Here is a 140,677-nt window from a genome sequence, read left to right as displayed (position 1 = left end):
GGGTATAAAGTGTAGAGTGTAGGGTGTAGAGTGTAGGGTATAGAGTGTAAGGTATAGAGTGTAGGGTGTAAAGTGTATGTTATAGAGTGTAGGTTATAGAGTGTAGAGCGTAGGGTATAGAGTGTAGGGTATAAAGTGTAGGGTATAGAGTGTAGGGTATAAAGTGTAGGGTATAGAGTGTAGAGCGTAGGGTATAGAGTGTAGGGTATAAAGTGTAGGGTATAGAGTGTAGGGTATAAAGTGTAGGGTATAGAGTGTAGATTGTAGGGTATAGAGTCTATAGTATAGAGTGTAGAGTGTAGGGTATAGAGTGTATAGTGTAGGGTAAAGAGTGTAGGGTATAGAGTGTATGGTATAGAGTGTAGGGAATAGAGTGTAGAGTGTAGGGTATAGAGTGTATGGTATAGACTGTAGGGTATAGAGTCTAGAGTGTAGGGTATAGAGTGTAGGGTATAGAGTATAGGGTATAGAGTGTAGAGTGTAGGGATTAGAGTGTAGGGTATAGAGTGTAGGGTATAGAGTGTAGAATGTACGGTATAGAGTGTATGGTATAGAGTATAGAGTGTAGGGTATAGAGTATAGAGTGTAGGGTATAGAGTGTAGGGTATAGAGTGTAAAGTGTAGAGTGTATGGTATAGAGTGTATGGTATAGATTGTAGGGTATAGAGTGTAGAGTGTAGGGTATAGAGTGTAGAGTGTAGGGTATAGAGTGTAGGGTATAGAGTGTAGAGTGTAGGGTATAGAGTGTAGAGTATAGAGTGTAGAGTGTATGGTATAGAGTGCAGGGGATAGAGTGTAGAGTGTAGGGTATAGAGTGTAGGGTATAGAGTGTAGAGTGTAGGGTATAGAGTGTAGGGTTTAGAGAGTAGGGTATAGAGTGTAGAGTGTAGGGTATAGAGTGTAGGGTATAGAGTGTAGGGTATAGAGTGTAGAGTGTAGGGTATAGAGTGTAGTGTTTAGAGAGTTGGGTATTGAGTGTAGAGTATAGAGTGTAGGGTATAGAGTGTAGGGTATAGAGTGTAGAGTGTAGGGTATAAAGTGTAGAGAGTAGGGTGTAGAGTGTAGGGTATAGAGTGTAGGTTATAGAGTGTAGGGTATAGATTGTAGATTGTAGGGTGTAGAGTGTAGGGTATAGAGTGTAAGGTATAGAGTGTAGGGTATAAAGTGTATGTTTTAGAGTGTAGGGTATAGAGTGTAGAGTGTAGGGTATAAAGTGTACGGTATAGAGTGTAGCGTATAGAGTGTTTGGTACAGTGTGTAGGGTAAAGAGTGTAGAGTGTAGGCTATAGAGTGTAGGGTATAGAGTGTAGGGTAAAGAGTGTATGGTATAGAGTGTAGAGTGTAGGGTATAGAGTGTATAGTGTAGGGTATAGAGTGTATAGTGTAGGGTATAGAGTGTAGGGTATAGAGTGTATGGTATAGAGTGTAGGGTATAGAGTGTATGGTATAGAGTGTATGGTATAGATTGTAGGGTATAGAGTGTAGGGTAAAGAGTGTATGGTATAGAGTGTAGAGTGTAGGGTATAGAGTGTATAGTGTAGGGTATAGAGTGTATAGTGTAGGGAATAGAGTGTAGGCTATAGAGTGTATGATATAGAGTGTAGGGTATAGAGTGTATGGTATAGAGTGTAGGGTATAGAGTGTAGGGTATAGAGTGTATGGTATAGAGTGTATGGTATAGATTGTAGGGTATAGAGTGTAGGGTATAGAGTGCAGAGTGTAGGGTATAGAGTGTAGGGTATAGAGTGTAGAGTGTATGGTATAAAGTGCAGGGGATAGAGTGTAGAGTGTGAGGTATAGAGTGTAGGGTATAGAGTGTATGGTATAGAGTGTATGGTATAGATTGTAGGGTATAGAGTGTAGGGTATAGAGTGTAGAGTATAGAGTGTAGAGTGTAGGGTATAGAGTGTAGGGTATAGAGTGTAGGGTATAGAGTGTAGAGTGTAGGGTATAGAGTGTAGGGTATAGAGTGTATGGTATAGAGAGTATGGTATAGATTGTAGGGTATAAAGTGTAGGGTATAGAGTGTAGAGTGTAGGGTATAGAGTGTAGAGTGTAGGGTATAGAGTGTAGGGTATAGAGTGTAGAGTGTAGGGTATAGAGTGTAGGGAATAGAGTGTAGAGTGTATGGTATAGAATGCAGGGGATATAGTGTATAGTGTGAGGTATAGAGTGTAGGGTATAGAGTGTAGGGTATAGAGTGTAGGGTATAGAGTGTAGGGTGTAGAGTGTAGGGTATAGAGTGTAGGGTGTAGAGTGTATGGTATAGAGTGTATGGTATAGATTGTAGGGTATAGAGTGTAGGGTATAGAGTGTAGAGTGTAGGGTATAGAGTGTAGAGTGTAGGGTATAGAGTGTAGGGTATAGAGTGTAGAGTGTAGGGTATAGAGTGTAGGGTATAGAGTGTAGAGAGTGTGGTATAGAGTGCATGGGATAGAGTGTAGAGTGTGAGGTACAGAGTGTAGGGTATAGAGTGTATGGTATGGAGTGTATGGTATAGATTGTAGGGTATAGAGTGTAGGGTATAGAGTGCAGAGTGTAGGGTATAGAGTGTATGGTAAAGAGTGTATGGTATAGATTGTAGGGTATAGAGTGTAGGGTATAGACTGTAGAGTGTAGGGTATAGAGTGTAGAGTGTAGGGTTTAGAGTGTAGTTTATAGAGTGTAGGGTATAGAGTGTAGAGTGTAGGGTATAGAGTGTAGGGTGTAGAGTGTATGGTATAGAGTGTATGGTATAGATTGTAGGGTATAGAGTGTAGGGTATAGAGTGTAGAGTGTAGGGTATAGAGTGTAGAGTGTAGGGTATAGAGTGTAGGGTATAGAGTGTAGAGTGTAGGGTATAGAGTGTAGGGTATAGAGTGTAGAGAGTGTGGTATAGAGTGCAGGGGATAGAGTGTAGAGTGTGAGGTATAGAGTGTAGGGTATAGAGTGTATGGTATGGAGTGTATGGTATAGATTGTAGGGTATAGAGTGTAGGGTATAGAGTGCAGAGTGTAGGGTATAGAGTGTATGGTATAGAGTGTATGGTATAGATTGTAGGGTATAGAGTGTAGGGTATAGAGTGTAGAGTGTAGGGTATAGAGTGTAGAGTGTAGGGTATTGAGTGTAGGGTATAGAGTGTAGAGTGTATGGTATAGAGTGCAGGGGATAGAGTGTAGAGTGTGAGGTATAGAGTGTAGGGTATAGAGTGTATGGTATAGAGTGTATGGTATAGATTGTAGGGTATAGAGTGTAGGGTATAGACTGTAGAGTGTAGGGTATAGAGTGTAGAGTGTAGGGTTTAGAGTGTAGTTTATAGAGTGTAGGGTATAGAGTGTAGAGTGTAGGGTATAGAGTGTAGGGTGTAGAGTGTATGGTATAGAGTGTATGGTATAGATTGTAGGGTATAGAGTGTAGGGTATAGAGTGTAGAGTGTAGGGTATAGAGTGTAGAGTGTAGGGTATAGAGTGTAGGGTATAGAGTGTAGAGTGTGGATGCTGTGGTGGACAGGTTGCAGCAGATTTGGACTCATGTCATGTCTATTGTTGGTAAAATATTTGAAGGGTTTCTGAGGGATGTTATTCTGGATTATCTCAATGAGAATAACTGTTTAACTCCATATCAGCATGGGTTTATGAGAAATCGCTCCTGTCAAACCAATCTAATCAGTTTTTATGAAGAGGTAAGCTATCAGCTGGACCACGGTGAGTCATTGGACGTGGTATATCTCGATTTTTCCAAAGCGTTTGATACCGTGCCGCACAAGAGGTTGGTACACAAAATGAGAATGCTTGGTCTGGGGGAAAATGTGTGTAAATGGGTTAGTAACTGGCTTAGTGATAGAAAGCAGAGGGTGGTTATAAATGGTATAGTCTCTAACTGGGTCGCTGTGACCAGTGGGGTACCGCAGGGGTCAGTATTGGGACCTGTTCTCTTCAACATATTCATTAATGATCTGGTAGAAGGTTTACACAGTAAAATATGAATATTTGCAGATGATACAAAACTATTTAAAGCAGTTAATACAAGAGAAGATAGTATTCTGCTACAGATGGATCTGGATAAGTTGGAAACTTGGGCTGAAAGGTGGCAGATGAGGTTTAACAATGATAAATGTAAGGTTATACACATGGGAAGAAGGAATCAATATCACCATTACACACTGAATGGGAAACCACTGGGTAAATCTGACAGGGAGAAGGACTTGGGGATCCTAGTTAATGATAAACTTACCTGGAGCAGCCAGTGCCAGGCAGCAGCTGCCAAGGCAAACAGGATCATGGGGTGCATTAAAAGAGGTCTGGATACACATGATGAGAGCATTATACTGCCTCTGTACAAATACCTAGTTAGACCGCACATGGAGTACTGTGTCCAGTTTTGGGCACCGGTGCTCAGGAAGGATATAATGGAACTAGAGAGAGTACAAAGGAGGGCAACAAAATTAATAAAGGGGATGGGAGAACTACAATACCCAGATAGATTAGCGAAATTAGGATTATTTAGTCTAGAAAAAAGACGACTGAGGGGCGATCTAATAACCATGTATAAGTATATAAGGGGACAATACAAATATCTCGCTGAGGATCTGTTTATACCAAGGAAGGTGACGGGCACAAGGGGGCATTCTTTGCGTCTGGAGGAGAGAAGGTTTTTCCACCAACATAGAAGAGGATTCTTTACTGTTAGGGCAGTGAGAATCTGGAATTGCTTGCCTGAGGAGGTGGTGATGGCGAACTCAGTCGAGGGGTTCAAGAGAGGCCTGGATGTCTTCCTGGAGCAGAACAATATTGTATCATACAATTATTAGGTTCTGTAGAAGGACGTAGATCTCGGGATTTATTATGATGGAATATAGGCTGAACTGGATGGACAAATGTCTTTTTTCGGCCTTACTAACTATGTTACTATGTTACTATGTATAGAGTGTAGGGTATAGAGTGTAGAGTGTAGGGTATAGAGTGTAGGGTATAGAGTGTAGAGAGTGTGGTATAGAGTGCAGGGGATAGAGTGTAGAGTGTGAGGTATAGAGTGTAGGGTATAGAGTGTATGGTATGGAGTGTATGGTATAGATTGTAGGGTATAGAGTGTAGGGTATAGAGTGCAGAGTGTAGGGTATAGAGTGTATGGTATAGAGTGTATGGTATAGATTGTAGGGTATAGAGTGTAGGGTATAGAGTGTAGAATGTAGGGTATAGAGTGTAGAGTGTAGGGTATTGAGTGTAGGGTATAGAGTGTAGAGTGTATGGTATAGAGTGCAGGGGATAGAGTGTAGAGTGTGAGGTATAGAGTGTAGGGTATAGAGTGTATGGTATAGAGTGTATGGTATGGAGATTAGAGTGTAGGGCATAGAGTGTAGGGTATAGAGTGTATGGTATAGAGTGTAGGGTATAGAGTGTAGAGTGTAGGGTATAGAGTGTAGGGTATAGAGTGTAGGATATAGAGTGTATGGTATAGAGTGTAGGTTATAGAGTGTAGAGTGTAGGGTATAGAGTGTAGGGTAAAGAGTGTAAGGTATAGATTGTAAGGTATAGAATGTATAGCGTAGAGTATAGAGTGTAGGGTATAGTGTGTATGGTGTAGAGTGTAGGGTATAGAGTGTATAGTGTAGGGTATAGAGTGTAGGGTATAGAGTGTATAGTATAGAGTGTAGGGTATAGAGTGTAGGGTATAGAGTGTAGAGTGTGGGGTGTAGAGTGTATGGTATAGAGTGTATGGTGTAGAGTGTATGGTATAGAGTGTAGGGTATAGAGTATATGGTATAGAGTGTAGGGTATAGAGTGTAGATTGTAGGGTATAGAGTGTAGGGTGTAGGGTATAGAGTGTAGGGTATAGATTGTAGGGTATAGAGTGTAGAGTGTAGGGTATAGAGTGTAGGGTATAGAGTGTATGGTATAGAGTGTAGAGTGTAGGGTATAGAGTGTATAGTGTAGGGTATAGAGTGTAGGGTATAGAGTGTATGGTATAGAGTGTAGGGAATAGAGTGTAGAGTGTATGGTATAGAGTGTAGGGTATAGAGTGTAGAGTGTAGGGTATAGAGTGTAGGGTATAGAGTGTAGGGTATAGAGTGTAGAGTGTAGGGTATAGAGTGTAGGGTATAGAGTGTAGGGTATAGAGTGTAGAGTGTAGGGATTAGAGTGTAGGGTATAAAGTGTAGGGTATAGAGTGTAGAATGTACGGTATAGAGTGTAGGGTATAGAGTATAGAGTGTAGGGTATAGAGTGTAAAGTGTAGAGTGTAGGGTATAGAGTGTAGAGTGTAGGGTATATAGTGTAGGGTATAGAGTGTATGAAATAGAGTGTTGGGTATAGAGTGTAGAGTGTAGGGTATAGAGTGTAGGGTATAGAGCGTAGGGTGTAGGGTATAGAGTGTAGGGTATAGAGTGTAGGGTATAGAGTGTAGAGTGTAGGGTATAGAGTGTATGGTATAGAGTGTAGGGTGTAGAGTGTAGGGTATAGAGTGTAGAGTGTAGGGTATAGAGTGTAGAGTGTAGGGTATAGAGTGTAGGGTATAGAGTGTAGAGTGTAGGGTATAGAAAGTAGGGTATAGAGTGTAAAGTGTATGGTATAGAGTGTAGGGGATAGAGTGTATGGTATAGAGTGTATGGTATAGAGTGTAGGGTAGAGAATGTAGGGTATAGAGTGTAGAGTGTAGGGTATATAGTGTAGGGTGTAGAGTGTAGGGTATAGAGTGTAGAGTGTATGGTATAGAGTGTATGGTGTAGAGTGTATGGTATAGAGTGTAGGGTATAGAGTGTATGGTATAGAGTGTAGGGTATAGAGTGTAGATTGTAGGGTATAGAGTGTAGGGTGTAGGGTATAGAGTGTAGGGTATAGATTGTAGGGTATAGAGTGTAGAGTGTAGGGTATAGAGTGTAGGGTATAGAGTGTATGGTATAGAGTGTAGAGTGTAGGGTATAGAGTGTATAGTGTAGGGTATAGAGTGTAGGGTATAGAGTGTATGGTATAGAGTGTAGGGAATAGAGTGTAGAGTGTATGGTATAGAGTGTAGGGTATAGAGTGTAGAGTGTAGGGTATAGAGTGTAGGGTATAGAGTGTAGGGTATAGAGTGTAGAATGTAGGGTATAGAGTGTAGGGTATAGAGTGTAGGGTATAGAGTGTAGAGTGTAGGGATTAGAGTGTAGGGTATAAAGTGTAGGGTATAGAGTGTAGAATGTATGGTATAGAGTGTAGGGTATAGAGTATAGAGTGTAGGGTATAGAGTGTAAAGTGTAGAGTGTAGGGTATAGAGTGTAGAGTGTAGGGTATAGAGTGTAGGGTATAGAGTGTATGGAATAGAGTGTTGGGTATAGAGTGTAGAGTGTAGGGTATAGAGTGTAGGGTATAGAGTGTAGAGTGTAGGGTATAGAGTGTATGGTATAGAGTGTAGGGTGTAGAGTGTAGGGTATAGAGTGTAGAGTGTAGGGTATAGAGTGTAGAGTGTAGGGTATAGAGTGTAGGGTATAGAGTGTAGAGTGTAGGGTATAGAAAGTAGGGTATAGAGTGTAAAGTGTATGGTATAGAGTGTAGGGGATAGAGTGTATGGTATAGAGTGTATGGTATAGAGTGTAGGGTAGAGAATGTAGGGTATAGAGTGTAGAGTGTAGGGTATATAGTGTAGGGTGTAGAGTGTAGGGTATAGAGTGTAGAGTGTATGGTATAGAGTGTAGGGGATAGAGTGTATGGTATAGAGTGTATGGTATAGAGTGTATGGTATAGATTGTAGGGTATAGAGTGTAGGGTATCGAGTGTAGAGTGTAGGGTATAGAGTGTAGGGTATAGAGTGTAGGGTATAGAGTGTAGGGTATAGAGTGTAGGGTGTTGAGTGTAGGGTATAGAGTGTAGGGTATAGGGTGTAGGGTATAAAGTGTAGGGTGTAGAGTGTAGGGTATAGAGTGTAGGGTATAGAGTGTAGGGTATAGAGTGTAGGGTATAGCGTGTATGGTATAGAGTGAAGGGTATAGAGTGTAGAGTGTAGGGTATAGAGTGTAGAGTGTAGGGTATAGAGTGTAGGGTATAGAGCGTAGGGTGTAGGGTATAGAGTGTAGGGTATAGAGTGTATGGAATAGAGTGTAGGGTATAGAGTGTAGAGTGTAGGGTATAGAGTGTAGGGTATAGAGTGTATGGAATAGAGTGTTGGGTATAGAGTGTAGAGTGTAGATTATAGAGTGTAGGGTATAGAGTGTATGGAATAGAGTGTTGGGTATAGAGTGTAGAGTGTAGGGTATAGAGTGTAGGGTATAGAGTGTAGGGTATAGAGTGTAGAGTGTAGGGTATAGAGTGTAGGGTATAGAGGGTATGGTATAGAGTGTATGGTATAGATTGTAGGGTATAGAGTGTAGGGTATAGAGTGTAGAGTGTAGGGTATAGAGTGTAGAGTGTAGGGTATAGAGTGTAGGGTATAGAGTGTAGAGTGTAGGGTATAGAGTGTAGGGTATAGAGTGTAGGATATAGAGTGTAGGGTATAGAGTGTAGAGTGTGTGGTATAGAGTGCAGGGGATAGAGTGTAGAGTGTGAGGTATAGAGTGTAGGGTATAGAGTGTATGGTATAGAGTGTATGGTATAGATTGTAGGGTATAGAGTGTAGGGTATAGAGTGTAAAGTGTAGGGTATAGAGTGTAGAGTGTAGGGTATAGAGTGTATGGTATAGAGTGTATGGTATAGATTGTAGGTTATAGAGTGTAGGGTATAGAGTGTAGAGTGTAGGGTATAGAGTGTAGAGTGTAGGGTATAGAGTGTAGGGTATAGAGTGTAGAGTGTAGGGTATAGAGTGTAGAGTATAGAGTGTAGAGTGTATGGTATAGAGTGCAGGGGATAGAGTGTAGAGTGTAGGGTATAGAGTGTAGGGTATAGAGTGTAGAGTGTAGGGTATAGAGTGTAGGGTTTAGAGAGTAGGGTATAGAGTGTAGAGTGTAGGGTATAGAGTGTAGGGTATAGAGTATAGGGTATAGAGTGTAGGGTATAGAGTGTAGGGTGTAGAGTGTAGGGTATAGAGTGTAGGGTATAGGGTGTAGGGTATGGAGTGTAGGGTGTAGAATGTAGGGTATAGAGTGTAGGGTATAGAGTGTAGGGTATAGAGTGTAGGGTATAGCGTGTAGGGTATATAGTGTAGGGTATAGAGTGTAGGGTATAGAGTGTAGGGGATAAAGTGTAGAGTGTAGGGTATAGAGTGTAGGGTATAGAGTGTAGAGTATAGAGTGTAAAGTGTAGAGTGTAGGGTGTAGAGTGTAGGGTATAGAGTGTAGAGTGTAGGGTATAGAGTGTAGGGTATAGAGTGTATGGTATAGAGTGTAGGGTATAGAGTGTAGAGTGTAGGGTATATAGTGTAGGGTATAATGTGTAGAGTGTAGGGTATAGAGTGTAAGGTATAGAGGGTAGGGTATAGAGTGTATGGTGTATGGTGTAGAGTGTAGGGTATAGAGTGTAGGGTATAGAGTGTAGGGTATAGAGTGAATGGTATAGAGTGTAGGGTATAGAGTGTAAGCTATAAAGTGTAGGGTGAAGAGTGTAGGGTATAGAGTGTAGGGTATAGAGTGTAGGGTATAGAGTGTAGGGTATATAGTGTAGAGTTTAGGGTATAGAGTGTAGGGTATAGAGTGTAGAGTGTAGGGTATAGAGTGTAGGGTTTAAAGACTAGGGTATAGAGTGTAGAGTGTAGGGTATAGAGTGTAGAGTGTAGGGTATAGAGTGTAGGGTATAGAGTGTAGAGTGTAGGGTATAGAGTGAAGGGTATAGAGTGTAGAGTGTAGGGTATAAAGTGTAGAGAGTAGGGTATAGAGTGCAGGGTATAGAGTGTAGGTTATATAGTGTAGGGTATAGAGTGTAGAGTGTAGGTTGTAGAGTATAGGGTATAGTGTGTAGGGTATAGAGTGTAGGTTATAGAGTGTAGGGTATAGAGTGTGGAGTGTAGGGTGTAGATTGTAGGTTATAGAGTGTAGAGTGTAAGGTATAAAGTGTAGAGAGTAGGGTATAGAGTGTAGGTTATATAGTGTAGGGTATAGAGTGTAGAGTGTAGGGTGTAGAGTATAGGGTATAGAGTGTAGGGTATAGAGTGTAGAGTGTAGGGTATAAAGTGTAGAGAGTAGGGTATAGAGTGTAGGGTATAGAGTGTAGGTTATAGAGTGTAGGGTATAGAGTGTGGAGTGTAGGGTGTAGATTGTAGGTTATAGAACGTAGATTGTAGGGTATAAAGTGTAGAGAGTAGGGTATAGAGTGTAGGGTATAGAGTGTAGGTTATAGAGTGTAGGGTATAGAGTGTAGAGTGTAGGGTGTAGATTGTAGGGTATAGAGTGTAAGGTATAGAGTGTAGGGTATAAAGTGTATGTTATAGAGTGTAGGGTATAGAGTGTAGAGTGTAGGGTATAGAGTGTAGGGTATAGAGTGTAGGGTATAGAGTGTATGGTATAGAGTGTAGGGTATAGATTGTAGATTGTAGGGTATAGAGTGTAGGGTGTAGGGTATACAGTGTAGGGTATAGATTGTAGGGTATAGAGTGTAGAGTGTAGGGTATAGAGTGTTTGGTATAGAGTGTAGAGTGTAGGGTATAGAGTGTATAGTGTAGGGAATAGAGTGTAGAGTATAGAGTGTATGGTATAGAGTGTAGAGTGTAGGGTATAGAGTGTAGGGTATAGAGTGTAGGGTATAGAGTGTAGAGTGTAGGGTATAGAGTGTAGGGTATAGAGTGTTGGGTATAGAGTGTAGAGTGTAGGGATTAGAGTGTAGGGTATAGAGTGTAGGGTATAGAGTTTAGAATGTACGGTATAGAGTGTAGGGTATAGAGTATAGAGTGTAGGGTATAGAGTGTAAAGTGTAGAGTGTAGGGTATAGAGTGTAGAGTGTAGGGTATAGAGTGTAGGGTATAGAGTGTATGGAATAGAGTGTTGGGTATAGAGTGTAGAGTGTAGGGTATAGAGTGTAGGGTATAGAGCGTAGGGTGTAGGGTATAGAGTGTAGGGTATAGAGTGTAGGGTATAGAGTGTAGAGTGTAGGGTATAGAGTGTATGGTATAGAGTGTAGGGTGTAGAGTGTAGGGTATAGAGTGTAGAGTGTAGGGTATAGAGTGTAGAGTGTAGGGTATAGAGTGTAGGGTATAGAGTGTAGAGCGTAGGGTATAGAAAGTAGGGTATAGAGTGTAAAGTGTATGGTATAGAGTGTAGGGGATAGAGTGTATGGTATAGAGTGTATGGTATAGAGTGTAGGGTAGAGAATGTAGGGTATAGAGTGTAGAGTGTAGGGTATATAGTGTAGGGTGTAGAGTGTAGGGTATAGATTGTAGGGTATAGAGTGTAGGATATCGAGTGTAGAGTGTAGGGTATAGAGTGTAGGGTATAGAGTGTAGGGTATAGAGTGTAGGGTGTTGAGTGTAGGGTATAGAGTGTAGGGTATAGGGTGTAGGGTATAGAGTGTAGGGTGTAGAGTGTAGGGTATAGAGTGTAGGGTATAGAGTGTAGGGTATAGAGTGTATGGTATAGAGTGTATGGTATAGATTGTAGGGTATAGAGTGTAGGATATCGAGTGTAGAGTGTAGGGTATAGAGTGTAGGGTATAGAGTGTAGGGTATAGAGTGTAGGGTGTTGAGTGTAGGGTATAGAGTGTAGGGTATAGGGTGTAGGGTATAGAGTGTAGGGTGTAGAGTGTAGGGTATAGAGTGTAGGGTATAGAGTGTAGGGTATAGAGTGTAGGGTATAGCGTGTAGGGTATAGAGTGAAGGGTATAGAGTGTAGAGTGTAGGGTATAGAGTGTAGAGTGTAGGGTATAGAGTGTAGGGTATAGAGCGTAGGGTGTAGGGTATAGAGTGTAGTGTATAGAGTGTATGGAATAGAGTGTAGGGTATAGAGTGTAGAGTGTAGGGTATAGAGTGTAGGGTATAGAGGGTATGGAATAGAGTGTTGGGTATAGAGTGTAGAGTGTAGAGTATAGAGTGTAGGGTATAGAGTGTATGGAATAGAGTGTTGGGTATAGAGTGTAGAGTGTAGGGTATAGAGTGTAGGGTATAGAGTGTAGGGTATAGAGTGTAGAGTGTAGGGTATAGAGTGTAGGGTATAGAGTGTATGGTATAGAGTGTATGGTATAGATTGTAGGGTATAGAGTGTAGGGTATAGAGTGTAGAGTGTAGGGTATAGAGTGTAGAGTGTAGGGTATAGAGTGTAGGGTATAGAGTGTAGAGTGTAGGGTATAGAGTGTAGGGTATAGAGTGTAGAGTGTATGGTATAGAGTGCAGGGGATATAGTGTAGAGTGTGAGGTATAGAGTGTAGGGTACAGAGTGTATGGAATAAAGTGTAGGGTATAGAGTGTAGGGTACAGAGTGTAGTGTATAGAGTGTAGAGTGTAGGGTATAGAGTGTAGGGTGTAGAGTGTATGGTATACAGTGTAGGGTATAGAGTGTAGAGTGTAGGGTATAGAGTGTAGGGTATAGAGTGTAGAGTGTAGGATATAGAGTGTAGGGTATAGAGTGTAGAGTGTGTGGTATAGAGTGCAGGGGATAGAGTGTAGAGTGTGAGGTATAGAGTGTAGGGTATAGAGTGTATGGTATAGAGTGAATGGTATAGATTGTAGGGTATAGAGTGTAGGGTATAGAGTGTAGAGTGTAGGGTATAGAGTGTAGAGTGTAGGGTATAGAGTGTATGGTATAGAGTGTATGGTATAAATTGTAGGGTATAGAGTGTAGGGTATAGAGTGTAGAGTGTAGGGTATAGAGTGTAGAGTGTAGGGTATAGAGTGTAGGGTATAGAGTGTAGAGTGTAGGGTATAGAGTGTAGAGTATAGAGTGTAGAGTGTATGGTATAGAGTGCAGGGGATAGAGTGTAGAGTGTAGGGTATAGAGTGTAGGGTATAGAGTGTAGGGTTTAGAGAGTAGGGTATAGAGTGTAGAGTGTAGGGTATAGAGTGTAGAGTGTAGGGTATAGAGTGTAGGGTATAGAGTGTAGAGTGTAGGGTATAGAGTGTAGTGTTTAGAGAGTTGGGTATTGAGTGTAGAGTATAGAGTGTAGGGTATAGAGTGTAGGGTATAGAGTGTAGAGTGTAGGGTATAAAGTGTAGAGAGTAGGGTGTAGAGTGTAGGGTATAGAGTGTAGGTTATAGAGTGTAGGGTATAGATTGTAGATTGTAGGGTGTAGAGTGTAGGGTATAGAGTGTAAGGTATAGAGTGTAGGGTATAAAGTGTATGTTTTAGAGTGTAGGGTATAGAGTGTAGAGTGTAGGGTATAGAGTGTACGGTATAGAGTGTAGCGTATAGAGTGTTTGGTACAGTGTGTAGGGTAAAGAGTGTAGAGTGTAGGCTATAGAGTGTAGGGTATAGAGTGTAGGGTAAAGAGTGTATGGTATAGAGTGTAGAGTGTAGGGTATAGAGTGTATAGTGTAGGGTATAGAGTGTATAGTGTAGGGTATAGAGTGTAGGGTATAGAGTGTATGGTATAGAGTGTAGGGAATAGAGTGTAGGCTATAGAGTGTATGATATAGAGTGTAGGGTATAGAGTGTATGGTATAGAGTGTAGGGTATAGAGTGTAGGGTATAGAGTGTATGGTATAGAGTGTATGGTATAGATTGTAGGGTATAGAGTGTAGGGTATAGAGTGTAGAGTGTAGGGTATAGAGTGTAGGGTATAGAGTGTAGATTGTATGGTATAAAGTGCAGGGGATAGAGTGTAGAGTGTGAGGTATAGAGTGTAGGGTATAGAGTGTATGGTATAGAGTGTATGGTATAGATTGTAGGGTATAGAGTGTAGGGTATAGAGTGTAGAGTATAGAGTGTAGAGTGTAGGGTATAGAGTGTAGGGTATAGAGTGTAGGGTATAGAGTGTAGAGTGTAGGGTATAGAGTGTAGGGTATAGAGTGTATGGTATAGAGAGTATGGTATAGATTGTAGGGTATAAAGTGTAGGGTATAGAGTGTAGAGTGTAGGGTATAGAGTGTAGAGTGTAGGGTATAGAGTGTAGGGTATAGAGTGTAGAGTGTAGGGTATAGAGTGTAGGGAATAGAGTGTAGATTGTATGGTATAAAGTGCAGGGTGTAGGGTATAGAGTGTAGGGTATAGAGTGTAGAGTGTAGGGTATAGAGTGTAGGGTATAGAGTGTAGATTGTATGGTATAAAGTGCAGGGGATAGAGTGTAGAGTGTGAGGTATAGAGTGTAGGGTATAGAGTGTATGGTATAGAGTGTATGGTATAGATTGTAGGGTATAGAGTGTAGGGTATAGAGTGTAGAGTATAGAGTGTAGAGTGTAGGGTATAGAGTGTAGGGTATAGAGTGTAGGGTATAGAGTGTAGAGTGTAGGGTATAGAGTGTAGGGTATAGAGTGTATGGTATAGAGAGTATGGTATAGATTGTAGGGTATAAAGTGTAGGGTATAGAGTGTAGAGTGTAGGGTATAGAGTGTAGAGTGTAGGGTATAGAGTGTAGGGTATAGAGTGTAGAGTGTAGGGTATAGAGTGTAGGGAATAGAGTGTAGAGTGTATGGTATAGAATGCAGGGGATATAGTGTATAGTGTGAGGTATAGAGTGTAGGGTATAGAGTGTAGGGTATAGAGTGTAGGGTATAGAGTGTAGGGTATAGAGTGTAGAGTGTAGGGTATAGAGTGTAGGGTGTAGAGTGTATGGTATAGAGTGTATGGTATAGATTGTAGGGTATAGAGTGTAGGGTATAGAGTGTAGAGTGTAGGGTATAGAGTGTAGAGTGTAGGGTATAGAGTGTAGGGTATAGAGTGTAGAGTGTAGGGTATAGAGTGTAGGGTATAGAGTGTAGAGAGTGTGGTATAGAGTGCATGGGATAGAGTGTAGAGTGTGAGGTATAGAGTGTAGGGTATAGAGTGTATGGTATGGAGTGTATGGTATAGATTGTAGGGTATAGAGTGTAGGGTATAGAGTGCAGAGTGTAGGGTATAGAGTGTATGGTATAGAGTGTATGGTATAGATTGTAGGGTATAGAGTGTAGGGTATAGACTGTAGAGTGTAGGGTATAGAGTGTAGAGTGTAGGGTTTAGAGTGTAGTTTATAGAGTGTAGGGTATAGAGTGTAGAGTGTAGGGTATAGAGTGTAGGGTGTAGAGTGTATGGTATAGAGTGTATGGTATAGATTGTAGGGTATAGAGTGTAGGGTATAGAGTGTAGAGTGTAGGGTATAGAGTGTAGGGTATAGAGTGTAGAGTGTAGGGTATAGAGTGTAGGGTATAGAGTGTAGAGAGTGTGGTATAGAGTGCAGGGGATAGAGTGTAGAGTGTGAGGTATAGAGTGTAGGGTATAGAGTGTATGGTATGGAGTGTATGGTATAGATTGTAGGGTATAGAGTGTAGGGTATAGAGTGCAGAGTGTAGGGTATAGAGTGTATGGTATAGAGTGTATGGTATAGATTGTAGGGTATAGAGTGTAGGGTATAGAGTGTAGAGTGTAGGGTATAGAGTGTAGAGTGTAGGGTATTGAGTGTAGGGTATAGAGTGTAGAGTGTATGGTATAGAGTGCAGGGGATAGAGTGTAGAGTGTGAGGTATAGAGTGTAGGGTATAGAGTGTATGGTATAGAGTGTATGGTATAGATTGTAGGGTATAGAGTGTAGGGTATAGACTGTAGAGTGTAGGGTATAGAGTGTAGAGTGTAGGGTTTAGAGTGTAGTTTATAGAGTGTAGGGTATAGAGTGTAGAGTGTAGGGTATAGAGTGTAGGGTGTAGATTGTATGGTATAGAGTGTATGGTATAGATTGTAGGGTATAGAGTGTAGGGTATAGAGTGTAGAGTGTAGGGTATAGAGTGTAAAGTGTAGGGTATAGAGTGTAGGGTATAGAGTGTAGAGTGTAGGGTATAGAGTGTAGGGAATAGAGTGTAGAGAGTGTGGTATAGAGTGCAGGGGATAGAGTGTAGAGTGTGAGGTATAGAGTGTAGGGTATAGAGTGTATGATATGGAGTGTATGGTATAGATTGTAGGGTATAGAGTGTAGGGTATAGATTGCAGAGTGTAGGGTATAGAGTGTATGGTATAGAGTGTATGGTATAGATTGTAGGGTATAGAGTGTAGGGTATAGAGTGTAGAGTGTAGGGTATAGAGTGTAGAGTGTAGGGTATTGAGTGTAGGGTATAGAGTGTAGAGTGTATGGTATAGAGTGCAGGGGATAGAGTGTAGAGTGTGAGGTATAGAGTGTAGGGTATAGAGTGTATGGTATAGAGTGTATGGTATAGATTGTAGGGTATAGAGTGTAGGGTATAGACTGTAGAGTGTAGGGTATAGAGTGTAGAGTGTAGGGTATAGAGTGTAGGGTATAGAGTGTAGGGTATAGAGTGTAGAGTGTAGGGTATAGAGTGTAGGGTATAGAGTGTATGGTATAGAGTGTATGGTATAGATTGTAGGGTATAGAGTGTAGGGTATAGAGTGTAGAGTGTAGGGTATAGAGTGTAGAGTGTAGGGTATAGAGTGTAGGGTATAGAGTGTAGAGTGTAGGGTATAGAGTGTAGGGTATAGAGTGTAGAGTGTATGGTATAGAGTGCAGGGGATATAGTGTAGAGTGTGAGGTATAGAGTGTAGGGTACAGAGTGTATGGAATAAAGTGTAGGGTATAGAGTGTAGGGTACAGAGTGTAGTGTATAGAGTGTAGAGTGTAGGGTATAGAGTGTAGAGTGTAGGATATAGAGTGTAGGGTATAGAGTGTAGAGTGTGTGGTATAGAGTGCAGGGGATAGAGTGTAGAGTGTGAGGTATAGAGTGTAGGGTATAGAGTGTATGGTATAGAGTGAATGGTATAGATTGTAGGGTATATTGTGTAGGGTATAGAGTGTAGAGTGTAGGGTATAGAGTGTAGAGTGTAGGGTATAGAGTGTATGGTATAGAGTGTATGGTATAGATTGTAGGGTATAGAGTGTAGAGTGTAGGGTATAGAGTGTAGAGTGTAGGGTATAGAGTGTAGGGTATAGAGTGTAGAGTGTAGGGTATAGAGTGTAGAGTATAGAGTGTAGAGTGTATGGTATAGAGTGCAGGGGATAGAGTGTAGAGTGTAGGGTATAGAGTGTAGGGTATAGAGTGTAGAGTGTAGGGTATAGAGTGTAGGGTTTAGAGAGTAGGGTATAGAGTGTAGAGTGTAGGGTATAGAGTGTAGAGTGTAGGGTATAGAGTGTAGGGTATAGAGTGTAGAGTGTAGGGTATAGAGTGTAGTGTTTAGAGAGTTGGGTATTGAGTGTAGAGTATAGAGTGTAGGGTATAGAGTGTAGGGTATAGAGTGTAGAGTGTAGGGTATAAAGTGTAGAGAGTAGGGTGTAGAGTGTAGGGTATAGAGTGTAGGTTATAGAGTGTAGGGTATAGATTGTAGATTGTAGGGTGTAGAGTGTAGGGTATAGAGTGTAAGGTATAGAGTGTAGGGTATAAAGTGTATGTTTTAGAGTGTAGGGTATAGAGTTTAGAGTGTAGGGTATAAAGTGTACGGTATAGAGTGTAGCGTATAGAGTGTTTGGTACAGTGTGTAGGGTAAAGAGTGTAGAGTGTAGGCTATAGAGTGTAGGGTATAGAGTGTAGGGTAAAGAGTGTATGGTATAGAGTGTAGAGTGTAGGGTATAGAGTGTATAGTGTAGGGTATAGAGTGTATAGTGTAGGGTATAGAGTGTAGGGTATAGAGTGTATGGTATAGAGTGTAGGGAATAGAGTGTAGGCTATAGAGTGTATGATATAGAGTGTAGGGTATAGAGTGTATGGTATAGAGTGTAGGGTATAGAGTGTAGGGTATAGAGTGTATGGTATAGAGTGTATGGTATAGATTGTAGGGTATAGAGTGTAGGGTATAGAGTGCAGAGTGTAGGGTATAGAGTGTAGGGTATAGAGTGTAGAGTGTATGGTATAAAGTGCAGGGGATAGAGTGTAGAGTGTGAGGTATAGAGTGTAGGGTATAGAGTGTATGGTATAGAGTGTATGGTATAGATTGTAGGGTATAGAGTGTAGGGTATAGAGTGTAGAGTATAGAGTGTAGAGTGTAGGGTATAGAGTGTAGGGTATAGAGTGTAGGGTATAGAGTGTAGAGTGTAGGGTATAGAGTGTAGGGTATAGAGTGTATGGTATAGAGAGTATGGTATAGATTGTAGGGTATAAAGTGTAGGGTATAGAGTGTAGAGTGTAGGGTATAGAGTGTAGAGTGTAGGGTATAGAGTGTAGGGTATAGAGTGTAGAGTGTAGGGTATAGAGTGTAGGGAATAGAGTGTAGAGTGTATGGTATAGAATGCAGGGGATATAGTGTATAGTGTGAGGTATAGAGTGTAGGGTATAGAGTGTAGGGTATAGAGTGTAGGGTATAGAGTGTAGGGTGTAGAGTGTAGGGTATAGAGTGTAGGGTGTAGAGTGTATGGTATAGAGTGTATGGTATAGATTGTAGGGTATAGAGTGTAGGGTATAGAGTGTAGAGTGTAGGGTATAGAGTGTAGAGTGTAGGGTATAGAGTGTAGGGTATAGAGTGTAGAGTGTAGGGTATAGAGTGTAGGGTATAGAGTGTAGAGAGTGTGGTATAGAGTGCATGGGATAGAGTGTAGAGTGTGAGGTATAGAGTGTAGGGTATAGAGTGTATGGTATGGAGTGTATGGTATAGATTGTAGGGTATAGAGTGTAGGGTATAGAGTGCAGAGTGTAGGGTATAGAGTGTATGGTAAAGAGTGTATGGTATAGATTGTAGGGTATAGAGTGTAGGGTATAGACTGTAGAGTGTAGGGTATAGAGTGTAGAGTGTAGGGTTTAGAGTGTAGTTTATAGAGTGTAGGGTATAGAGTGTAGAGTGTAGGGTATAGAGTGTAGGGTGTAGAGTGTATGGTATAGAGTGTATGGTATAGATTGTAGGGTATAGAGTGTAGGGTATAGAGTGTAGAGTGTAGGGTATAGAGTGTAGAGTGTAGGGTATAGAGTGTAGGGTATAGAGTGTAGAGTGTAGGGTATAGAGTGTAGGGTATAGAGTGTAGAGAGTGTGGTATAGAGTGAAAGGGATAGAGTGTAGAGTGTGAGGTATAGAGTGTAGGGTATAGAGTGTATGGTATGGAGTGTATGGTATAGATTGTAGGGTATAGAGTGTAGGGTATAGAGTGCAGAGTGTAGGGTATAGAGTGTATGGTATAGAGTGTATGGTATAGATTGTAGGGTATAGAGTGTAGGGTATAGAATGTAGAGTGTAGGGTATAGAGTGTAGAGTGTAGGGTATTGAGTGTGGGGTATAGAGTGTAGAGTGTATGGTATAGAGTGCAGGGGATAGAGTGTAGAGTGTGAGGTATAGAGTGTAGGGTATAGAGTGTATGGTATAGAGTGTATGGTATAGATTGTAGGGTATAGAGTGTAGGGTATAGACTGTAGAGTGTAGGGTATAGAGTGTAGAGTGTAGGGTTTAGAGTGTAGTTTATAGAGTGTAGGGTATAGAGTGTAGAGTGTAGGGTATAGAATGTAGGGTGTAGAGTGTATGGTATAGAGTGTATGGTATAGATTGTAGGGTATAGAGTGTAGGGTATAGAGTGTAGAGTGTAGGGTATAGAGTGTAGAGTGTAGGGTATAGAGTGTAGGGTATAGAGTGTAGAGTGTAGGGTATAGAGTGTAGGGTATAGAGTGTAGAGAGTGTGGTATAGAGTGCAGGGGATAGAGTGTAGAGTGTGAGGTATAGAGTGTAGGGTATAGAGTGTATGGTATGGAGTGTATGGTATAGATTGTAGGGTATAGAGTGCAGAGTGTAGGGTATAGAGTGTATGGTATAGAGTGTATGGTATAGATTGTAGGGTATAGAGTGTAGGGTATAGAGTGTAGAATGTAGGGTATAGAGTGTAGAGTGTAGGGTATTGAGTGTAGGGTATAGAGTGTAGAGTGTATGGTATAGAGTGCAGGGGATAGAGTGTAGAGTGTGAGGTATAGAGTGTAGGGTATAGAGTGTATGGTATAGAGTGTATGGTATAGATTGTAGGGTATAGAGTGTAGGGTATAGACTGTAGAGTGTAGGGTATAGAGTGTCGAGTGTAGGGTTTAGAGTGTAGTTTATAGAGTGTAGGGTATAGAGTGTAGAGTGTAGGGTATAGAGGGTAGGGTATAGAGTGTATGGTATAGAGTGTATGGTATAGATTGTAGGGTATAGAGTGTAGGGTATAGAGTGTAGAGTGTAGGGAATAGAGTGTAGAGTGTGAGGTATAGAGTGTAGGGTATAGAGTGTATGGTAAGGAGTGTATGGTATAGATTGTAGGGTATAGAGTGTAGGGTATAGAGTGTAGAGTGTAGGGTATAAAGTGTAGAGTGTAGGGTATAGAGTGTAGAGTGTAGGGTATAGAATGTAGGGTATATAGTGTAGAGTGTATGGTATAGAGTGCAGGGGATAGAGTGTAGAGTGTGAGGTATAGAGTGTATGGTATAGATTATAGGGAATAGAGTGTAGGGTATAGAGTGTAGATTGTAGGGTATAGAGTGTAGAGTGTAGGGTATAGAGTGTAGGGTATAGAGTGTAGGGTATAGAGTGTAGAGTGTAGGGTATAGAGGGTAGGGTATAGAGTGTATGGTATAGAGTGTATGGTATAGATTGTAGGGTATAGAGTGTAGGGTATAGAGTGTAGAGTGTAGGGTATAGAGTGTAGAGTGTATGGTATAGAGTGCAGGGGATAGAGTGTAGAGTGTGAGGTATAGAGTGTAGGGTATAGAGTGTATGGTATAGAGTGTAGGGTATAGAGTGTATAGTGTAGGGTATAGAGTGTATAGTGTAGGGTATAGAGTGTAGGGTATAGAGTGTATGGTATAGAGTGTAGGGAATAGAGTGTAGGCTATAGAGTGTATGATATAGAGTGTAGGGTATAGAGTGTATGGTATAGAGTGTAGGGTATAGAGTGTAGGGTATAGAGTGTATGGTATAGAGTGTATGGTATAGATTGTAGGGTATAGAGTGTAGGGTATAGAGTGCAGAGTGTAGGGTATAGAGTGTAGGGTATAGAGTGTAGAGTGTATGGTATAAAGTGCAGGGGATAGAGTGTAGAGTGTGAGGTATAGAGTGTAGGGTATAGAGTGTATGGTATAGAGTGTATGGTATAGATTGTAGGGTATAGAGTGTAGGGTATAGAGTGTAGAGTATAGAGTGTAGAGTGTAGGGTATAGAGTGTAGGGTATAGAGTGTAGGGTATAGAGTGTAGAGTGTAGGGTATAGAGTGTAGGGTATAGAGTGTATGGTATAGAGAGTATGGTATAGATTGTAGGGTATAAAGTGTAGGGTATAGAGTGTAGAGTGTAGGGTATAGAGTGTAGAGTGTAGGGTATAGAGTGTAGGGTATAGAGTGTAGAGTGTAGGGTATAGAGTGTAGGGAATAGAGTGTAGAGTGTATGGTATAGAATGCAGGGGATATAGTGTATAGTGTGAGGTATAGAGTGTAGGGTATAGAGTGTAGGGTATAGAGTGTAGGGTATAGAGTGTAGGGTGTAGAGTGTAGGGTATAGAGTGTAGGGTGTAGAGTGTATGGTATAGAGTGTATGGTATAGATTGTAGGGTATAGAGTGTAGGGTATAGAGTGTAGAGTGTAGGGTATAGAGTGTAGAGTGTAGGGTATAGAGTGTAGGGTATAGAGTGTAGAGTGTAGGGTATAGAGTGTAGGGTATAGAGTGTAGAGAGTGTGGTATAGAGTGCATGGGATAGAGTGTAGAGTGTGAGGTATAGAGTGTAGGGTATAGAGTGTATGGTATGGAGTGTATGGTATAGATTGTAGGGTATAGAGTGTAGGGTATAGAGTGCAGAGTGTAGGGTATAGAGTGTATGGTAAAGAGTGTATGGTATAGATTGTAGGGTATAGAGTGTAGGGTATAGACTGTAGAGTGTAGGGTATAGAGTGTAGAGTGTAGGGTTTAGAGTGTAGTTTATAGAGTGTAGGGTATAGAGTGTAGAGTGTAGGGTATAGAGTGTAGGGTGTAGAGTGTATGGTATAGAGTGTATGGTATAGATTGTAGGGTATAGAGTGTAGGGTATAGAGTGTAGAGTGTAGGGTATAGAGTGTAGAGTGTAGGGTATAGAGTGTAGGGTATAGAGTGTAGAGTGTAGGGTATAGAGTGTAGGGTATAGAGTGTAGAGAGTGTGGTATAGAGTGAAAGGGATAGAGTGTAGAGTGTGAGGTATAGAGTGTAGGGTATAGAGTGTATGGTATGGAGTGTATGGTATAGATTGTAGGGTATAGAGTGTAGGGTATAGAGTGCAGAGTGTAGGGTATAGAGTGTATGGTATAGAGTGTATGGTATAGATTGTAGGGTATAGAGTGTAGGGTATAGAATGTAGAGTGTAGGGTATAGAGTGTAGAGTGTAGGGTATTGAGTGTGGGGTATAGAGTGTAGAGTGTATGGTATAGAGTGCAGGGGATAGAGTGTAGAGTGTGAGGTATAGAGTGTAGGGTATAGAGTGTATGGTATAGAGTGTATGGTATAGATTGTAGGGTATAGAGTGTAGGGTATAGACTGTAGAGTGTAGGGTATAGAGTGTAGAGTGTAGGGTTTAGAGTGTAGTTTATAGAGTGTAGGGTATAGAGTGTAGAGTGTAGGGTATAGAATGTAGGGTGTAGAGTGTATGGTATAGAGTGTATGGTATAGATTGTAGGGCATAGAGTGTAGGGTATAGAGTGTAGAGTGTAGGGTATAGAGTGTAGAGTGTAGGGTATAGAGTGTAGGGTATAGAGTGTAGAGTGTAGGGTATAGAGTGTAGGGTATAGAGTGTAGAGAGTGTGGTATAGAGTGCAGGGGATAGAGTGTAGAGTGTGAGGTATAGAGTGTAGGGTATAGAGTGTATGGTATGGAGTGTATGGTATAGATTGTAGGGTATAGAGTGTAGGGTATAGAGTGCAGAGTGTAGGGTATAGAGTGTATGGTATAGAGTGTATGGTATAGATTGTAGGGTATAGAGTGTAGGGTATAGAGTGTAGAATGTAGGATATAGAGTGTAGAGTGTAGGGTATTGAGTGTAGGGTATAGAGTGTAGAGTGTATGGTATAGAGTGCAGGGGATAGAGTGTAGAGTGTGAGGTATAGAGTGTAGGGTATAGAGTGTATGGTATAGAGTGTATGGTATAGATTGTAGGGTATAGAGTGTAGGGTATAGACTGTAGAGTGTAGGGTATAGAGTGTCGAGTGTAGGGTTTAGAGTGTAGTTTATAGAGTGTAGGGTATAGAGTGTAGAGTGTAGGGTATAGAGGGTAGGGTATAGAGTGTATGGTATAGAGTGTATGGTATAGATTGTAGGGTATAGAGTGTAGGGTATAGAGTGTAGAGTGTAGGGAATAGAGTGTAGAGTGTGAGGTATAGAGTGTAGGGTATAGAGTGTATGGTAAGGAGTGTATGGTATAGATTGTAGGGTATAGAGTGTAGGGTATAGAGTGTAGAGTGTAGGGTATAAAGTGTAGAGTGTAGGGTATAGAGTGTAGAGTGTAGGGTATAGAATGTAGGGTATATAGTGTAGAGTGTATGGTATAGAGTGCAGGGGATAGAGTGTAGAGTGTGAGGTATAGAGTGTATGGTATAGATTATAGGGAATAGAGTGTAGGGTATAGAGTGTAGATTGTAGGGTATAGAGTGTAGAGTGTAGGGTATAGAGTGTAGGGTATAGAGTGTAGGGTATAGAGTGTAGAGTGTAGGGTATAGAGGGTAGGGTATAGAGTGTATGGTATAGAGTGTATGGTATAGATTGTAGGGTATAGAGTGTAGGGTATAGAGTGTAGAGTGTAGGGTATAGAGTGTAGAGTGTATGGTATAGAGTGCAGGGGATAGAGTGTAGAGTGTGAGGTATAGAGTGTAGGGTATAGAGTGTATGGTATAGAGTGTAGGGTATAGAGTGTAGGGTATAGAGTGTAGGGTATAGAGTGTAGTGTGTAGAGTGTATGGTATAGAGTGTATGGTATAGATTGTAGGGTATAGAGTGTAGGGTATAGAGTGTAGAGTGTAGGGTGTAGAGTGTAGTGTATAGAGTGTAGGGTATAGAGTGTAGAGTGTAGGGTATAGAGTGTAGGGTATAGAGTGTAGGGTATAGAGTGTAGGGTGTAGAGTGTAGGGTATAGAGTGTAGGGTATAGAGTGTAGAGTGTAGGGTATAGAGTGTAGAGTGTAGGGTATAGAGTGTAGGGTATAGAGTGTAGAGTGTAGGGTATAGAGTGTAGGGTATAGAGTGTAGAGTGTAGGGTATAAAGTGTAGAGTGTAGGGTATAGAGTGTAGAGTGTAGGGTATAGAATGTAGGGTATATAGTGTAGAGTGTATGGTATAGAGTGCAGGGGATAGAGTGTAGAGTGTGAGGTATAGAGTGTATGGTATAGATTATAGGGAATAGAGTGTAGGGTATAGAGTGTAGATTGTAGGGTATAGAGTGTAGAGTGTAGGGTATAGAGTGTAGGGTATAGAGTGTAGGGTATAGAGTGTAGAGTGTAGGGTATAGAGGGTAGGGTATAGAGTGTATGGTATAGAGTGTATGGTATAGATTGTAGGGTATAGAGTGTAGGGTATAGAGTGTAGAGTGTAGGGTATAGAGTGTAGAGTGTATGGTATAGAGTGCAGGGGATAGAGTGTAGAGTGTGAGGTATAGAGTGTAGGGTATAGAGTGTATGGTATAGAGTGTAGGGTATAGAGTGTAGGGTATAGAGTGTAGGGTATAGAGTGTAGTGTGTAGAGTGTATGGTATAGAGTGTATGGTATAGATTGTAGGGTATAGAGTGTAGGGTATAGAGTGTAGAGTGTAGGGTGTAGAGTGTAGTGTATAGAGTGTAGGGTATAGAGTGTAGAGTGTAGGGTATAGAGTGTAGGGTATAGAGTGTAGGGTATAGAGTGTAGGGTGTAGAGTGTAGGGTATAGAGTGTAGGGTATAGAGTGTAGAGTGTAGGGTATAGAGTGTAGAGTGTAGGGTATAGAGTGTAGGGTATAGAGTGTAGAGTGTAGGGTATAGAGTGTAGGGTATAGAGTGTAGAGTGTATGGTATAGTGTGTATGGTATAGAGTGTATGATATAGATTGTAGGGTATAGAGTGTAGGGTATAGAGTGTAGGGTATAGAGTGTAGAGTGTAGGGTATAGAGTGTACGGTATAGAGTGTATGGTAAAGAGTGTAGGGTATAGAGTGTAGAGTGTAGGGTATAAAGTGTAGAGAGTAGGGTATAGAGTGTAGGGTATAGAGTGTAGGTTATATAGTGTAGGGTATAGAGTGTAGAGTGTAGGGTGTAGAGTATATGGGTATAGAGTGTAGGGTATAGAGTGTAGAGTGTAGGGTATAAAGTGTAGAGAGTAGGGTATAGAGTGTAGGGTATAGAGTGTAGGTTATAGAGTGTAGGGTATAGAGTGTGGAGTGTAGGGTGTAGATTGTAGGTTATAGAGTGTAGAGTGTAGGGTATAAAGTGTAGAGAGTAGGGTATAGAGTGTATGTTATATAGTGTAGGGTATAGAGTGTAGAGTGTAGGGTGTAGAGTATAGGGTATAGAATGTAGGGTATAGAGTGTAGAATGTAGGGTATAAAGTGTAGAGAGTAGGGTATAGAGTGTAGGGTATAGAGTGTAGGTTATAGAGTGTAGGGTATAGAGTGTGGAGTGTAGGGTGTAGATTGTAGGTTATAGAGTGTAGATTGTAGGGTATGAAGTGTAGAGAGTAGGGTATAGAGTGTAGGGTATAGAGTGTAGGTTATAGAGTGTAGGGTATAGAGTGTAGAGTGTAGGGTGTAGAGTGTAGGGTATAGAGTGTAAGGTATAGAGTGTAGGGTATAAAGTGTATGTTATAGAGTGTAGGGTATAGAGTGTAGAGTGTAGGGTATAGAGTGTAGGGTATAGAGTGTAGGCTATAGAGTGTATGGTATAGAGTGTAGGGTATAGAGTGTAGAGTGTATGGTATAGAGTGTAGGGTTTAGAGTGTAGGGTATGGAGTGTAGGGTATAGATTGTAGGGTATAGAGTGTAGAGTGTAGGGTATAGAGTGTAGGGTATAGAGTGTATGGTATAGAGTGTAGAGTGTAGGGTATAGAGTGTATATTGTAGGGTAAAAAGTGTAGGGTATAGAGAGTATGGTATAGAGTGTAGGGAATAGAGTGTAGAGTGTAGGGTATAGAGTGTAGAGTGTAGGGTATAGAGTGTAGGGTATAGAGTGTAGAGTGTAGGGTATAAAGTGTAGAGAGTAGGGTAAAGAGTGTAGGGTATAGAGTGTAGGTTATAGAGTGTAGGGTATAAAGTGTAGAGTGTAGGGTGTAGAGTGTAGGGTATAGAGTGTAAGGTATAGAGTGTAGGGTGTAAAGTGTATGTTATAGAGTGTAGGTTATAGAGTGTAGAGCGTAGGGTATAGAGTGTAGGGTATAAAGTGTAGGGTATAGAGTGTAGGGTATAAAGTGTAGGGTATAGAGTGTAGATTGTAGGGTATAGAGTCTATAGTATAGAGTGTAGAGTGTAGGGTATAGAGTGTATAGTGTAGGGTAAAGAGTGTAGGGTATAGAGTGTATGGTATAGAGTGTAGGGAATAGAGTGTAGAGTGTAGGGTATAGAGTGTATGGTATAGACTGTAGGGTATAGAGTCTAGAGTGTAGGGTATAGAGTGTAGGGTATAGAGTATAGGGTATAGAGTGTAGAGTGTAGGGATTAGAGTGTAGGGTATAGAGTGTAGGGTATAGAGTGTAGAATGTACGGTATAGAGTGTATGGTATAGAGTATAGAGTGTAGGGTATAGAGTATAGAGTGTAGGGTATAGAGTGTAGGGTATAGAGTGTAAAGTGTAGAGTGTATGGTATAGAGTGTATGGTATAGATTGTAGGGTATAGAGTGTAGAGTGTAGGGTATAGAGTGTAGAGTGTAGGGTATAGAGTGTAGGGTATAGAGTGTAGAGTGTAGGGTATAGAGTGTAGAGTATAGAGTGTAGAGTGTATGGTATAGAGTGCAGGGGATAGAGTGTAGAGTGTAGGGTATAGAGTGTAGGGTATAGAGTGTAGAGTGTAGGGTATAGAGTGTAGGGTTTAGAGAGTAGGGTATAGAGTGTAGAGTGTAGGGTATAGAGTGTAGAGTGTAGGGTATAGAGTGTAGGGTATAGAGTGTAGAGTGTAGGGTATAGAGTGTAGTGTTTAGAGAGTTGGGTATTGAGTGTAGAGTATAGAGTGTAGGTTATAGAGTGTAGGGTATAGAGTGTAGAGTGTAGGGTATAAAGTGTAGAGAGTAGGGTAAAGAGTGTAGGGTATAGAGTGTAGGTTATAGAGTGTAGGGTATAAAGTGTAGGGTGTAGAGTGTAGGGTATAGAGTGTAAGGTATAGAGTGTAGGGTGTAAAGTGTATGTTATAGAGTGTAGGTTATAGAGTGTAGAGCGTAGGGTATAGAGTGTAGGGTATAAAGTGTAGGGTATAGAGTGTAGGGTATAAAGTGTAGGGTATAGAGTGTAGATTGTAGGGTATAGAGTCTATAGTATAGAGTGTAGAGTGTAGGGTATAGAGTGTATAGTGTAGGGTAAAGAGTGTAGGGTATAGAGTGTATGGTATAGAGTGTAGGGAATAGAGTGTAGAGTGTAGGGTATAGAGTGTATGGTATAGACTGTAGGGTATAGAGTCTAGAGTGTAGGGTATAGAGTGTAGGGTATAGAGTATAGGGTATAGAGTGTAGAGTGTAGGGATTAGAGTGTAGGGTATAGAGTGTAGGGTATAGAGTGTAGAATGTACGGTATAGAGTGTATGGTATAGAGTATAGAGTGTAGGGTATAGAGTATAGAGTGTAGGGTACAGAGTGTAGGGTATAGAGTGTAAAGTGTAGAGTGTATGGTATAGAGTGTATGGTATAGATTGTAGGGTATAGAGTGTAGAGTGTAGGGTATAGAGTGTAGAGTGTAGGGTATAGAGTGTAGGGTATAGAGTGTAGAGTGTAGGGTATAGAGTGTAGAGTATAGAGTGTAGAGTGTATGGTATAGAGTGCAGGGGATAGAGTGTAGAGTGTAGGGTATAGAGTGTAGGGTATAGAGTGTAGAGTGTAGGGTATAGAGTGTAGGGTTTAGAGAGTAGGGTATAGAGTGTAGAGTGTAGGGTATAGAGTGTAGAGTGTAGGGTATAGAGTGTAGGGTATAGAGTGTAGAGTGTAGGGTATAGAGTGTAGTGTTTAGAGAGTTGGGTATTGAGTGTAGAGTATAGAGTGTAGGGTATAGAGTGTAGGGTATAGAGTGTAGAGTGTAGGGTATAAAGTGTAGAGAGTAGGGTGTAGAGTGTAGGGTATAGAGTGTAGGTTATAGAGTGTAGGGTATAGATTGTAGATTGTAGGGTGTAGAGTGTAGGGTATAGAGTGTAAGGTATAGAGTGTAGGGTATAAAGTGTATGTTTTAGAGTGTAGGGTATAGAGTGTAGAGTGTAGGGTATAAAGTGTACGGTATAGAGTGTAGCGTATAGAGTGTTTGGTACAGTGTGTAGGGTAAAGAGTGTAGAGTGTAGGCTATAGAGTGTAGGGTATAGAGTGTAGGGTAAAGAGTGTATGGTATAGAGTGTAGAGTGTAGGGTATAGAGTGTATAGTGTAGAGTATAGAGTGTATAGTGTAGGGTATAGAGTGTAGGGTATAGAGTGTATGGTATAGAGTGTAGGGTATAGAGTGTATGGTATAGAGTGTATGGTATAGATTGTAGGGTATAGAGTGTAGGGTAAAGAGTGTATGGTATAGAGTGTAGAGTGTAGGGTATAGAGTGTATAGTGTAGGGTATAGAGTGTATAGTGTAGGGAATAGAGTGTAGGCTATAGAGTGTATGATATAGAGTGTAGGGTATAGAGTGTATGGTATAGAGTGTAGGGTATAGAGTGTAGGGTATAGAGTGTATGGTATAGAGTGTATGGTATAGATTGTAGGGTATAGAGTGTAGGGTATAGAGTGCAGAGTGTAGGGTATAGAGTGTAGGGTATAGAGTGTAGAGTGTATGGTATAAAGTGCAGGGGATAGAGTGTAGAGTGTGAGGTATAGAGTGTAGGGTATAGAGTGTATGGTATAGAGTGTATGGTATAGATTGTAGGGTATAGAGTGTAGGGTATAGAGTGTAGAGTATAGAGTGTAGAGTGTAGGGTATAGAGTGTAGGGTATAGAGTGTAGGGTATAGAGTGTAGAGTGTAGGGTATAGAGTGTAGGGTATAGAGTGTATGGTATAGAGAGTATGGTATAGATTGTAGGGTATAAAGTGTAGGGTATAGAGTGTAGAGTGTAGGGTATAGAGTGTAGAGTGTAGGGTATAGAGTGTAGGGTATAGAGTGTAGAGTGTAGGGTATAGAGTGTAGGGAATAGAGTGTAGAGTGTATGGTATAGAATGCAGGGGATATAGTGTATAGTGTGAGGTATAGAGTGTAGGGTATAGAGTGTAGGGTATAGAGTGTAGGGTATAGAGTGTAGGGTGTAGAGTGTAGGGTATAGAGTGTAGGGTGTAGAGTGTATGGTATAGAGTGTATGGTATAGATTGTAGGGTATAGAGTGTAGGGTATAGAGTGTAGAGTGTAGGGTATAGAGTGTAGAGTGTAGGGTATAGAGTGTAGGGTATAGAGTGTAGAGTGTAGGGTATAGAGTGTAGGGTATAGAGTGTAGAGAGTGTGGTATAGAGTGCATGGGATAGAGTGTAGAGTGTGAGGTACAGAGTGTAGGGTATAGAGTGTATGGTATGGAGTGTATGGTATAGATTGTAGGGTATAGAGTGTAGGGTATAGAGTGCAGAGTGTAGGGTATAGAGTGTATGGTAAAGAGTGTATGGTATAGATTGTAGGGTATAGAGTGTAGGGTATAGACTGTAGAGTGTAGGGTATAGAGTGTAGAGTGTAGGGTTTAGAGTGTAGTTTATAGAGTGTAGGGTATAGAGTGTAGAGTGTAGGGTATAGAGTGTAGGGTGTAGAGTGTATGGTATAGAGTGTATGGTATAGATTGTAGGGTATAGAGTGTAGGGTATAGAGTGTAGAGTGTAGGGTATAGAGTGTAGAGTGTAGGGTATAGAGTGTAGGGTATAGAGTGTAGAGTGTAGGGTATAGAGTGTAGGGTATAGAGTGTAGAGAGTGTGGTATAGAGTGCAGGGGATAGAGTGTAGAGTGTGAGGTATAGAGTGTAGGGTATAGAGTGTATGGTATGGAGTGTATGGTATAGATTGTAGGGTATAGAGTGTAGGGTATAGAGTGCAGAGTGTAGGGTATAGAGTGTATGGTATAGAGTGTATGGTATAGATTGTAGGGTATAGAGTGTAGGGTATAGAGTGTAGAGTGTAGGGTATAGAGTGTAGAGTGTAGGGTATTGAGTGTAGGGTATAGAGTGTAGAGTGTATGGTATAGAGTGCAGGGGATAGAGTGTAGAGTGTGAGGTATAGAGTGTAGGGTATAGAGTGTATGGTATAGAGTGTATGGTATAGATTGTAGGGTATAGAGTGTAGGGTATAGACTGTAGAGTGTAGGGTATAGAGTGTAGAGTGTAGGGTTTAGAGTGTAGTTTATAGAGTGTAGGGTATAGAGTGTAGAGTGTAGGGTATAGAGTGTAGGGTGTAGAGTGTATGGTATAGAGTGTATGGTATAGATTGTAGGGTATAGAGTGTAGGGTATAGAGTGTAGAGTGTAGGGTATAGAGTGTAGAGTGTAGGGTATAGAGTGTAGGGTATAGAGTGTAGAGTGTAGGGTATAGAGTGTAGGGTATAGAGTGTAGAGAGTGTGGTATAGAGTGCAGGGGATAGAGTGTAGAGTGTGAGGTATAGAGTGTAGGGTATAGAGTGTATGGTATGGAGTGTATGGTATAGATTGTAGGGTATAGAGTGTAGGGTATAGAGTGCAGAGTGTAGGGTATAGAGTGTATGGTATAGAGTGTATGGTATAGATTGTAGGGTATAGAGTGTAGGGTATAGAGTGTAGAATGTAGGGTATAGAGTGTAGAGTGTAGGGTATTGAGTGTAGGGTATAGAGTGTAGAGTGTATGGTATAGAGTGCAGGGGATAGAGTGTAGAGTGTGAGGTATAGCGTGTAGGGTATAGAGTGTATGGTATAGAGTGTATGGTATAGATTGTAGGGTATAGAGTGTAGGGTATAGACTGTAGAGTGTAGGGTATAGAGTGTAGAGTGTAGGGTTTAGAGTGTAGTTTATAGAGTGTAGGGTATAGAGTGTAGAGTGTAGGGTATAGAGGGTAGGGTATAGAGTGTATGGTATAGAGTGTATGGTATAGATTGTAGGGTATAGAGTGTAGGGTATAGAGTGTAGAGTGTAGGGAATAGAGTGTAGAGTGTGAGGTATAGAGTGTAGGGTATAGAGTGTATGGTAAGGAGTGTATGGTATAGATTGTAGGGTATAGAGTGTAGGGTATAGAGTGTAGAGTGTAGGGTATAAAGTGTAGAGTGTAGGGTATAGAGTGTAGAGTGTAGGGTATAGAATGTAGGGTATAGAGTGTAGAGTGTATGGTATAGAGTGCAGGGGATAGAGTGTAGAGTGTGAGGTATAGAGTGTAGGGTATAGAGTGTATGGTATAGAGTGTATGGTATAGATTATAGGGAATAGAGTGTAGGGTATAGAGTGTAGATTGTAGGGTATAGAGTGTAGAGTGTAGGGTATAGAGTGTAGGGTATAGAGTGTAGGGTATAGAGTGTAGAGTGTAGGGTATAGAGGGTAGGGTATAGAGTGTATGGTATAGAGTGTATGGTATAGATTGTAGGGTATAGAGTGTAGGGTATAGAGTGTAGAGTGTAGGGTATAGAGTGTAGAGTGTATGGTATAGAGTGCAGGGGATAGAGTGTAGAGTGTGAGGTATAGAGTGTAGGGTATAGAGTGTATGGTATAGAGTGTAGGGTATAGAGTGTAGGGTATAGAGTGTAGGGTATAGAGTGTAGTGTGTAGAGTGTATGGTATAGAGTGTATGGTATAGATTGTAGGGTATAGAGTGTAGGGTATAGAGTGTAGAGTGTAGGGTGTAGAGTGTAGGGTATAGAGTGTAGGGTATAGAGTGTAGAGTGTAGGGTATGGAGTGTAGGGTATAGAGTGTAGGGTATAGAGTGTAGGGTGTAGAGTGTAGGGTATAGAGTGTAGGGTATAGAGTGTAGAGTGTAGGGTATAGAGTGTAGAGTGTAGGGTATAGAGTGTAGGGTATAGAGTGTAGAGTGTAGGGTATAGAGTGTAGGGTGTAGAGTGTAGAGTGTATGGTATAGTGTGTATGGTATAGAGTGTATGATATAGATTGTAGGGTATAGAGTGTAGGGTATAGAGTGTAGGGTATAGAGTGTAGAGTGTAGGGTATAGAGTGTACGGTATAGAGTGTATGGTAAAGAGTGTAGGGTATAGAGTGTAGAGTGTAGGGTATAAAGTGTAGAGAGTAGGGTATAGAGTGTAGGGTATAGAGTGTAGGTTATATAGTGTAGGGTATAGAGTGTAGAGTGTAGGGTGTAGAGTATAGGGTATAGAGTGTAGGGTATAGAGTGTAGAGTGTAGGGTATAAAGTGTAGAGAGTAGGGTATAGAGTGTAGGGTATAGAGTGTAGGTTATAGAGTGTAGGGTATAGAGTGTGGAGTGTAGGGTGTAGATTGTAGGTTATAGAGTGTAGAGTGTAGGGTATAAAGTGTAGAGAGTAGGGTATAGAGTGTATGTTATATAGTGTAGGGTATAGAGTGTAGAGTGTAGGGTGTAGAGTATAGGGTATAGAGTGTAGGGTATAGAGTGTAGAATGTAGGGTATAAAGTGTAGAGAGTAGGGTATAGAGTGTAGGGTATAGAGTGTAGGTTATAGAGTGTAGGGTATAGAGTGTGGAGTGTAGGGTGTAGATTGTAGGTTATAGAGTGTAGATTGTAGGGTATGAAGTGTAGAGAGTAGGGTATAGAGTGTAGGGTATAGAGTGTAGGTTATAGAGTGTAGGGTATAGAGTGTAGAGTGTAGGGTGTAGAGTGTAGGGTATAGAGTGTAAGGTATAGAGTGTAGGGTATAAAGTGTATGTTATAGAGTGTAGGGTATAGAGTGTAGAGTGTAAGGTATAGAGTGTAGGGTATAGAGTGTAGGGTATAGAGTGTATGGTATAGAGTGTAGGGTATAGAGTGTAGAGTGTAGGGTATAGAGTGTAGGGTTTAGAGTGTAGGGTATGGAGTGTAGGGTATAGATTGTAGGGTATAGAGTGTAGAGTGTAGGGTATAGAGTGTAGGGTATAGAGTGTATGGTATAGAGTGTAGAGTGTAGGGTATAGAGTGTATATTGTAGGGTAAAAAGTGTAGGGTATAGAGAGTATGGTATAGAGTGTAGGGAATAGAGTGTAGAGTGTAGGGTATAGAGTGTAGAGTGTAGGGTATAGAGTGTAGGGTATAGAGTGTAGAGTGTAGGGTATAAAGTGTAGAGAGTAGGGTAAAGAGTGTAGGGTATAGAGTGTAGGTTATAGAGTGTAGGGTATAAAGTGTAGCGTGTAGGGTGTAGAGTGTAGGGTATAGAGTGTAAGGTATAGAGTGTAGGGTGTAAAGTGTATGTTATAGAGTGTAGGTTATAGAGTGTAGAGCGTAGGGTATAGAGTGTAGGGTATAAAGTGTAGGGTATAGAGTGTAGGGTATAAAGTGTAGGGTATAGAGTGTAGATTGTAGGGTATAGAGTCTATAGTATAGAGTGTAGAGTGTAGGGTATAGAGTGTATAGTGTAGGGTAAAGAGTGTAGGGTATAGAGTGTATGGTATAGAGTGTAGGGAATAGAGTGTAGAGTGTAGGGTATAGAGTGTATGGTATAGACTGTAGGGTATAGAGTCTAGAGTGTAGGGTATAGAGTGTAAGGTATAGAGTATAGGGTATAGAGTGTAGAGTGTAGGGATTAGAGTGTAGGGTATAGAGTGTAGGGTATAGAGTGTAGAATGTACGGTATAGAGTGTATGGTATAGAGTATAGAGTGTAGGGTATAGAGTATAGAGTGTAGGGTATAGAGTGTAGGGTATAGAGTGTAAAGTGTAGAGTGTATGGTATAGAGTGTAGAGTGTAGGGTATAGAGTGTAGGGTATAGAGTGTATGGAATAGAGTGTAGGGTATAGAGTGTTGAGTGTAGGGTATAGAGTGTAGGGTATAGAGCGTAGGGTGTAGGGTATAGAGTGTAGGGTATAGAGTTTAGAGTGTAGGGTACAGAGTGTATGGTATAGAGTGTAGGGTGTATGGTATAGAGTGCAGGGGATAGAGTGTAGAGTGTGAGGTATAGTGTGTAGGGTATAGAGTGTATGGTATAGAGTGTATGGTATAGATCGTAATGTATAGAGTGTAGGGTATAGAGTGTAGAGTGTAGGGTATAGAGTGTAGAGTGTAGGGTATAGAGTGTAGGGTATAGAGGGTATGATATAGAGTGTATGGTATAGATTGTAGGGTATAGAGTGTAGGGTATAGAGTGTAGAGTGTAGGGTATAGAGTGTAGGGGATAGAGTGTATGGTATAGAGTGTATGGTATAGAGTGTAGGGTATAGAGTGTAGGGTATAGAGTGTAGAGTGTAGGGTATAGAGTGTAGGGTATAGAGTGTAGGGTATAGAGTGTAGGGTATAGAGTGTAGGGTGTAGAGTTTAGGGTATAGAGTGTAGCGTGTAGGGTATAGAGTGTATGGTATAGAGTGTAGAGTGTAGGGTATAGAGTGTATGGTATAGAGTGTAGGGTGTAGAATGTATGTTATAGAGTGTAGGGTATAGAGTGTATGGTATGGAGATTAGAGTGTAGGGCATATAGTGTATGGTATAGAGTGTATGGTATAGAGTGTAGGGTATAGAGTGTAGAGTGTAGGGTATAGAGTGTATGGTATAGAGTGTAGGGTATAGATTGTAGAGTGTAGGGTATAGAGTGTAGGGTATAGAGTGTAGGGTATAGCGTGTAGGGTATAGAGTGTAGGGTATAGATTGTAGGGTATAGAGTGTAGGGTATAAAGTGTAGAGTGTAGGGTATAGAGTGTATGGTATAGAGTGTAGAGTGTATGGTATAGAGTGTATGGTATAGAGTGTAGGGTGTAGAATGTATGTTATAGAGTGTAGGGTATAGAGTGTATGGTATGGAGATTAGAGTGTAGGGCATAGAGTGTAGGGTATAGAGTGTATGGTATAGAGTGTAGGGTATAGAGTGTAGAGTGTAGGGTATAGAGTGTAGGGTATAGAGGTTAGGATATAGAGTGTATGGTATAGAGTGTAGGTTATAGAGTGTAGAGTGTAGGGTATAGAGTGTAGGGTAAAGAGTGTAAGGTATAGATTGTAAGGTATAGAATGTATAGCGTAGAGTATAGAGTGTAGGGTATAGAGTGTATGGTGTAGAGTGTAGGGTATAGAGTGTATAGTGTAGGGTATAGAGTGTAGGGTATAGAGTGTATAGTATAGAGTGTAGGGTATAGAGTGTAGGGTATAGAGTGTAGAGTGTGGGGTGTAGAGTGTATGGTATAGAGTGTATGGTGTAGAGTGTATGGTATAGAGTGTAGGGTATAGAGTGTATGGTATAGAGTGTAGGGTATAGAGTGTAGATTGTAGGGTATAGAGTGTAGGGTGTAGGGTATAGAGTGTAGGGTATAGATTGTAGGGTATAGAGTGTAGAGTGTAGGGTATAGAGTGTAGGGTATAGAGTGTATGGTATAGAGTGTAGAGAGTAGGGTATAGAGTGTATAGTGTAGGGTATAGAGTGTAGGGTATAGAGTGTATGGTATAGAGTGTAGGGAATAGAGTGTAGAGTGTATGGTATAGAGTGTAGGGTATAGAGTGTAGAGTGTAGGGTATAGAGTGTAGGGTATAGAGTGTAGGGTATAGAGTGTAGAGTGTAGGGTATAGAGTGTAGGGTATAGAGTGTAGGGTATAGAGTGTAGAGTGTAGGGATTAGAGTGTAGGGTATAAAGTGTAGGGTATAGAGTGTAGAATGTACGGTATAGAGTGTAGGGTATAGAGTATAGAGTGTAGGGTATAGAGTGTAAAGTGTAGAGTGTAGGGTATAGAGTGTAGAGTGTAGGGTATAGAGTGTAGGGTATAGAGTGTATGGAATAGAGTGTTGGGTATAGAGTGTAGAGTGTAGGGTATAGAGTGTAGGGTATAGAGCGTAGGGTGTAGGGTATAGAGTGTAGGGTATAGAGTGTAGGGTATAGAGTGTAGAGTGTAGGGTATAGAGTGTATGGTATAGAGTGTAGGGTGTAGAGTGTAGGGTATAGAGTGTAGAGTGTAGGGTATAGAGTGTAGAGTGTAGGGTATAGAGTGTAGGGTATAGAGTGTAGAGTGTAGGGTATAGAAAGTAGGGTATAGAGTGTAAAGTGTATGGTATAGAGTGTAGGGGATAGAGTGTATGGTATAGAGTGTATGGTATAGAGTGTAGGGTAGAGAATGTAGGGTATAGAGTGTAGAGTGTAGGGTATATAGTGTAGGGTGTAGAGTGTAGGGTATAGAGTGTAGAGTGTATGGTATAGAGTGTATGGTGTAGAGTGTATGGTATAGAGTGTAGGGTATAGAGTGTATGGTATAGAGTGTAGGGTATAGAGTGTAGATTGTAGGGTATAGAGTGTAGGGTGTAGGGTATAGAGTGTAGGGTATAGATTGTAGGGTATAGAGTGTAGAGTGTAGGGTATAGAGTGTAGGGTATAGAGTGTATGGTATAGAGTGTAGAGTGTAGGGTATAGAGTGTATAGTGTAGGGTATAGAGTGTAGGGTATAGAGTGTATGGTATAGAGTGTAGGGAATAGAGTGTAGAGTGTATGGTATAGAGTGTAGGGTATAGAGTGTAGAGTGTAGGGTATAGAGTGTAGGGTATAGAGTGTAGGGTATAGAGTGTAGAATGTAGGGTATAGAATGTAGGGTATAGAGTGTAGGGTATAGAGTGTAGAGTGTAGGGATTAGAGTGTAGGGTATAAAGTGTAGGGTATAGAGTGTAGAATGTATGGTATAGAGTGTAGGGTATAGAGTATAGAGTGTAGGGTATAGAGTGTAAAGTGTAGAGTGTAGGGTATAGAGTGTAGAGTGTAGGGTATAGAGTGTAGGGTATAGAGTGTATGGAATAGAGTGTTGGGTATAGAGTGTAGAGTGTAGGGTATAGAGTGTAGGGTATAGAGCGTAGGGTGTAGGGTATAGAGTGTAGGGTATAGAGTGTAGGGTATAGAGTGTAGAGTGTAGGGTATAGAGTGTATGGTATAGAGTGTAGGGTGTAGAGTGTAGGGTATAGAGTGTAGAGTGTAGGGTATAGAGTGTAGAGTGTAGGGTATAGAGTGTAGGGTATAGAGTGTAGAGTGTAGGGTATAGAAAGTAGGGTATAGAGTGTAAAGTGTATGGTATAGAGTGTAGGGGATAGAGTGTATGGTATAGAGTGTATGGTATAGAGTGTAGGGTAGAGAATGTAGGGTATAGAGTGTAGAGTGTAGGGTATATAGTGTAGGGTGTAGAGTGTAGGGTATAGAGTGTAGAGTGTATGGTATAGAGTGTAGGGGATAGAGTGTATGGTAAAGAGTGTATGGTATAGAGTGTATGGTATAGATTGTAGGGTATAGAGTGTAGGGTATCGAGTGTAGAGTGTAGGGTATATAGTGTAGGGTATAGAGTGTAGGGTATAGAGTGTAGGGTATAGAGTGTAGGGTGTTGAGTGTAGGGTATAGAGTGTAGGGTATAGGGTGTAGGGTATAAAGTGTAGGGTGTAGAGTGTAGGGTATAGAGTGTAGGGTATAGAGTGTAGGGTATAGAGTGTAGGGTATAGCGTGTATGGTATAGAGTGAAGGGTATAGAGTGTAGAGTGTAGGGTATAGAGTGTAGAGTGTAGGGTATAGAGTGTAGGGTATAGAGCGTAGGGTGTAGGGTATAGAGTGTAGGGTATAGAGTGTATGGAATAGAGTGTAGGGTATAGAGTGTAGAGTGTAGGGTATAGAGTGTAGGGTATAGAGTGTATGGAATAGAGTGTTGGGTATAGAGTGTAGAGTGTAGATTATAGAGTGTAGGGTATAGAGTGTATGGAATAGAGTGTTGGGTATAGAGTGTAGAGTGTAGGGTATAGAGTGTAGGGTATAGAGTGTAGGGTATAGAGTGTAGAGTGTAGGGTATAGAGTGTAGGGTATAGAGGGTATGGTATAGAGTGTATGGTATAGATTGTAGGGTATAGAGTGTAGGGTATAGAGTGTAGAGTGTAGGGTATAGAGTGTAGAGTGTAGGGTATAGAGTGTAGGGTATTGAGTGTAGAGTGTAGGGTATAGAGTGTAGGGTATAGAGTGTAGGATATAGAGTGTAGGGTATAGAGTGTAGAGTGTGTGGTATAGAGTGCAGGGGATAGAGTGTAGAGTGTGAGGTATAGAGTGTAGGGTATAGAGTGTATGGTATAGAGTGTATGGTATAGATTGTAGGGTATAGAGTGTAGGGTATAGAGTGTAAAGTGTAGGGTATAGAGTGTAGAGTGTAGGGTATAGAGTGTATGGTATAGAGTGTATGGTATAGATTGTAGGGTATAGAGTGTAGGGTATAGAGTGTAGAGTGTAGGGTATAGAGTGTAGAGTGTAGGGTATAGAGTGTAGGGTATAGAGTGTAGAGTGTAGGGTATAGAGTGTAGAGTATAGAGTGTAGAGTGTATGGTATAGAGTGCAGGGGATAGAGTGTAGAGTGTAGGGTATAGAGTGTAGGGTATAGAGTGTAGAGTGTAGGGTATAGAGTGTAGGGTTTAGAGAGTAGGGTATAGAGTGTAGAGTGTAGGGTATAGAGTGTAGGGTATAGAGTATAGGGTATAGAGTGTAGGGTATAGAGTGTAGGGTGTAGAGTGTAGGGTATAGAGTGTAGGGTATAGGGTGTAGGGTATGGAGTGTACGGTGTAGAATGTAGGGTATAGAGTGTAGGGTATAGAGTGTAGGGTATAGAGTGTAGGGTATAGCGTGTAGGGTATATAGTGTAGGGTATAGAGTGTAGGGTATAGAGTGTAGGGGATAAAGTGTAGAGTGTAGGGTATAGAGTGTAGGGTATAGAGTGTAGAGTATAGAGTGTAAAGTGTAGAGTGTAGGGTGTAGAGTGTAGAGTGTAGGGTATAGAGTGTAGAGTGTAGGGTATAGAGTGTAGGGTATAGAGTGTATGGTATAGAGTGTAGGGTATAGAGTGTAGAGTGTAGGGTATATAGTGTAGGGTATAATGTGTAGAGTGTAGGGTATAGAGTGTAAGGTATAGAGGGTAGGGTATAGAGTGTATGGTGTATGGTGTAGAGTGTAGGGTATAGAGTGTAGGGTATAGATTGTAGGGTATAGAGTGTAGAGTGTAGGGTATAGAGTGTAGGGTATAGAGTGTATGGTATAGAGTGTAGAGTGTAGGGTATAGAGTGTATAGTGTAGGGTATAGAGTGTAGGGTATAGAGTGTATGGTATAGAGTGTAGGGAATAGAGTGTAGAGTGTATGGTATAGAGTGTAGGGTATAGAGTGTAGAGTGTAGGGTATAGAGTGTAGGGTATAGAGTGTAGGGTATAGAGTGTAGAATGTAGGGTATAGAATGTAGGGTATAGAGTGTAGGGTATAGAGTGTAGAGTGTAGGGATTAGAGTGTAGGGTATAAAGTGTAGGGTATAGAGTGTAGAATGTATGGTATAGAGTGTAGGGTATAGAGTATAGAGTGTAGGGTATAGAGTGTAAAGTGTAGAGTGTAGGGTATAGAGTGTAGAGTGTAGGGTATAGAGTGTAGGGTATAGAGTGTATGGAATAGAGTGTTGGGTATAGAGTGTAGAGTGTAGGGTATAGAGTGTAGGGTATAGAGCGTAGGGTGTAGGGTATAGAGTGTAGGGTATAGAGTGTAGGGTATAGAGTGTAGAGTGTAGGGTATAGAGTGTATGGTATAGAGTGTAGGGTGTAGAGTGTAGGGTATAGAGTGTAGAGTGTAGGGTATAGAGTGTAGAGTGTAGGGTATAGAGTGTAGGGTATAGAGTGTAGAGTGTAGGGTATAGAAAGTAGGGTATAGAGTGTAAAGTGTATGGTATAGAGTGTAGGGGATAGAGTGTATGGTATAGAGTGTATGGTATAGAGTGTAGGGTAGAGAATGTAGGGTATAGAGTGTAGAGTGTAGGGTATATAGTGTAGGGTGTAGAGTGTAGGGTATAGAGTGTAGAGTGTATGGTATAGAGTGTAGGGGATAGAGTGTATGGTAAAGAGTGTATGGTATAGAGTGTATGGTATAGATTGTAGGGTATAGAGTGTAGGGTATCGAGTGTAGAGTGTAGGGTATATAGTGTAGGGTATAGAGTGTAGGGTATAGAGTGTAGGGTATAGAGTGTAGGGTGTTGAGTGTAGGGTATAGAGTGTAGGGTATAGGGTGTAGGGTATAAAGTGTAGGGTGTAGAGTGTAGGGTATAGAGTGTAGGGTATAGAGTGTAGGGTATAGAGTGTAGGGTATAGCGTGTATGGTATAGAGTGAAGGGTATAGAGTGTAGAGTGTAGGGTATAGAGTGTAGAGTGTAGGGTATAGAGTGTAGGGTATAGAGCGTAGGGTGTAGGGTATAGAGTGTAGGGTATAGAGTGTATGGAATAGAGTGTAGGGTATAGAGTGTAGAGTGTAGGGTATAGAGTGTAGGGTATAGAGTGTATGGAATAGAGTGTTGGGTATAGAGTGTAGAGTGTAGATTATAGAGTGTAGGGTATAGAGTGTATGGAATAGAGTGTTGGGTATAGAGTGTAGAGTGTAGGGTATAGAGTGTAGGGTATAGAGTGTAGGGTATAGAGTGTAGAGTGTAGGGTATAGAGTGTAGGGTATAGAGGGTATGGTATAGAGTGTATGGTATAGATTGTAGGGTATAGAGTGTAGGGTATAGAGTGTAGAGTGTAGGGTATAGAGTGTAGAGTGTAGGGTATAGAGTGTAGGGTATTGAGTGTAGAGTGTAGGGTATAGAGTGTAGGGTATAGAGTGTAGGATATAGAGTGTAGGGTATAGAGTGTAGAGTGTGTGGTATAGAGTGCAGGGGATAGAGTGTAGAGTGTGAGGTATAGAGTGTAGGGTATAGAGTGTATGGTATAGAGTGTATGGTATAGATTGTAGGGTATAGAGTGTAGGGTATAGAGTGTAAAGTGTAGGGTATAGAGTGTAGAGTGTAGGGTATAGAGTGTATGGTATAGAGTGTATGGTATAGATTGTAGGGTATAGAGTGTAGGGTATAGAGTGTAGAGTGTAGGGTATAGAGTGTAGAGTGTAGGGTATAGAGTGTAGGGTATAGAGTGTAGAGTGTAGGGTATAGAGTGTAGAGTATAGAGTGTAGAGTGTATGGTATAGAGTGCAGGGGATAGAGTGTAGAGTGTAGGGTATAGAGTGTAGGGTATAGAGTGTAGAGTGTAGGGTATAGAGTGTAGGGTTTAGAGAGTAGGGTATAGAGTGTAGAGTGTAGGGTATAGAGTGTAGGGTATAGAGTATAGGGTATAGAGTGTAGGGTATAGAGTGTAGGGTGTAGAGTGTAGGGTATAGAGTGTAGGGTATAGGGTGTAGGGTATGGAGTGTACGGTGTAGAATGTAGGGTATAGAGTGTAGGGTATAGAGTGTAGGGTATAGAGTGTAGGGTATAGCGTGTAGGGTATATAGTGTAGGGTATAGAGTGTAGGGTATAGAGTGTAGGGGATAAAGTGTAGAGTGTAGGGTATAGAGTGTAGGGTATAGAGTGTAGAGTATAGAGTGTAAAGTGTAGAGTGTAGGGTGTAGAGTGTAGAGTGTAGGGTATAGAGTGTAGAGTGTAGGGTATAGAGTGTAGGGTATAGAGTGTATGGTATAGAGTGTAGGGTATAGAGTGTAGAGTGTAGGGTATATAGTGTAGGGTATAATGTGTAGAGTGTAGGGTATAGAGTGTAAGGTATAGAGGGTAGGGTATAGAGTGTATGGTGTATGGTGTAGAGTGTAGGGTATAGAGTGTAGAGTATAGAGTGTAGGGTATAGAGTGAATGGTATAGAGTGTAGGGTATAGAGTGTAAGCTATAAAGTGTAGGGTGAAGAGTAGTGTTGAGCGATACCTTCCGATATCGGAAAGTATCGGTATCGGTTTGGATCGGCCGATATTCAAAAAATATCGGATATCGCCGATACCGATACCCGATCCCAATGCAAGTCAATGGGACCAAAATATCGGAATTAAAATAAACCCTTTCTTTCCTTGTAGGTTCATTCTACCTGAAGGAAAACAACTAAGAATAATGTAGGATGTATGGGGGAGGTGGCGGAGACATTAAAGGCAATGAGGATTAGTCCAATCAAATAGAATAGCATGTTTTTTGTTTTTTTTTAAAGAAGTTCGGATTGAAAAAGATATTGAGTATGTAAATTTTTTTTATTTTGTCAGATATTGATGTTTCACTATTCCACGCCCTTCCCCTTCTTTTTTTTCTTTTTTTTTTTTTTCTTTTCCCACACTTTCATCTTCATCATCATCAGCATCCTTGACATCAACTTCTTCACCTTATTCATCTTCTTCTTCATCTTCTACCTATTTTTTTTTTTATTACATTCTTCATATTCATTTTCTTCAACTATTATTATTCTTCCTATTCTACATATTCTTTTTATTCCACTGTTATTATTCTTCCTATTCTACTTCTTCATCATATTCTCATTTGTGACAGGCATTCCCGTAGTTGTTATCTATAAAAGTTGGAAGATTACACCTTCCGTTCTGCCAGTCACAAAAGTTACATTTGTCCGCGTTCAGTTTGGCCTGCAGCATCAGGCTTTATCCAGGGGCACCACGAGGAGGAACGGACTCACCCCCATACACTGCTTAGTCTTCTTCTGCATATAATTTAGATAATATCTTTTGCTCTGATATTAAGTCTTATGCTTAATGTTCTTCTGCTCTTTGTTCTGCAGCCTCTTGTTCTTCTGCTTCTCGGTCTTCCATGTTGTCGTCTCCAGGGTCTTCGTCTCCAGTGTCGTCATCTCCGCCGTCGTCGTCTCAGCCGTCGTCGTCTCCGCCGTCGTCGTCGTCGTCGTCATCGGGGTGGTCTTCCGGGTCGTCGTCATCGGGGTGGTCTTCCGGATTGTCGACGTTAGGGTCTTCAACTTGGAAATGTAGCAGAAGGTACAAGAAGGCTGAGAAAATGCCAAGAACCAGCTGATGGAACTGGAACTCGGATGGCTACCCGAAGGTTCAAGAGCCTATGGAACTACCGAGGACCAGCTGACGTTACTGGAACCCGGTTACTAAGCAGGAGGTACCCGTGCTAAAAAGCACTACCAAGGACCGCCTGACGTTGGCGGAACTCGGATACCCAGAAGGAGGCACCTAAGCCAAAGGCTCTGCCCGGAACCAGATGACGTTACTGGAACCAGGATGGGGAGCAGAAGGTACAAGAGCAAAAGACACTGCCGAGAACCAGCTGACGGTACTGGAACCCGGATGGGTAGCCGAATGTCCAAGAGCCAATGGAACTACCAAGGACCAGCTGACGTTACTGGAACCCGGTTACTAAGCAGGAGGTACCCGTGCCTGAAAGCACTACCAAGGACCACCTGACATTGGTGGAACTTGGATACCCAGAAGGAGGCACCTAAGCCAAAGGCTCTGCCCGGAACCAGCTGACGGTACTGGAACCAGGATGGGGAGCAGAAGGTACAAGAGCAAAAGACACTGCCGAGAACCAGCTGACGGTGCTGGAACCAGGTGGTGGACCCGAAGGCCCACAGGAGAGGAGAGAACAGCTAGGCCGCGAGGCAGCCGCAGTTACCGAACCCCAACAGTCCTACAGGGGGAGCTGGGCCTACTGGCACTACAGAACCAGCCTTGACTACCAGTTCACGCAGCCCACATAGGAAGCTCCTAAACTGGAGGCACCCTGGAGTTGGCTAACTCGACCGCCCCACGACGGGGCAAGCATAGGCGTCTCAGTGAAGTTGACACAACCCGGAAACAGCTGACGGTGCTGAAACCAGGCTTGGCACGAGGGAGTACCTGTGACAAGAACACTGCCGAGAACCAGCTGGCGGTGCTGGAACCCGGATGCGTTGCCCCAGTGTGCAAGAGCCAATGGCACGACCGAGGACCAGCTGACGGTGCTGGAACCCGGTTACTAAGCTGTAGGTGCCCGCGCTTAAAAGCACTACCAAGGACCGCCTGGCGTTGGCGGAACTCGGATACCCAGGAGGAGGCACCTAAGCCAAAGGCTCGGCCCGGAACCAGCTGACGGTGCTGGAACCAGGTGGTGGACCCGAAGGCCCACAGGAGAGGAGAGAACAGCTAGGCCGCGAGGCAGCCGCAGTTACCGAACCCCAACAGTCCTACAGGGGGAGCTGGGCCTACTGGCACTACAGAACCAGCCTTGACTACCAGTTCACGCAGCCCACATAGGAAGCTCCTAAACTGGAGGCACCCTGGAGTTGGCTAACTCGACCGCCCCACGACGGGGCAAGCATAGGCGTCTCAGTGAAGTTGACACAACCCGGAAACAGCTGACGGTGCTGAAACCAGGCTTGGCACGAGGGAGTACCTGTGACAAGAACACTGCCGAGAACCAGCTGGCGGTGCTGGAACCCGGATGCGTTGCCCCAGTGTGCAAGAGCCAATGGCACGACCGAGGACCAGCTGACGGTGCTGGAACCCGGTTACTAAGCTGTAGGTGCCCGCGCTTAAAAGCACTACCAAGGACCGCCTGGCGTTGGCGGAACTCGGATACCCAGGAGGAGGCACCTAAGCCAAAGGCTCGGCCCGGAACCAGCTGACGGTGCTGGAACCAGGTGGTGGACCCGAAGGCCCACAGGAGAGGAGAGAACAGCTAGGCCGCGAGGCAGCCGCAGTTACCGAACCCCAACAGTCCTACAGGGGGAGCTGGGCCTACTGGCACTACAGAACCAGCCTTGACTACCAGTTCACGCAGCCCACATAGGAAGCTCCTAAACTGGAGGCACCCTGGAGTTGGCTAACTCGACCGCCCCACGACGGGGCAAGCATAGGCGTCTCAGTGAAGTTGACACAACCCGGAAACAGCTGACGGTGCTGAAACCAGGCTTGGCACGAGGGAGTACCTGTGACAAGAACACTGCCGAGAACCAGCTGGCGGTGCTGGAACCCGGATGCGTTGCCCCAGTGTGCAAGAGCCAATGGCACGACCGAGGACCAGCTGACGGTGCTGGAACCCGGTTACTAAGCTGTAGGTGCCCGCGCTTAAAAGCACTACCAAGGACCGCCTGGCGTTGGCGGAACTCGGATACCCAGGAGGAGGCACCTTAGCCAAAGGCTCGGCCTGGAACCAGCTGACGGTGCTGGAACCAGGTGGTGGACCCCAAGGCCCACAGGAGAGGAGAGAACAGCTAGGCCGCGAGGCAGCCGCAGTTACCGAACCCCAACAGTCCTACAGGGGGAGCTGGGCCTACTGGCACTACAGAACCAGCCTTGACTACCAGTTCACGCAGCCCACATAGGAAGCTCCTAAACTGGAGGCACCCTGGAGTTGGCTAACTCGACCGCCCCACGACGGGGCAAGCATAGGCGTCTCAGTGAAGTTGACACAACCCGGAAACAGCTGACGGTGCTGAAACCAGGCTTGGCACGAGGGAGTACCTGTGACAAGAACACTGCCGAGAACCAGCTGGCGGTGCTGGAACCCGGATGCGTTGCCCCAGTGTGCAAGAGCCAATGGCACGACCGAGGACCAGCTGACGGTGCTGGAACCCGGTTACTAAGCTGTAGGTGCCCGCGCTTAAAAGCACTACCAAGGACCGCCTGGCGTTGGCGGAACTCGGATACCCAGGAGGAGGCACCTAAGCCAAAGGCTCGGCCCGGAACCAGCTGACGGTGCTGGAACCAGGTGGTGGACCCGAAGGCCCACAGGAGAGGAGAGAACAGCTAGGCCGCGAGGCAGCCGCAGTTACCGAACCCCAACAGTCCTACAGGGGGAGCTGGGCCTACTGGCACTACAGAACCAGCCTTGACTACCAGTTCACGCAGCCCACATAGGAAGCTCCTAAACTGGAGGCACCCTGGAGTTGGCTAACTCGACCGCCCCACGACGGGGCAAGCATAGGCGTCTCAGTGAAGTTGACACAACCCGGAAACAGCTGACGGTGCTGAAACCAGGCTTGGCACGAGGGAGTACCTGTGACAAGAACACTGCCGAGAACCAGCTGGCGGTGCTGGAACCCGGATGCGTTGCCCCAGTGTGCAAGAGCCAATGGCACGACCGAGGACCAGCTGACGGTGCTGGAACCCGGTTACTAAGCTGTAGGTGCCCGCGCTTAAAAGCACTACCAAGGACCGCCTGGCGTTGGCGGAACTCGGATACCCAGGAGGAGGCACCTAAGCCAAAGGCTCGGCCCGGAACCAGCTGACGGTGCTGGAACCAGGTGGTGGACCCGAAGGCCCACAGGAGAGGAGAGAACAGCTAGGCCGCGAGGCAGCCGCAGTTACCGAACCCCAACAGTCCTACAGGGGGAGCTGGGCCTACTGGCACTACAGAACCAGCCTTGACTACCAGTTCACGCAGCCCACATAGGAAGCTCCTAAACTGGAGGCACCCTGGAGTTGGCTAACTCGACCGCCCCACGACGGGGCAAGCATAGGCGTCTCAGTGAAGTTGACACAACCCGGAAACAGCTGACGGTGCTGAAACCAGGCTTGGCACGAGGGAGTACCTGTGACAAGAACACTGCCGAGAACCAGCTGGCGGTGCTGGAACCCGGATGCGTTGCCCCAGTGTGCAAGAGCCAATGGCACGACCGAGGACCAGCTGACGGTGCTGGAACCCGGTTACTAAGCTGTAGGTGCCCGCGCTTAAAAGCACTACCAAGGACCGCCTGGCGTTGGCGGAACTCGGATACCCAGGAGGAGGCACCTAAGCCAAAGGCTCGGCCCGGAACCAGCTGACGGTGCTGGAACCAGGTGGTGGACCCGAAGGCCCACAGGAGAGGAGAGAACAGCTAGGCCGCGAGGCAGCCGCAGTTACCGAACCCCAACAGTCCTACAGGGGGAGCTGGGCCTACTGGCACTACAGAACCAGCCTTGACTACCAGTTCACGCAGCCCACATAGGAAGCTCCTAAACTGGAGGCACCCTGGAGTTGGCTAACTCGACCGCCCCACGACGGGGCAAGCATAGGCGTCTCAGTGAAGTTGACACAACCCGGAAACAGCTGACGGTGCTGAAACCAGGCTTGGCACGAGGGAGTACCTGTGACAAGAACACTGCCGAGAACCAGCTGGCGGTGCTGGAACCCGGATGCGTTGCCCCAGTGTGCAAGAGCCAATGGCACGACCGAGGACCAGCTGACGGTGCTGGAACCCGGTTACTAAGCTGTAGGTGCCCGCGCTTAAAAGCACTACCAAGGACCGCCTGGCGTTGGCGGAACTCGGATACCCAGGAGGAGGCACCTTAGCCAAAGGCTCGGCCCGGAACCAGCTGACGGTGCTGGAACCAGGTGGTGGACCCCAAGGCCCACAGGAGAGGAGAGAACAGCTAGGCCGCGAGGCAGCCGCAGTTACCGAACCCCAACAGTCCTACAGGGGGAGCTGGGCCTACTGGCACTACAGAACCAGCCTTGACTACCAGTTCACGCAGCCCACATAGGAAGCTCCTAAACTGGAGGCACCCTGGAGTTGGCTAACTCGACCGCCCCACGACGGGGCAAGCATAGGCGTCTCAGTGAAGTTGACACAACCCGGAAACAGCTGACGGTGCTGAAACCAGGCTTGGCACGAGGGAGTACCTGTGACAAGAACACTGCCGAGAACCAGCTGGCGGTGCTGGAACCCGGATGCGTTGCCCCAGTGTGCAAGAGCCAATGGCACGACCGAGGACCAGCTGACGGTGCTGGAACCCGGTTACTAAGCTGTAGGTGCCCGCGCTTAAAAGCACTACCAAGGACCGCCTGGCGTTGGCGGAACTCGGATACCCAGGAGGAGGCACCTAAGCCAAAGGCTCGGCCCGGAACCAGCTGACGGTGCTGGAACCAGGTGGTGGACCCGAAGGCCCACAGGAGAGGAGAGAACAGCTAGGCCGCGAGGCAGCCGCAGTTACCGAACCCCAACAGTCCTACAGGGGGAGCTGGGCCTACTGGCACTACAGAACCAGCCTTGACTACCAGTTCACGCAGCCCACATAGGAAGCTCCTAAACTGGAGGCACCCTGGAGTTGGCTAACTCGACCGCCCCACGACGGGGCAAGCATAGGCGTCTCAGTGAAGTTGACACAACCCGGAAACAGCTGACGGTGCTGAAACCAGGCTTGGCACGAGGGAGTACCTGTGACAAGAACACTGCCGAGAACCAGCTGGCGGTGCTGGAACCCGGATGCGTTGCCCCAGTGTGCAAGAGCCAATGGCACGACCGAGGACCAGCTGACGGTGCTGGAACCCGGTTACTAAGCTGTAGGTGCCCGCGCTTAAAAGCACTACCAAGGACCGCCTGGCGTTGGCGGAACTCGGATACCCAGGAGGAGGCACCTAAGCCAAAGGCTCGGCCCGGAACCAGCTGACGGTGCTGGAACCAGGTGGTGGACCCGAAGGCCCACAGGAGAGGAGAGAACAGCTAGGCCGCGAGGCAGCCGCAGTTACCGAACCCCAACAGTCCTACAGGGGGAGCTGGGCCTACTGGCACTACAGAACCAGCCTTGACTACCAGTTCACGCAGCCCACATAGGAAGCTCCTAAACTGGAGGCACCCTGGAGTTGGCTAACTCGACCGCCCCACGACGGGGCAAGCATAGGCGTCTCAGTGAAGTTGACACAACCCGGAAACAGCTGACGGTGCTGAAACCAGGCTTGGCACGAGGGAGTACCTGTGACAAGAACACTGCCGAGAACCAGCTGGCGGTGCTGGAACCCGGATGCGTTGCCCCAGTGTGCAAGAGCCAATGGCACGACCGAGGACCAGCTGACGGTGCTGGAACCCGGTTACTAAGCTGTAGGTGCCCGCGCTTAAAAGCACTACCAAGGACCGCCTGGCGTTGGCGGAACTCGGATACCCAGGAGGAGGCACCTAAGCCAAAGGCTCGGCCCGGAACCAGCTGACGGTGCTGGAACCAGGTGGTGGACCCGAAGGCCCACAGGAGAGGAGAGAACAGCTAGGCCGCGAGGCAGCCGCAGTTACCGAACCCCAACAGTCCTACAGGGGGAGCTGGGCCTACTGGCACTACAGAACCAGCCTTGACTACCAGTTCACGCAGCCCACATAGGAAGCTCCTAAACTGGAGGCACCCTGGAGTTGGCTAACTCGACCGCCCCACGACGGGGCAAGCATAGGCGTCTCAGTGAAGTTGACACAACCCGGAAACAGCTGACGGTGCTGAAACCAGGCTTGGCACGAGGGAGTACCTGTGACAAGAACACTGCCGAGAACCAGCTGGCGGTGCTGGAACCCGGATGCGTTGCCCCAGTGTGCAAGAGCCAATGGCACGACCGAGGACCAGCTGACGGTGCTGGAACCCGGTTACTAAGCTGTAGGTGCCCGCGCTTAAAAGCACTACCAAGGACCGCCTGGCGTTGGCGGAACTCGGATACCCAGGAGGAGGCACCTAAGCCAAAGGCTCGGCCCGGAACCAGCTGACGGTGCTGGAACCAGGTGGTGGACCCGAAGGCCCACAGGAGAGGAGAGAACAGCTAGGCCGCGAGGCAGCCGCAGTTACCGAACCCCAACAGTCCTACAGGGGGAGCTGGGCCTACTGGCACTACAGAACCAGCCTTGACTACCAGTTCACGCAGCCCACATAGGAAGCTCCTAAACTGGAGGCACCCTGGAGTTGGCTAACTCGACCGCCCCACGACGGGGCAAGCATAGGCGTCTCAGTGAAGTTGACACAACCCGGAAACAGCTGACGGTGCTGAAACCAGGCTTGGCACGAGGGAGTACCTGTGACAAGAACACTGCCGAGAACCAGCTGGCGGTGCTGGAACCCGGATGCGTTGCCCCAGTGTGCAAGAGCCAATGGCACGACCGAGGACCAGCTGACGGTGCTGGAACCCGGTTACTAAGCTGTAGGTGCCCGCGCTTAAAAGCATTACCAAGGACCGCCTGGCGTTGGCGGAACTCGGATACCCAGGAGGAGGCACCTAAGCCAAAGGCTCGGCCCGGAACCAGCTGACGGTGCTGGAACCAGGTGGTGGACCCGAAGGCCCACAGGAGAGGAGAGAACAGCTAGGCCGCGAGGCAGCCGCAGTTACCGAACCCCAACAGTCCTACAGGGGGAGCTGGGCCTACTGGCACTACAGAACCAGCCTTGACTACCAGTTCACGCAGCCCACATAGGAAGCTCCTAAACTGGAGGCACCCTGGAGTTGGCTAACTCGACCGCCCCACGACGGGGCAAGCATAGGCGTCTCAGTGAAGTTGACACAACCCGGAAACAGCTGACGGTGCTGAAACCAGGCTTGGCACGAGGGAGTACCTGTGACAAGAACACTGCCGAGAACCAGCTGGCGGTGCTGGAACCCGGATGCGTTGCCCCAGTGTGCAAGAGCCAATGGCACGACCGAGGACCAGCTGACGGTGCTGGAACCCGGTTACTAAGCTGTAGGTGCCCGCTCTTAAAAGCACTACCAAGGACCGCCTGGCGTTGGCGGAACTCGGATACCCAGGAGGAGGCACCTAAGCCAAAGGCTCGGCCCGGAACCAGCTGACGGTGCTGGAACCAGGTGGTGGACCCGAAGGCCCACAGGAGAGGAGAGAACAGCTAGGCCGCGAGGCAGCCGCAGTTACCGAACCCCAACAGTCCTACAGGGGGAGCTGGGCCTACTGGCACTACAGAACCAGCCTTGACTACCAGTTCACGCAGCCCACATAGGAAGCTCCTAAACTGGAGGCACCCTGGAGTTGGCTAACTCGACCGCCCCACGACGGGGCAAGCATAGGCGTCTCAGTGAAGTTGACACAACCCGGAAACAGCTGACGGTGCTGAAACCAGGCTTGGCACGAGGGAGTACCTGTGACAAGAACACTGCCGAGAACCAGCTGGCGGTGCTGGAACCCGGATGCGTTGCCCCAGTGTGCAAGAGCCAATGGCACGACCGAGGACCAGCTGACGGTGCTGGAACCCGGTTACTAAGCTGTAGGTGCCCGCGCTTAAAAGCACTACCAAGGACCGCCTGGCGTTGGCGGAACTCGGATACCCAGGAGGAGGCACCTTAGCCAAAGGCTCGGCCCGGAACCAGCTGACGGTGCTGGAACCAGGTGGTGGACCCCAAGGCCCACAGGAGAGGAGAGAACAGCTAGGCCGCGAGGCAGCCGCAGTTACCGAACCCCAACAGTCCTACAGGGGGAGCTGGGCCTACTGGCACTACAGAACCAGCCTTGACTACCAGTTCACGCAGCCCACATAGGAAGCTCCTAAACTGGAGGCACCCTGGAGTTGGCTAACTCGACCGCCCCACGACGGGGCAAGCATAGGCGTCTCAGTGAAGTTGACACAACCCGGAAACAGCTGACGGTGCTGAAACCAGGCTTGGCACGAGGGAGTACCTGTGACAAGAACACTGCCGAGAACCAGCTGGCGGTGCTGGAACCCGGATGCGTTGCCCCAGTGTGCAAGAGCCAATGGCACGACCGAGGACCAGCTGACGGTGCTGGAACCCGGTTACTAAGCTGTAGGTGCCCGCGCTTAAAAGCACTACCAAGGACCGCCTGGCGTTGGCGGAACTCGGATACCCAGGAGGAGGCACCTAAGCCAAAGGCTCGGCCCGGAACCAGCTGACGGTGCTGGAACCAGGTGGTGGACCCGAAGGCCCACAGGAGAGGAGAGAACAGCTAGGCCGCGAGGCAGCCGCAGTTACCGAACCCCAACAGTCCTACAGGGGGAGCTGGGCCTACTGGCACTACAGAACCAGCCTTGACTACCAGTTCACGCAGCCCACATAGGAAGCTCCTAAACTGGAGGCACCCTGGAGTTGGCTAACTCGACCGCCCCACGACGGGGCAAGCATAGGCGTCTCAGTGAAGTTGACACAACCCGGAAACAGCTGACGGTGCTGAAACCAGGCTTGGCACGAGGGAGTACCTGTGACAAGAAGACTGCCGAGAACCAGCTGGCGGTGCTGGAACCCGGATGCGTTGCCTTGCCTATTAAAGATTGTCTTCCTAGAGCCCCAACTAGCGGTGTTGGAGCAAAGGGTAAGCAGGGGGAGATGAGTGTAGGCCGAAGCCTGCACTGGAGGCAGCTTTGTGTCTGCGTTGCGTTTGCAGGACACTTTGCCGGCTACACACTGGGGGAACAGCTGGCGTTGCTGAACCCCACTAACACAATGGCGTGTGTTTTTATCTGTGCAGCTAGCACTTGCGGGCAAAAACTTGCGATGTTAGAGCCCGTGTTGAAGCAGGAGGAGGAGGAGAGGAGCAGAGTGTAGGCCGAAGCCTAGTTGAACCAATTTCAAAGGAAACCTTTAACCCCCCCCTCAGGTGTTACAAAGTACAAGAGACACACCTTGTGCAGTATTAATGCTGCACAAGTGAAAGGTTGCTCTATTAATTTGTCTACTTGCACACGCTGAATGAAAGACATACACAATTTACCCCATTCTACAGTAAAACTGTAGTGGATGCGTGACTTGGTTTTTTGATGAGACGCAGCACAGGTGTCCAAAATAACGCCTTGGTGCTTGGCGCAGCTTCCTGAGCGTTGTTATTTGCTGTACAGGAGTCTGCGCTCTTGTGTTATCCCTTGGCAATGCCCTGTTAGCGCTGCCCATCTTATGACCTCATTTCATGTTGGCCGTTGCGGTTAACGATGGCCATAAATCCCAGACCCACAGTGGCTTTTCCTAAAGTCACACTGCGGTGCTGGGATTCGTGGCCTTGAGCAGTAAATATTTTGGCCGCTCACACACGTCCTTACACCTGCTTCAGACTGGGCGGCCTCTGCTGATCCCTTCTCGCATGCCGCGGCCATGAGGCTGCACAGTCTGAAGAAGGCGGAAGGAGATGAGTTAAGACAGGCGAAGATATGCACTGCTCGTGCCCATCAATCACACCCTCGCAGTCAAAATAATTAAGACAACGAGGAGCATTTTATTCAGGCAGGGCGGACGAACAGGCGCAAGTAGCCAACCAATGATGTCAGAAGACGGGAAGCGCTACCAAGGGGGGTGCTGCGTATCATTAGAAAGGAAAGTCACACCTCAGGGACAGTGGAATGGTCTCAAAGAGACACATTTTGTACGTGTTGAGTTCCACGTGGGCAAGGAGAAAACGTCAGCCACCTTGTACAAATGCAGCAGTACTGCTGTACAAGGTGGCTGTTATACATAGAAACACCTGGGGGGGTGGGGGGCAGGCTCCCTTCAATTTCAGTTCATGTGCCTGCGTGGCATTTGCAGGTCACGTTGCAAGCTACACAGCAGGGGAACAGCTGGCGTTGCTGAACCCCACTGACACATTGACTGGTGTTTTTCTCTGTGCAGATTGCATGTCCGGGCAAAAACTAGCGGTGTTAGAGCCCAGGGTCAGCAGGAGGAGGAGGAGAGGAGCAAAGTGTAGGCCGAAGCCTGCACTGGTGGCAGCTTTTGGTCGGTTGTGCCAGCGTGGCTTGTGCTGGACACGATGCCGGCTACACAGCGGGGGAACAGCTGGCGGTGCTGAACCACACTAACACATTGGCTGGTGTTTTTCTCTGTGCAGCTAGCATGTCCGGGCAGAAACTGGCGTTGTTTGAGCCCAGGGTCAGCAGGAGGAGGAGAGGAGCAAAGTGTAGGCCGAAGCCTGCACTGGTGGCAGCTTTTGTTCTGTTGTGCCAGCGTGGCTTGTGCTGGACACGTTGCCGACTACACAGCAGGGGAACAGCTGGCGGTGCTGAACCCCACTAACACATTGGCTGGTGTTTTTCTCTGTGCAGCTAGCATTTCCGGGCAAAAACTAGCGGTGTTTGAGCCCAGGGTCAGCAGGAGGAGTAGAGGAGCAGAGTGTAGGCCGAAGCCTAGTTGAACCAATTTCAAAGGTTACCTTTAACCCCCCCCTCAGGTGTTGCAAGGTACAAGAGCCACACCTTGAACAGCATTAATGATGCACAAGTCAAAGGTTGCTCTATTTAATTTTGCTCCTTGCACACGCTGAATTAAACACGTACACTATTTAGCCCATTATACTGTCAAACAGTTGTGGAGGCGTGACTTGTCTTTTTAACGAGACGCAGCACAGGTGTCAAAATTTGCACCTAGGTACTGGGCGCAGATTCCTGAGCGTTGTTATTTGCTGTACAGGAGTCTGCGCTCTTGTGTTATCCCTTGGCAATACCCTGTTAGTGCAGGCCGTCTCATGACCTCATTTCATGTTGGCCGGTGCGGTTAACGATGGCCATAAATCCCAGACCCACAGTGGCTTTTCCTAAAGTCACACTGCGGTGCTGGGATTCGTGGCCTTGTGCAGTAAATATGTTCGCCGCTCACACATGTCCTTACACCTGCTTCAGACTGGGCGGCCTCAGCTGATCCCTTATCGCATGCCGCGGCCATGAGGCCGCACAGTCAGAAGAAGGCGGAAGGAGGGGAGTGAAAACAGGGGAACATATGCACTGCTCGTGCCCATCAATCACACCCTCGCAGTCAAAATATATGAGACAACGGGGGGCGTTGTGTCGGGCAGGGGGGACGCACAGGCACAGCCAGCCAACCAATGATGTCAGGAGACGGGCAGCGCTAACAATGGGGGTGCTGCGTGTCATTACAAAGGAAAGTCACACCTCAGGGACATTGTAATGGTCTCTAATGAGACACATTTTTTACGTGTTGAGTTCCACGTGGGCAAGGAGAAAAAGTCAGCCACCTCGTACAAATGCAGCAGTACTGCTGTACAAGGTGGCTGATATACATAGAAACACCTGTGGGTGGGGGGCAGGCTCCCTTCAATTTCAGTTCATGTGCCTGCGTGGCGTTTGCAGGTCACGTTGCAAGCTGCACAGCAGGGGAACAGCTGGCGGTGCTGAACCCCACTAACACATTGGCTGGTGTTTTTCTCTGTGCAGCTAGCATGTCCGGGCAGAAACTGGCGTTGTTTGAGCCCAGGGTCAGCAGGAGGAGGAGAGGAGCAAAGTGTAGGCCGAAGCCTGCACTGGTGGCAGCTTTTGTTCTGTTGTGCCAGCGTGGCTTGTGCTGGACACGTTGCCGACTACACAGCAGGGGAACAGCTGGCGGTGCTGAACCCCACTAACACATTGGCTGGTGTTTTTCTCTGTGCAGCTAGCATTTCCGGGCAAAAACTAGCGGTGTTTGAGCCCAGGGTCAGCAGGAGGAGTAGAGGAGCAGAGTGTTGGCCAAAGCCTAGTTGAACCAATTTCAAAGGTTACCTTTAACCCCCCCCTCAGGTGTTGCAAGGTACAAGAGCCACACCTTGAACAGCATTAATGATGCACAAGTCAAAGGTTGCTCTATTTAATTTTGCTCCTTGCACACGCTGAATTAAACACGTACACTATATAGCCCATTATACTGTCAAACAGTAGTGGAGGCGTGACTACTAGTCTTTTTAAGGAGACGCAGCACAGGTGTACAAATTTACACCTAGGTGCTGTGCGCAGATTCCTTACCGTTGTTATTTGCAGTACAGGAAACTGCGCTCTTGTGTTATCCCTTGGCAATACCCTGTTAGTGCAGGCCGTCTCATGACCTCATTTCATGTTGGCCGGTGCGGTTAACGATGGCCATAAATCCCAGACCCACAGTGGCTTTTCCTAAAGTCACACTGCGGTGCTGGGATTCGTGGCCTTGTGCAGTAAATATGTTCGCCGCTCACACATGTCCTTACACCTGCTTCAGACTGGGCGGCCTCAGCTGATCCCTTATCGCATGCCGCGGCCATGAGGCCGCACAGTCAGAAGAAGGCGGAAGGAGGGGAGTGAAAACAGGGGAACATATGCACTGCTCGTGCCCATCAATCACACCCTCGCAGTCAAAATATATGAGACAACGGGGGGCGTTGTGTCGGGCAGGGGGGACGCACAGGCACAGCCAGCCAACCAATGATGTCAGGAGACGGGCAGCGCTAACAATGGGGGTGCTGCGTGTCATTAAAAAGGAAAGTCACACCTCAGGGACATTGTAATGGTCTGTAATGAGACACATTTTGTACTTGTTGAGTTCCACGTGTGCAAGGAGAAAAAGTCAGCCACCTTGTCCAAATGCAGCAGTACTGCTGTACAAGGTGGCTGTTATACATAGAAACACCTGGGGGGGTGGGGGGCAGGCTCCCTTCAATTTCAGTTCATGTGCCTGCGTGGCGTTTGCAGGTCACGTTGCAAGCTACACAGCAGGGGAACAGCTGGCGTTGCTGAACCCCACTGACACATTGACTGGTGTTTTTCTCTGTGCAGATTGCATGTCCGGGCAAAAACTAGCGGTGTTAGAGCCCAGGGTCAGCAGGAGGAGGAGGAGAGGAGCAAAGTGTAGGCCGAAGCCTGCACTGGTGGCAGCTTTTGGTCGGTTGTGCCAGCGTGGCTTGTGCTGGACACGATGCCGGCTACACAGCGGGGGAACAGCTGGCGGTGCTGAACCACACTAACACATTGGCTGGTGTTTTTCTCTGTGCAGCTAGCATGTCCGGGCAGAAACTGGCGTTGTTTGAGCCCAGGGTCAGCAGGAGGAGGAGAGGAGCAAAGTGTAGGCCGAAGCCTGCACTGGTGGCAGCTTTTGTTCTGTTGTGCCAGCGTGGCTTGTGCTGGACACGTTGCCGACTACACAGCAGGGGAACAGCTGGCGGTGCTGAACCCCACTAACACATTGGCTGGTGTTTTTCTCTGTGCAGCTAGCATTTCCGGGCAAAAACTAGCGGTGTTTGAGCCCAGGGTCAGCAGGAGGAGTAGAGGAGCAGAGTGTTGGCCAAAGCCTAGTTGAACCAATTTCAAAGGTTACCTTTAACCCCCCCCTCAGGTGTTGCAAGGTACAAGAGCCACACCTTGAACAGCATTAATGATGCACAAGTCAAAGGTTGCTCTATTTAATTTTGCTCCTTGCACACGCTGAATTAAACACGTACACTATTTAGCCCATTATACTGTCAAACAGTAGTGGAGGCGTGACTTGTCTTTTTAACGAGACGCAGCACAGGTGTCAAAATTTGCACCTAGGTACTGGGCGCAGATTCCTGAGCGTTGTTATTTGCTGTACAGGAGTCTGCGCTATTGTGATCCCTTGGCCATGCGCTGTGAGCGCTTCCTGTCTTCTGACCTCATTTCATGTCGGCCGTTGCGGTTAGCGATGGACATGAATCCCAGACCCACAGTGTGTTTTTAAAAAATCACACTGCGGTGCTGGGATTCGTGCCCTGGTGCACTAAATATGTTTGCCGCTCACACATGTCCTTACACCTGCTTCAGACTGGGCGGCCTCATCTGATCCCTTATCGCCTGCCGCGGCCATGAGGACACCCAGTCTGAAGAAGGCGGAAGGAGATGAGTGAACACAGGCAAACATATGCACTGCACATGCCCATCAATCACACCCTCGCTGTCCAAAAAAATAAGACACCGAGGGCCGTTGTTTCGAGCAGGGGAGATGCACAGGCGCAGCCAGCTAACCAATGATGTCAAAAGACGGGCAGCGCTAACAAGGGTGGTGCTGCGTGTCATTACAAAGGAAAGTCACACCTCAGGGACATTGTAATGGTCTCTAATGAGACACATTTTGTACGTGTTGAGTTCCACGTGGGCAAGGAGAAAAAGTCAGCCACCTCGTACAAATGCAGCAGTACTGCTGTACAAGGTGGCTGATATACATAGAAACACCTGTGGGTGGGGGGCAGGCTCCCTTCAATTTCAGTTCATGTGCCTGCGTGGCGTTTGCAGGTCACGTTGCAAGCTACACAGCAGGGGAACAGCTGGCGTTGCTGAACCCCACTGACACATTGACTGGTGTTTTTCTCTGTGCAGATTGCATGTCCGGGCAAAAACTAGCGGTGTTAGAGCCCAGGGTCAGCAGGAGGAGGAGGAGAGGAGCAAAGTGTAGGCCGAAGCCTGCACTGGTGGCAGCTTTTGGTCGGTTGTGCCAGCGTGGCTTGTGCTGGACACGATGCCGGCTACACAGCGGGGGAACAGCAGGCGGTGCTGAACCCCACTAACACATTGGCTGGTGTTTTTCTCTGTGCAGCTAGCATGTCCGGGCAGAAACTGGCGTTGTTTGAGCCCAGGGTCAGCAGGAGGAGGAGAGGAGCAAAGTGTAGGCCGAAGCCTGCACTGGTGGCAGCTTTTGTTCTGTTGTGCCAGCGTGGCTTGTGCTGGACACGTTGCCGACTACACAGCAGGGGAACAGCTGGCGGTGCTGAACCCCACTAACACATTGGCTGGTGTTTTTCTCTGTGCAGCTAGCATTTCCGGGCAAAAACTAGCGGTGTTTGAGCCCAGGGTCAGCAGGAGGAGTAGAGGAGCAGAGTGTAGGCCGAAGCCTAGTTGAACCAATTTCAAAGGTTACCTTTAACCCCCCCCTCAGGTGTTGCAAGGTACAAGAGCCACACCTTGAACAGCATTAATGATGCACAAGTCAAAGGTTGCTCTATTTAATTTTGCTCCTTGCACACGCTGAATTAAACACGTACACTATTTAGCCCATTATACTGTCAAACAGTAGTGGAGGCGTGACTTGTCTTTTTAACGAGACGCAGCACAGGTGTCAAAATTTGCACCTAGGTACTGGGCGCAGATTCCTGAGCGTTGTTATTTGCTGTACAGGAGTCTGCGCTATTGTGATCCCTTGGCCATGCGCTGTGAGCGCTTCCTGTCTTCTGACCTCATTTCATGTCGGCCGTTGCGGTTAGCGATGGACATGAATCCCAGACCCACAGTGTGTTTTTAAAAAATCACACTGCGGTGCTGGGATTCGTGCCCTGGTGCACTAAATATGTTTGCCGCTCACACATGTCCTTACACCTGCTTCAGACTGGGCGGCCTCATCTGATCCCTTATCGCCTGCCGCGGCCATGAGGACACCCAGTCTGAAGAAGGCGGAAGGAGATGAGTGAACACAGGCAAACATATGCACTGCACATGCCCATCAATCACACCCTCGCTGTCCAAAAAAATAAGACACCGAGGGCCGTTGTTTCGAGCAGGGGAGATGCACAGGCGCAGCCAGCTAACCAATGATGTCAAAAGACGGGCAGCGCTAACAAGGGTGGTGCTGCGTGTCATTACAAAGGAAAGTCACACCTCAGGGACATTGTAATGGTCTCTAATGAGACACATTTTGTACGTGTTGAGTTCCACGTGGGCAAGGAGAAAAAGTCAGCCACCTCGTACAAATGCAGCAGTACTGCTGTACAAGGTGGCTGATATACATAGAAACACCTGTGGGTGGGGGGCAGGCTCCCTTCAATTTCAGTTCATGTGCCTGCGTGGCGTTTGCAGGTCACGTTGCAAGCTACACAGCAGGGGAACAGCTGGCGTTGCTGAACCCCACTGACACATTGACTGGTGTTTTTCTCTGTGCAGATTGCATGTCCGGGCAAAAACTAGCGGTGTTAGAGCCCAGGGTCAGCAGGAGGAGGAGGAGAGGAGCAAAGTGTAGGCCGAAGCCTGCACTGGTGGCAGCTTTTGGTCGGTTGTGCCAGCGTGGCTTGTGCTGGACACGATGCCGGCTACACAGCGGGGGAACAGCAGGCGGTGCTGAACCCCACTAACACATTGGCTGGTGTTTTTCTCTGTGCAGCTAGCATGTCCGGGCAGAAACTGGCGTTGTTTGAGCCCAGGGTCAGCAGGAGGAGGAGAGGAGCAAAGTGTAGGCCGAAGCCTGCACTGGTGGCAGCTTTTGTTCTGTTGTGCCAGCGTGGCTTGTGCTGGACACGTTGCCGACTACACAGCAGGGGAACAGCTGGCGGTGCTGAACCCCACTAACACATTGGCTGGTGTTTTTCTCTGTGCAGCTAGCATTTCCGGGCAAAAACTAGCGGTGTTTGAGCCCAGGGTCAGCAGGAGGAGTAGAGGAGCAGAGTGTAGGCCGAAGCCTAGTTGAACCAATTTCAAAGGTTACCTTTAACCCCCCCCTCAGGTGTTGCAAGGTACAAGAGCCACACCTTGAACAGCATTAATGATGCACAAGTCAAAGGTTGCTCTATTTAATTTTGCTCCTTGCACACGCTGAATTAAACACGTACACTATTTAGCCCATTATACTGTCAAACAGTAGTGGAGGCGTGACTTGTCTTTTTAACGAGACGCAGCACAGGTGTCAAAATTTGCACCTAGGTACTGGGCGCAGATTCCTGAGCGTTGTTATTTGCTGTACAGGAGTCTGCGCTATTGTGATCCCTTGGCCATGCGCTGTGAGCGCTTCCTGTCTTCTGACCTCATTTCATGTCGGCCGTTGCGGTTAGCGATGGACATGAATCCCAGACCCACAGTGTGTTTTTAAAAAATCACACTGCGGTGCTGGGATTCGTGCCCTGGTGCACTAAATATGTTTGCCGCTCACACATGTCCTTACACCTGCTTCAGACTGGGCGGCCTCATCTGATCCCTTATCGCCTGCCGCGGCCATGAGGACACCCAGTCTGAAGAAGGCGGAAGGAGATGAGTGAACACAGGCAAACATATGCACTGCACATGCCCATCAATCACACCCTCGCTGTCCAAAAAAATAAGACACCGAGGGCCGTTGTTTCGAGCAGGGGAGATGCACAGGCGCAGCCAGCTAACCAATGATGTCAAAAGACGGGCAGCGCTAACAAGGGTGGTGCTGCGTGTCATTACAAAGGAAAGTCACACCTCAGGGACATTGTAATGGTCTCTAATGAGACACATTTTGTACGTGTTGAGTTCCACGTGGGCAAGGAGAAAAAGTCAGCCACCTCGTACAAATGCAGCAGTACTGCTGTACAAGGTGGCTGATATACATAGAAACACCTGTGGGTGGGGGGCAGGCTCCCTTCAATTTCAGTTCATGTGCCTGCGTGGCGTTTGCAGGTCACGTTGCAAGCTACACAGCAGGGGAACAGCTGGCGTTGCTGAACCCCACTGACACATTGACTGGTGTTTTTCTCTGTGCAGATTGCATGTCCGGGCAAAAACTAGCGGTGTTAGAGCCCAGGGTCAGCAGGAGGAGGAGGAGACGAGCAAAGTGTAGGCCGAAGCCTGCACTGGTGGCAGCTTTTGGTCGGTTGTGCCAGCGTGGCTTGTGCTGGACACGATGCCGGCTACACAGCGGGGGAACAGCAGGCGGTGCTGAACCCCACTAACACATTGGCTGGTGTTTTTCTCTGTGCAGCTAGCATGTCCGGGCAGAAACTGGCGTTGTTTGAGCCCAGGGTCAGCAGGAGGAGGAGAGGAGCAAAGTGTAGGCCGAAGCCTGCACTGGTGGCAGCTTTTGTTCTGTTGTGCCAGCGTGGCTTGTGCTGGACACGTTGCCGACTACACAGCAGGGGAACAGCTGGCGGTGCTGAACCCCACTAACACATTGGCTGGTGTTTTTCTCTGTGCAGCTAGCATTTCCGGGCAAAAACTAGCGGTGTTTGAGCCCAGGGTCAGCAGGAGGAGTAGAGGAGCAGAGTGTAGGCCGAAGCCTAGTTGAACCAATTTCAAAGGTTACCTTTAACCCCCCCCCTCAGGTGTTGCAAGGTACAAGAGCCACACCTTGAACAGCATTAATGATGCACAAGTCAAAGGTTGCTCTATTTAATTTTGCTCCTTGCACACGCTGAATTAAACACGTACACTATTTAGCCCATTATACTGTCAAACAGTAGTGGAGGCGTGACTTGTCTTTTTAACGAGACGCAGCACAGGTGTCAAAATTTGCACCTAGGTACTGGGCGCAGATTCCTGAGCGTTGTTATTTGCTGTACAGGAGTCTGCGCTATTGTGATCCCTTGGCCATGCGCTGTGAGCGCTTCCTGTCTTCTGACCTCATTTCATGTCGGCCGTTGCGGTTAGCGATGGACATGAATCCCAGACCCACAGTGTGTTTTTAAAAAATCACACTGCGGTGCTGGGATTCGTGCCCTGGTGCACTAAATATGTTTGCCGCTCACACATGTCCTTACACCTGCTTCAGACTGGGCGGCCTCATCTGATCCCTTATCGCCTGCCGCGGCCATGAGGACACCCAGTCTGAAGAAGGCGGAAGGAGATGAGTGAACACAGGCAAACATATGCACTGCACATGCCCATCAATCACACCCTCGCTGTCCAAAAAAATAAGACACCGAGGGCCGTTGTTTCGAGCAGGGGAGATGCACAGGCGCAGCCAGCTAACCAATGATGTCAAAAGACGGGCAGCGCTAACAAGGGTGGTGCTGCGTGTCATTACAAAGGAAAGTCACACCTCAGGGACATTGTAATGGTCTCTAATGAGACACATTTTGTACGTGTTGAGTTCCACGTGGGCAAGGAGAAAAAGTCAGCCACCTCGTACAAATGCAGCAGTACTGCTGTACAAGGTGGCTGATATACATAGAAACACCTGTGGGTGGGGGGCAGGCTCCCTTCAATTTCAGTTCATGTGCCTGCGTGGCGTTTGCAGGTCACGTTGCAAGCTACACAGCAGGGGAACAGCTGGCGTTGCTGAACCCCACTGACACATTGACTGGTGTTTTTCTCTGTGCAGATTGCATGTCCGGGCAAAAACTAGCGGTGTTAGAGCCCAGGGTCAGCAGGAGGAGGAGGAGAGGAGCAAAGTGTAGGCCGAAGCCTGCACTGGTGGCAGCTTTTGGTCGGTTGTGCCAGCGTGGCTTGTGCTGGACACGATGCCGGCTACACAGCGGGGGAACAGCAGGCGGTGCTGAACCCCACTAACACATTGGCTGGTGTTTTTCTCTGTGCAGCTAGCATGTCCGGGTAGAAACTGGCGTTGTTTGAGCCCAGGGTCAGCAGGAGGAGGAGAGGAGCAAAGTGTAGGCCGAAGCCTGCACTGGTGGCAGCTTTTGTTCTGTTGTGCCAGCGTGGCTTGTGCTGGACACGTTGCCGACTACACAGCAGGGGAACAGCTGGCGGTGCTGAACCCCACTAACACATTGGCTGGTGTTTTTCTCTGTGCAGCTAGCATTTCCGGGCAAAAACTAGCGGTGTTTGAGCCCAGGGTCAGCAGGAGGAGTAGAGGAGCAGAGTGTAGGCCGAAGCCTAGTTGAACCAATTTCAAAGGTTACCTTTAACCCCCCCTCAGGTGTTGCAAGGTACAAGAGCCACACCTTGTGCAGCATTAATGCTGCACAAGTAAAAGGTTGCTCTATTTGTTTTGCTCCTTGCACACGCTGACTAAAACACGTACACTATTTAGCCCATTATACTGTCAAACAGTTGTGGAGGCGTGACTTGTCTTTTTAACGAGACGCAGCACAGGTGTCAAAATTTGCACCTAGGTACTGGGCGCAGATTCCTGAGCGTTGTTATTTGCTGTACAGGAGTCTGCGCTATTGTGATCCCTTGGCCATGCGCTGTGAGCGCTTCCTGTCTTCTGACCTCATTTCATGTCGGCCGTTGCGGTTAGCGATGGACATGAATCCCAGACCCACAGTGTGTTTTCAAAAAATCACACTGCGTGGCTGGGATTCGTGGCCTTGTGCAGTAAATAGGTTTGCCGCTTACACATGTCCTTACACCTGCTCCAGACTGGGCGGCCTCAGCTGATCCCTTATCGCCTACCACGGCCAGGAGGCCGCACAGTCTGAAGAAGGCGGAAGGAGATGAGTTAAGACAGGCGAACATATGCACTGCTCGTGCCCATAAACCACACCCTCGCTGACAAAATAAATATGACAACGAGGGGCGTTGTTTCTAGCAGGGCGGATGCACAGGCGCAGCCAGCTAACCATGATGACAAAAGACGGGAAACGCTACCAAGGGGGGTGCTGCGTATCATTACAAAGGAAAGTCACACCTCAGGGACAGTGGAATGGTCTCAATGAGACACATTTTGTACGTGTTGAGTTCCACGTGGGCAAGGAGAAAAAGTCAGCCACCTTGTACAAATGCAGCAGTACTGCTGTACTAGGTGGCTGTTATACATAGAAACACCTGGGGGGGTGGGGCCAGGTTCCCTTTTAATTTCAGTTCCTGTGCCTGCATGGCGTTTGCAGGTCACGTTGCCGGCTACACAGCAGGGGAACAGCTGGCGTTGCTGAACCCCACTAACACATTGGCTGGTGTTTTTCTCTGTGCAGCTAGCACTTCCGGGCAAAAACTAGCGGTGTTTGAGCCCAGGGTCAGCAGGAGGAGGAGAGGAGCAGAGTGTAGGCCGAAGCCTGCACTGGTGGCAGCTTTTGTTCTGTTGTGCCAGCGTGGCTTGTGCTGGACACGTTGCCGACTACACAGCAGGGGAACAGCTGGCGGTGCTGAACCCCACTGACACATCACCTAGTGTTTTTTTCTGTGTAGACAACACTTCCAGGTGGCAACTGACAGTGTTGAAACCCAGGGAATCAAAGAGGAGCAGAGTGTAGGCCGAAGCCTGCAGTGGAGCAAGTTGAAAGGGAACCTTTAACCCCCCCCCCCAGGCATTTGTTGCTGAAAGAGCCATCTTGTACAGCAGTAATACTGCACATGGAAAATGGTGGCTCCGAAAATTATGCTCCTTGCAAACGCTGAAGTACACACTCATATAATGTGTCCCCTCACACCGTCAAACCATCCCGGAAGTGGGACTTTCCTTTGTAATGTGACACAGCACAGCCGTCATTCCAACCCCCTTGGTGCCGGGCACCACCTCCTCAACGTTGTTTGGTTCTGTCACGGAGCCCGCACTGTAATGTTATCCCTTGGCCATGCACAGTTAGCGGTGCCCGTCTTCTGACATCATGTAGGTGTCAGGCTGGCAGTGCCTGTGCGTCCAAGCTGCCCGAGATCCAACCTTGCAGTGTCATCTAATGTAGTCCCACTGCGGGCCAGGGATCCATGGGCATGCGCAGTGCATATCATCGCCTCTCACTCACCTCCTTCCTGCTTCTTCAGACTGTGCGGCGTCACGGCCGTGGCATGCTATTAGGGATCAGCTGACGCCGCCTAGTCTGAAGAAGCGTGAAGAAGGGGAGTGAGAGGCTAGTATATGCACTGCGCATGGCCATGGATACCAGGCCCACTGTGGGATCACATTAGACGACACTGCGAGGTGTGATTTCGGGCAGCGTGGACGCACAGGCGCAGCCAGGACGACAACAAATGATGTCAGAGGACGGGCAGCGCAAACTGTGCATGGCCAAGGGATAACATAACAGCGCAGGGTCCATGACGGAATCAAACAACGCTAAGGAGGCAGCGCACGGTGCCAAGGGGGTAGCAATGACGGCTGTGCTGCGTCACATTACAAAGGAAAGTCCCACCTCCAGGACGGTTGGACGGTGTGAGGGGACACATTACATGAGTGTGTAGTTCAGCGTTTGCAAGGAGTATAGAATGTAGGGTATAAAGTGTAGAGTGTAGGGTATAGAGTGTAGGGTATAGAGTGTAGGTTATAGAGTGTAGAGTGTAGGGTATAGAGTGTTGGGTATATAGTGTAGGGTATAGAGTGTAGGGTATAGAGTGTAGGGTATAGAGTGTAGGGTATAAAGTGTAGAGTGTAGGGTATAGAGTGTAGGGTATAGAGTGTAGGGTATAGCGTGTAGGGTATAGAGTGTAGGGTATAGAGTGTAGAGTGTAGGGTATAGAGTGTAGGGTATAGAGTGCAGGGTATAGAGTGTAGGGTATAGAGTGTAGGGTATAAAGTGTAGAGTGTAGGGTATAGAGTGTAGGGTATAGAGTGTAGGGTATAAAGTGTAGAGTGTAGGGTATAGAGTGTAGGGTATAGAGTGTAGGGTATAGAGTGTAGGGTATAAAGTGTAGAGTGTAGGGTATAGAGTGTAGGGTATAGAGTGTAGGGTATACTGTGTAGAGTGTAGGGTATAGAGTGTAGGGTATAGAGTGTAGGGTATAGAGTGTAGAGTGTAGGGATTAGAGTGTAGGGTATAGAGTGTAGGGTATAGAGTGTAGAATGTCCGTTATAGAGTGTAGGGTATAGAGTATAGAGTGTAGGGTATAGAGTGTAGGGTATAGAGTGTAAAGTGTAGAGTGTAGGGTATAGAGTGTAGAGTGTAGGGTATAGAGTGTAGGGTATAGAGTGTATGGAATAGAGTGTAGGGTATAGAGTGTAGAGTGTAAGGTATAGAGTGTAGGGTATAGAGCGTAGGGTGTAGGGTATAGAGTGTAGGGTATAGAGTGTAGGGTATAGAGTGTAGAGTGTAGGGTATAGAGTGTATGGTATAGAGTGTAGGGTGTAGAGTGTTGGGTATAGAGTGTATGGTATACAGTTTAGAGTGTAGAGTGTAGGGTATAGAGTGTAGGGTATAGAGTGTATGGTATAGAGTGTAGTGTATAGAGTGTAGAGTGTAGGGTATAGAGTGTAGGGTATAGAGTGTAGGATATAGAGTGTATAGTGTAGGGTATAGAGTGTATGGTGTAGAGTGTAGGGTATAGAGTGTATAGTGTAGGGTATAGAGTGTAGGGTATAGAGTGTATGGTATAGAGTGTAGTGTATAGAGTGTAGAGTGTAGGGTATAGAGTGTAGGGTATAGAGTGTAGGATATAGAGTGTATAGTGTAGGGTATAGAGTGTATGGTATAGAGTGTAGTGTATAGAGTGTAGAGTGTAGGGTATAGAGTGTAGGGTATAGAGTGTAGGATATAGAGTGTATAGTGTAGGGTATAGAGTGTATGGTGTAGAGTGTAGGGTATAGAGTGTATAGTGTAGGGTATAGAGTGTAGGGTATAGAGTGTATAGTAAAGAGTGTAGGGTTTAGAGTGTAGGGTATAGAGTGTAGAGTTTGGGGTATAGAGTGTATGGTATAGAGTGTATGGTATAGAGTGTATGGTGTAGAGTGTATGGTATAGAGTGTAGGGTATAGAGTGTATGGTATAGAGTGTAGGGTATAGAGTGTAGAGTGTAGGGTATAGAGTGTAGGGTATAGAGTGTATGGAATAGAGTGTAAGGTATAGAGTTTAGAGTGCAGAGTGTAGAGTGTAGGGTATAGAGTGTAGAGTATAGGGTATAGAGTGTAGGGTATAGAGTGTATGGAATAGAGTGTAGAGTGTAGAGTGTAGGGTATAGAGTATAGGGTATAGAGTGTATGGAATAGAGTGTAGAGTGTAGGGTATAGAGTGCAGGGTATAGAGTGTAGAGTGTAGGGATTAGAGTGTATGGTATAGAGTGTAGGGTGTAGAGTGTATGCTATAGAGTGTGGGGTATAGAGTGTAGAGTGTAGGGTATAGCGTGTATGGTATAGAGTGTAGGGTGTGGCGTTTATGGTATAGAGTGTAGGGTATAGAGTGTAGAGTGTAGGGTATAGAGTAGGGTATAGAGTGTAGGGTATAGATTGTAGGGTATAGAGTGTAGAGTGTAGGGTATAGAGTGTAGGGTATAGAATGTATGGTATAGAGTGTAGAGTGTAGGGTATAGACTGTAGGGTATAGAGTGTATGGTATAGAGTGTAGGGTATAGAGTGTAGAGTGTAGGGTATAGAGAGTAGGGTATAGAGAGTAGGGTATACAGTGTAGGGTATAGATTGTAGGGTATAGAGTGTAGAGTGTAGGGTATAGGGTGTAAGGTATAGAGTGTATGTTATAGAGCGTAGAGTGTAGGGTATAGAGTGTATAGTGTAGGGTATTGAGTGTAGGGTATAGAGTGTATGGTATAGAGTGTAGGGAATAGAGTGTAGAGTGTAGGGTATGGAGTGTATGGTATAGAGTGCAGGGTATAGAGTGTAGAGTGTAGGGTATAGAGTGTAGGGTATAGAGTGTAGGGTATAGAGTGTAGGGTATAGAGTGTAGAGTGTAGGGTATAGAGTGTAGGGTATAGAGTGTAGGGTATAGAGTGTAGAGTGTAGGGATTAGAGTGTAGGGTATAGAGTGTAGGGTATAGAGTGTAGAATGTCCGTTATAGAGTGTAGGGTATAGAGTATAGAGTGTAGGGTATAGAGTGTAGGGTATAGAGTGTAAAGTGTAGAGTGTAGGGTATAGAGTGTAGAGTGTAGGGTATAGAGTGTAGGGTATAGAGTGTATGGAATAGAGTGTAGGGTATAGAGTGTAGAGTGTAAGGTATAGAGTGTAGGGTATAGAGCGTAGGGTGTAGGGTATAGAGTGTAGGGTATAGAGTGTAGGGTATAGAGTGTAGAGTGTAGGGTATAGAGTGTATGGTATAGAGTGTAGGGTGTAGAGTGTTGGGTATAGAGTGTATGGTATACAGTTTAGAGTGTAGAGTGTAGGGTATAGAGTGTAGGGTATAGAGTGTATGGTATAGAGTGTAGTGTATAGAGTGTAGAGTGTAGGGTATAGAGTGTAGGGTATAGAGTGTAGGATATAGAGTGTATAGTGTAGGGTATAGAGTGTATGGTGTAGAGTGTAGGGTATAGAGTGTATAGTGTAGGGTATAGAGTGTAGGGTATAGAGTGTATAGTATAGAGTGTAGGGTTTAGAGTTTAGGGTATAGAGTGTAGAGTTTGGGGTATAGAGTGTATGGTATAGAGTGTATGGTATAGAGTGTATGGTGTAGAGGGTATGGTATAGAGTGTAGGGTATAGAGTGTATGGTATAGAGTGTAGGGTATAGAGTGTAGAGTGTAGGGTATAGAGTGTAGGGTATAGAGTGTATGGAATAGAGTGTAAGGTATAGAGTTTAGAGTGCAGAGTGTAGAGTGTAGGGTATAGAGTGTAGAGTATAGGGTATAGAGTGTAGGGTATAGAGTGTATGGAATAGAGTGTAGAGTGTAGAGTGTAGGGTATAGAGTATAGGGTATAGAGTGTATGGAATAGAGTGTAGAGTGTAGGGTATAGAGTGCAGGGTATAGAGTGTAGAGTGTAGGGATTAGAGTGTATGGTATAGAGTGTAGGGTGTAGAGTGTGTGCTATAGAGTGTGGGGTATAGAGTGTAGAGTGTAGGGTATAGCGTGTATGGTATAGAGTGTAGGGTGTGGCGTTTATGGTATAGAGTGTAGGGTATAGAGTGTAGAGTGTAGGGTATAGAGTAGGGTATAGAGTGTAGGGTATAGATTGTAGGGTATAGAGTGTAGAGTGTAGGGTATAGAGTGTAGGGTATAGAGTGTATGGTATAGAGTGTAGAGTGTAGGGTATAGACTGTAGGGTATAGAGTGTATGGTATAGAGTGTAGGGTATAGAGTGTAGAGTGTAGGGTATAGAGAGTAGGGTATAGAGAGTAGGGTATACAGTGTAGGGTATAGATTGTAGGGTATAGAGTGTAGAGTGTAGGGTATAGGGTGTAAGGTATAGAGTGTATGTTATAGAGCGTAGAGTGTAGGGTATAGAGTGTATAGTGTAGGGTATTGAGTGTAGGGTATAGAGTGTATGGTATAGAGTGTAGGGAATAGAGTGTAGAGTGTAGGGTATGGAGTGTATGGTATAGAGTGCAGGGTATAGAGTGTAGAGTGTAGGGTATAGAGTGTAGGGTATAGAGTGTAGGGTATAGAGTGTAGGGTATAGAGTGTAGAGTGTAGGGTATAGAGTGTAGGGTATAGAGTGTAGGGTATAGAGTGTAGAGTGTAGGGATTAGAGTGTAGGGTATAGAGTGTAGGGTATAGAGTGTAGAATGTCCGGTATAGAGTGTAGGGTATAGAGTATAGAGTGTAGGGTATAGAGTGTAGGGTATAGAGTGTAAAGTGTAGAGTGTAGGGTATAGAGTGTAGAGTGTAGGGTATAGAGTGTAGGGTATAGAGTGTATGGAATAGAGTGTAGGGTATAGAGTGTAGAGTGTAAGGTATAGAGTGTAGGGTATAGAGCGTAGGGTGTAGGGTATAGAGTGTAGGGTATAGAGTGTAGGGTATAGAGAGTAGGGTATAGAGAGTAGGGTATACAGTGTAGGGTATAGATTGTAGGGTATAGAGTGTAGAGTGTAGGGTATAGGGTGTAAGGTATAGAGTGTATGTTATAGAGCGTAGAGTGTAGGGTATAGAGTGTATAGTGTAGGGTATTGAGTGTAGGGTATAGAGTGTATGGTATAGAGTGTAGGGAATAGAGTGTAGAGTGTAGGGTATGGAGTGTATGGTATAGAGTGCAGGGTATAGAGTGTAGAGTGTAGGGTATAGAGTGTAGGGTATAGAGTGTAGGGTATAGAGTGTAGGGTATAGAGTGTAGAGTGTAGGGTATAGAGTGTAGGGTATAGAGTGTAGGGTATAGAGTGTAGAGTGTAGGGATTAGAGTGTAGGGTATAGAGTGTAGGGTATAGAGTGTAGAATGTCCGTTATAGAGTGTAGGGTATAGAGTATAGAGTGTAGGGTATAGAGTGTAGGGTATAGAGCGTAAAGTGTAGAGTGTAGGGTATAGAGTGTAGAGTGTAGGGTATAGAGTGTAGGGTATAGAGTGTATGGAATAGAGTGTAGGGTATAGAGTGTAGAGTGTAAGGTATAGAGTGTAGGGTATAGAGCGTAGGGTGTAGGGTATAGAGTGTATGGTATAGAGTGTAGGGTGTAGAGTGTTGGGTATAGAGTGTATGGTATACAGTTTAGAGTGTAGAGTGTAGGGTATAGAGTGTAGGGTATAGAGTGGATGGTATAGAGTGTAGTGTATAGAGTGTAGAGTGTAGGGTATAGAGTGTAGGGTATAGAGTGTAGGATATAGAGTGTATAGTGTAGGGTATAGAGTGTATGGTGTAGGGTATAGAGTGTATGGTATAGAGTGTAGGGTGTAGAGTGTTGGGTATAGAGTGTATGGTATACAGTTTAGAGTGTAGAGTGTAGGGTATAGAGTGTAGGGTATAGAGTGTATGGTATAGAGTGTAGTGTATAGAGTGTAGAGTGTAGGGTATAGAGTGTAGGGTATAGAGTGTAGGATATAGAGTGTATAGTGTAGGGTATAGAGTGTATGGTGTAGAGTGTAGGGTATAGAGTGTATAGTGTAGGGTATAGAGTGTAGGGTATAGAGTGTATAGTATAGAGTGTAGGGTTTAGAGTGTAGGGTATAGAGTGTAGAGTTTGGGGTATAGAGTGTATGGTATAGAGTGTATGGTATAGAGTGTATGGTGTAGAGTGTATGGTATAGAGTGTAGGGTATAGAGTGTATGGTATAGAGTGTAGGGTATAGAGTGTAGAGTGTAGGGTATAGAGTGTAGGGTATAGAGTGTAGGGTATAGAGTGTAGGGTAAAGATTGTAGGGTATAGAGTGTAGAGTGTAGGGTATAGAGTGTAGGGTATAGAGTGTATGGTATAGAGTGTAGAGTGTAGGGTATAGAGTGTATAGTGTAGGGTATAGAGTGTAGGGTATAGAGTGTATGGTATAGAGTGTAGGGAATATATTGTAGAGTGTATGGTATAGAGTGTAGGGTATAGAGTGTAGAGTGTAGGGTATAGAGTGTAGGGTATAGAGTGTAGGGTATAGAGTGTAGGGTGTAGAGTGTAGGGTATAGAGTGTAGGGTATAGAGTGTAGGGTATAGAGTGTAGAGTGTAGGGATTAGAGTGTAGGGTATAGAGTGTAGGGTATAGAGTGTAGAATGTACGGTATAGAGTGTAGGGTATAGAGTATAGAGTGTAGGGTATAGAGTGTAAAGTGTAGAGTGTAGGGTATAGAGTGTAGAGTGTAGGGTATAGAGTGTAGGGTATAGAGTGTATGGAATAGAGTGTAGGGTATAGAGTGTAGAGTGTAGGGTATAGAGTGTAGGGTATAGAGCGTAGGGTGTAGGGAATAGAGTGTAGGGTAAAGAGTGTAGGGTATAGAGTGTAGAGTGTAGGGTATAGAGTGTATGGTATAGAGTGTAGGGTGTAGAGTGTAGGGTATAGAGTGTAGAGTGTAGGGTATAGAGTGTAGAGTGTAGGGTATAGAGTGTAGGGTATAGAGTGTAGAGTGTAGGGTATAGAAAGTAGGGTATAGAGTTTAAAGTGTATGGTATAGAGTGTAGGGGACAGAGTGTATGGTATAGAGTGTATGGTATAGAGTGTAGGGTAGAGAGTGTAGGGTATAGAGTGTAGAGTGTAGGGTATATAGTGTAGGGTGTAGAGTGTAGGGTATAGAGTGTAGGGTATAGAGTGTAGGGTATAGAGTGTAGAGTGTATGGTATAGAGTGTAGGGGATAGAGTGTATGGTATAGAGTGTATGGTATAGAGTGTATGGTATAGATTGTAGGGTATAGAGTGTAGGGTATAGAGTGTAGAGTGTAGGGTATAGAGTGTAGAGTGTAGGGTATATAGTGTAGGGTGTAGAGTGTAGGGTATAGAGTGTAGGGTATAGAGTGTAGAGTGTATGGTATAGAGTGTATGGTATAGAGTGTATGGTATAGATTGTAGGGTATAGAGTGTAGGGTATAGAGTGTAGAGTGTAGGGTATAGAGTGTAGAGTGTAGGGTATATAGTGTAGGGTGTAGAGTGTAGGGTATAGAGTGTAGGGTATAGAGTGTAGAGTGTATGGTATAGAGTGTAGGGGATAGAGTGTATGGTGTAGAGTGTATGGTATAGAGTGTAGGGTATAGAGTGTATGGTATAGAGTGTAGGGTATAGAGTGTAGAGTGTAGGGTATAGAGTGTAGGGTAGAGAGTGTAGGGTATAGAGTGTAGGGTAAAGATTGTAGGGTATAGAGTGTAGAGTGTAGGGTATAGAGTGTAGGGTATAGAGTGTATGGTATAGAGTGTAGAGTGTAGGGTATAGAGTGTATAGTGTAGGGTATAGAGTGTAGGGTATAGAGTGTATGGTATAGAGTGTAGGGAATAGATTGTAGAGTGTATGGTATAGAGTGTAGGGTATAGAGTGTAGAGTGTAGGGTATAGAGTGTAGGGTATAGATTGTAGGGTATAGAGTGTAGGGTGTAGAGTGTAGGGTATAGAGTGTAGGGTATAGAGTGTAGGGTATAGAGTGTAGAGTGTAGGGATTAGAGTGTAGGGTATAGAGTGTAGGGTATAGAGTGTAGAATGTACGGTATAGAGTGTAGGGTATAGAGTATAGAGTGTAGGGTATAGAGTGTAAAGTGTAGAGTGTAGGGTATAGAGTGTAGAGTGTAGGGTATAGAGTGTAGGGTATAGAGTGTATGGAATAGAGTGTAGGGTATAGAGTGTAGAGTGTAGGGTATAGAGTGTAGGGTATAGAGCGTAGGGTGTAGGGTATAGAGTGTAGGGTAAAGAGTGTAGGGTATAGAGTGTAGAGTGTAGGGTATAGAGTGTATGGTAAAGAGTGTAGGGTGTAGAGTGTAGGGTATAGAGTGTAGAGTGTAGGGTATAGAGTGTAGAGTGTAGGGCATAGAGTGTAGGGTATAGAGTGTAGAGTGTAGGGTATAGAAAGTAGGGTATAGAGTTTAAAGTGTATGGTATAGAGTGTAGGGGACAGAGTGTATGGTATAGAGTGTATGGTATAGAGTGTAGGGTAGAGAGTGTAGGGTATAGAGTGTAGAGTGTAGGGTATATAGTGTAGGGTGTAGAGTGTAGGGTATAGAGTGTAGGGTATAGAGTGTAGAGTGTATGGTATAGAGTGTAGGGGATAGAGTGTATGGTATAGAGTGTATGGTATAGAGTGTATGGTATAGATTGTAGGGTATAGAGTGTAGGGTATAGAGTGTAGAGTGTAGGGTATAGAGTGTAGAGTGTAGGGTATAGAGTGTAGGGTATAGAGTGTAGGGTATAGAGTGTAGGGTGTAGAGTGTAGGGTATAGAGTGTAGGGTATAGGTTGTAGGGTATAGAGTGTAGGGTGTAGGGTGTAGGGTATAGAGTGTAGGGTATAGAGTGTAGGGTATAGAGTGTAGGGTATAGCGTGTAGGGTATAGAGTGTAGGGTATAGAGTGTAGGGTATAGAGTGTAGGGTATAAAGTGTAGAGTGTAGGGTATAGAGTGTAGGGTATAGAGTGTAAAGTGTAGAGTGTAGGGTGTAGAGTGTAGGGTATAGAGTGGAGGGTATAGAGTGTAGGGTATAGAATGGAGGGTATAAAGTGTAGAGTGTAGGGTATAGAGTGTAGGGTATAGAGTGTAGGTTATAGAGTGTAGAGTGTAGGGTATAGAGTGTAGGGTATAGAGTGTAGGGTATAGAGTGTAGGGTATAAAGTGTAGAGTGTAGGGTATAGAGTGTAGGGTATAGAGTGTAGGGTATAGAGTGTAGGGTATAGAGTGTAGAGTGTAGGGTATAGAGTGTAGGGTATAGAGTGTAGGGTATAGAGTGTAGGGTATAGAGTGTAGGGTATAGAGTGTAGGGTATAAAGTGTAGAGTGTAGGGTATAGAGTGTAGGGTATAGAGTGTAGGGTATAGAGTGTAGAGTGTAGGGTATAGAGTGTAGGGTATAGAGTGTATGGTATAGAGTGTAGGGTATAGAGTGTAGACTGTAGGGTATAGAGTGTAAGGTATAGAGGGTAGGGTTTAGAGTGTATGTTGTAGAGTGTAGGGTATAGAGTGTAGGGTATAGAGTGTAGGGTAGAGAGTGTATGGTATAGAGTGTAGGGTGTAGAGTGTAGGGTATAGAGTGTAGAGTGTAGGGTATAGAGTGTAGAGTGTAGGGTATAGAGTGTAGGGTATAGAGTGTAGAGTGTAGGGTATAGAAAGTAGGGTATAGAGTTTAAAGTGTATGGTATAGAGTGTAGGAGACAGAGTGTATGGTATAGAGTGTACGGTATAGAGTGTAGGGTAGAGAGTGTAGGGTATAGAGTGTAGAGTGTAGGGTATATAATGTAGGGTGTAGAGTGTAGGGTATAGAGTGTAGGGTATAGAGTGTAGAGTGTATGGTATAGAGTGTAGGGGATAGAGTGTATGGTATAGAGTGTATGGTATAGAGTGTATGGTATAGATTGTAGGGTATAGAGTGTAGGGTATAGAGTGTAGAGTGTAGGGTATAGAGTGTAGAGTGTAGGGTATAGAGTGTAGGGTATAGAGTGTAGGGTATAGAGTGTAGGGTGTAGAGTGTAGGGTATAAAGTGTAGGGTATAGGGTGTAGGGTATAGAGTGTAGGGTGTAGAGTGTAGGGTATAGAGTGTAGGGTATAGAGTGTAGGGTATAGAGTGTAGGGTATAGCGTGTAGGTTATAGAGTGTAGGGTATAGAGTGTAGGGTATAGAGTGTAGGGTATAAAGTGTAGAGTGTAGGGTATAGAGTGTAGGGTATAGAGTGTAGAGTGTAGGGTATAGAGTGTAGGGTATAGAGTGTAGAGTGTAGGGTATAGAAAGTAGGGTATAGAGTTTAAAGTGTATGGTATAGAGTGTAGGGGACAGAGTGTATGGTATAGAGTGTATGGTATAGAGTGTAGGGTAGAGAGTGTAGGGTATAGAGTGTAGAGTGTAGGGTATATAGTGTAGGGTGTAGAGTGTAGGGTATAGAGTGTAGGGTATAGAGTGTAGAGTGTATGGTATAGAGTGTAGGGGATAGAGTGTATGGTATAGAGTGTATGGTATAGAGTGTATGGTATAGATTGTAGGGTATAGAGTGTAGGATATAGAGTGTAGAGTGTAGGGTATAGAGTGTAGAGTGTAGGGTATAGAGTGTAGGGTATAGAGTGTAGGGTATAGAGTGTAGGGTGTAGAGTGTAGGGTATAGAGTGTAGGGTATAGGGTGTAGGGTATAGAGTGTAGGGTGTAGAGTGTAGGGTATAGAGTGTAGGGTATAGAGTGTAGGGTATAGAGTGTAGGGTATAGCGTGTAGGGTATAGAGTGTAGGGTATAGAGTGTAGGGTATAGAGTGTAGGGTATAAAGTGTAGAGTGTAGGGTATAGAGTGTAGGGTATAGAGTGTAGGGTATAGAATGTAGGGTATAAAGTGTAGAGTGTAGGGTATAGAGTGTAGGGCATAGAGTGTAGGTTATAGAGTGTAGGGTATAGAGTGTAGGGTATAGAGTGTAGGGTATAGAGTGTAGGGTATAGAGTGTAGGGTATAAAGTGTAGAGTGTAGGGTATAGAGTGTAGGGTATAGAGTGTAGGGTATAGAGTGTAGGGTATAGAGTGTAGGGTATAGAGTGTAGAGTGTAATGTATAGAGTGTAGGGTATAGAGTGTAGGGTATAGAGTGTAGGGTATAGAGTGTAGGGTATAGAGTGTAGGGTATAAAGTGTAGAGTGTAGGGTATAGAGTGTAGGGTATAGAGTGTAGGGTATAGAGTGTAGAGTGTAGGGTATAGAGTGTAGGGTATAGAGTGTATGGTATAGAGTGTAGGGTATAGAGTGTAGGGTATACTGTGTAGAGTGTAGGGTATAGAGTGTAAGGTATAGAGGGTAGGGTATAGAGTGTATGTTGTAGAGTGTAGGGTATAGAGTGTAGGGTATAGAGTGTAGGGTATAGAGTGTATGGTAGAGAGTGTAGGGTGTAGAGTGCAGGGTATAGAGTGTAGAGTGTAGGGTATAGAGTGTAGAGTGTAGGGTATAGAGTGTAGGTTATAGAGTGTAGAGTGTAGGGTATAGAAAGTAGGGTATAGAGTTTAAAGTGTATGGTATAGAGTGTAGGGGACAGAGTGTATGGTATAGAGTGTATGGTATAGAGTGTAGGGTAGAGAGTGTAGGGTATAGAGTGTAGAGTGTAGGGTATATAGTGTAGGGTGTAGAGTGTAGGGTATAGAGTGTAGGGTATAGAGTGTAGAGTGTATGGTATAGAGTGTAGGGGATAGAGTGTATGGTATAGAGTGTATGGTATAGAGTGTATGGTATAGATTGTAGGTTATAGAGTGTAGGGTATAGAGTGTAGAGTGTAGGGTATAGAGTGTAGAGTGTAGGGTATAGAGTGTAGGGTATAGAGTGTAGGGTATAGAGTGTAGGGTGTAGAGTGTAGGGTATAGAGTGTAGGGTATAGGGTGTAGGGTATAGAGTGTAGGGTGTAGAGTGTAGGGTATAGAGTGTAGGGTATAGAGTGAAGGGTATAGAGTGTAGGGTATAGAGTGTAGGGTATAGAGTGTAGGGTATAGAGTGTAGGGTATAAAGTGTAGAGTGTAGGGTATAGAGTGTAGGGTATAGAGTGTAATGTGTAGAGTGTAGGGTGTAGAGTGTAGAGTGTAGGGTATAGAGTGGAGGGTATAGAGTGTAGGGTATAGAATGTAGGGTATAAAGTGTAGAGTGTAGGGTATAGAGTGTAGGGTATAGAGTGTAGGTTATAGAGTGTAGAGTGTAGGGTATAGAGTGTAGGGTATAGAGTGTAGGGTATAGAGTGTAGGGTATAGAGTGTAGGGTATAGAGTGTAGGGTATAAAGTGTAGAGTGTAGGGTATAGAGTGTAGGGTATAGAGTGTAGGGTAGAGCGTGTAGGGTATAGAGTGTAGGGTATAGAGTGTAGAGTGTAGGGTATAGAGTGTAGGGTATAGAGTGTAGGGTATAGAGTGTAGGGTATAGAGTGTAGGGTATAAAGTGTAGAGTGTAGGGTATAGAGTGTAGGGTATAGAGTGTAGGGTATAGAGTGTAGAGTGTAGGGTATAGAGTGTAGGGTATAGAGTGTATGGTATAGAGTGTAGGGTATAGAGTGTAGAGTGTAGGGTATAGAGTGTAGGGTATACTGTGTAGAGTGTAGGGTATAGAGTGTAAGGTATAGAGGGTAGGGTATAGAGTGTATGTTGTAGAGTGTAGGGTATAGAGTGTAGGGTATAGAGTGTAGGGTATAGAGTGTATGGTATAGAGTTTAGGGTATAAAGTGTAGGGTATAGAGTGTAAGCTATAAAGTGTAGCGTGTAGAGTGTAGGGTATAGAGTGTAGGGTATAGAGTGTTGGGTATAGAGTGTAGGGTATAGAGTGTAGGGTATACAGTGTAGAGTGTAGGGTATAGAGTGTAGGGTATAAAATGTAAGCTATAAAGTGTAGGTTGTAGAGTGTAGGGTATAGAGTGTAGGGTATAGAGTGTAGGGTATAGAGTGTATGGAATAGAGTGTAGGGTATAGAGTGTAGAGTGTAGGGTATAGAGTGTAGGGTATAGAGCGTAGGGTGTAGGGTATAGAGTGTAGCGTATAGAGTGTAGGGTGTAGAGTGTAGGGTATAGAGTGTATGGTATACAGTTTAGAGTGTAGAGTGTAGGGTATAGAGTGTAGGGTATAGAGTGTATGGTATAGAGTGTAGGGTATAGAGTGTAGAGTGTAGGGTATAGAGTGTAGGGTATAGAGTGTAGGATATAGAGTGTATGGTATAGAGTGTAGGTTATAGAGTGTAGAGTGTAGGGTATAGAGTGTAGGGTATAGAGTGTAGGGTATAGAGTGTAAGGTATAGATTGTAGGGTATAGAGTGTATAGCGTAGAGTATAGAGTGTAGGGTATAGAGTGTATGGTGTAGAGTGTAGGGTATAGAGTGTATAGTGTAGGGTAATGAGTGTAGGGTATAGAGTGTATAGTATAGAGTGTAGGGTATAGAGTGTAGGGTATAGAGTGTAGAGTGTGGGGTATAGAGTGTATGGTATAGAGTGTATGGTGTAGAGTGTATGGTATAGAGTGTAGGGTATAGAGTGTATGGTATAGAGTGTAGGGTATAGAGTGTAGAGTGTAGGGTATAGAGTGTAGGGTATAGAGTGTAGGTTATAGAGTGTAGGGTATAGATTGTAGGGTAAAGAGTGTAGAGTGTAGGGTATAGAGTGTAGGGTATAGAGTGTATGGTATAGAGTGTAGGGTATAGAGTGTAGGGTGTAGAGTGTAAAGTATAGAGTGTAGGGTATAGAGTGTAGGGTATAGAGTGTAGAGTGTAGGGATTAGAGTGTAGGGTATAGAGTGTAGGGTATAGAGTGTAGAATGTAGGGTATAGAGTGTAGGGTATAGAGTGTTGGGTATAGAGTGTAGGGTATAGAGTGTAGGGTATACAGTGTAGAGTGTAGGGTATAGAGTGTAGGGTATAAAATGTAAGCTATAAAGTGTAGGGTGTAGAGTGTAGGGTATAGAGTGTAGGGTATAGAGTGTAGGGTATAGAGTGTATGGAATAGAGTGTAGGGTATAGAGTGTAGAGTGTAGGGTATAGAGTGTAGGGTATAGAGCGTAGGGTGTAGGGTATAGAGTGTAGCGTATAGAGTGTAGGGTGTAGAGTGTAGGGTATAGAGTGTATGGTATACAGTTAAAGTGTAGAGTGTAGGGTATAGAGTGTAGGGTATAGAGTGTATGGTATAGAGTGTAGGGTATAGAGTGTAGAGTGTAGGGTATAGAGTGTAGGGTATAGAGTGTAGGGTATAGAGTGTAGGGTATAGAGTGTATGGTATAGAGTGTAGGGTATAGAGTGTAGAGTGTAGGGTATAGAGTGTAGGGTATAGAGTGTAGGATATAGAGTGTATGGTATAGAGTGTAGGTTATAGAGTGTAGAGTGTAGGGTATAGAATGTAGGGTATAGAGTGTAGGATATAGATTGTATGGTATAGAGTGTAGGTTATAGAGTGTAGAGTGTAAAGTATAGAGTGTAGGGTATAGAGTGTAGGGTATAGAGTGTAGGGTATAGAGTGTAGGGTATAGAGTGTAGAGTGTAGGGTATAGAGTGTAGGGTATAGAGTGTAGGGTATAGAGTGTAGAGTGTAGGGATTAGAGTGTAGGGTATAGAGTGTAGGGTATAGAGTGTAGAATGTCCGTTATAGAGTGTAGGGTATAGAGTATAGAGTGTAGGGTATAGAGTGTAGGGTATAGAGTGTAAAGTGTAGAGTGTAGGGTATAGAGTGTAGAGTGTAGGGTATAGAGTGTAGGGTATAGAGTGTATGGAATAGAGTGTAGGGTATAGAGTGTAGAGTGTAAGGTATAGAGTGTAGGGTATAGAGCGTAGGGTGTAGGGTATAGAGTGTAGGGTATAGAGTGTAGGGTATAGAGTGTAGAGTGTAGGGTATAGAGTGTATGGTATAGAGTGTAGGGTGTAGAGTGTTGGGTATAGAGTGTATGGTATACAGTTTAGAGTGTAGAGTGTAGGGTATAGAGTGTAGGGTATAGATTGTATGGTATAGAGTGTAGTGTATAGAGTGTAGAGTGTAGGGTATAGAGTGTAGGGTATAGAGTGTAGGATATAGAGTGTATAGTGTAGGGTATAGAGTGTATGGTGTAGAGTGTAGGGTATAGAGTGTATAGTGTAGGGTATAGAGTGTAGGGTATAGAGTGTATAGTATAGAGTGTAGGGTTTAGAGTGTAGGGTATAGAGTGTAGAGTTTGGGGTATAGAGTGTATGGTATAGAGTGTATGGTATAGAGTGTATGGTGTAGAGTGTATGGTATAGAGTGTAGGGTATAGAGTGTATGGTATAGAGTGTAGGGTATAGAGTGTAGAGTGTAGGGTATAGAGTGTAGGGTATAGAGTGTAGGGTATAGAGTGTAGGGTAAAGATTGTAGGGTATAGAGTGTAGAGTGTAGGGTATAGAGTGTAGGGTATAGAGTGTATGGTATAGAGTGTAGAGTGTAGGGTATAGAGTGTATAGTGTAGGGTATAGAGTGTAGGGTATAGAGTGTATGGTATAGAGTGTAGGGAATAGATTGTAGAGTGTATGGTATAGAGTGTAGGGTATAGAATGTAGAGTGTAGGGTATAGAGTGTAGGGTATAGAGTGTAGGGTATAGAGTGTAGGGTGTAGAGTGTAGGGTATAGAGTGTAGGGTATAGAGTGTAGGGTATAGAGTGTAGAGTGTAGGGATTAGAGTGTAGGGTATAGAGTGTAGGGTATAGAGTGTAGAATGTACGGTATAGAGTGTAGGGTATATAGTATAGAGTGTAGGGTATAGAGTGTAAAGTGTAGAGTGTAGGGTATAGAGTGTAGAGTGTAGGGTATAGAGTGTAGGGTATAGAGTGTATGGAATAGAGTGTAGGGTATAGAGTGTAGAGTGTAGGGTATAGAGTGTAGGGTATAGAGCGTAGGGTGTAGGGTATAGAGTGTAGGGTAAAGAGTGTAGGGTATAGAGTGTAGAGTGTAGGGTATAGAGTGTATGGTATAGAGTGTAGGGTGTAGAGTGTAGGGTAAAGAGTGTAGAGTGTAGGGTATAGAGTGTAGAGTGTAGGGTATAGAGTGTAGGGTATAGAGTGTAGAGTGTAGGGTATAGAAAGTAGGGTATAGAGTTTAAAGTGTATGGTATAGAGTGTAGGGGACAGAGTGTATGGTATAGAGTGTATGGTATAGAGTGTAGGGTAGAGAGTGTAGGGTATAGAGTGTAGAGTGTAGGGTATATAGTGTAGGGTGTAGAGTGTAGGGTATAGAGTGTAGGGTATAGAGTGTAGGGTATAGAGTGTAGAGTGTATGGTATAGAGTGTAGGGGATAGAGTGTATGGTATAGAGTGTATGGTATAGAGTGTATGGTATAGATTGTAGGGTATAGAGTGTAAGGTATAGAGTGTAGAGTGTAGGGTATAGAGTGTAGAGTGTAGGGTATATAGTGTAGGGTGTAGAGTGTAGGGTATAGAGTGTAGGGTATAGAGTGTAGAGTGTATGGTATAGAGTGTATGGTATAGAGTGTATGGTATAGATTGTAGGGTATAGAGTGTAGGGTATAGAGTGTAGAGTGTAGGGTATAGAGTGTAGAGTGTAGGGTATATAGTGTAGGGTGTAGAGTGTAGGGTATAGAGTGTAGGGTATAGAGTGTAGAGTGTATGGTATAGAGTGTAGGGGATAGAGTGTATGGTGTAGAGTGTAGGGTATAGAGTGTATAGTGTAGGGTATAGAGTGTAGGGTATAGAGTGTATAGTATAGAGTGTAGGGTTTAGAGTGTAGGGTATAGAGTGTAGAGTTTGGGGTATAGAGTGTATGGTATAGAGTGTATGGTATAGAGTGTATGGTGTAGAGTGTATGGTATAGAGTGTAGGGTATAGAGTGTATGGTATAGAGTGTAGGGTATAGAGTGTAGAGTGTAGGGTATAGAGTGTAGGGTATAGAGTGTAGGGTATAGAGTGTAGGGTAAAGATTGTAGGGTATAGAGTGTAGAGTGTAGGGTATAGAGTGTAGGGTATAGAGTGTATGGTATAGAGTGTAGAGTGTAGGGTATAGAGTGTATAGTGTAGGGTATAGAGTGTAGGGTATAGAGTGTATGGTATAGAGTGTAGGGAATAGATTGTAGAGTGTATGGTATAGAGTGTAGGGTATAGAATGTAGAGTGTAGGGTATAGAGTGTAGGGTATAGAGTGTAGGGTATAGAGTGTAGGGTGTAGAGTGTAGGGTATAGAGTGTAGGGTATAGAGTGTAGGGTATAGAGTGTAGAGTGTAGGGATTAGAGTGTAGGGTATAGAGTGTAGGGTATAGAGTGTAGAATGTACGGTATAGAGTGTAGGGTATATAGTATAGAGTGTAGGGTATAGAGTGTAAAGTGTAGAGTGTAGGGTATAGAGTGTAGAGTGTAGGGTATAGAGTGTAGGGTATAGAGTGTATGGAATAGAGTGTAGGGTATAGAGTGTAGAGTGTAGGGTATAGAGTGTAGGGTATAGAGCGTAGGGTGTAGGGTATAGAGTGTAGGGTAAAGAGTGTAGGGTATAGAGTGTAGAGTGTAGGGTATAGAGTGTATGGTATAGAGTGTAGGGTGTAGAGTGTAGGGTATAGAGTGTAGAGTGTAGGGTATAGAGTGTAGAGTGTAGGGTATAGAGTGTAGGGTATAGAGTGTAGAGTGTAGGGTATAGAAAGTAGGGTATAGAGTTTAAAGTGTATGGTATAGAGTGTAGGGGACAGAGTGTATGGTATAGAGTGTATGGTATAGAGTGTAGGGTAGAGAGTGTAGGGTATAGAGTGTAGAGTGTAGGGTATATAGTGTAGGGTGTAGAGTGTAGGGTATAGAGTGTAGGGTATAGAGTGTAGGGTATAGAGTGTAGAGTGTATGGTATAGAGTGTAGGGGATAGAGTGTATGGTATAGAGTGTATGGTATAGAGTGTATGGTATAGATTGTAGGGTATAGAGTGTAAGGTATAGAGTGTAGAGTGTAGGGTATAGAGTGTAGAGTGTAGGGTATATAGTGTAGGGTGTAGAGTGTAGGGTATAGAGTGTAGGGTATAGAGTGTAGAGTGTATGGTATAGAGTGTATGGTATAGAGTGTATGGTATAGATTGTAGGGTATAGAGTGTAGGGTATAGAGTGTAGAGTGTAGGGTATAGAGTGTAGAGTGTAGGGTATATAGTGTAGGGTGTAGAGTGTAGGGTATAGAGTGTAGGGTATAGAGTGTAGAGTGTATGGTATAGAGTGTAGGGGATAGAGTGTATGGTGTAGAGTGTATGGTATAGAGTGTAGGGTATAGAGTGTATGGTATAGAGTGTAGGGTATAGAGTGTAGAGTGTAGGGTATAGAGTGTAGGGTATAGAGTGTAGGGTATAGAGTGTAGGGTAAAGATTGTAGGGTATAGAGTGTAGAGTGTAGGGTATAGAGTGTAGGGTATAGAGTGTATGGTATAGAGTGTAGAGTGTAGGGTATAGAGTGTATAGTGTAGGGTATAGAGTGTAGGGTATAGAGTGTATGGTATAGAGTGTAGGGAATAGATTGTAGAGTGTATGGTATAGAGTGTAGGGTATAGAGTGTAGAGTGTAGGGTATAGAGTGTAGGGTATAGAGTGTAGGGTATAGAGTGTAGGGTGTAGAGTGTAGGGTATAGAGTGTAGGGTATAGAGTGTAGGGTATAGAGTGTAGAGTGTAGGGATTAGAGTGTAGGGTATAGAGTGTAGGGTATAGAGTGTAGAATGTACGGTATAGAGTGTAGGGTATAGAGTATGGAGTGTAGGGTATAGAGTGTAAAGTGTAGAGTGTAGGGTATAGAGTGTAGAGTGTAGGGTATAGAGTGTAGGGTATAGAGTGTATGGAATAGAGTGTAGGGTATAGAGTGTAGAGTGTAGGGTATAGAGTGTAGGGTATAGAGCGTAGGGTGTAGGTTTTAGAGTGTAGGGTAAAGAGTGTAGGGTATAGAGTGTAGAGTGTAGGGTATAGAGTGTATGGTAAAGAGTGTAGGGTGTAGAGTGTAGGGTATAGAGTGTAGAGTGTAGGGTATAGAGTGTAGAGTGTAGGGTATAGAGTGTAGGGTATAGAGTGTAGAGTGTAGGGTATAGAAAGTAGGGTATAGAGTTTAAAGTGTATGGTATAGAGTGTAGGGGACAGAGTGTATGGTATAGAGTGTATGGTATAGAGTGTAGGGTAGAGAGTGTAGGGTATAGAGTGTAGAGTGTAGGGTATATAGTGTAGGGTGTAGAGTGTAGGGTATAGAGTGTAGGGTATAGAGTGTAGAGTGTATGGTATAGAGTGTAGGGGATAGAGTGTATGGTATAGAGTGTATGGTATAGAGTGTATGGTATAGATTGTAGGGTATAGAGTGTAGGGTATAGAGTGTAGAGTGTAGGGTATAGAGTGTAGAGTGTAGGGTATAGAGTGTAGGGTATAGAGTGTAGGGTATAGAGTGTAGGGTGTAGAGTGTAGGGTATAGAGTGTAGGGTATAGGTTGTAGGGTATAGAGTGTAGGGTGTAGGGTGTAGGGTATAGAGTGTAGGGTATAGAGTGTAGGGTATAGAGTGTAGGGTATAGCGTGTAGGGTATAGAGTGTAGGGTATAGAGTGTAGGGTATAGAGTGTAGGGTATAAAGTGTAGAGTGTAGGGTATAGAGTGTAGGGTATAGAGTGTAAAGTGTAGAGTGTAGGGTGTAGAGTGTAGGGTATAGAGTGGAGGGTATAGAGTGTAGGGTATAGAATGGAGGGTATAAAGTGTAGAGTGTATGGTATAGAGTGTAGGGTATAGAGTGTAGGTTATAGAGTGTAGAGTGTAGGGTATAGAGTGTAGGGTATAGAGTGTAGGGTATAGAGTGTAGGGTATAAAGTGTAGAGTGTAGGGTATAGAGTGTAGGGTATAGAGTGTAGGGTATAGAGTGTAGGGTATAGAGTGTAGAGTGTAGGGTATAGAGTGTAGGGTATAGAGTGTAGGGTATAGAGTGTAGGGTATAGAGTGTAGGGTATAGAGTGTAGGGTATAAAGTGTAGAGTGTAGGGTATAGAGTGTAGGGTATAGAGTATAGGGTATAGAGTGTAGAGTGTAGGGTATAGAGTGTAGGGTATAGAGTGTATGGTATAGAGTGTAGGGTATAGAGTGTAGAGTGTAGGGTATAGAGTGTAGTGTATACTGTGTAGAGTGTAGGGTATAGAGTGTAAGGTATAGAGGGTAGGGTATAGAGTGTATGTTGTAGAGTGTAGGGTATAGAGTGTAGGGTATAGAGTGTAGGGTAGAGAGTGTATGGTATAGAGTGTAGGGTGTAGAGTGTAGGGTATAGAGTGTAGAGTGTAGGGTATAGAGTGTAGAGTGTAGGGTATAGAGTGTAGGGTATAGAGTGTAGAGTGTAGGGTATAGAAAGTAGGGTATAGAGTTTAAAGTGTATGGTATAGAGTGTAGGAGACAGAGTGTATGGTATAGAGTGTATGGTATAGAGTGTAGGGTAGAGAGTGTAGGGTATAGAGTGTAGAGTGTAGGGTATATAATGTAGGGTGTAGAGTGTAGGGTATAGAGTGTAGGGTATAGAGTGTAGAGTGTATGGTATAGAGTGTAGGGGATAGAGTGTATGGTATAGAGTGTATGGTATAGAGTGTATGGTATAGATTGTAGGGTATAGAGTGTAGGGTATAGAGTGTAGAGTGTAGGGTATAGAGTGTAGAGTGTAGGGTATAGAGTGTAGGGTATAGAGTGTAGGGTATAGAGTGTAGGGTGTAGAGTGTAGGGTATAAAGTGTAGGGTATAGGGTGTAGGGTATAGAGTGTAGGGTGTAGAGTGTAGGGTATAGAGTGTAGGGTATAGAGTGTAGGGTATAGAGTGTAGGGTATAGCGTGTAGGTTATAGAGTGTAGGGTATAGAGTGTAGGGTATAGAGTGTAGGGTATAAAGTGTAGAGTGTAGGGTATAGAGTGTAGGGTATAGAGTGTAGAGTGTAGGGTATAGAGTGTAGGGTATAGAGTGTAGAGTGTAGGGTATAGAAAGTAGGGTATAGAGTTTAAAGTGTATGGTATAGAGTGTAGGGGACAGAGTGTATGGTATAGAGTGTATGGTATAGAGTGTAGGGTAGAGAGTGTAGGGTATAGAGTGTAGAGTGTAGGATATATAGTGTAGGGTGTAGAGTGTAGGGTATAGAGTGTAGGGTATAGAGTGTAGAGTGTATGGTATAGAGTGTAGGGGATAGAGTGTATGGTATAGAGTGTATGGTATAGAGTGTATGGTATAGATTGTAGGGTATAGAGTGTAGGATATAGAGTGTAGAGTGTAGGGTATAGAGTGTAGAGTGTAGGGTATAGAGTGTAGGGTATAGAGTGTAGGGTATAGAGTGTAGGGTGTAGAGTGTAGGGTATAGAGTGTAGGGTATAGGGTGTAGGGTATAGAGTGTAGGGTGTAGAGTGTAGGGTATAGAGTGTAGGGTATAGAGTGTAGGGTATAGAGTGTAGGGTATAGCGTGTAGGGTATAGAGTGTAGGGTATAGAGTGTAGGGTATAGAGTGTAGGGTATAAAGTGTAGAGTGTAGGGTATAGAGTGTAGGGTATAGAGTGTAGGGTATAGAATGTAGGGTATAAAGTGTAGAGTGTAGGGTATAGAGTGTAGGGCATAGAGTGTAAGTTATAGAGTGTAGGGTATAGAGTGTAGGGTATAGAGTGTAGGGTATAGAGTGTAGGGTATAGAGTGTAGGGTATAAAGTGTAGAGTGTAGGGTATAGAGTGTAGGGTATAGAGTGTAGGGTATAGAGTGTAGGGTATAGAGTGTAGAGTGTAGGGTATAGAGTGTAGGGTATAGAGTGTAGGGTATAGAGTGTAGGGTATAGAGTGTATGGTATAGAGTGTAGGGTATAGAGTGTAGAGTGTAGGGTATAGAGTGTAGGGTATAGAGTGTAGGATATAGAGTGTATGGTATAGAGTGTAGGTTATAGAGTGTAGAGTGTAGGGTATAGAATGTAGGGTATAGAGTGTAGGATATAGAGTGTATGGTATAGAGTGTAGGTTATAGAGTGTAGAGTGTAAAGTATAGAGTGTAGGGTATAGAGTGTAGGGTATAGAGTGTAGGGTATAGAGTGTAGGGTATAGAGTGTAGAGTGTAGGGTATAGAGTGTAGGGTATAGAGTGTAGGGTATAGAGTGTAGAGTGTAGGGATTAGAGTGTAGGGTATAGAGTGTAGGGTATAGAGTGTAGAATGTCCGTTATAGAGTGTAGGGTATAGAGTATAGAGTGTAGGGTAATAAATAATAATAATCTTTATTTTTATATAGCGCTAACATATTCCGCAGCGCTTTACAGTTTGCACACATTATCATCACTGTCCCCGTTGGGGCTCACAATCTAAATTCCCTATCAGTATGTCTTTGGAATGTGGGAGGAAACCGGAGTACCCGGAGGAAACCCACGCAAACACGGAGAGAACATACAAACTCTTTGCAGATGTTGTCCTTAGTGGGGCTTGAACCCAGGACTCCAGCGCTGCAAGGCTGTTGTGCTAACCACTGCGCCACCGTGCTGCCCCGTGTAGGGTATAGAGTGTAGGGTATAGAGTGTAGAGTGTAGGGTATAGAGTGTATGGTATAGAGTGTAGGGTGTAGAGTGTTGGGTATAGAGTGTATGGTATACAGTTTAGAGTGTAGAGTGTAGGGTATAGAGTGTATGGTATAGAGTGTAGTGTATAGAGTGTAGAGTGTAGGTTATAGAGTGTAGGGTATAGAGTGTAGGATATAGAGTGTATAGTGTAGGGTATAGAGTGTATGGTGTAGAGTGTAGGGTATAGAGTGTATAGTGTAGGGTATAGAGTGTAGGGTATAGAGTGTATAGTATAGAGTGTAGGGTTTAGAGTGTAGGGTATAGAGTGTAGAGTTTGGGGTATAGAGTGTATGGTATAGAGTGTATGGTATAGAGTGTATGGTGTAGAGTGTATGGTATAGAGTGTAGGGTATAGAGTGTATGGTATAGAGTGTAGGGTATAGAGTGTAGAGTGTAGGGTATAGAGTGTAGGGTATAGAGTGTAGGGTATAGAGTGTAGGGTAAAGATTGTAGGGTATAGAGTGTAGAGTGTAGGGTATAGAGTGTAGGGTATAGAGTGTATGGTATAGAGTGTAGAGTGTAGGGTATAGAGTGTATAGTGTAGGGTATAGAGTGTAGGGTATAGAGTGTATGGTATAGAGTGTAGGGAATAGATTGTAGAGTGTATGGTATAGAGTGTAGGGTATAGAGTGTAGAGTGTAGGGTATAGAGTGTAGGGTATAGAGTGTAGGGTATAGAGTGTAGGGTGTAGAGTGTAGGGTATAGAGTGTAGGGTATAGAGTGTAGGGTATAGAGTGTAGAGTGTAGGGATTAGAGTGTAGGGTATAGAGTGTAGGGTATAGAGTGTAGAATGTACGGTATAGAGTGTAGGGTATAGAGTATAGAGTGTAGGGTATAGAGTGTAAAGTGTAGAGTGTAGGGTATAGAGTGTAGAGTGTAGGGTATAGAGTGTAGGGTATAGAGTGTATGGAATAGAGTGTAGGGTATAGAGTGTAGAGTGTAGGGTATAGAGTGTAGGGTATAGAGCGTAGGGTGTAGGGTATAGAGTGTAGGGTAAAGAGTGTAGGGTATAGAGTGTAGAGTGTAGGGTATAGAGTGTATGGTATAGAGTGTAGGGTGTAGAGTGTAGGGTATAGAGTGTAGAGTGTAGGGTATAGAGTGTAGAGTGTAGGGTATAGAGTGTAGGGTATAGAGTGTAGAGTGTAGGGTATAGAAAGTAGGGTATAGAGTTTAAAGTGTATGGTATAGAGTGTAGGGGACAGAGTGTATGGTATAGAGTGTATGGTATAGAGTGTAGGGTAGAGAGTGTAGGGTATAGAGTGTAGAGTGTAGGGTTTATAGTGTAGGGTGTAGAGTGTAGGGTATAGAGTGTAGGGTATAGAGTGTAGGGTATAGAGTGTAGAGTGTATGGTATAGAGTGTAGGGGATAGAGTGTATGGTATAGAGTGTATGGTATAGAGTGTATGGTATAGATTGTAGGGTATAGAGTGTAAGGTATAGAGTGTAGAGTGTAGGGTATAGAGTGTAGAGTGTAGGGTATATAGTGTAGGGTGTAGAGTGTAGGGTATAGAGTGTAGGGTATAGAGTGTAGAGTGTATGGTATAGAGTGTATGGTATAGAGTGTATGGTATAGATTGTAGGGTATAGAGTGTAGGGTATAGAGTGTAGAGTGTAGGGTATAGAGTGTAGAGTGTAGGGTATATAGTGTAGGGTGTAGAGTGTAGGGTATAGAGTGTAGGGTATAGAGTGTAGAGTGTATGGTATAGAGTGTAGGGGATAGAGTGTATGGTGTAGAGTGTATGGTATAGAGTGTAGGGTATAGAGTGTATGGTATAGAGTGTAGGGTATAGAGTGTAGAGTGTAGGGTATAGAGTGTAGGGTATAGAGTGTAGGGTATAGAGTGTAGGGTAAAGATTGTAGGGTATAGAGTGTAGAGTGTAGGGTATAGAGTGTAGGGTATAGAGTGTATGGTATAGAGTGTAGAGTGTAGGGTATAGAGTGTATAGTGTAGGGTATAGAGTGTAGGGTATAGAGTGTATGGTATAGAGTGTAGGGAATAGATTGTAGAGTGTATGGTATAGAGTGTAGGGTATAGAGTGTAGAGTGTAGGGTATAGAGTGTAGGGTATAGAGTGTAGGGTATAGAGTGTAGGGTGTAGAGTGTAGGGTATAGAGTGTAGGGTATAGAGTGTAGGGTATAGAGTGTAGAGTGTAGGGATTAGAGTGTAGGGTATAGAGTGTAGGGTATAGAGTGTAGAATGTACGGTATAGAGTGTAGGGTATAGAGTATAGAGTGTAGGGTATAGAGTGTAAAGTGTAGAGTGTAGGGTATAGAGTGTAGAGTGTAGGGTATAGAGTGTAGGGTATAGAGTGTATGGAATAGAGTGTAGGGTATAGAGTGTAGAGTGTAGGGTATAGAGTGTAGGGTATAGAGCGTAGGGTGTAGGGTATAGAGTGTAGGGTAAAGAGTGTAGGGTATAGAGTGTAGAGTGTAGGGTATAGAGTGTATGGTAAAGAGTGTAGGGTGTAGAGTGTAGGGTATAGAGTGTAGAGTGTAGGGTATAGAGTGTAGAGTGTAGGGTATAGAGTGTAGGGTATAGAGTATAGAGTGTAGGGTATAGAAAGTAGGGTATAGAGTTTAAAGTGTATGGTATAGAGTGTAGGGGACAGAGTGTATGGTATAGAGTGTATGGTATAGAGTGTAGGGTAGAGAGTGTAGGGTATAGAGTGTAGAGTGTAGGGTATATAGTGTAGGGTGTAGAGTGTAGGGTATAGAGTGTAGGGTATAGAGTGTAGAGTGTATGGTATAGAGTGTAGGGGATAGAGTGTATGGTATAGAGTGTATGGTATAGAGTGTATGGTATAGATTGTAGGGTATAGAGTGTAGGGTATAGAGTGTAGAGTGTAGGGTATAGAGTGTAGAGTGTAGGGTATAGAGTGTAGGGTATAGAGTGTAGGGTATAGAGTGTAGGGTGTAGAGTGTAGGGTATAGAGTGTAGGGTATAGGTTGTAGGGTATAGAGTGTAGGGTGTAGGGTGTAGGGTATAGAGTGTAGGGTATAGAGTGTAGGGTATAGAGTGTAGGGTATAGCGTGTAGGGTATAGAGTGTAGGGTATAGAGTGTAGGGTATAGAGTGTAGGGTATAAAGTGTAGAGTGTAGGGTATAGAGTGTAGGGTATAGAGTGTAAAGTGTAGAGTGTAGGGTGTAGAGTGTAGGGTATAGAGTGGAGGGTATAGAGTGTAGGGTATTGAATGGAGGGTATAAAGTGTAGAGTGTAGGGTATAGAGTGTAGGGTATAGAGTGTAGGTTATAGAGTGTAGAGTGTAGGGTATAGAGTGTAGGGTATAGAGTGTAGGGTATAGAGTGTAGGGTATAAAGTGTAGAGTGTAGGGTATAGAGTGTAGGGTATAGAGTGTAGGGTATAGAGTGTAGGGTATAGAGTGTAGAGTGTAGGGTATAGAGTGTAGGGTATAGAGTGTAGGGTATAGAGTGTAGGGTATAGAGTGTAGGGTATAGAGTGTAGGGTATAAAGTGTAGAGTGTAGGGTATAGAGTGTAGGGTATAGAGTATAGGGTATAGAGTGTAGAGTGTAGGGTATAGAGTGTAGGGTATAGAGTGTATGGTATAGAGTGTAGGGTATAGAGTGTAGAGTGTAGGGTATAGAGTGTAGGGTATACTGTGTAGAGTGTAGGGTATAGAGTGTAAGGTATAGAGGGTAGGGTATAGAGTGTATGTTGTAGAGTGTAGGGTATAGAGTGTAGGGTATAGAGTGTAGGGTAGAGAGTGTATGGTATAGAGTGTAGGGTGTAGAGTGTAGGGTATAGAGTGTAGAGTGTAGGATATAGAGTGTAGAGTGTAGGGTATAGAGTGTAGGGTATAGAGTGTAGAGTGTAGGGTATAGAAAGTAGGGTATAGAGTTTAAAGTGTATGGTATAGAGTGTAGGAGACAGAGTGTATGGTATAGAGTGTATGGTATAGAGTGTAGGGTAGAGAGTGTAGGGTATAGAGTGTAGAGTGTAGGGTATATAATGTAGGGTGTAGAGTGTAGGGTATAGAGTGTAGGGTATAGAGTGTAGAGTGTATGGTATAGAGTGTAGGGGATAGAGTGTATGGTATAGAGTGTATGGTATAGAGTGTATGGTATAGATTGTAGGGTATAGAGTGTAGGGTATAGAGTGTAGAGTGTAGGGTATAGAGTGTAGAGTGTAGGGTATAGAGTGTAGGGTATAGAGTGTAGGGTATAGAGTGTAGGGTGTAGAGTGTAGGGTATAAAGTGTAGGGTATAGGGTGTAGGGTATAGAGTGTAGGGTGTAGAGTGTAGGGTATAGAGTGTAGGGTATAGAGTGTAGGGTATAGAGTGTAGGGTATAGCGTGTAGGTTATAGAGTGTAGGGTATAGAGTGTAGGGTATAGAGTGTAGGGTATAAAGTGTAGAGTGTAGGGTATAGAGTGTAGGGTATAGAGTGTAGAGTGTAGGGTATAGAGTGTAGGGTATAGAGTGTAGAGTGTAGGGTATAGAAAGTAGGGTATAGAGTTTAAAGTGTATGGTATAGAGTGTAGGGGACAGAGTGTATGGTATAGAGTGTATGGTATAGAGTGTAGGGTAGAGAGTGTAGGGTATAGAGTGTAGAGTGTAGGGTATATAGTGTAGGGTGTAGAGTGTAGGGTATAGAGTGTAGGGTATAGAGTGTAGAGTGTATGGTATAGAGTGTAGGGGATAGAGTGTATGGTATAGAGTGTATGGTATAGAGTGTATGGTATAGATTGTAGGGTATAGAGTGTAGGATATAGAGTGTAGAGTGTAGGGTATAGAGTGTAGATTGTAGGGTATAGAGTGTAGGGTATAGAGTGTAGGGTATAGAGTGTAGGGTGTAGAGTGTAGGGTATAGAGTGTAGGGTATAGGGTGTAGGGTATAGAGTGTAGGGTGTAGAGTGTAGGGTATAGAGTGTAGGGTATAGAGTGTAGGGTATAGAGTGTAGGGTATAGCGTGTAGGGTATAGAGTGTAGGGTATAGAGTGTAGGGTATAGAGTGTAGGGTATAAAGTGTAGAGTGTAGGGTATAGAGTGTAGGGTATAGAGTGTAGGGTATAGAATGTAGGGTATAAAGTGTAGAGTGTAGGGTATAGAGTGTAGGGCATAGAGTGTAGGTTATAGAGTGTAGGGTATAGAGTGTAGGGTATAGAGTGTAGGGTATAGAGTGTAGGGTATAGAGTGTAGGGTATAAAGTGTAGAGTGTAGGGTATAGAGTGTAGGGTATAGAGTGTAGGGTATAGAGTGTAGGGTATAGAGTGTAGGGTATAGAGTGTAGAGTGTAATGTATAGAGTGTAGGGTATAGAGTGTAGGGTATAGAGTGTAGGGTATAGAGTGTAGGGTATAGAGTGTAGGGTATAAAGTGTAGAGTGTAGGGTATAGAGTGTAGGGTATAGAATGTAGGGTATAGAGTGTAGAGTGTAGGGTATAGAGTGTAGGGTATAGAGTGTATGGTATAGAGTGTAGGGTATAGAGTGTAGGGTATACTGTGTATAGTGTAGGGTATAGAGTGTAAGGTATAGAGGGTAGGGTATAGAGTGTATGTTGTAGAGTGTAGGGTATAGAGTGTAGGGTATAGAGTGTAGGGTATAGAGTGTATGGTAGAGAGTGTAGGGTGTAGAGTGCAGGGTATAGAGTGTAGAGTGTAGGGTATAGAGTGTAGAGTGTAGGGTATAGAGTGTAGAGTGTAGGGTATAGAAAGTAGGGTATAGAGTTTAAAGTGTGTGGTATAGAGTGTAGGGGACAGAGTGTATGGTATAGAGTGTATGGTATAGAGTGTAGGGTAGAGAGTGTAGGGTATAGAGTGTAGAGTGTAGGGTATATAGTGTAGGGTGTAGAGTGTAGGGTATAGAGTGTAGGGTATAGAGTGTAGAGTGTATGGTATAGAGTGTAGGGGATAGAGTGTATGGTATAGAGTGTATGGTATAGAGTGTATGGTATAGATTGTAGGTTATAGAGTGTAGGGTATAGAGTGTAGAGTGTAGGGTATAGAGTGTAGAGTGTAGGGTATAGAGTGTAGGGTACAGAGTGTAGGGTATAGAGTGTAGGGTGTAGAGTGTAGGGTATAGAGTGTAGGGTATAGGGTGTAGGGTATAGAGTGTAGGGTGTAGAGTGTAGGGTATAGAGTGTAGGGTATAGAGTGAAGGGTATAGAGTGTAGGGTATAGAGTGTAGGGTATAGAGTGTAGGGTATAGAGTGTAGGGTATAAAGTGTAGAGTGTAGGGTATAGAGTGTAGGGTATAGAGTGTAATGTGTAGAGTGTAGGGTGTAGAGTGTAGAGTGTAGGGTATAGAGTGGAGGGTATAGAGTGTAGGGTATAGAATGTAGGGTATAAAGTGTAGAGTGTAGGGTATAGAGTGTAGGGTATAGAGTGTAGGTTATAGAGTGTAGAGTGTAGGGTATAGAGTGTAGGGTATAGAGTGTAGGGTATAGAGTGTAGGGTATAGAGTGTAGGGTATAGAGTGTAGGGTATAAAGTGTAGAGTGTAGGGTATAGAGTGTAGGGTATAGAGTGTAGGGTAGAGCGTGTAGGGTATAGAGTGTAGGGTATAGAGTGTAGAGTGTAGGGTATAGAGTGTAGGGTATAGAGTGTAGGGTATAGAGTGTAGGGTATAGAGTGTAGGGTATAAAGTGTAGAGTGTAGGGTATAGAGTGTAGGGTATAGAGTGTAGGGTATAGAGTGTAGAGTGTAGGGTATAGAGTGTAGGGTATAGAGTGTATGGTATAGAGTGTAGGGTATAGAGTGTAGAGTGTAGGGTATAGAGTGTAGGGTATACTGTGTAGAGTGTAGGGTATAGAGTGTAAGGTATAGAGGGTAGGGTATAGAGTGTATGTTGTAGAGTGTAGGGTATAGAGTGTAGGGTATAGAGTGTAGGGTATAGAGTGTATGGTATAGAGTTTAGGGTATAGAGTGTAGGGTATAGAGTGTAAGCTATAAAGTGTAGCGTGTAGAGTGTAGGGTATAGAGTGTAGGGTATAGAGTGTTGGGTATAGAGTGTAGGGTATAGAGTGTAGGGTATACAGTGTAGAGTGTAGGGTATAGAGTGTAGGGTATAAAATGTAAGCTATAAAGTGTAGGTTGTAGAGTGTAGGGTATAGAGTGTAGGGTATAGAGTGTAGGGTATAGAGTGTATGGAATAGAGTGTAGGGTATAGAGTGTAGAGTGTAGGGTATAGAGCGTAGGGTGTAGGGTATAGAGTGTAGCGTATAGAGTGTAGGGTGTAGAGTGTAGGGTATAGAGTGTATGGTATACAGTTTAGAGTGTAGAGTGTAGGGTATAGAGTGTAGGGTATAGAGTGTATGGTATAGAGTGTAGGGTATAGAGTGTAGAGTGTAGAGTATAGAGTGTAGGGTATAGAGTGTAGGATATAGAGTGTATGGTATAGAGTGTAGGTTATAGAGTGTAGAGTGTAGGGTATAGAGTGTAGGGTATAGAGTGTAGGGTATAGAGTGTAAGGTATAGATTGTAGGGTATAGAGTGTATAGCGTAGAGTATAGAGTGTAGGGTATAGAGTGTATGGTGTAGAGTGTGGGGTATAGAGTGTATAGTGTAGGGTAATGAGTGTAGGGTATAGAGTGTATAGTATAGAGTGTAGGGTATAGAGTGTAGGGTATAGAGTGTAGAGTGTGGGGTATAGAGTGTATGGTATAGAGTGTATGGTGTAGAGTGTATGGTATAAAGTGTAGGGTATAGAGTGTATGGTATAGAGTGTAGGGTATAGAGTGTAGAGTGTAGGGTATAGAGTGTAGGGTATAGAGTGTAGGTTATAGAGTGTAGGGTATAGATTGTAGGGTAAAGAGTGTAGAGTGTAGGGTATAGAGTGTAGGGTATAGAGTGTATGGTATAGAGTGTAGGGTATAGAGTGTAGGGTGTAGAGTGTAAAGTATAGAGTGTAGGGTATAGAGTGTAGGGTATAGAGTGTAGAGTGTAGGGATTAGAGTGTAGGGTATAGAGTGTAGGGTATAGAGTGTAGAATGTAGGGTATAGAGTGTAGGGTATAGAGTGTTGGGTATAGAGTGTAGGGTATAGAGTGTAGGGTATACAGTGTAGAGTGTAGGGTATAGAGTGTAGGGTATAAAATGTAAGCTATAAAGTGTAGGGTGTAGAGTGTAGGGTATAGAGTGTAGGGTATAGAGTGTAGGGTATAGAGTGTATGGAATAGAGTGTAGGGTATAGAGTGTAGAGTGTAGGGTATAGAGTGTAGGGTATAGAGCGTAGGGTGTAGGGTATAGAGTGTAGCGTATAGAGTGTAGGGTGTAGAGTGTAGGGTATAGAGTGTATGGTATACAGTTAAAGTGTAGAGTGTAGGGTATAGAGTGTAGGGTATAGAGTGTATGGTATAGAGTGTAGGGTATAGAGTGTAGAGTGTAGGGTATAGAGTGTAGGGTATAGAGTGTAGGGTATAGAGTGTAGGGTATAGAGTGTATGGCATAGAGTGTAGGGTATAGAGTGTAGAGTGTAGGGTATAGAGTGTAGGGTATAGAGTGTAGGATATAGAGTGTATGGTATAGAGTGTAGGTTATAGAGTGTAGAGTGTAGGGTATAGAATGTAGGGTATAGAGTGTAGGATATAGAGTGTATGGTATAGAGTGTAGGTTATAGAGTGTAGAGTGTAAAGTATAGAGTGTAGGGTATAGAGTGTAGGGTATAGAGTGTAGAGTGTAGGGATTAGAGTGTAGGGTATAGAGTGTAGGGTATAGAGTGTAGAATGTAGGGTATAGAGTGTAGGGTATAGAGTGTAGGGTATAGAGTGTAGGGTGTAGAGTGTAGGGTATAGAGTGTAGGGTATAGAGTGTAGGGTATAGAGTGTAGAGTGTAGGGATTAGAGTGTAGGGTATAGAGTGTAGGGTATAGAGTATAGAGTGTAGGGTATAGAGTGTAAAGTGTAGAGTATAGAGTGTAGAGTGTAGGGTATAGAGTGTAGGGTATAGAGTGTATGGAATAGAGTGTAGGGTATAGAGTGTAGAGTGTAGGGTATAGAGTGTAGGGTATAGAGTGTAGGGTGTAGGGTATAGAGTGTAGGGTATAGAGTGTAGGGTATAGAGTGTAGAGTGTAGGGTATAGAGTGTATGGTATAGAGTGTAGGGTGTAGAGTGTAGGGCATAGAGTGTAGAGTGTAGGGTATAGAGTGTAGAGTGTAGGGTATATAGTGTAGGGTATAGAATGTAGAGTGTAGGGTATAGAAAGTAGGGTATAGAGTGTAAAGTGTATGGTATAGAGTGTAGGGGACAGAGTGTATGGTATAGAGTGTATGGTATAGAGTGTAGGGTAGAGAGTGTAGGGTATAGAGTGTAGGGTATATAGTGTAGGGTGTAGAGTGTAGGGTATAGAGTGTAGGGTATAGAGTGTAGAGTGTATGGTATAGACTGTAGGGGATAGAGTGTATGGTATAGAGTGTTTGGTATAGAGTGTATGGTATAGATAGTAGGGTATAGAGTGTAGGGTATAGAGTGTAGAGTGTAGGGTATAGAGTGTAGAGTGTAGGGTATAGAGTGTAGGGTATAGAGTGTAGGGTATAGAGTGTAGGGTGTAGAGTGTAGGGTATAGAGTGTAGGGTATAGGGTGTAGGGTATAGAGTGTAGGGTATAGAGTGTAGGGTATAGAGTGTAGGGTATAGCGTGTAGGGTATAGAGTGTAGGGTATAGAGTGTAGGGTATAGAGTGTAGGGTATAAAGTGTAGAGTGTAGGGTATAGAGTGTAGGGTATAGAGTGTAAAGTGTAGAGTGTAGGGTGTAGAGTGTAGAGTGTAGGGTATACAGTGGAGGGTATAGAGTGTAGGGTATAGAGTGTAGGGTATAAAGTGTAGAGTGTAGGGTATAGCGTGTAGGGTATAGAGTGTAGGGTATAGAGTGTAGAGTGTAGGGTATAGAGTGTAGGGTATAGAGTGTAGGGTATAGAGTGTAGGGTATAGAGTGTAGGGTATAAAGTGTAGAGTGTAGGGTATAGAGTGTAGGGTATAGAGTGTAGGGTATAGAGTGTAGGGTATAGAGTGTAGAGTGTAGAATATAGAGTGTAGGGAATAGAGTGTAGTGTATAGAGTGTAGGGTATAGAGTGTATGGTATAGAGTGTAGGTTATAGAGTGTAGAGTGTAGGGTATAGAGTGTAGGGTATAGAGTGTAGGGTATAGAGTGTAAGGTATAGATTGTAGGGTATAGAGTGTATAGCGTAGAGTATAGAGTGTAGGGTATAGAGTGTATGGTGTAGAGTGTAGGGTATAGAGTGTATAGTGTAGGGTAATGAGTGTAGGGTATAGAGTGTATAGTATAGAGTGTAGGGTATAGAGTGTAGGGTATAGAGTGTAGAGTGTGGGGTATAGAGTGTATGGTATAGAGTGTATGGTGTAGAGTGTATGGTATAGAGTGTAGGGTATAGAGTGTATGGTATAGAGTGTAGGGTATAGAGTGTAGAGTGTAGGGTATAGAGTGTAGGGTATAGAGTGTAGGGTATAGAGTGTAGGGTATAGAGTGTATGGTATAGAGTGTAGGGTATAGAGTGTAGAGTGTAGGGTATAGAGTGTAGGGTATAGAGTGTAGGATATAGAGTGTATGGTATAGAGTGTAGGTTATAGAGTGTAGAGTGTAGGGTATAGAATGTAGGGTATAGAGTGTAGGATATAGAGTGTATGGTATAGAGTGTAGGTTATAGAGTGTAGAGTGTAAAGTATAGAGTGTAGGGTATAGAGTGTAGGGTATAGAGTGTAGAGTGTAGGGATTAGAGTGTAGGGTATAGAGTGTAGGGTATAGAGTGTAGAATGTAGGGTATAGAGTGTAGGGTATAGAGTGTAGGGTATAGAGTGTAGGGTGTAGAGTGTAGGGTATAGAGTGTAGGGTATAGAGTGTAGGGTATAGAGTGTAGAGTGTAGGGATTAGAGTGTAGGGTATAGAGTGTAGGGTATAGAGTATAGAGTGTAGGGTATAGAGTGTAAAGTGTAGAGTATAGAGTGTAGAGTGTAGGGTATAGAGTGTAGGGTATAGAGTGTATGGAATAGAGTGTAGGGTATAGAGTGTAGAGTGTAGGGTATAGAGTGTAGGGTATAGAGTGTAGGGTGTAGGGTATAGAGTGTAGGGTATAGAGTGTAGGGTATAGAGTGTAGAGTGTAGGGTATAGAGTGTATGGTATAGAGTGTAGGGTGTAGAGTGTAGGGCATAGAGTGTAGAGTGTAGGGTATAGAGTGTAGAGTGTAGGGTATAGAGTGTAGGGTATAGAGTGTAGAGTGTAGGGTATAGAAAGTAGGGTATAGAGTGTAAAGTGTATGGTATAGAGTGTAGGGGACAGAGTGTATGGTATAGAGTGTATGGTATAGAGTGTAGGGTAGAGAGTGTAGGGTATAGAGTGTAGGGTATATAGTGTAGGGTGTAGAGTGTAGGGTATAGAGTGTAGGGTATAGAGTGTAGAGTGTATGGTATAGACTGTAGGGGATAGAGTGTATGGTATAGAGTGTTTGGTATAGAGTGTATGGTATAGATAGTAGGGTATAGAGTGTAGGGTATAGAGTGTAGAGTGTAGGGTATAGAGTGTAGAGTGTAGGGTATAGAGTGTAGGGTATAGAGTGTAGGGTATAGAGTGTAGGGTGTAGAGTGTAGGGTATAGAGTGTAGGGTATAGGGTGTAGGGTATAGAGTGTAGGGTATAGAGTGTAGGGTATAGAGTGTAGGGTATAGCGTGTAGGGTATAGAGTGTAGGGTATAGAGTGTAGGGTATAGAGTGTAGGGTATAAAGTGTAGAGTGTAGGGTATAGAGTGTAGGGTATAGAGTGTAAAGTGTAGAGTGTAGGGTGTAGAGTGTAGAGTGTAGGGTATACAGTGGAGGGTATAGAGTGTAGGGTATAGAGTGTAGGGTATAAAGTGTAGAGTGTAGGGTATAGCGTGTAGGGTATAGAGTGTAGGGTATAGAGTGTAGAGTGTAGGGTATAGAGTGTAGGGTATAGAGTGTAGGGTATAGAGTGTAGGGTATAGAGTGTAGGGTATAAAGTGTAGAGTGTAGGGTATAGAGTGTAGGGTATAGAGTGTAGGGTATAGAGTGTAGGGTATAGAGTGTAGAGTGTAGAATATAGAGTGTAGGGAATAGAGTGTAGTGTATAGAGTGTAGGGTATAGAGTGTATGGTATAGAGTGTAGGTTATAGAGTGTAGAGTGTAGGGTATAGAGTGTAGGGTATAGAGTGTAGGGTATAGAGTGTAAGGTATAGATTGTAGGGTATAGAGTGTATAGCGTAGAGTATAGAGTGTAGGGTATAGAGTGTATGGTGTAGAGTGTAGGGTATAGAGTGTATAGTGTAGGGTAATGAGTGTAGGGTATAGAGTGTATAGTATAGAGTGTAGGGTATAGAGTGTAGGGTATAGAGTGTAGAGTGTGGGGTATAGAGTGTATGGTATAGAGTGTATGGTGTAGAGTGTATGGTATAGAGTGTAGGGTATAGAGTGTATGGTATAGAGTGTAGGGTATAGAGTGTAGAGTGTAGGGTATAGAGTGTAGGGTATAGAGTGTAGGTTATAGAGTGTAGGGTATAGATTGTAGGGTAAAGAGTGTAGAGTGTAGGGTATAGAGTGTAGGGTATAGAGTGTATGGTATAGAGTGTAGGGTATAGAGTGTAGGGTGTAGAGTGTAAAGTATAGAGTGTAGGGTATAGAGTGTAGGGTATAGAGTGTAGAGTGTAGGGATTAGAGTGTAGGGTATAGAGTGTAGGGTATAGAGTGTAGAATGTAGGGTATAGAGTGTAGGGTATAGAGTGTTGGGTATAGAGTGTAGGGTATAGAGTGTAGGGTATACAGTGTAGAGTGTAGGGTATAGAGTGTAGGGTATAAAATGTAAGCTATAAAGTGTAGGGTGTAGAGTGTAGGGTATAGAGTGTAGGGTATAGAGTGTAGGGTATAGAGTGTATGGAATAGAGTGTAGGGTATAGAGTGTAGAGTGTAGGGTATAGAGTGTAGGGTATAGAGCGTAGGGTGTAGGGTATAGAGTGTAGCGTATAGAGTGTAGGGTGTAGAGTGTAGGGTATAGAGTGTATGGTATACAGTTAAAGTGTAGAGTGTAGGGTATAGAGTGTAGGGTATAGAGTGTATGGTATAGAGTGTAGGGTATAGAGTGTAGAGTGTAGGGTATAGAGTGTAGGGTATAGAGTGTAGGGTATAGAGTGTATGGTATAGAGTGTAGGGTATAGAGTGTAGAGTGTAGGGTATAGAGTGTAGGGTATAGAGTGTAGGATATAGAGTGTATGGTATAGAGTGTAGGTTATAGAGTGTAGAGTGTAGGGTATAGAGTGTAGGGTATAGAGTGTAGGATATAGAGTGTATGGTATAGAGTGTAGGTTATAGAGTGTAGAGTGTAAAGTATAGAGTGTAGGGTATAGAGTGTAGGGTATAGAGTGTAGAGTGTAGGGATTAGAGTGTAGGGTATAGAGTGTAGGGTATAGAGTGTAGAATGTAGGGTATAGAGTGTAGGGTATAGAGTGTAGGGTATAGAGTGTAGGGTGTAGAGTGTAGGGTATAGAGTGTAGGGTATAGAGTGTAGAGTGTAGGGATTAGAGTGTAGGGTATAGAGTGTAGGGTATAGAGTATAGAGTGTAGGGTATAGAGTGTAAAGTGTAGAGTATAGAGTGTAGAGTGTAGGGTATAGAGTGTAGGGTATAGAGTGTATGGAATAGAGTGTAGGGTATATAGTGTAGAGTGTAGGGTATAGAGTGTAGGGTATAGAGTGTAGGGTGTAGGGTATAGAGTGTAGGGTATAGAGTGTAGGGTATAGAGTGTAGAGTGTAGGGTATAGAGTGTATGGTATAGAGTGTAGGGTGTAGAGTGTAGGGCATAGAGTGTAGAGTGTAGGGTATAGAGTGTAGAGTGTAGGGTATAGAGTGTAGGGTATAGAGTGTAGAGTGTAGGGTATAGAAAGTAGGGTATAGAGTGTAAAGTGTATGGTATAGAGTGTAGGGGACAGAGTGTATGGTATAGAGTGTATGGTATAGAGTGTAGGGTAGAGAGTGTAGGGTATAGAGTGTAGGGTATATAGTGTAGGGTGTAGAGTGTAGGGTATAGAGTGTAGGGTATAGAGTGTAGAGTGTAGGGTATAGAGTGTAGGGTATAGAGTGTAGGGTATAGAGTGTATGGTATACAGTTAAAGTGTAGAGTGTAGGGTATAGAGTGTAGGGTATAGAGTGTATGGTATAGAGTGTAGGGTATAGAGTGTAGAGTGTAGGGTATAGAGTGTATGGTATACAGTTAAAGTGTAGAGTGTAGGGTATAGAGTGTAGGGTATAGAGTGTATGGTATAGAGTGTAGGGTATAGAGTGTAGAGTGTAGGGTATAGAGTGTAGGGTATAGAGTGTAGGGTATAGAGTGTATGGTATAGAGTGTAGGGTATAGAGTGTAGAGTGTAGGGTATAGAGTGTAGGGTATAGAGTGTAGGATATAGAGTGTATGGTATAGAGTGTAGGTTATAGAGTGTAGAGTGTAGGGTATAGAGTGTAGGGTATAGAGTGTAGGATATAGAGTGTATGGTATAGAGTGTAGGTTATAGAGTGTAGAGTGTAAAGTATAGAGTGTAGGGTATAGAGTGTAGGGTATAGAGTGTAGAGTGTAGGGATTAGAGTGTAGGGTATAGAGTGTAGGGTATAGAGTGTAGAATGTAGGGTATAGAGTGTAGGGTATAGAGTGTAGGGTATAGAGTGTAGGGTGTAGAGTGTAGGGTATAGAGTGTAGGGTATAGAGTGTAGAGTGTAGGGATTAGAGTGTAGGGTATAGAGTGTAGGGTATAGAGTATAGAGTGTAGGGTATAGAGTGTAAAGTGTAGAGTATAGAGTGTAGAGTGTAGGGTATAGAGTGTAGGGTATAGAGTGTATGGAATAGAGTGTAGGGTATAGAGTGTAGAGTGTAGGGTATAGAGTGTAGGGTATAGAGTGTAGGGTGTAGGGTATAGAGTGTAGGGTATAGAGTGTAGGGTATAGAGTGTAGAGTGTAGGGTATAGAGTGTATGGTATAGAGTGTAGGGTGTAGAGTGTAGGGCATAGAGTGTAGAGTGTAGGGTATAGAGTGTAGAGTGTAGGGTATAGAGTGTAGGGTATAGAGTGTAGAGTGTAGGGTATAGAAAGTAGGGTATAGAGTGTAAAGTGTATGGTATAGAGTGTAGGGGACAGAGTGTATGGTATAGAGTGTATGGTATAGAGTGTAGGGTAGAGAGTGTAGGGTATAGAGTGTAGGGTATATAGTGTAGGGTGTAGAGTGTAGGGTATAGAGTGTAGGGTATAGAGTGTAGAGTGTATGGTATAGACTGTAGGGGATAGAGTGTATGGTATAGAGTGTTTGGTATAGAGTGTATGGTATAGATAGTAGGGTATAGAGTGTAGGGTATAGAGTGTAGAGTTTAGGGTATAGAGTGTAGAGTGTAGGGTATAGAGTGTAGGGTATAGAGTGTAGGGTATAGAGTGTAGGGTGTAGAGTGTAGGGTATAGAGTGTAGGGTATAGGGTGTAGGGTATAGAGTGTAGGGTATAGAGTGTAGGGTATAGAGTGTAGGGTATAGAGTGTAGGGTATAGCGTGTAGGGTATAGAGTGTAGGGTATAGAGTGTAGGGTATAGAGTGTAGGGTATAAAGTGTAGAGTGTAGGGTATAGAGTGTAGGGTATAGAGTGTAAAGTGTAGAGTGTAGGGTGTAGAGTGTAGAGTGTAGGGTATACAGTGGAGGGTATAGAGTGTAGGGTATAGAGTGTAGGGTATAAAGTGTAGAGTGTAGGGTATAGCGTGTAGGGTATAGAGTGTAGAGTGTAGGGTATAGAGTGTAGGGTATAGAGTGTAGGGTATAGAGTGTAGGGTATAGAGTGTAGGGTATAAAGTGTAGAGTGTAGGGTATAGAGTGTAGGGTATAGAGTGTAAGGTATAGAGTGTAGGGTATAGAGTGTAGAGTGTAGAATATAGAGTGTAGGGAATAGAGTGTAGTGTATAGAGTGTAGGGTATAGAGTGTAGGGTATAGAGTGTAGGGTATAAAGTGTAGAGTGTAGGGTATAGAGTGTAGGGTATAGAGTGTAGGGTATAGAGTGTAGAGTGTAGGGTATAGAGTGTAGGGTATAGAGTGTATGGTATAGAGTGTAGGGTATAGAGTGTAGGGTATACTGTGTAGAGTGTAGGGTATAGAGTGTAAGGTATAGAGTTTAGGGTATAGAGTGTAGGGTATAGAGTGTAAGCTATAAAGTGTAGGGTGTAGAGTGTAGGGTATAGAGTGTAGGGTATAGAGTGTAGGGTATAGAGTGTAGGGTATAGAGTGTAGGGTATAGAGTGTAGAGTGTATGGTATAGAGTGTAGGGTATAGAGTGTAAGCTATAAAGTGTAGGGTGTAGAGTGTAGGGTATAGAGTGTAGGGTATAGAGTGTAGGGTATAGAGTGTAGGGTATAGAGTGTGAGGTATAGAGCGTAGGGTTTAGGGTATAGAGTGTAGGGTATAGAGTGTAAGGTATAAAGTGAAGGGTGTAGAGTGTAGGGGATAGAGTGTAGGGTATAGAGTGTAGGGTATAGAGGGTAGGGTATAGAGTGTATGGTGTAGAGTGTAGAGTGTAGGGTATAGAGTGTAGGGTATAGAGTGTAGGGTATAGAGTGTATGGTATAGAGTGTAGGGTATAGAGTGTAGAGTGTAGGGTATAGAGTGTAGGGTATAGAGTGTAGGGTATAGAGTGTATGGTATAGAGTGTAGGGTATAGAGTGTAGAGTGTAGGGTATAGAGTGTAGGGTATAGAGTGTAGGATATAGAGTGTATGGTATAGAGTGTAGGTTATAGAGTGTAGAGTGTAGGGTATAGAGTGTAGGGTATAGAGTGTAGGATATAGAGTGTATGGTATAGAGTGTAGGTTATAGAGTGTAGAGTGTAAAGTATAGAGTGTAGGGTATAGAGTGTAGGGTATAGAGTGTAGAGTGTAGGGATTAGAGTGTAGGGTATAGAGTGTAGGGTATAGAGTGTAGAATGTAGGGTATAGAGTGTAGGGTATAGAGTGTAGGGTATAGAGTGTAGGGTGTAGAGTGTAGGGTATAGAGTGTAGGGTATAGAGTGTAGAGTGTAGGGATTAGAGTGTAGGGTATAGAGTGTAGGGTATAGAGTATAGAGTGTAGGGTATAGAGTGTAAAGTGTAGAGTATAGAGTGTAGAGTGTAGGGTATAGAGTGTAGGGTATAGAGTGTATGGAATAGAGTGTAGGGTATAGAGTGTAGAGTGTAGGGTATAGAGTGTAGGGTATAGAGTGTAGGGTGTAGGGTATAGAGTGTAGGGTATAGAGTGTAGGGTATAGAGTGTAGAGTGTAGGGTATAGAGTGTATGGTATAGAGTGTAGGGTGTAGAGTGTAGGGCATAGAGTGTAGAGTGTAGGGTATAGAGTGTAGAGTGTAGGGTATAGAGTGTAGGGTATAGAGTGTAGAGTGTAGGGTATAGAAAGTAGGGTATAGAGTGTAAAGTGTATGGTATAGAGTGTAGGGGACAGAGTGTATGGTATAGAGTGTATGGTATAGAGTGTAGGGTAGAGAGTGTAGGGTATAGAGTGTAGGGTATATAGTGTAGGGTGTAGAGTGTAGGGTATAGAGTGTAGGGTATAGAGTGTAGAGTGTATGGTATAGACTGTAGGGGATAGAGTGTATGGTATAGAGTGTTTGGTATAGAGTGTATGGTATAGATAGTAGGGTATAGAGTGTAGGGTATAGAGTGTAGAGTTTAGGGTATAGAGTGTAGAGTGTAGGGTATAGAGTGTAGGGTATAGAGTGTAGGGTATAGAGTGTAGGGTGTAGAGTGTAGGGTATAGAGTGTAGGGTATAGGGTGTAGGGTATAGAGTGTAGGGTATAGAGTGTAGGGTATAGAGTGTAGGGTATAGAGTGTAGGGTATAGCGTGTAGGGTATAGAGTGTAGGGTATAGAGTGTAGGGTATAGAGTGTAGGGTATAAAGTGTAGAGTGTAGGGTATAGAGTGTAGGGTATAGAGTGTAAAGTGTAGAGTGTAGGGTGTAGAGTGTAGAGTGTAGGGTATAGAGTGTAGGGTATAGAGTGTAGGGTATAGAGTGTAGGGTATAAAGTGTAGAGTGTAGGGTATAGAGTGTAGGGTATAGAGTGTAAAGTGTAGAGTGTAGGGTGTAGAGTGTAGAGTGTAGGGTATAGAGTGGAGGGTATAGAGTGTAGGGTATAGAATGTAGGGTATAAAGTGTAGAGTGTAGGGTATAGAGTGTAGGGTATAGAGTGTAGGGTATAGAGTGTAGAGTGTAGGATATAGAGTGTAGGGTATAGAGTGTAGGGTATAGAGTGTAGGGTATAGAGTGTAGGGTATAGAGTGTAGGGTATAAAGTGTAGAGTGTAGGGTATAGAGTGTAGGGTATAGAGTGTGGGGTATAGAGTGTAGGGTATAGAGTGTAGGGTATAGAGTGTAGAGTGTAGGGTATAGAGTGTAGGGTATAGAGTGTAGGGTATAGAGTGTAGGGTATAGAGTGTAGGGTATAAAGTGTAGAGTGTAGGGTATAGAGTGTAGGGTATAGAGTGTAGGGTATAGAGTGTAGAGTGTAGGGTATAGAGTGTAGGGTATAGAGTGTATGGTATAGAGTGTAGGGTATAGAGTGTAGAGTGTAGGGTATAGAGTGTAGGGTATACTGTGTAGAGTGTAGGGTATAGAGTGTAAGGTATAGAGGGTAGGGTATAGAGTGTATGTTGTAGAGTGTAGGGTATAGAGTGTAGGGTATAAAGTGTAGGGTATAGAGTGTATGGTATAGAGTTTAGGGTATAGAGTGTAGGGTATAGAGTGTAAGCTATAAAGTGTAGGGTGTAGAGTGTAGGGTATAGAGTGTAGGGTATAGAGTGTTGGGTATAGAGTGTAGGGTATAGAGTGTAGGGTATAGAGTGTAGAGTGTAGGGTATAGAGTGTAGGGTATAAAATGTAAGCTATAAAGTGTAGGGTGTAGAGTGTAGGGTATAGAGTGTAGGGTATAGAGTGTAGGGTATAGAGTGTATGGAATAGAGTGTAGGGTATAGAGTGTAGAGTGTAGGGTATAGAGTGTAGGGTATAGAGCGTAGGGTGTAGGGTATAGAGTGTATGGTATAGAGTGTAGGGTGTAGAGTGTAGGGTATAGAGTGTATGGTATACAGTTTAGAGTGTAGAGTGTAGGGTATAGAGTGTAGGGTATAGAGTGTATGGTATAGAGTGTAGGGTATAGAGTGTAGAGTGTAGGGTATAGAGTGTAGGGTATAGAGTGTAGGGTATAGAGTGTATGGTATAGAGTGTAGAGTGTAGGGTATAGAGTGTAGGGTATAGAGTGTAGGATATAGAGTGTATGGTATAGAGTGTAGGTTATAGAGTGTAGAGTGTAGGGTATAGAGTGTAGGGTATAGAGTGTAGCGTATAGAGTGTAAGGTATAGATTGTAGGGTATAGAGTGTATAGCGTAGAGTATAGAGTGTAGGGTATAGAGTGTATGGTGTAGAGTGTAGGGTATAGAGTGTATAGTGTAGGGTATAGAGTGTAGGGTATAGAGTGTATAGTATAGAGTGTAGGGTATAGAGTGTAGGGTATTGAGTGTAGAGTGTGGGGTATAGAGTGTATGGTATAGAGTGAATGGTGTAGAGTGTATGGTATAGAGTGTAGGGTAAAGAGTGTATGGTATAGAGTGTAGGGTATAGAGTGTAGAGTGTAGGGTATAGAGTGTAGGGTATAGAGTGTAGGGTATAGAGTGTAGGTTATAGATTGTAGGGTATAGAGTGTAGAGTGTAGGGTATAGAGTGTAGGGTATAGAGTGTATGGTATAGAGTGTAGAGTGTAGGGTATAGAGTGTGTAGGGTATAGAGTGTAGGGTATAGAGTGTAGGGAATAGAGTGTAGAGTGTATGGTATAGAGTGTAGGGTATAGAGTGTAGAATGTAGGGTATAGAGTGTAGGGTATAGAGTGTAGGGTATAGAGTGTAGAGTGTAGGGATTAGAGTGTAGGGTATAGAGTGTAGGGTATAGAGTGTAGAATGTACAGTATAGAGTGTAGGGTATAGAGTATAGAGTGTAGGGTATAGAGTGTAAAGTGTAGAGTGTAGGGTATAGAGTGTAGAGTGTAGGGTATAGAGTGTAGGGTATATAGTGTATGGAATAGAGTGTAGGGTATAGAGTGTAGAGTGTAGGGTATAGAGTGTAGGGTATAGAGTGTAGGGTGTAGGGTATAGAGTGTAGGGTATAGAGTGTAGGGTATAGAGTGTAGAGTGTAGGGTATAGAGTGTATGGTATAGAGTGTAGGGTGTAGAGTGTAGGGCATAGAGTGTAGAGTGTAGGGTATAGAGTGTAGAGTGTAGGGTATAGAGTGTAGGGTATAGAGTGTAAAGTGTATGGTATAGAGTGTAGGGGACAGAGTGTATGGTATAGAGTGTATGGTATAGAGTGTAGGGTAGAGAGTGTAGGGTATAGAGTGTAGAGTGTAGGGTATATAGTGTAGGGTGTAGAGTGTAGGGTATAGAGTGTAGGGTATAGAGTGTACAGTGTATGGTATAGACTGTAGGGGATAGAGTGTATGGTATAGAGTGTTTGGTATAGAGTGTATGGTATAGATTGTAGGGTATAGAGGGTAGGGTATAGAGTGTAGAGTGTAGGGTATAGAGTGTAGAGTGTAGGGTATAGAGTGTAGGGTATAGAGTGTAGGGTATAGAGTGTAGGGTGTAGAGTGTAGGGTATAGAGTGTAGGGTATAGGGTGTAGGGTATAGAGTGTAGGGTGTAGAGAGTAGGGTATAGAGTGTAGGGTATAGAGTGTAGGGTATAGAGTGTAGGGTATAGCGTGTAGGGTATAGAGTGTAGGGTATAGAGTGTAGGGTATAGAGTGTAGGGTATAAAGTGTAGAATGTAGGGTATAGAGTGTAGGGTATAGAGTGTAAAGTGTAGAGTGTAGGGTGTAGAGTGTAGAGTGTAGGGTATAGAGTGTAGGGTATAGAGGGTAGGGTATAGAGTGTATGGTGTAGAGTGTAGAGTGTAGGGTATAGAGTGTAGGGTATAGAGTGTAGGGTATAGAGTGTAGGGTATAGAGTGTAGGGTATAGAGTGTAGGGTATAGAGTGTAGGGTATAAAGTGTAGAGTGTAGGGTATAGAGTGTAGGGTATAGAGTGTAAAGTGTAGAGTGTAGGGTGTAGAGTGTAGAGTGTAGGGTATACAGTGGAGGGTATAGAGTGTAGGGTATAGAGTGTAGGGTATAAAGTGTAGAGTGTAGGGTATAGCGTGTAGGGTATAGAGTGTAGGGTATAGAGTGTAGAGTGTAGGGTATAGAGTGTAGGGTATAGAGTGTAGGGTATAGAGTGTAGGGTATAGAGTGTAGGGTATAAAGTGTAGAGTGTAGGGTATAGAGTGTAGGGTATAGAGTGTAGGGTATAGAGTGTAGGGTATAGAGTGTAGAGTGTAGAATATAGAGTGTAGGGAATAGAGTGTAGTGTATAGAGTGTAGGGTATAGAGTGTAGGGTATAGAGTGTAGGGTATAAAGTGTAGAGTGTAGGGTATAGAGTGTAGGGTATAGAGTGTAGGGTATAGAGTGTAGGGTGTAGGGTATAGAGTGTAGGGTATAGAGTGTATGGTATAGAGTGTAGGGTATAGAGTGTAGGGTATACTGTGTAGAGTGTAGGGTATAGAGTGTAGGGTATAGAGTGTAAAGTGTAGAGTGTAGGGTGTAGAGTGTAGAGTGTAGGGTATACAGTGGAGGGTATAGAGTGTAGGGTATAGAGTGTAAAGTGTAGAGTGTAGGGTGTAGAGTGTAGAGTGTAGGGTATACAGTGGAGGGTATAGAGTGTAGGGTATAGAGTGTAGGGTATAAAGTGTAGAGTGTAGGGTATAGCGTGTAGGGTATAGAGTGTAGGGTATAGAGTGTAGAGTGTAGGGTATAGAGTATAGGGTATAGAGTGTAGGGTATAGAGTGTAGGGTATAGAGTGTAGGGTATAAAGTGTAGAGTGTAGGGTATAGAGTGTAGGGTATAGAGTGTAGGGTATAGAGTGTAGGGTATAGAGTGTAGAGTGTAGAATATAGAGTGTAGGGAATAGAGTGTAGTGTATAGAGTGTAGGGTATAGAGTGTAGGGTATAGAGTGTAGGGTATAAAGTGTAGAGTGTAGGGTATAGAGTGTAGGGTATAGAGTGTAGGGTATAGAGTGTAGAGTGTAGGGTATAGAGTGTAGGGTATAGAGTGTATGGTATAGAGTGTAGGGTATAGAGTGTAGGGTATACTGTGTAGAGTGTAGGGTATAGAGTGTAAGGTATAGAGTTTAGGGTATAGAGTGTAGGGTATAGAGTGTAAGCTATAAAGTGTAGGGTGTAGAGTGTAGGATATAGAGTGTAGGGTATAGAGTGTAGGGTATAGAGTGTAGGGTATAGAGTGTAGGGTATAAAGTGTAGAGTGTAGGGTATAGAGTGTAGGGTATAGAGTGTAGGGTATAGAGTGTAGAGTGTAGGGTATAGAGTGTAGGGTATAGAGTGTATGGTATAGAGTGTAGGGTATAGAGTGTAGAGTGTAGGGTATAGAGTGTAGGGTATACTGTGTAGAGTGTAGGGTATAGAGTGTAAGGTATAGAGGGTAGGGTATAGAGTGTATGTTGTAGAGTGTAGGGTATAGAGTGTAGGGTATAAAGTGTAGGGTATAGAGTGTATGGTATAGAGTTTAGGGTATAGAGTGTAGGGTATAGAGTGTAAGCTATAAAGTGTAGGGTGTAGAGTGTAGGGTATAGAGTGTAGGGTATAGAGTGTTGGGTATAGAGTGTAGGGTATAGAGTGTAGGGTATAGAGTGTAGAGTGTAGGGTATAGAGTGTAGGGTATAAAATGTAAGCTATAAAGTGTAGGGTGTAGAGTGTAGGGTATAGAGTGTAGGGTATAGAGTGTAGGGTATAGAGTGTATGGAATAGAGTGTAGGGTATAGAGTGTAGAGTGTAGGGTATAGAGTGTAGGGTATAGAGCGTAGGGTGTAGGGTATAGAGTGTAGGGTATAGTGTGTAGGGTATAGAGTGTAGAGTGTAGGGTATAGAGTGTATGGTATAGAGTGTAGGGTGTAGAGTGTAGGGTATAGAGTGTATGGTATACAGTTTAGAGTGTAGAGTGTAGGGTATAGAGTGTAGGGTATAGAGTGTATGGTATAGAGTGTAGGGTATAGAGTGTAGAGTGTAGGGTATAGAGTGTAGGGTATAGAGTGTAGGGTATAGAGTGTATGGTATAGAGTGTAGGGTATAGAGTGTAGAGTGTAGGGTATAGAGTGTAGGGTATAGAGTGTAGGATATAGAGTGTATGGTATAGAGTGTAGGTTATAGAGGTAGAGTGTAGGGTATAGAGTGTAGGGTATAGAGTGTAGCGTATAGAGTGTAAGGTATAGATTGTAGGGTATAGAGTGTATAGCGTAGAGTATAGAGTGTAGGGTATAGAGTGTATGGTGTAGAGTGTAGGGTATAGAGTGTATAGTGTAGGGTATAGAGTGTAGGGTATAGAGTGTATAGTATAGAGTGTAGGGTATAGAGTGTAGGGTATTGAGTGTAGAGTGTGGGGTATAGAGTGTATGGTATAGAGTGAATGGTGTAGAGTGTATGGTATAGAGTGTAGGGTAAAGAGTGTATGGTATAGAGTGTAGGGTATAGAGTGTAGAGTGTAGGGTATAGAGTGTAGGGTATAGAGTGTAGGGTATAGAGTGTAGGTTATAGATTGTAGGGTATAGAGTGTAGAGTGTAGGGTATAGAGTGTAGGGTATAGAGTGTATGGTATAGAGTGTAGAGTGTAGGGTATAGAGTGTGTAGGGTATAGAGTGTAGGGTATAGAGTGTAGGGAATAGAGTGTAGAGTGTATGGTATAGAGTGTAGGGTATAGAGTGTAGAATGTAGGGTATAGAGTGTAGGGTATAGAGTGTAGGGTATAGAGTGTAGAGTGTAGGGATTAGAGTGTAGGGTATAGAGTGTAGGGTATAGAGTGTAGGGTATACTGTGTAGAGTGTAGGGTATAGAGTGTAAGGTATAGAGTGTAGGGTATAGAGTATAGAGTGTAGGGTATAGAGTGTAAAGTGTAGAGTGTAGGGTATAGAGTGTAGAGTGTAGGGTATAGAGTGTAGGGTATATAGTGTATGGAATAGAGTGTAGGGTATAGAGTGTAGAGTGTAGGGTATAGAGTGTAGGGTATAGAGTGTAGGGTGTAGGGTATAGAGTGTAGGGTATAGAGTGTAGGGTATAGAGTGTAGAGTGTAGGGTATAGAGTGTATGGTATAGAGTGTAGGGTGTAGAGTGTAGGGCATAGAGTGTAGAGTGTAGGATATAGAGTGTAGAGTGTAGGGTATAGAGTGTAGGGTATAGAGTGTAGAGTGTAGGGTATAGAAAGTAGGGTATAGAGTGTAAAGTGTATGGTATAGAGTGTAGGGGACAGAGTGTATGGTATAGAGTGTATGGTATAGAGTGTAGGGTAGAGAGTGTAGGGTATAGAGTGTAGAGTGTAGGGTATATAGTGTAGGGTGTAGAGTGTAGGGTATAGAGTGTAGGGTATAGAGTGTACAGTGTATGGTATAGACTGTAGGGGATAGAGTGTATGGTATAGAGTGTTTGGTATAGAGTGTATGGTATAGATTGTAGGGTATAGAGGGTAGGGTATAGAGTGTAGAGTGTAGGGTATAGAGTGTAGAGTGTAGGGTATAGAGTGTAGGGTATAGAGTGTAGGGTATAGAGTGTAGGGTGTAGAGTGTAGGGTATAGAGTGTAGGGTATAGGGTGTAGGGTATAGAGTGTAGGGTGTAGAGTGTAGGGTATAGAGTGTAGGGTATAGAGTGTAGGGTATAGAGTGTAGGGTATAGCGTGTAGGGTATAGAGTGTAGGGTATAGAGTGTAGGGTATAGAGTGTAGGGTATAAAGTGTAGAGTGTAGGGTATAGAGTGTAGGGTATAGAGTGTAAAGTGTAGAGTGTAGGGTGTAGAGTGTAGAGTGTAGGGTATAGAGTGTAGGGTATAGAGGGTAGGGTATAGAGTGTATGGTGTAGAGTGTAGAGTGTAGGGTATAGAGTGTAGGGTATAGAGTGTAGGGTATAGAGTGTAGGGTATAGAGTGTAGGGTATAAAGTGTAGAGTGTAGGGTATAGAGTGTAGGGTATAGAGTGTAAAGTGTAGAGTGTAGGGTGTAGAGTGTAGAGTGTAGGGTATACAGTGGAGGGTATAGACTGTAGGGTATAGAGTGTAGGGTATAAAGTGTAGAGTGTAGGGTATAGAGTGTAGGGTATAAAATGTAAGCTATAAAGTGTAGGGTGTAGAGTGTAGGGTATAGAGTGTAGGGTATAGAGTGTAGGGTATAGAGTGTATGGAATAGAGTGTAGGGTATAGAGTGTAGAGTGTAGGGTATAGAGTGTAGGGTATAGAGCGTAGGGTGTAGGGTATAGAGTGTAGGGTATAGTGTGTAGGGTATAGAGTGTAGAGTGTAGGGTATAGAGTGTATGGTATAGAGTGTAGGGTGTAGAGTGTAGGGTATAGAGTGTATGGTATACAGTTTAGAGTGTAGAGTGTAGGGTATAGAGTGTAGGGTATAGAGTGTATGGTATAGAGTGTAGGGTATAGAGTGTAGAGTGTAGGGTATAGAGTGTAGGGTATAGAGTGTAGGGTATAGAGTGTATGGTATAGAGTGTAGGGTATAGAGTGTAGAGTGTAGGGTATAGAGTGTAGGGTATAGAGTGTAGGATATAGAGTGTATGGTATAGAGTGTAGGTTATAGAGGTAGAGTGTAGGGTATAGAGTGTAGGGTATAGAGTGTAGCGTATAGAGTGTAAGGTATAGATTGTAGGGTATAGAGTGTATAGCGTAGAGTATAGAGTGTAGGGTATAGAGTGTATGGTGTAGAGTGTAGGGTATAGAGTGTATAGTGTAGGGTATAGAGTGTAGGGTATAGAGTGTATAGTATAGAGTGTAGGGTATAGAGTGTAGGGTATTGAGTGTAGAGTGTGGGGTATAGAGTGTATGGTATAGAGTGAATGGTGTAGAGTGTATGGTATAGAGTGTAGGGTAAAGAGTGTATGGTATAGAGTGTAGGGTATAGAGTGTAGAGTGTAGGGTATAGAGTGTAGGGTATAGAGTGTAGGGTATAGAGTGTAGGTTATAGATTGTAGGGTATAGAGTGTAGAGTGTAGGGTATAGAGTGTAGGGTATAGAGTGTATGGTATAGAGTGTAGAGTGTAGGGTATAGAGTGTGTAGGGTATAGAGTGTAGGGTATAGAGTGTAGGGAATAGAGTGTAGAGTGTATGGTATAGAGTGTAGGGTATAGAGTGTAGAATGTAGGGTATAGAGTGTAGGGTATAGAGTGTAGGGTATAGAGTGTAGAGTGTAGGGATTAGAGTGTAGGGTATAGAGTGTAGGGTATAGAGTGTAGGGTATACTGTGTAGAGTGTAGGGTATAGAGTGTAAGGTATAGAGTGTAGGGTATAGAGTATAGAGTGTAGGGTATAGAGTGTAAAGTGTAGAGTGTAGGGTATAGAGTGTAGAGTGTAGGGTATAGAGTGTAGGGTATATAGTGTATGGAATAGAGTGTAGGGTATAGAGTGTAGAGTGTAGGGTATAGAGTGTAGGGTATAGAGTGTAGGGTGTAGGGTATAGAGTGTAGGGTATAGAGTGTAGGGTATAGAGTGTAGAGTGTAGGGTATAGAGTGTATGGTATAGAGTGTAGGGTGTAGAGTGTAGGGCATAGAGTGTAGAGTGTAGGATATAGAGTGTAGAGTGTAGGGTATAGAGTGTAGGGTATAGAGTGTAGAGTGTAGGGTATAGAAAGTAGGGTATAGAGTGTAAAGTGTATGGTATAGAGTGTAGGGGACAGAGTGTATGGTATAGAGTGTATGGTATAGAGTGTAGGGTAGAGAGTGTAGGGTATAGAGTGTAGAGTGTAGGGTATATAGTGTAGGGTGTAGAGTGTAGGGTATAGAGTGTAGGGTATAGAGTGTACAGTGTATGGTATAGACTGTAGGGGATAGAGTGTATGGTATAGAGTGTTTGGTATAGAGTGTATGGTATAGATTGTAGGGTATAGAGGGTAGGGTATAGAGTGTAGAGTGTAGGGTATAGAGTGTAGAGTGTAGGGTATAGAGTGTAGGGTATAGAGTGTAGGGTATAGAGTGTAGGGTGTAGAGTGTAGGGTATAGAGTGTAGGGTATAGGGTGTAGGGTATAGAGTGTAGGGTGTAGAGTGTAGGGTATAGAGTGTAGGGTATAGAGTGTAGGGTATAGAGTGTAGGGTATAGCGTGTAGGGTATAGAGTGTAGGGTATAGAGTGTAGGGTAAAGAGTGTAGGGTATAAAGTGTAGAGTGTAGGGTATAGAGTGTAGGGTATAGAGTGTAAAGTGTAGAGTGTAGGGTGTAGAGTGTAGAGTGTAGGGTATAGAGTGTAGGGTATAGAGGGTAGGGTATAGAGTGTATGGTGTAGAGTGTAGAGTGTAGGGTATAGAGTGTAGGGTATAGAGTGTAGGGTATAGAGTGTAGGGTATAGAGTGTAGGGTATAAAGTGTAGAGTGTAGGGTATAGAGTGTAGGGTATAGAGTGTAAAGTGTAGAGTGTAGGGTGTAGAGTGTAGAGTGTAGGGTATACAGTGGAGGGTATAGACTGTAGGGTATAGAGTGTAGGGTATAAAGTGTAGAGTGTAGGGTATAGCGTGTAGGGTATAGAGTGTAGGGTATAGAGTGTAGAGTGTAGGGTATAGAGTGTAGGGTATAGAGTGTAGGGTATAGAGTGTAGGGTATAGAGTGTAGGGTATAAAGTGTAGAGTGTAGGGTATAGAGTGTAGGGTATAGAGTGTAGGGTATAGAGTGTAGGGTATAAAGTGTAGAGTGTAGGGTATAGAGTGTAGGGTATAGAGTGTAGGGTATAGAGTGTAGAGTGTAGGGTATAGAGTGTAGGGTATAGAGTGTATGGTATAGAGTGTAGGGTATAGAGTGTAGGGTATACTGTGTAGAGTGTAGGGTATAGAGTGTAAGGTATAGAGTTTAGGGTATAGAGTGTAGGGTATAGAGTGTAAGCTATAAAGTGTAGGGTGTAGAGTGTAGGGTATAAGAGTGTAGGGTATAGAGTGTAGGGTATAGAGTGTAGGGTATAGAGTGTAGGGTATAGAGTGTAGAGTGTATGGTATAGAGTGTAGGGTATAGAGTGTAAGCTATAAAGTGTAGGGTGTAGAGTGTAGGGTATAGAGTGTAGGGTATAGAGTGTAGGGTATAGAGTGTAGGGTATAGAGTGTGAGGTATCGAGCGTAGGGTTTAGGGTATAGAGTGTAGGGTATAGAGTGTAAGGTATAAAGTGAAGGGTGTAGAGTGTAGGGGATAGAGTGTAGGGTATAGAGTGTAGGGTATAGAGGGTAGGGTATAGAGTGTATGGTGTAGAGTGTTGAGTGTAGGGTATAGAGTGTAGGGTATAGAGTGTAGGGTATAGAGTGTAGGGTATAGAGTGTAGGGTATAGAGTGTAGGGTATAGAGTGTAGAGTGTAGGGTATAGAGTGTAGAGTGTAGGGTATAAAGTGTAGGGCATAGAGTGTAGAGTGTAGAGTGTAGGGTATAGAGTGTAGAGTGTAGGGTATAGAGTGTATGGTATAGAGTGTAGAGTGTAGGGTATAAAGTGTAGAGCATAGAGTGTAGAGTGTAGAGTGTAGGGTATAGAGTGTAGAGTGTAGGGTATACAGTGTAGGGTATAGAGTGTAGGGTATAGAGTGTAGAGTATAGAGTGTAGAGTGTAGGGTATAGAGTGTACGGTATAGAGTGTATGGTATAGAGTGTATGGTATATAGTGTAGGGTATAGAGTGTTTGTTATAGAGTGTAGGGTATAGAGTGTAGTGTGTAGGGTATAGATTGTAGACTGCAGAGTGTAGGGTATAGAGTGCAAGGTATAGAGTGTAGTGTATAGAGTGTATGTTATAGAGTGTAGGGTATAGAGTGTAGAGTGTAGGATATAGAGTAGGGTATAGAGTGTAGGGTATAGATTGTAGGGTATAGAGTGTAGAGTGTAGTGTATAGAGTGTAGGGTATAGAATGTATGGTATAGAGTGTAGAGTGTAGGGTATAGACTGTAGGGTATAGAGTGTATGGTATAGAGTGTATGGTATAGAGTGTAGGGTATAGAGTGTAGAGTGTAGGGTATAGAGAGTAGGGTATAGAGTGTAGGGTATAGAGTGTAGGGTATAGAGTGTAGAGTGTAGGGTATCGGGTGTAAGGTATAGAGTGTATGTTATAGAGTGTAGAGTGTAGGGTATAGAGTGTATAGTGTAGGGTATTGAGTGTAGGGTATAGAGTGTATGGTATAGAGTGTAGGGAATAGAGTGTAGAGTGTAGGGTATAGAGTGTATGGTATAGAGTGTAGGGTATAGAGTGTAGAGTGTAGGGTATAGAGTGTAGGGTATAGAGTGTAGGGTATAGAGTGTAGGGTATAGAGTGTAGAGTGTAGGGTATAGAGTGTAGGGTATAGAGTGTAGGGTATAGAGTGTAGAGTGTAGGGATTAGAGTGTAGGGTACAGAGTGTAGGGTATAGAGTGTAGAATGTCCGGTATAGAGTGTAGGGTATAGAGTATAGAGTGTAGGGTATAGAGTGTAGGGTATAGAGTGTAAAGTGTAGAGTGTAGGGTATAGAGTGTAGAGTGTAGGGTATAGAGTGTAGGGTATAGAGTGTATGGAATAGAGTGTAGGGTATAGAGTGTAGAGTGTAAGGTATAGAGTGTAGGGTATAGAGCGTAGGGTATAGATTGTAGGGTATAGAGTGTAGGGTATAGAGTGTAGAGTGTAGGGTATAGAGTGTAGGGTATAGAGCGTAGGGTATAGAGTGTAGGGTATAGAGTGTAGGGTATAGAGTGTAGAGTGTAGGGTATAGAGTGTATGGTATAGAGTGTAGGGTGTAGAGTGTAGGGTATAGAGTGTATGGTATACAGTTTAGAGTGTAGAGTGTAGGGTATAGAGTGTAGGGTATAGAGTGTATGGTATAGAGTGTAGGGTATAGAGTGTAGAGTGTAGGGTATAGAGTGTAGGGTATAGAGTGTAGGGTATAGAGTGTATGGTATAGAGTGTAGTGTATAGAGTGTAGAGTGTAGGGTATAGAGTGTAGGGTATAGAGTGTAGGATATAGAGTGTATGGTATAGAGTGTAGGTTATAGAGTGTAGAGTGTAGGGTATAGAGTGTAGGGTATAGAGTGTAGGGTATAGAGTGTAGGGTATAGAGTGCAAGGTATAGATTGTAGGGTATAGAGTGTATAGCGTAGAGTATAGAGTGTAGGGTATAGAGTGTATGGTGTAGAGTGTAGGGTATAGAGTGTATAGTGTAGGGTATAGAGTGTAGGGTATAGAGTGTATAGTATAGAGTGTAGGGTATAGAGTGTAGGGTGTAGAATGTGGGGTATAGAGTGTATGGTATAGAGTGTATGGTATAGAGTGTATGCTGTAGAGTGTATGGTATAGAGTGTAGGGTATAGAGTGTATGGTATAGAGTGTAGGGAATAGAGTGTAGAGTGTAGGGTATAGAATGTATGGTATAGAGTGTAGGGTATAGAGTGTAGAGTGTAGGGTATAGAGTGTAGGGTATAGAGTGTAGGGTATAGAGTGTAGAGTGTAGGGTATAGAGTGTAGAGTGTAGGGATTAGAGTGTAGGGTACAGAGTGTGGGGTATAGAGTGTAGAATGTACAGTATAGAGTGTAGGGTATAGAGTATAGAGTGTAGGGTATAGAGTGTAGGGTATAGAGTGTAAAGTGTAGAGTGTAGGGTATAGAGTGTAGAGTGTAGGGTATAGAGTGTAGGGCATAGAGTGTATGGAATAGAGTGTAGGGTATAGAGTTTAGAGTGTAGGGTATAGAGTGTGAGGTATAGAGCGTAGGGTGTAGGGTATAGAGTGTAGGGTATAGAGTGTAAGGTATAAAGTGAAGGGTGTAGAGTGTAGGGGATAGATTGTAGGGTATAGAGTGTAGGGTATAGAGGGTAGGGTATAGAGTGTATGATGTAGAGTGTAGAGTGTAGGGTATATAGTGTAGGGTATAGAGTGTAGGGTATAGAGTGCATGGTATAGAGTGTAGGGTATAGAGTGTAAGGTATAAAGTGTAGGGTGTAGAGTGTAGGGTATAGAGTGTAGGGTATAGAGTGTAGGGTATAGAGTGTAGGGTATAGAGTGTAGGGTATAGAGTGTAGAGTGTCGGGTATAGAGTGTAAGGTATAGAGTGTAGGGTTTAGAGAGTAGGGTATAGAGTGTAGAGTGTAGGGTATAGAGTGTAGAGTGTAGGGTATAGAGTGTAGGGTATAGAGTGTAGAGTGTAGGGTATAGAGTGTAGGGTTTAGAGAGTAGGGTATAGAGTGCAGAGTGTGGGGTAGAGAGTGTAGAGTGTAGGGTATAGAGTGTAGGTTATAGAGTGTAGGGTATAGAGTGTAGGTTATAGAGTGTAAGGTATAGAGTGTAGAGTTTTGGGTGTAGAGTGTAGGGTATAGAGTGTATGTTATAGAGTGTAGGGTATAGAGTGCAGAGTGTAGGGTATAGTGTATAGGGTATAGAGTGTAGGGTATAGAGTGTATGGTATAGAGTGTAGGGTATAGAGTGTAGAGTGTAGGGTATAGAGTGTAGGGTATAGAGTGTAGGGTTTAGATTGTAGGGTATAGAGTGTAGAGTATAGGGTATAGAGTGTAGGGTATAGAGTGTATGTTATAGAGTGTAGAGTGTAGGGTATAGAGTGCATAGTGTAGGGTATAGAGTGTATGGTATAGAGTGTAGGGAATAGAGTGTAGAGTGTAGAGTATATAGTGTATGGTATAGAGTGTAGGGTATAGAGTGTAGAGTGTAGGGTATAGAGTGTAGGGTATAGAGTGTAGGATATAGAGTGTAGAGTGTAGGGTATAGAGTGTAGGGTATAGAGTGTAGGGTATAGAGTGTAGGATGTAGAGTGTAGGGTATAGAGTGCAAGGTATAGAGTGTAGTGTATAGAGTGTATGTTATAGAGTGTAGGGTATAGAGTGTAGAGTGTAGGGTATAGAGTAGGGTATAGAGTGTAGGGTATAGATTGTAGGGTATAGAGTGTAGAGTGTAGGGTATAGAGTGTAGGGTATAGAATGTATGGTATAGAGTGTAGAGTGTAGGGTATAGACTGTAGGGTATAGAGTGTATGGTATAGAGTGTATGGTATAGAGTGTAGGGTATAGAGTGTAGGGTATAGAGAGTAGGGTATAGAGAGTAGGGTATACAGTGTAGGGTATAGATTGTAGGGTATAGAATGTAGAGTGTAGGGTATAGGGTGTAAGGTATAGAGTGTATGTTATAGAGCGTAGAGTGTAGGGTATAGAGTGTATAGTGTAGGGTATTGAGTGTAGGGTATAGAGTGTATGGTATAGAGTGTAGGGAATAGAGTGTAGAGTGTAGGGTATGGAGTGTATGGTATAGAGTGCAGGGTATAGAGTGTAGAGTGTAGGGTATAGAGTGTAGGGTATAGAGTGTAGGGTATAGAGTGTAGGGTATAGAGTGTAGAGTGTAGGGTATAGAGTGTAGGGTATAGAGTGTAGGGTATAGAGTGTAGAGTGTAGGGATTAGAGTGTAGGGTATAGAGTGTAGGGTATAGAGTGTAGAATGTCCGGTATAGAGTGTAGGGTATAGAGTATAGAGTGTAGGGTATAGAGTGTAGGGTATAGAGTGTAAAGTGTAGAGTGTAGGGTATAGAGTGTAGAGTGTAGGGTATAGAGTGTAGGGTATAGAGTGTATGGAATAGAGTGTAGGGTATAGAGTGTAGAATGTAAGGTATAGAGTGTAGGGTATAGAGCGTAGGGTGTAGGGTATAGAGTGTAGGGTATAGAGTGTAGGGTATAGAGTGTAGAGTGTAGGGTATAGAGTGTATGGTATGGAGTGTAGGGTGTAGAGTGTTGGGTATAGAGTGTATGGTATACAGTTTAGAGTGTAGAGTGTAGGGTATAGAGTGTAGGGTATAGAGTGTATGGTATAGAGTGTAGTGTATAGAGTGTAGAGTGTAGGGTATAGAGTGTAGGGTATAGAGTGTAGGATATAGAGTGTATAGTGTAGGGTATAGAGTGTATGGTGTAGAGTGTAGGGTATAGAGTGTATAGTGTAGGGTATAGAGTGTAGGGTATAGAGTGTATAGTATAGAGTGTAGGGTTTAGAGTGTAGGGTATAGAGTGTAGAGTGTGGGGTATAGAGTGTATGGTATAGAGTGTATGGTATAGAGTGTATGGTGTAGAGTGTATGGTATAGAGTGTAGGGTATAGAGTGTATGGTATAGAGTGTAGGGTATAGAGTGTAGAGTGTAGGGTATAGAGTGTAGGGTATAGAGTGTAGGGTATAGAGTGTAGGGTAAAGATTGTAGGGTATAGAGTGTAGAGTGTAGGGTATAGAGTGTAGGGTATAGAGTGTATGGTATAGAGTGTAGAGTGTAGGGTATAGAGTGTATAGTGTAGGGTATAGAGTGTAGGGTATAGAGTGTATGGTATAGAGTGTAGGGAATAGATTGTAGAGTGTATGGTATAGAGTGTAGGGTATAGAGTGTAGAGTGTAGGGTATAGAGTGTAGGGTATAGAGTGTAGGGTGTAGAGTGTAGGGTATAGAGTGTAGGGTATAGAGTGTAGGGTATAGAGTGTAGAGTGTAGGGATTAGAGTGTAGGGTATAGAGTGTAGGGTATAGAGTGTAGAATGTACGGTATAGAGTGTAGGGTATAGAGTATAGAGTGTAGGGTATAGAGTGTAAAGTGTAGAGTGTAGGGTATAGAGTGTAGAGTGTAGGGTATAGAGTGTAGGGTATAGAGTGTATGGAATAGAGTGTAGGGTATAGAGTGTAGAGTGTAGGGTATAGAGTGTAGGGTATAGAGCGTAGGGTGTAGGGTATAGAGTGTAGGGTAAAGAGTGTAGGGTATAGAGTGTAGAGTGTAGGGTATAGAGTGTATAGTATAGAGTGTAGGGTGTAGAGTGTAGGGTATAGAGTGTAGAGTGTAGGGTATAGAGTGTAGAGTGTAGGGTATAGAGTGTAGGGTATAGAGTGTAGAGTGTAGGGTATAGAAAGTAGGGTATAGAGTTTAAAGTGTATGGTATAGAGTGTAGGGGACAGAGTGTATGGTATAGAGTGTATGGTATAGAGTGTAGGGTAGAGAGTGTAGGGTATAGAGTGTAGAGTGTAGGGTATATAGTGTAGGGTGTAGAGTGTAGGGTATAGAGTGTAGGGTATAGAGTGTAGAGTGTATGGTATAGAGTGTAGGGGATAGAGTGTATGGTATAGAGTGTATGGTATAGAGTGTATGGTATAGATTGTAGGGTATAGAGTGTAGGGTATAGAGTGTAGAGTGTAGGGTATAGAGTGTAGAGTGTAGGGTATATAGTGTAGGGTGTAGAGTGTAGGGTATAGAGTGTAGGGTATAGAGTGTAGAGTGTATGGTATAGAGTGTATGGTATAGAGTGTATGGTATAGATTGTAGGGTATAGAGTGTAGGGTATAGAGTGTAGACTGTAGGGTATAGAGTGTAGAGTGTAGGGTATATAGTGTAGGGTGTAGAGTGTAGGGTATAGAGTGTAGGGTATAGAGTGTAGAGTGTATGGTATAGAGTGTAGGGGATAGAGTGTATGGTGTAGAGTGTATGGTATAGAGTGTAGGGTATAGAGTGTATGGTATAGAGTGTAGGGTATAGAGTGTAGAGTGTAGGGTATAGAGTGTAGGGTATAGAGTGTAGGGTATAGAGTGTAGGGTAAAGATTGTAGGGTATAGAGTGTAGAGTGTAGGGTATAGAGTGTAGGGTATAGAGTGTATGGTATAGAGTGTAGAGTGTAGGGTATAGAGTGTATAGTGTAGGGTATAGAGTGTAGGGTATAGAGTGTATGGTATAGAGTGTAGGGAATAGATTGTAGAGTGTATGGTATAGAGTGTAGGGTATAGAGTGTAGAGTGTAGGGTATAGAGTGTAGGGTATAGAGTGTAGGGTATAGAGTGTAGGGTGTAGAGTGTAGGGTATAGAGTGTAGGGTATAGAGTGTAGGGTATAGAGTGTAGAGTGTAGGGATTAGAGTGTAGGGTATAGAGTGTAGGGTATAGAGTGTAGAATGTACGGTATAGAGTGTAGGGTATAGAGTATAGAGTGTAGGGTATAGAGTGTAAAGTGTAGAGTGTAGGGTATAGAGTGTAGAGTGTAGGGTATAGAGTGTAGGGTATAGAGTGTATGGAATAGAGTGTAGGGTATAGAGTGTAGAGTGTAGGGTATAGAGTGTAGGGTATAGAGCGTAGGGTGTAGGGTATAGAGTGTAGGGTAAAGAGTGTAGGGTATAGAGTGTAGAGTGTAGGGTATAGAGTGTATGGTATAGAGTGTAGGGTGTAGAGTGTAGGGTATAGAGTGTAGAGTGTAGGGTATAGAGTGTAGAGTGTAGGGTATAGAGTGTAGGGTATAGAGTGTAGAGTGTAGGGTATAGAAAGTAGGGTATAGAGTTTAAAGTGTATGGTATAGAGTGTAGGGGACAGAGTGTATGGTATAGAGTGTATGGTATAGAGTGTAGGGTAGAGAGTGTAGGGTATAGAGTGTAGAGTGTAGGGTATATAGTGTAGGGTGTAGAGTGTAGGGTATAGAGTGTAGGGTATAGAGTGTAGAGTGTATGGTATAGAGTGTAGGGGATAGAGTGTATGGTATAGAGTGTATGGTATAGAGTGTATGGTATAGATTGTAGGGTTTAGAGAGTAGGGTATAGAGTGCAGAGTGTGGGGTAGAGAGTGTAGAGTGTAGGGTATAGAGTGTAGGTTATAGAGTGTAGGGTATAGAGTGTAGGTTATAGAGTGTAAGGTATAGAGTGTAGAGTTTTGGGTGTAGAGTGTAGGGTATAGAGTGTATGTTATAGAGTGTAGGGTATAGAGTGCAGAGTGTAGGGTATAGTGTGTAGGGTATAGAGTGTAGGGTATAGAGTGTATGGTATAGAGTGTAGGGTATAGAGTGTAGAGTGTAGGGTATAGAGTGTAGGGTATAGAGTGTAGGGTTTAGATTGTAGGGTATAGAGTGTAGAGTATAGGGTATAGAGTGTAGGGTATAGAGTGTATGTTATAGAGTGTAGAGTGTAGGGTATAGAGTGCATAGTGTAGGGTATAGAGTGTATGGTATAGAGTGTAGGGAATAGAGTGTAGAGTGTAGAGTATATAGTGTATGGTATAGAGTGTAGGGTATAGAGTGTAGAGTGTAGGGTATAGAGTGTAGGGTATAGAGTGTAGGATATAGAGTGTAGAGTGTAGGGTATAGAGTGTAGGGTATAGAGTGTAGGGTATAGAGTGTAGGATGTAGAGTGTAGGGTATAGAGTGCAAGGTATAGAGTGTAGTGTATAGAGTGTATGTTATAGAGTGTAGGGTATAGAGTGTAGAGTGTAGGGTATAGAGTAGGGTATAGAGTGTAGGGTATAGATTGTAGGGTATAGAGTGTAGAGTGTAGGGTATAGAGTGTAGGGTATAGAATGTATGGTATAGAGTGTAGAGTGTAGGGTATAGACTGTAGGGTATAGAGTGTATGGTATAGAGTGTATGGTATAGAGTGTAGGGTATAGAGTGTAGGGTATAGAGAGTAGGGTATAGAGAGTAGGGTATACAGTGTAGGGTATAGATTGTAGGGTATAGAATGTAGAGTGTAGGGTATAGGGTGTAAGGTATAGAGTGAATGTTACAGAGCGTAGAGTGTAGGGTATAGAGTGTATAGTGTAGGGTATTGAGTGTAGGGTATAGAGTGTATGGTATAGAGTGTAGGGAATAGAGTGTAGAGTGTAGGGTATGGAGTGTATGGTATAGAGTGCAGGGTATAGAGTGTAGAGTGTAGGGTATAGAGTGTAGGGTATAGAGTGTAGGGTATAGAGTGTATGGTATAGAGTGTAGAGTGTAGGGTATAGAGTGTAGGGTATAGAGTGTAGGGTATAGAGTGTAGAGTGTAGGGATTAGAGTGTAGGGTATAGAGTGTAGGGTATAGAGTGTAGAATGTCCGGTATAGAGTGTAGGGTATAGAGTATAGAGTGTAGGGTATAGAGTGTAGGGTATAGAGTGTAAAGTGTAGAGTGTAGGGTATAGAGTGTAGAGTGTAGGGTATAGAGTGTAGGGTATAGAGTGTATGGAATAGAGTGTAGGGTATAGAGTGTAGAATGTAAGGTATAGAGTGTAGGGTATAGAGCGTAGGGTGTAGGGTATAGAGTGTAGGGTATAGAGTGTAGGGTATAGAGTGTAGAGTGTAGGGTATAGAGTGTATGGTATGGAGTGTAGGGTGTAGAGTGTTGGGTATAGAGTGTATGGTATACAGTTTAGAGTGTAGAGTGTAGGGTATAGAGTGTAGGGTATAGAGTGTATGGTATAGAGTGTAGTGTATAGAGTGTAGAGTGTAGGGTATAGAGTGTAGGGTATAGAGTGTAGGATATAGAGTGTATAGTGTAGGGTATAGAGTGTATGGTGTAGAGTGTAGGGTATAGAGTGTATAGTGTAGGGTATAGAGTGTAGGGTATAGAGTGTATAGTATAGAGTGTAGGGTTTAGAGTGTAGGGTATAGAGTGTAGAGTGTGGGGTATAGAGTGTATGGTATAGAGTGTATGGTATAGAGTGTATGGTGTAGAGTGTATGGTATAGAGTGTAGGGTATAGAGTGTATGGTATAGAGTGTAGGGTATAGAGTGTAGAGTGTAGGGTATAGAGTGTAGGGTATAGAGTGTAGGGTATAGAGTGAAGGGTAAAGATTGTAGGGTATAGAGTGTAGAGTGTAGGGTATAGAGTGTAGGGTATAGAGTGTATGGTATAGAGTGTAGAGTGTAGGGTATAGAGTGTATAGTGTAGGGTATAGAGTGTAGGGTATAGAGTGTATGGTATAGAGTGTAGGGAATAGATTGTAGAGTGTATGGTATAGAGTGTAGGGTATAGAGTGTAGAGTGTAGGGTATAGAGTGTAGGGTATAGAGTGTAGGGTGTAGAGTGTAGGGTATAGAGTGTAGGGTATAGAGTGTAGGGTATAGAGTGTAGAGTGTAGGGATTAGAGTGTAGGGTATAGAGTGTAGGGTATAGAGTGTAGAATGTACGGTAAAGAGTGTAGGGTATAGAGTATAGAGTGTAGGGTATAGAGTGTAAAGTGTAGAGTGTAGGGTATAGAGTGTAGAGTGTAGGGTATAGAGTGTAGGGTATAGAGTGTATGGAATAGAGTGTAGGGTATAGAGTGTAGAGTGTAGGGTATAGAGTGTAGGGTATAGAGCGTAGGGTGTAGGGTATAGAGTGTAGGGTAAAGAGTGTAGGGTATAGAGTGTAGAGTGTAGGGTATAGAGTGTATAGTATAGAGTGTAGGGTGTAGAGTGTAGGGTATAGAGTGTAGAGTGTAGGGTATAGAGTGTAGAGTGTAGGGTATAGAGTGTAGGGTATAGAGTGTAGAGTGTAGGGTATAGAAAGTAGGGTATAGAGTTTAAAGTGTATGGTATAGAGTGTAGGGGACAGAGTGTATGGTATAGAGTGTATGGTATAGAGTGTAGGGTAGAGAGTGTAGGGTATAGAGTGTAGAGTGTAGGGTATATAGTGTAGGGTGTAGAGTGTAGGGTATAGAGTGTAGGGTATAGAGTGTAGAGTGTATGGTATAGAGTGTAGGGGATAGAGTGTATGGTATAGAGTGTATGGTATAGAGTGTATGGTATAGATTGTAGGGTATAGAGTGTAGGGTATAGAGTGTAGAGTGTAGGGTATAGAGTGTAGAGTGTAGGGTATATAGTGTAGGGTGTAGAGTGTAGGGTATAGAGTGTAGGGTATAGAGTGTAGAGTGTATGGTATAGAGTGTATGGTATAGAGTGTATGGTATAGATTGTAGGGTATAGAGTGTAGGGTATAGAGTGTAGAGTGTAGGGTATAGAGTGTAGAGTGTAGGGTATATAGTGTAGGGTGTAGAGTGTAGGGTATAGAGTGTAGGGTATAGAGTGTAGAGTGTATGGTATAGAGTGTAGGGGATAGAGTGTATGGTGTAGAGTGTATGGTATAGAGTGTAGGGTATAGAGTGTATGGTATAGAGTGTAGGGTATAGAGTGTAGAGTGTAGGGTATAGAGTGTAGGGTATAGAGTGTAGGGTATAGAGTGTAGGGTAAAGATTGTAGGGTATAGAGTGTAGAGTGTAGGGTATAGAGTGTAGGGTATAGAGTGTATGGTATAGAGTGTAGAGTGTAGGGTATAGAGTGTATAGTGTAGGGTATAGAGTGTAGGGTATAGAGTGTATGGTATAGAGTGTAGGGAATAGATTGTAGAGTGTATGGTATAGAGTGTAGGGTATAGAGTGTAGAGTGTAGGGTATAGAGTGTAGGGTATAGAGTGTAGGGTATAGAGTGTAGGGTGTAGAGTGTAGGGTATAGAGTGTAGGGTATAGAGTGTAGGGTATAGAGTGTAGAGTGTAGGGATTAGAGTGTAGGGTATAGAGTGTAGGGTATAGAGTGTAGAATGTACGGTATAGAGTGTAGGGTATAGAGTATAGAGTGTAGGGTATAGAGTGTAAAGTGTAGAGTGTAGGGTATAGAGTGTAGAGTGTAGGGTATAGAGTGTAGGGTATAGAGTGTATGGAATAGAGTGTAGGGTATAGAGTGTAGAGTGTAGGGTATAGAGTGTAGGGTATAGAGCGTAGGGTGTAGGGTATAGAGTGTAGGGTAAAGAGTGTAGGGTATAGAGTGTAGAGTGTAGGGTATAGAGTGTATGGTATAGAGTGTAGGGTGTAGAGTGTAGGGTATAGAGTGTAGAGTGTAGGGTATAGAGTGTAGAGTGTAGGGTATAGAGTGTAGGGTATAGAGTGTAGAGTGTAGGGTATAGAAAGTAGGGTATAGAGTTTAAAGTGTATGGTATAGAGTGTTGGGGACAGAGTGTATGGTATAGAGTGTATGGTATAGAGTGTAGGGTAGAGAGTGTAGGGTATAGAGTGTAGAGTGTAGGGTATATAGTGTAGGGTGTAGAGTGTAGGGTATAGAGTGTAGGGTATAGAGTGTAGAGTGTATGGTATAGAGTGTAGGGGATAGAGTGTATGGTATAGAGTGTATGGTATAGAGTGTATGGTATAGATTGTAGGGTATAGAGTGTAGGGTATAGAGTGTAGAGTGTAGGGTATAGAGTGTAGAGTGTAGGGTATAGAGTGTAGGGTATAGAGTGTAGGGTATAGAGTGTAGGGTGTAGAGTGTAGGGTATAGAGTGTAGGGTATAGGTTGTAGGGTATAGAGTGTAGGGTGTAGAGTGTAGGGTATAGAGTGTAGGGTATAGAGTGTAGGGTATAGAGTGTAGGGTATAGCGTGTAGGGTATAGAGTGTAGGGTATAGAGTGTAGGGTATAGAGTGTAGGGTATAAAGTGTAGAGTGTAGGGTATAGAGTGTAGGGTATAGAGTGTAAAGTGTAGAGTGTAGGGTGTAGAGTGTAGGGTATAGAGTGGAGGGTATAGAGTGTAGGGTATAGAATGTAGGGTATAAAGTGTAGAGTGTAGGGTATAGAGTGTAGGGTATAGAGTGTAGGTTATAGAGTGTAGAGTGTAGGGTATAGAATGTAGGGTATAGAGTGTAGGGTATAGAGTGTAGGGTTTAGAGTGTAGGGTATAAAGTGTAGAGTGTAGGGTATAGAGTGTAGGGTATAGAGTGTAGGGTATAGAGTGTAGGGTATAGAGTGTAGAGTGTAGGGTATAGAGTGTAGGGTATAGAGTGTAGGGTATAGAGTGTAGGGTATAGAGTGTAGGGTATAAAGTGTAGAGTGTAGGGTATAGAGTGTAGGGTATAGAGTGTAGGGTATAGAGTGTAGAGTGTAGGGTATAGAGTGTAGGGTATAGAGTGTATGGTATAGAGTGTAGGGTATAGAGTGTAGAGTGTAGGGTATAGAGTGTAGGGTATACTGTGTAGAGTGTAGGGTATAGAGTGTAAGGTATAGAGGGTAGAGTGTAGGGTATAGAGTGTAGAGTGTAGGGTATAGAGTGTAGGGTATAGAGTGTAGAGTGTAGGGTATAGAAAGTAGGGTATAGAGTTTAAAGTGTATGGTATAGAGTGTAGGAGACAGAGTGTATGGTATAGAGTGTATGGTATAGAGTGTAGGGTAGAGAGTGTAGGGTAGAGAGTGTATGGTATAGAGTGTAGGGTGTAGAGTGTAGGGTATAGAGTGTAGAGTGTAGGGTATAGAGTGTAGAGTGTAGGGTATAGAGTGTAGGGTATAGAGTGTAGAGTGTAGGGTATAGAAAGTAGGGTATAGAGTTTAAAGTGTATGGTATAGAGTGTAGGAGACAGAGTGTATGGTATAGAGTGTATGGTATAGAGTGAAGGGTAGAGAGTGTAGGGTATAGAGTGTAGAGTGTAGGGTATATAATGTAGGGTGTAGAGTGTAGGGTATAGAGTGTAGGGTATAGAGTGTAGAGTGTATGGTATAGAGTGTAGGGGATAGAGTGTATGGTATAGAGTGTATGGTATAGAGTGTATGGTATAGATTGTAGGGTATAGAGTGTAGGGTATAGAGTGTAGAGTGTAGGGTATAGAGTGTAGAGTGTAGGGTATAGAGTGTAGGGTATAGAGTGTAGGGTATAGAGTGTAGGGTGTAGAGTGTAGGGTATAAAGTGTAGGGTATAGGGTGTAGGGTATAGAGTGTAGGGTGTAGAGTGTAGGGTATAGAGTGTAGGGTATAGAGTGTAGGGTATAGAGTGTAGGGTATAGCGTGTAGGGTATAGAGTGTAGGGTATAGAGTGTAGGGTATAGAGTGTAGGGTATAAAGTGTAGAGTGTAGGGTATAGAGTGTAGGGTATAGAGTGTAGAGTGTAGGGTATAGAGTGTAGGGTATAGAGTGTAGAGTGTAGTGTATAGAAAGTAGGGTATAGAGTTTAAAGTGTATGGTATAGAGTGTAGGGGACAGAGTGTATGGTATAGAGTGTATGGTATAGAGTGTAGGGTAGAGAGTGTAGGGTATAGAGTGTAGGGTATATAGTGTAGGGTGTAGAGTGTAGGGTATAGAGTGTAGGGTATAGAGTGTAGAGTGTATGGTATAGAGTGTAGGGGATAGAGTGTATGGTATAGAGTGTATGGTATAGATTGTAGGGTATAGAGTGTAGGATATAGAGTGTAGATTGTAGGGTATAGAGTGTAGAGTGTAGGGTATAGAGTGTAGGGTATAGAGTGTAGGGTATAGAGTGTAGGGTGTAGAGTGTAGGGTATAGAGTGTAGGGTATAGGGTGTAGGGTATAGAGTGTAGGGTGTAGAGTGTAGGGTATAGAGTGTAGGGTATAGAGTGTAGGGTATAGAGTGTAGGGTATAGCGTGTAGGGTATAGAGTGTAGGGTATAGAGTGTAGGGTATAGAGTGTAGGGTATAAAGTGTAGAGTGTAGGGTATAGAGTGTAGGGTATAGAGTGTAAAGTGTAGAGTGTAGGGTGTAGAGTGTAGAGTGTAGGGTATAGAGTGGAGGGTATAGAGTGTAGGGTATAGATTGTAGGGTATAAAGTGTAGAGTGTAGGGTATAGAGTGTAGGGCATAGAGTGTAGGTTATAGAGTGTAGAGTGTAGGGTATAGAGTGTAGGGTATAGAGTGTAGGGTATAGAGTGTAGGGTATAGAGTGTAGGGTATAAAGTGTAGAGTGTAGGGTATAGAGTGTAGGGTATAGAGTGTAGGGTATAGAGTGTAGGGTATAGAGTGTAGGGTATAGAGTGTAGGGTATAGAGTGTAGGGTATAGAGTGTAGGGTATAGAGTGTAGGGTATAAAGTGTAGAGTGTAGGGTATAGAGTGTAGGGTATAGAGTGTAGGGTATAGAGTGTAGAGTGTAGGGTATAGAGTGTAGGGTATAGAGTGTATGGTATAGAGTGTAGGGTATAGAGTGTAGAGTGTAGGGTATAGAGTGTAGGGTATACTGTGTAGAGTGTAGGGTATAGAGTGTAAGGTATAGAGGGTAGGGTATAGAGTGTATGTTGTAGAGTGTAGGGTATAGAGTGTAGGGTATAGAGTGTAGGGTATAGAGTGTATGGTAGAGAGTGTAGGGTGTAGAGTGTAGGGTATAGAGTGTAGAGTGTAGGGTATAGAGTGTAGAGTGTAGGGTATAGAGTGTAGGTTATAGAGTGTAGAGTGTAGGGTATAGAAAGTAGGGTATAGAGTTTAAAGTGTATGGTATAGAGTGTAGGGGACAGAGTGTATGGTATAGAGTGTATGGTATAGAGTGTAGGGTAGAGAGTGTAGGGTATAGAGTGTAGAGTGTAGGGTATATAGTGTAGGGTTTGGAGTGTAGGGTATAGAGTGTAGGGTATAGAGTGTAGAGTGTATGGTATAGAGTGTAGGGGATAGAGTGTATGGTATAGAGTGTATGGTATAGATTGTAGGGTATAGAGTGTAGGGTATAGAGTGTAGAGTGTAGGGTATAGAGTGTAGAGTGTAGGGTATAGAGTGTAGGGTATAGAGTGTAGGGTATAGAGTGTAGGGTGTAGAGTGTAGGGTATAGAGTGTAGGGTGTAGGGTATAGAGTGTAGGGTGTAGAGTGTAGGGTATAGAGTGTAGGGTATAGAGTGTAGGGTATAGAGTGTAGGGTATAGAGTGTAGGGTATAGAGTGTAGGGTATAAAGTGTAGAGTGTAGGGTATAGAGTGTAGGGTATAGAGTGTAATGTGTAGAGTGTAGGGTGTAGAGTGTAGAGTGTAGGGTATAGAGTGGAGGGTATAGAGTGTAGGGTATAGAATGTAGGGTATAAAGTGTAGAGTGTAGGGTATAGAGTGTAGGGTATAGAGTGTAGGTTATAGAGTGTAGAGTGTAGGGTATAGAGTGTTGGGTATATAGTGTAGGGTATAGAGTGTAGGGTATAGAGTGTAGGGTATAGAGTGTAGGGTATAAAGTGTAGAGTGTAGGGTATAGAGTGTAGGGTATAGAGTGTAGGGTATAGCGTGTAGGGTATAGAGTGTAGGGTATAGAGTGTAGAGTGTAGGGTATAGAGTGTAGGGTATAGAGTGCAGGGTATAGAGTGTAGGGTATAGAGTGTAGGGTATAAAGTGTAGAGTGTAGGGTATAGAGTGTAGGGTATAGAGTGTAGGGTATAGAGTGTAGAGTGTAGGGTATAGAGTGTAGGGTATAGAGTGTATGGTATAGAGTGTAGGGTATAGAGTGTAGAGTGTAGGGTATAGAGTGTAGGGTATACTGTGTAGAGTGTAGGGTATAGAGTGTAAGGTATAGAGGGTAGGGTATAGAGTGTATGTTGTAGAGTGTAGGGTATAGAGTGTAGGGTATAGAGTGTAGGGTATAGAGTGTATGGTATAGAGTTTAGGGTATAGAGTGTAGGGTATAGAGTGTAAGCTATAAAGTGTAGCGTGTATAGTGTAGGGTATAGAGTGTAGGGTATAGAGTGTTGGGTATAGAGTGTAGGGTATAGAGTGTAGGGTATACAGTGTAGAGTGTAGGTTATAGAGTGTAGGGTATAAAATGTAAGCTATAAAGTGTAGGGTGTAGAGTGTAGGGTATAGAGTGTAGGGTATAGAGTGTAGGGTATAGAGTGTATGGAATAGAGTGTAGGGTATAGAGTGTAGAGTGTAGGGTATAGAGTGTAGGGTATAGAGCGTAGGGTGTAGGGTATAGAGTGTAGCGTATAGAGTGTAGGGTATAGAGTGTATGGTATACAGTTTAGAGTGTAGAGTGTAGGGTATAGAGTGTAGGGTATAGAGTGTATGGTATAGAGTGTAGGGTATAGAGTGTAGAGTGTAGGGTATAGAGTGTATGGTATAGAGTGTAGGGTATAGAGTGTAGAGTGTAGGGTATAGAGTGTAGGGTATAGAGTGTAGGATATAGAGTGTATGGTATAGAGTGTAGGTTATAGAGTGTAGAGTGTAGGGTATAGAGTGTAGGGTATAGAGTGTAGGGTATAGAGTGTAAGGTATAGATTGTAGGGTATAGAGTGTATAGCGTAGAGTATAGAGTGTAGGGTATAGAGTGTATGGTGTAGAGTGTAGGGTATAGAGTGTATAGTGTAGGGTAATGAGTGTAGGGTATAGAGTGTATAGTATAGAGTGTAGGGTATAGAGTGTAGGGTATAGAGTGTAGAGTGTGGGGTATAGAGTGTATGGTATAGAGTGTATGGTGTAGAGTGTATGGTATAGAGTGTAGGGTATAGAGTGTATGGTATAGAGTGTAGGGTATAGAGTGTAGAGTGTAGGGTATAGAGTGTAGGGTATAGAGTGTAGGTTATAGAGTGTAGGGTATAGATTGTAGGGTAAAGAGTGTAGAGTGTAGGGTATAGAGTGTAGGGTATAGAGTGTATGGTATAGAGTGTAGGGTATAGAGTGTAGGGTGTAGAGTGTAAAGTATAGAGTGTAGGGTATAGAGTGTAGGGTATAGAGTGTAGAGTGTAGGGATTAGAGTGTAGGGTATAGAGTGTAGGGTATAGAGTGTAGGGTATAGAGTGTATGTTGTAGAGTGTAGGGTATAGAGTGTAGGGTATAGAGTGTAGGGTATAGAGTGTATGGTAGAGAGTGTAGGGTGTAGAGTGTAGGGTATAGAGTGTAGAGTGTAGGGTATAGAGTGTAGAGTGTAGGGTATAGAGTGTAGGTTATAGAGTGTAGAGTGTAGGGTATAGAAAGTAGGGTATAGAGTTTAAAGTGTATGGTATAGAGTGTAGGGGACAGAGTGTATGGTATAGAGTGTATGGTATAGAGTGTAGGGTAGAGAGTGTAGGGTATAGAGTGTAGAGTGTAGGGTATATAGTGTAGGGTGTAGAGTGTAGGGTATAGAGTGTAGGGTATAGAGTGTAGAGTGTATGGTATAGAGTGTAGGGGATAGAGTGTATGGTATAGAGTGTATGGTATAGAGTGTATGGTATAGATTGTAGGGTATAGAGTGTAGGGTATAGAGTGTAGAGTGTAGGGTATAGAGTGTAGAGTGTAGGGTATAGAGTGTAGGGTATAGAGTGTAGGGTATAGAGTGTAGGGTGTAGAGTGTAGGGTATAGAGTGTAGGGTGTAGGGTATAGAGTGTAGGGTATAGAGTGTAATGTGTAGAGTGTAGGGTGTAGAGTGTAGAGTGTAGGGTATAGAGTGGAGGGTATAGAGTGTAGGGTATAGAATGTAGGGTATAAAGTGTAGAGTGTAGGGTATAGAGTGTAGGGTATAGAGTGTAGGTTATAGAGTGTAGAGTGTAGGGTATAGAGTGTTGGGTATATAGTGTAGGGTATAGAGTGTAGGGTATAGAGTGTAGGGTATAGAGTGTAGGGTATAAAGTGTAGAGTGTAGGGTATAGAGTGTAGGGTATAGAGTGTAGGGTATAGCGTGTAGGGTATAGAGTGTAGGGTATAGAGTGTAGAGTGTAGGGTATAGAGTGTAGGGTATAGAGTGCAGGGTATAGAGTGTAGGGTATAGAGTGTAGGGTATAAAGTGTAGAGTGTAGGGTATAGAGTGTAGGGTATAGAGTGTATGGTATAGAGTGTAGGGTATAGAGTGTAGAGTGTAGGGTATAGAGTGTAGGGTATACTGTGTAGAGTGTAGGGTATAGAGTGTAAGGTATAGAGGGTAGGGTATAGAGTGTATGTTGTAGAGTGTAGGGTATAGAGTGTAGGGTATAGAGTGTAGGGTATAGAGTGTATGGTATAGAGTTTAGGGTATAGAGTGTAGGGTATAGAGTGTAAGCTATAAAGTGTAGCGTGTATAGTGTAGGGTATAGAGTGTAGGGTATAGAGTGTTGGGTATAGAGTGTAGGGTATAGAGTGTAGGGTATACAGTGTAGAGTGTAGGTTATAGAGTGTAGGGTATAAAATGTAAGCTATAAAGTGTAGGGTGTAGAGTGTAGGGTATAGAGTGTAGGGTATAGAGTGTAGGGTATAGAGTGTATGGAATAGAGTGTAGGGTATAGAGTGTAGAGTGTAGGGTATAGAGTGTAGGGTATAGAGCGTAGGGTGTAGGGTATAGAGTGTAGCGTATAGAGTGTAGGGTATAGAGTGTATGGTAAACAGTTTAGAGTGTAGAGTGTAGGGTATAGAGTGTAGGGTATAGAGTGTATGGTATAGAGTGTAGGGTATAGAGTGTAGAGTGTAGGGTATAGAGTGTAGGGTATAGAGTGTAGGATATAGAGTGTATGGTATAGAGTGTAGGTTATAGAGTGTAGAGTGTAGGGTATAGAGTGTAGGGTATAGAGTGTAGGGTATAGAGTGTAAGGTATAGATTGTAGGGTATAGAGTGTATAGCGTAGAGTATAGAGTGTAGGGTATAGAGTGTATGGTGTAGAGTGTAGGGTATAGAGTGTATAGTGTAGGGTAATGAGTGTAGGGTATAGAGTGTATAGTATAGATTGTAGGGTATAGAGTGTAGGGTATAGAGTGTAGAGTGTGGGGTATAGAGTGTATGGTATAGAGTGTATGGTGTAGAGTGTATGGCATAGAGTGTAGGGTATAGAGTGTATGGTATAGAGTGTAGGGTATAGAGTGTAGAGTGTAGGGTATAGAGTGTAGGGTATAGAGTGTAGGTTATAGAGTGTAGGGTATAGATTGTAGGGTAAAGAGTGTAGAGTGTAGGGTATAGAGTGTAGGGTATAGAGTGTATGGTATAGAGTGTAGGGTATAGAGTGTAGGGTGTAGAGTGTAAAGTATAGAGTGTAGGGTATAGAGTGTAGGGTATAGAGTGTAGAGTGTAGGGATTAGAGTGTAGGGTATAGAGTGTAGGGTATAGAGTGTAGAATGTAGGGTATAGAGTGTAGGGTATAGAGTGTTGGGTATAGAGTGTAGGGTATAGAGTGTAGGGTATACAGTGTAGAGTGTAGGGTATAGAGTGTAGGGTATAAAATGTAAGCTATAAAGTGTAGGGTGTAGAGTGTAGGGTATAGAGTGTAGGGTATAGAGTGTAGGGTATAGAGTGTATGGAATAGAGTGTAGGGTATAGAGTGTAGAGTGTAGGGTATAGAGTGTAGGGTATAGAGCGTAGGGTGTAGGGTATAGAGTGTAGCGTATAGAGTGTAGGGTGTAGAGTGTAGGGTATAGAGTGTATGGTATACAGTTAAAGTGTAGAGTGTAGGGTATAGAGTGTAGGGTATAGACTGTATGGTATAGAGTGTAGGGTATAGAGTGTAGAGTGTAGGGTATAGAATGTAGGGTATAGAGTGTAGGGTATAGAGTGTATGGTATAGAGTGTAGGGTATAGAGTGTAGAGTGTAGGGTATAGAGTGTAGGGTATAGAGTGTAGGATATAGAGTGTATGGTATAGAGTGTAGGTTATAGAGTGTAGAGTGTAGGGTATAGAGTGTAGGGTATAGAGTGTAGGGTATAGAGTGTAAGGTATAGATTGTAGGGTATAGAGTGTATAGCGTATAGTATAGAGTGTAGGGTATAGAGTGTATGGTGTAGAGTGTAGGGTATAGAGTGTATAGTGTAGGGTATAGAGTGTAGGGTATAGAGTGTATAGTATAGAGTGTAGGGTATAGAGTGTAGGGTATAGAGTGTAGAGTGTGGGGTATAGAGTGTATGGTATAGAGTGTATGGTGTAGAGTGTATGGTATAGAGTGTAGGGTATAGAGTGTATGGTATAGAGTGTAGGGTATAGAGTGTAGAGTGTAGGGTATAGAGTGTAGGGTATAGAGTGTAGGTTATAGAGTGTAGGGTATAGATTGTAGGGTAAAGATTGTAGAGTGTAGGGTATAGAGTGTATGGTATAGAGTGTAGGGTATAGAGTGTATGGTGTAGAGTGTAAAGTATAGAGTGTAGGGTATAGAGTGTAGGGTATAGAGTGTAGAGTGTAGGGATTAGAGTGTAGGGTATAGAGTGTAGGGTATAGAGTGTAGAATGTAGGGTATAGAGTGTAGGGTATAGAGTGTAGGGTATAGAGTGTAGGGTGTAGAGTGTAGGGTATAGAGTGTAGGGTATAGAGTGTAGGGTATAGAGTGTAGAGTGTAGGGATTAGAGTGTAGGGTATAGAGTGTAGGGTATAGAGTATAGAGTGTAGGGTATAGAGTGTAAAGTGTAGAGTATAGAGTGTAGGGTATAGAGTGTATGGAATAGAGTGTAGGGTATAGAGTGTAGAGTGTAGGGTATAGAGTGTAGGGTATAGAGTGTAGGGTGTAGGGTATAGAGTGTAGGGTATAGAGTGTAGGGTATAGAGTGTAGAGTGTAGGGTATAGAGTGTATCTTATAGAGTGTAGGGTGTAGAGTGTAGGGCATAGAGTGTAGAGTGTAGGGTATAGAGTGTAGAGTGTAGGGTATAGAGTGTAGGGTATAGAGTGTAGAGTGTAGGGTATAGAAAGTAGGGTATAGAGTGTAAAGTGTATGGTATAGAGTGTAGGGGACAGAGTGTATGGTATAGAGTGTATGGTATAGAGTGTAGGGTAGAGAGTGTAGGGTATAGAGTGTAGGGTATATAGTGTAGGGTGTAGAGTGTAGGGTATAGAGTGTAGGGTATAGAGTGTAGAGTGTATGGTATAGACTGTAGGGGATAGAGTGTATGGTATAGAGTGTTTGGTATAGAGTGTATGGTATAGATTGTAGGGTATAGAGTGTAGGGTATAGAGTGTAGAGTGTAGGGTATAGAGTGTAGAGTGTAGGGTATAGAGTGTAGGGTATAGAGTGTAGGGTATAGAGTGTAGGGTGTAGAGTGTAGGGTATAGAGTGTAGGGTATAGGGTGTAGAGTATAGAGTGTAGGGTATAGAGTGTAGGGTATAGAGTGTAGGGTATAGAGAGTAGGGTATAGCGTGTAGGGTATAGAGTGTAGGGTATAGAGTGTAGGGTATAGAGTGTAGGGTATAAAGTGTAGAGTGTAGGGTATAGAGTGTAGGGTATAGAGTGTAAAGTGTAGAGTGTAGGGTGTAGAGTGTAGAGTGTAGGGTATACAGTGGAGGGTATAGAGTGTAGGGTATAGAGTGTAGGGTATAAAGTGTAGAGTGTAGGGTATAGCGTGTAGGGTATAGAGTGTAGGGTATAGAGTGTAGAGTGTAGGGTATAGAGTGTAGGGTATAGAGTGTAGGGTATAAAGTGTAGGGTATAGAGTGTAGGGTATAAAGTGTAGAGTGTAGGGTATAGAGTGTAGGGTATAGAGTGTAGGGTATAGAGTGTAGGGTATAGAGTGTAGAGTGTAGAATATAGAGTGTAGGGAATAGAGTGTAGTGTATAGAGTGTAGGGTATAGAGTGTAGGGTACAGAGTGTAGGGTATAAAGTGTAGAGTGTAGGGTATAGAGTGTAGGGTATAGAGTGTAGGGTATAGAGTGTAGAGTGTAGGGTATAGAGTGTAGGTTATAGAGTGTATGGTATAGAGTGTAGGGTATAGAGTGTAGAGTGTAGGGTATAGAGTGTAGGGTATACTGTGTAGAGTGTAGGGTATAGAGTGTAAGGTATAGAGTTTAGGGTATAGAGTGTAGGGTATAGAGTGTAAGCTATAAAGTGTAGGGTGTAGAGTGTAGGGTATAGAGTGTAGGGTATAGAGTGTAGGGTATAGAGTGTAGGGTATAGAGTGTAGGGTATAGAGTGTAGAGTGTATGGTATAGAGTGTAGGGTATAGAGTGTAAGCTATAAAGTGTAGGGTGTAGAGTGTAGGGTATAGAGTGTAGGGTATAGAGTGTAGGGTATAGAGTGTAGGGTATAGAGTGTGAGGTATAGAGCGTAGGGTTTAGGGTATAGAGTGTAGGGTATAGAGTGTAAGGTATAAAGTGAAGGGTGTAGAGTGTAGGGGATAGAGTGTAGGGTATAGAGTGTAGGGTATAGAGGGTAGGGTATAGAGTGTATGGTGTAGAGTGTAGAGTGTAGGGTATAGAGTGTAGGGTATAGAGTGTAGGGTATAGAGTGTAGGGTATAGAGTGTAGGGTATAGAGTGTAGGGTATGGAGTGTAGAGTGTAGGGTATAGAGTGTAGAGTGTAGGGTATAAAGTGTAGGGCATAGAGTGTAGAGTGTAGAGTGTAGGGTATAGAGTGTAGAGTGTAGGGTATACAGTGTAGGGTATAGAGTGAAGGGTATAGAGTGTATGGTATAGAGTGTAGAGTGTAGGGTATAAAGTGTAGAGCATAGAGTGTAGAGTGTAGAGTGTAGGGTATAGAGTGTAGAGTGTAGGGTATACAGTGTAGGGTATAGAGTGTAGGGTATAGAGTGTAGAGCATAGAGTGTAGAGTGTAGGGTATAGAGTGTACGGTATAGAGTGTATGGTATAGAGTGTATGGTATATAGTGTAGGGTATAGAGTGTTTGTTATAGAGTGTAGGGTATAGAGTGTAGTGTGTAGGGTATAGATTGTAGACTGCAGAGTGTAGGGTATAGAGTGCAAGGTATAGAGTGTAGTGTATAGAGTGTATGTTATAGAGTGTAGGGTATAGAGTGTAGGATTTAGAGTAGGGTATAGAGTGTAGGGTATAGATTGTAGGGTATAGAGTGTAGAGTGTAGTGTATAGAGTGTAGGGTATAGAATGTATGGTATAGAGTGTAGAGTGTAGGGTATAGACTGTAGGGTATAGAGTGTATGGTATAGAGTGTATGGTATAGAGTGTAGGGTATAGAGTGTAGAGTGTAGGGTATAGAGAGTAGGGTATAGAGTGTAGGGTATAGAGTGTAGGGTATAGAGTGTAGAGTGTAGGGTATAGGGTGTAAGGTATAGAGTGTATGTTATAGAGTGTAGAGTGTAGGGTATAGAGTGTATAGTGTAGGGTATTGAGTGTAGGGTATAGAGTGTATGGTATAGAGTGTAGGGAATAGAGTGTAGAGTGTAGGGTATAGAGTGTATGGTATAGAGTGTAGGGTATAGAGTGTAGAGTGTAGGGTATATAGTGTAGGGTATAGAGTGTAGGGTATAGAGTGTAGGGTATAGAGTGTAGAGTGTAGGGTATAGAGTGTAGGGTATAGAGTGTAGGGTATAGAGTGTAGAGTGTAGGGATTAGAGTGTAGGGTACAGAGTGTAGGGTATAGAGTGTAGAATGTCCGGTATAGAGTGTAGGGTATAGAGTATAGAGTGTAGGGTATAGAGTGTAGGGTATAGAGTGTAAAGTGTAGAGTGTAGGGTATAGAGTGTAGAGTGTAGGGTATAGAGTGTAGGGTATAGAGTGTATGGAATAGAGTGTAGGGTATAGAGTGTAGAGTGTAAGGTTTAGAGTGTAGGGTATAGAGCGTAGGGTATAGAGTGTAGGGTATAGAGTGTAGGGTATAGAGTGTAGAGTGTAGGGTATAGAGTGTAGGGTATAGAGCGTAGGGTATAGAGTGTAGGGTATAGAGTGTAGGGTATAGAGTGTAGAGTGTAGGGTATAGAGTGTATGGTATAGAGTGTAGGGTGTAGAGTGTAGGGTATAGAGTGTATGGTATACAGTTTAGAGTGTAGAGTGTAGGGTATAGAGTGTAGGGTATAGAGTGTATGGTATAGAGTGTAGGGTATAGAGTGTAGAGTGTAGGGTATAGAGTGTAGGGTATAGAGTGTAGGGTATAGAGTGTATGGTATAGAGTATAGTAACATAGTAACATAGTAACATAGTTAGTAAGGCCGAAAAAAGACATTTGTCCATCCAGTTCAGCCTATATTCCATCATAATAAATACCCAGATCTACGTCCTTCTACAGAACCTAATAATTGTATGATACAATATTGTTCTGCTCCAGGAAGACATCCAGGCCTCTCTTGAACCCCTCGACTGAGTTTGCCATCACCACCTCCTCAGGCAAGCAATTCCAGATTCTCACTGCCCTAACAGTAAAGAATCCTCTTCTATGTTGGTGGAAAAACCTTCTCTCCTCCAGACGCAAAGAATTCCCCCTTGTGCCCGTCACCTTCCTTGGTATAAACAGATCCTCAGCGAGATATTTGTATTGTCCCCTTATATACTTATACATGGTTATTAGATCGCCCCTCAGTCGTCTTTTTTCTAGACTAAATAATCCTAATTTCGCTAATCTATCTGGGTATTGTAGTTCTCCCATCCCCTTTATTAATTTTGTTGCCCTCCTTTGTACTCTCTCTAGTTCCATTATATCCTTCCTGAGCACCGGTGCCCAAAACTGGACACAGTACTCCATGTGCGGTCTAACTAGGGATTTGTACAGAGGCAGTATAATGCTCTCATCATGTGTATCCAGACCTCTTTTAATGCACCCCATGATCCTGTTTGCCTTGGCAGCTGCTGCCTGGCACTGGCTGCTCCAGGTAAGTTTATCATTAACTTGGATCCCCAAGTCCTTCTCCCTGTCAGATTTACCCAGTGGTTTCCCGTTCAGTGTGTAATGGTGATATTGATTCCCTCTTCCCATGTGTATAACCTTACATTTATCATTGTTAAACCTCATCTGCCACCTTTCAGCCCAAGTTTCCAACTTATCCAGATCCATCTGTAGCAGAATACTATCTTCTCTTGTATTAACTGCTTTACATAGTTTTGTATCATCTGCAAATATCGATATTTTACTGTGTAAACCTTCTACCAGATCATTAATGAATATGTTGAAGAGAACAGGTCCCAATACTGACCCCTGCGGTACCCCACTGGTCACAGCGACCCAGTTAGAGGCTATACCATTTATAACCACCCTCTGCTTTCTATCACTTAGCCAGTTACTAACCCATTTACACACATTTTCCCCCAGACCAAGCATTCTCATTTTGTGTACCAACCTCTTGTGCGGCACGGTATCAAACGCTTTGGAAAAATCGAGATATACCACGTCCAATGACTCACCGTGGTCCAGCCTATAGCTTACCTCTTCATAAAAACTGATTAGATTGGTTTGACAGGAGCGATTTCTCATAAACCCATGCTGATATGGAGTTAAACAGTTATTCTCATTGAGATAATCCAGAATAACATCCCTCAGAAACCCTTCAAATATTTTACCAACAATAGAGGTTAGACTTACTGGCCTATAATTTCCAGGTTCACTTTTAGAGCCCTTTTTGAATATTGGCACCACATTTGCTATGCGCCAGTCCTGCGGAACAGACCCTGTCGCTATAGAGTCACTAAAAATAAGAAATAATGGTTTATC

The sequence above is a fragment of the Ranitomeya imitator genome, chromosome 1 (assembly GCF_032444005.1).
Source record: "Ranitomeya imitator isolate aRanImi1 chromosome 1, aRanImi1.pri, whole genome shotgun sequence".
NCBI classification, from domain to species: Eukaryota; Metazoa; Chordata; class Amphibia; order Anura; family Dendrobatidae; genus Ranitomeya; species Ranitomeya imitator.
The sequence above is the reverse complement of the archived record's forward strand: the minus strand, read 5'-3'. Positions refer to the sequence as shown.